This window comes from Tamandua tetradactyla, chromosome 2, assembly GCF_023851605.1.
Source record: "Tamandua tetradactyla isolate mTamTet1 chromosome 2, mTamTet1.pri, whole genome shotgun sequence".
Classification (NCBI taxonomy): domain Eukaryota; kingdom Metazoa; phylum Chordata; class Mammalia; order Pilosa; family Myrmecophagidae; genus Tamandua; species Tamandua tetradactyla.
The window spans coordinates 18,725,127-18,869,305 of NC_135328.1; the positions used below are offsets into that span (position 1 = coordinate 18,725,127).

A 144,179-nucleotide genomic window follows, 5' to 3' on the forward strand; every position below is an offset into this window, starting at 1 on the left:
TGTGACTAAAAGTATGCATACATTTTGTGATAAAACTGAGTGCCTACTTTTCAGTATATTACTCCCTACCTATAAGAGATAGCTAATAAGACCTTGGGGGTTAAGAAAAAACAAACATTCTCTCCCTCTCAGACTGTCCTTCATTAAGCAGATAGTCTCCACAGTTTACTGCTAACACCACGCTAAAGCCAGTTGCTCCTAATAAATTCTGCAGGTTTTCCATTAACCCTGGTTCCTACATAAGGTAGTGCCTGCAGAATTTCTACAAGATAAGGTAGAATATTTCCCTCTGTAATTCATAAATATTTCATTGTGGGGAGATACTTTTGTAGTTTCCTGCTGCTAGAGTGCAATGTACAGGAAATAGAATGGCTTTTTAAAAAAAGGAATTTAATAAGTTGCAAGTTTACAGTTTTTAGGCCCTGGAAATGTCCCAGTTAAGGTAAGTCTATAGTAATGTCTGATCTAAGGCACCCAGGGAAAGATAACTTGGTTTAAGAAGGCCATTGAGGTTCAGGGTTTCTCTCTCAGCTGGAAGGGCACATGATGAACATGGCAACATCTTCTCATTTCCTCCCCAGACCTCTTGCTTCATGAAGCTCCCCAGGGGCATTCTCCTTCTTCATCTCCAAATGTCGCTGGCTGGTGGACTCTCTCGTTCTCTTGTCATTGTCGTGACTCTGCTCTATTGCTCTCCAGTTCGCCTTGTTCTCCCATCGTTCTGAAGCTTTCTTCAAAATGTCTCCTCTTTTATAGGATTCCAGTAACTAATTAAGACCCATGTAGAATGGGTGGAGACATGTGTCAGTCTAATCAAGTCTAATACCACAATTGATTGAGTCACATCTCCATTGAGATAACCTAATCAAGTTTCCAGCCTATAGTACTGAATACGGATTAGAAGAAACCATTGCTCCCCCAAGATTGATTAGGATTAAAACATGGCTTTTCTATGGTACATAAATCCTTTCAAACCAGCACAGATACATTCAGACTGTACAAATACCCTATTTCTCCTTAATCTTTTACCCACTGATGCTAACATCTACTATGAGCATATTTGCTTGCCTGTTGAATACTACAGTACATATTAAAGTAGTTTCAGATTTGATAACTCACTCCTGTGAGAAACAAAATAATGTTTGTGCAGAGTTCTTTTTAATCTTTAGACAAACAGTATCCAGTAAAAATACTGTTCTCTCAGGTTTTGAAACAGCTCCTTTCTTCTTCATTTCTTCAGCTTGTTTATGTAATACAGTTAGATTCATTATGACCATCTAGATTCAATTCTCAGTTCCCTTTACATCCTGACGGTTTTATTTTAGATTTATAATACAATATAACTCACTGTTCTATGGGTTATTCATTTAATCCAATCTATGGGCCACTCTTTTAATCCAATCTTGTGGGGGCTGACCTGTTGTTGGGTGGGGACTTTTGATTGAATTACTTCCTTGGAGATGTGACTCCTTCCCATTCAAGGAGGGTTTTAATCCTTTCCTGGATCCCTTCATGAGTGAGAACTGAGAGCCAACAGAGAGCAAAGAGATGAAACCAGAACATTCAGAGATGCACAAAGAAATCACCCCAGTAGGAGCCAGAAAGAGCTGAGAGAGCTGTTTGAAACCAGAAGCCTGGAGAAAAGGATAGCAGATGCTGCCATGTACCTTCTTATGTGACAGGGAAGCTCTGATGCCAGCTGCCTTTCCTCTGAGAAGGTGTCCTCTTGTTGGGCCTTAATTTGGACATTTTCATAGACTTAGAATTGTAAATTTGTAACTTACTAAATCCCCTTCATAAAATCCAATCCAGGAGATGACTCCCAGGTATAAGTCTGGTCCTGGCACTGTGGCTTCTTGTATTAAGTGACATAAGAATTAAGTCAAATAAAGACAAGTTCTATGACTGGGGCTTTTCAGGGAACCACCAGATACGTCAAATAATGACAATTCTTTGAGAATGGTGCTTTTGTTGTCTTCCTGACCACTCCAGTAGACCGCTAATTTATACAGTGATTGTGGTACACTGTTAATTTTCAAGACCATCACACAGTTTGGGAAAAGGGACTAGGAATAGGACACAAGATTCAGCCATTTTCTGGAATAAACATTTCTATTTTGCAAGGCTTAGGTTAGCTTCCATGTTTCTGAAAAAGTTGATTCTGACAAGTTTTGCTAGTGTTCTCATGGCTTTAATGGAGAAGCACATATTTGGAAGTTTTTTGTTGCCATTCCCAATGACTTTTGTCCTGTAATGGATGTTTAAATTTATAAGACATTGAAAAATTGTTTCCTAAATTGGATCTCATTCCCACCAGAAATGCATGACAGTCTCAGTTGCTGTGTACATGCACCGCTTGGTATTGTCAGTTTTTCTTTTACTCATTCTGATAGCTATCTATTGGCATTGAAGTTTTAACTAGCATACAGCTGAAGTTTATTGATGTTGAGCATCTGTTCATAGACTATTTGCCAATTTTATTTTCCATTCATATATCTTATTTGATTAAACATTTGTTTTGTCCTTTTCCCCATTTTTGCTTTTGCTGTTGTTGTTATTGTTGTTTATTGATGAATTTTGAGAGATTTTTAAAAATATATTCTGGACAAAGTTTCTGGCAGGATGTGATTTGCAAATATTTTCTCCAAGTCTGTGTCGTCTCTTGTTGTACTCTTAACAGTATCTTTCACAAAACAAAAAGTATTTAATTTTTATAAAGTCCAATTTATCATTTTTATTTTTTATGTACCACAGTGCTTTTAATGTTGTTTCTAAATACTCTTTGCATAACCAAGGGTATTCAGATTTTGTTCTGCGTGTTTCCTCTAGAACTCTTAGATTTGTATACTTTACAGTTAGATCTGTGACCCGCTTTTATCATAGGTGTGAGGCAGTGGTGTAGGTCAATTTTTATATATGCCCAATTATTCCATGCCCATTTGTTGAAAAGACTATTCTTTCTCCACAGAAATGTCTTTGCAACTTTTGTCAAAATTCAGTTGACTATATTTGTGTGCATTTATTTTTATGTTCTCTCTTCTGTTCCATTGACTGATAAGCCTCTGCTTTCACCAATACTCCTGATGTTGATTTCTCTAGCTTCTACACTAATCTTTGAAATCAGGTAGTATAGATGTTCCAACATTATACTCATTAAAAATTAATTTCGCTATTTCAGTTACTTTGCCTTTCTACTTAAATATAGAATCAGCTTGTCAAAACAAACAAATAAACAAAAAATCTTGAAGGCATATTGCTTTGAATTTGTAAATCAGATTGGAAAGAATTTACATCTTATCACTATTTACATCTTAACACTATCTTCTGATCCATGTATGTGGTATATATTCCCATTTATTTAGCTCTCTGATTTCTTTCATCAGAATTTTATAATATTTAGAATATATTTCCTGCAAAGATTTTGCTAGATTTATAATTACTGCATTGTTCTACTTCTACTGTAAATGGGATTGCTTTTTAAAATATTTTGAGTTCAAATTATTCATTGCTAGCATATTGAAATACAATTTCTTATGGTGAATTAACCTTGTATCATGAGAGCTTGCTAAGTCATTGTATGTTTTCAGTTTAAAAGATTATATGAAGATTTTTTGTGGTTTCCTACGTAGAAAATCATGTTTTCTGTAAATAGAGATAATTTTATTTTTTCCTTCCAGTTTGTATGCCTTTTATATCTTTGTCTTGTTTTACATATTATAATTAGTTCATATCAATGAGATCATACAATATTTTGTCCTTTTGCATTTAACTTACTTCACTTAATATAATACCCTCAAAGTTTATCATACTGTTGCATGCTGCTTCTTTCCTTCTTACTGCTGAATAATGTTCCATCATATGTATATACCACATTTCATTTATCTACTCACCTATTGTTGGACACATGGGTTGCTTCCATCTTTTGGCAATTGTAACCACTATGAACATCAGTGTGCAATTGTCTCTTCATGTTCTTACTTTCAGACCTTCTGGGTATACCCTTAGTAGTGGGATTGCCAGGTCACAAGGCAACTCTATACTTAACTTCTTGAGGAACTGCCAAACCATCCTCCACAGTGGCTGTTGTTGTCATACATTTCACTTTTACATATACTGTAAATACAAAATGCTATCTCTCTGTAATATCTGATACATATTTAAGGTGACTTCGGTCTAAGGAGCATACATGGCTGCACTCAACCAGGATGAAAAACAACTGAACACAGCACACTGTGTTCTGCCACATGGTGGCAAACTGCCAAAATGCCTGTTCTGAGAAACTAAGAGAGAACAGTGAATGCACTGGGTTACCATTCTTTCTGCATAAGTGTAAACTCAAGATTAAACCTTAAGCAAGAAAAATACATTGTGTCAAGAACAATAAAAAATAAACATGAATGCACTTTCTGTTATGATTCATGAATAAAAGCTGAGTGGAAAAAGAAGACAGGGTCTTTGACGGCTTCAGTCATTGACCCCTGTCACCACTCTTACTTTACTTGTGTTTCTTCTCATTCTTTTGCCGCCCCACTTTCACCTACATTACAGGTCTGAGTATGACAAATATTGATAGCATTTTACACACCATAGAATTTCTTTCAAAATTGGAGTAAGTCCTCTCAAACCTTGAAGTTGCTTTTTCAACTAAGTTTATGTAACATTCTAAATTGTTATTGTCATTTCAACAATTTTTACAGCATTTGCACAAGGAGTAGTTTCCATATCAAAAAAAACAGCTTTCTTTGCTCCTCCATAAGAAGTAATTTCTCATCCATTAAAACTTTATTATGAGGCTACAATAATTCTGTCACATCTTCAGGGTCTACTTCTCCACTAATTTTAGTACACTTACTATTCCCACCACATCTGCAATTAACTTTCTACGTTGAAGTCTTGAACAAAGTCATCCATGAAAATTGGAATCAGCGTCTTTCAAACTTTTGTTAATGTTGATATTTTTTTTTTTTTTTTTTTTTTTTTTTTTTTTAAGAGGGAGGAAGGGAAGGAAAGACAGAGAGAAGGAAGGAAGGAAGGAAGAAAGGGAAACATCTTTAAACATTTTCTTGTTTTATTGTATTTTGTTTGTTTGTTTGTTTTTTACATGGGCTGGGGCCGGGAATCGAACCGAGGTCCTCCGGCATGGCAGGCAAGCACTTTGCCCGCTGAGCCACCGCGGCCCGCCCAATGTTGATATTTTGACCTCCTCCCCAAAGTCACAAATTTTCTTAATGGCATCTAGAATGGTGGATCTTTTCCAGAGGTTTTCAACTGACTTTTCCCAGAGCCATCAGAAAAATCACTACCTGCTATAGCCTTACACAGTGTATTTCTGAAAGGATGAGACTTGAAAGTTGAAATGACTCCTTGGCACATAGGCTACAGAATGGATGTTGTGTGAGCAAGCATGAAAACCTTAATCAATTGTACATCTCCATCAGAGATCTTGGGTTAACAGGTGCAGTGCCAACGAGTTGTCATATTTTGAAAGGAATCTCTCTCTTTTTTTTTTGAGTGTTTGATCTCAACAGTGGGCTTAAAATATTCAGTAGAGCATATTTTTAAACGGTTATGCTGTCATATCTTTGTTCTTCCACCTTATAGAGCTTGGTAGGGTAGATTTAGTATAATTTATAATATATGTAATTTAGTATAATTCTCTAGGTTGAGCACTGGCTTCAACTTAAAATTACCAACTGCATAGCCCCTAACAAGAGAGTCAATTTCTCCTTTGAAGCTTTGAAGCCAGGCATTGACATATCCTCTCTAGCTATGAAAGACCAAGACGGACTCTTCTTCCAATATAAAGCTGTTTCATCTACACTGAAGTCTGTGGTTTAGTGGAGCTACCTTCATCAATTATCTTAGTTAGATCTCCTGCTGTCATCAGCACTTGCTGTTTCACCTTGCTCTTTTAGGTGGTAAAGATGGATTCTTTCCTTAAACTTCATGAACCAACCTCTGCTGGTTTCAAGCTCTTCTTCTGAAGCTTCCTCACCTCTCTCAGCCTTCATAGAATTGAAGAGTTAGGGCCTTGCTCTGAAATAGCCTCCAGCTTAAGGGACTATAATGGCTGATTTGATCTTCTATCCAGAGCACTAAAATTTTATCCATATCAGTAATAAGGCTAGTTCACATTTTTATCATCATGTGTCCACTGGAGTAGTACTTTTTTTTGGAGTAGCACTTTCAACTTCCTTCAAAAACTTCTACTTTGCATTCATAACTTGGTTAAACATTTGACACAAGGGGCCTGGTTTTCATCCTATCTTGGCTTTCAATGTGCCTTCTTTACTAAGTGTAATCTTTCCTAGCTTTTAGTTTAAAGTGAGAAATGTGCAACTCTTTTTTTTCACTGGATCCCTCAGAGGTCACTGTAGGGTTATTAGTCATTCTAATTTTGATATTGTTTGTTTCAGGGAATAGAGGAGGCCTGAGGAGAGGGAGAGAAATGGGGGGATAGCTGGTCAATGGAGCAGTCAGAATACACAAGACATTTATCAATTAAGTTCATTGTCTAATATGGGATTGGTACATGGCACCCTGAAACAATGGTAACATTAAAGATCACAGATCACAGACCACCATAAAATATATCATAATCTAAGTATTTGATGTATTACAAGAACTACCAAAACATAACACAGAAACACAAAGAGAGCAAATTGCAAAATGCTGTTAACAGACTTGCTTGAAGCACAATTGACACAAACCATCTCCTTGTAAAAATAAAAAATGCAGTACCTGTGAACTACAATCACTCAAGTTCAATATAACAAAGTATGCCTGTATATACAAAGAATGGAATATTATTGAGCCAGAAAAAGGATACTGCATATAACATGGATGAACCTTATAAAACCTTATTCTAAGTGAATGAAGTGGGACACAATGGGCCACATGTTGTATGATTCCACTCATACTAAATGTCCAGAATAGGCCAACTGATAGAGACAGAATTAGTGATTTCCAGGAGCTGGGGGAGGGAGGAATAAGGGTGGCAGCTAATGGGTATGGGTGTGACACATAAGGCAGGGTGATATTTGTGGGCACTTAATTTATAGGTTTGGATTCACAAACACAGACTTCAGTGATGTAAAAACAGATTTTAATGGGAAAGTAATTAAAAGAGCTTTCAAAAATAAGGCATAGTTACATCAACAGATTAGATGGCACCAACACCTGAAGAGAAGTGCTGGGAAATCTCGGAAGCAGCATTTCAAATCTCATTAGTAAAAATCCACAGCAATCTTGGAGACAGCATTCAGAGTCTCCTTAGCAAAACTCTATGGCAAAGCATTCTTTTCCCAGATTAGTTTCTGATGAGATGCTCTCTCTTTCCCATAAGATTCTGCACTCTGCTTGTCCTTCCTCATAAGATTCTGCTCTCTCTCTCTAACTGATTGCATTGAGTTTTTATGATGTCTTTGCACAATAGTGGCCAACTTCCAATTAGCTTACATAACTGGGCCCAGTAGGGTCATCAGGGAACTGGCTAGGGACCAAAAGGAACTCCCTGGGGTCTAGATATCTTTACAAAGTACACCTCATTCTGGGAGGATAGCCAGTCCTCCCAGCTAGAGTGCACACTTCAACTCTTTCTTACCAAGGTGACATAATGGCAACATCGGTTGAACAGTACAGGCTCTACAAATTTATCTTTCCCTTACAATGGGTTAAAAATATTCTGGAATTTGTGGTGATGGCTTCACAACTCAGTGAATATATGAAAAAACTAGTGATTTGTACAGTTTAAAAGGGTGAATTTAATAGTGGGTAAATTATATCTTAATAAAAAATAGATGCACAAATTAAAATGTGGTATATCCATACAAAGTAATATTATTCAGCTGTTAAATGAATGAAGTTCTGATATAGTTATAACATGGATGAATTTAGGAAACATTATTCTAAGTGAAAGAAGTCAGACACAAAAGGCCATATGTTGTAGGATTCTATTTATAGAAATTGTCCAGAACTGACAAAAATAGAGGCAGAAAGTAGATATATGATTGGCAAAATATGGGAGTAGAAGGAGATGGTGTGTGACTTTGAATGGGTTCAGGATTTTCTTTTTGAAGTGATGTAAATGTTCTACAATTATATAGTGGTGAATATACTAAAACAAGCATTTAATTAAATTGTACACTTTAAATGAGTTCTATGTGTATGTGAAGTAGATCTCAATAAAGCTGTTACAAAAACCAACATAAAATAAAATAAACATCAAATTAAAAAAATAATAATTACACACTTCAGTTCAGCCAAAAACAACATTAAAAAGAAACAAAACCCACAAATTTAAAGAAAGTATATGTCTGACAACTTTCAAAAGATTATTATTATATATACTCATATATAGATATACACACATAAATATATTTACATAAATCTCACGAATGCATGGAAAAACGTACCTTTCTCTTTTCTTCCATCTCTCTTTTTTCCCAACAGATCAGTACAAAAACAAAAACCTAACAGGAAAAAATAAAGAAAATGTCTTGAATATACTCTTCACATAAAAGGATACAAAAGCCTGCTAAACAAATGTATGAATAGATGCATCTTTTACTTGGATTCACAAAAATGAATGAGGTACATTTCTCACTCACCTAAAGGACAAAATTTTAAATCTTTGACAATGTGAAATATTGGAAAGAATGTGGATCAACAGGAACTTTGGAATAATATTCTTTCAGTTTGCCAGGTTGTGAAAAATACCATGCAATGAGTTGGCTTAATAATAGAAATGTAGTGGCATACGGTTTTGAAAGCTAGGAGTGAAAACTCAAAGTATTAGCAAGAGTATGATTTCCCCCTGAAATCTGTAGTGTCCTGCTGCTAACTTGCCACTATGCTTGGTTTCCTTGATGTATTACTCAGGGTTCTCTAGGGAAACAGTACCAACAGGAGATATCTGTAATATCAGATTTTATAAAAGTGTTTCATGCAACTGTGGGGATGCATGAGTCCAAATTCTATAGGGCAGATGGGAAGCTGGCAACTGTAAGGAATGTCTTTGATGAATTCCCCAGGAGAGGCTGGCTAGCTGAAGGGGACAGAGTGAGTATCTCTTCTGACTTCTCCTTTAAAGCCTTCAACTGATTAGATTAAATGCCAACCATTGCAGAAGACACTCCCCTTAGCTGACTGCAGATGTAATCAGCCATAGATGCTATTAAAGTATGATGATTTAAGTCCGCAAAATGTCCTCACAGTAACAGGTAGGCCAGTCTTTGCTTGACCAGACAACTGGGCACCATCACTTGGCCAAGATGACACATCAACATGGCCATCACACTTGGTTTGCATCACTGCTTCCCATCACATGATGATTTCTCTTCTGATGTCTACTCTTTTAGTTTCCATTGACTTCTGTTTCTGTGTCCTCCCTGTGGCTTTTTCTGACTGCTGGTTTCTAATTTCTTCTCTTTATTAAGCCTCTAGTAATATGAACTAAAGCCCACCCTGATTCAGTTCTTTCACACTTTTAACTGAAAATAGCATCTTTTAAAGGTCCTATTTATAATGGGTTTACACCCACAGAAATGCAGATTAAAATTGAGAACATGTTTTTATTGGGTGACATAATTCAACCCACCACAGTCCACTTTTTGACCCCCCAAAAAAGACATATTCTTTCCACATATTTATGAATTCTTTAATTTTTGTTCTCTCATTGTATTTCTTACTTCATTCCATTGTGGTCAAAGAAAACATTTTGTATGATTTCCACTATTTGAATGTCATTGAGCCTTGTTTTGTTGCCAATATATAGGCTTCTGGAGAGTGTTCCATTGCACTTCAGAAAACTGTATATTTTGCTTTTGTGGAGGTTAGTGTTCTCTATATCATTTAAGAGTAGTTGGTTGTAGTGTTGGTCAAGTCCTCTATTTCCTCATTGGTCTGCCTATATATTTCATCCATTATAGAAAGTTGGATATTGATATCTCCAACCACTATTTTTTTTTTTTTTTTTTTAAAGAGAGAGGGAGGAAGGGAAGGAAAGACAGAGAGAAGGAAGGAAGGATAGAAGGAAGGAAAGGAAACATCTTTAAACATTTTCTTGTTTTATTGTATTTTGTTTGTTTGTTTGTTTTTTACATGGGCTGGGGCCGGGAATCGAACCGAGGTCCTCCGGCATGGCAGGCAAGCACTTTGCCCGCTGAGCCACCGCGGCCCGCCCTCCAACCACTATTGTAGAACTTTTTATTTCTCCCTTCAATTCTGTCAATGTTTCCTTCAAATATTTTGGAGTTGTGTTAATTAGGGTTCTCTAGAGAAACGGATCAATAGAAAATATCCACAAATATAAAATTTATAAAAGTGTCTCATGCAATCATGGGAATGTAAAGTCCATAGGGCAGGCCATGAAGCAGATGCTTCTGATGGCAGGTATGGATGAACTCCACAGGAAAGGCTCGCCAGTTGAAGCAGGAAAAGAAGAGTGTCTCCTCTGAATTCTCCTTAAAAGCCTTCCATTGATTAGATTAAACATAACTCATTGCAGAAGATACTCCCCTTGGCTGATTACAAATGGCATCAGCTGTTGTGCTGCTATGAAAGGATGTATGCCCCCTAGAAAAGCCATGTTTTAATCAAAATCCCATTTCATAAGAGTAGAATAATCCCTGTTCAAAACTGTATGTTTGTAACTGTGATTAGATCATCTCCCTGGATGATGTGATTTAGTCAAGAGTGGTTGTTAAACTGGATTAGGTGACGACATGTCTCCACTCATTTGGGTTGTCTTGATTAGCTTACTGGAGTCCTATAAAAGAGGAAACATTTTGAAGACAAGAGATTCAGAGAGAGCAGAGCAGAATGACAGCCACGAGGAGCTGAGTCCAAGAGCCAGCAACCTTTGGAGATAAAGAAGGAAAATGTCTCCCAGGGAGCTTCATAAAACAGGAAGCCAGGAGAAGAAGATAGCAGATGATGCTGCATTTGGCATGTGCCCTTGCAGATGAGAGAGGAACCCTGACTGTGTTAACCATGTGCCCTTTCACTTGAGAGAGAAACCCTGAACTTCTTCGGCCTTCTTGAACCAAGTTATCTATCCTTGGATGCCTTTGATTGGACATTTCTGTAGATTTGTTTTAATTGGGACATTTTTTCAGCCTTAGAAATGTAAACTAGCAACTTATTACATTTCCCTTTTTAAAAGCCATTCTGTTTCTGGTATGTTGCATTCCAGCAGCTAGCAAACTAGAATAGATTTTGTTACCGGAGAGTGGGGTGTGCTCCTGCAGTTTGCAAATACCAAACATGTTGGAATGACTTTTTAAGTGGATAAGGGGAATATTCTGGAAGAGTTGTGAGAAGCTTGATAGAGAAGGCCTAGAGCCCTTTGAAGAGACTGTTGGTAGAAATGTGGACTCTAAAGACACTTCTGATAAACCTTAGACAGAAATGAGGTATGTGCTATTATAGACTGGAAGGAAGATGAGCCTTGTTTTAAAATGGCAGATAATCTGGCAAAATTGACTAGTGGCTTTGGCTGGAAGGCAGATTTTAAAAGCCATGAACTTGGATATTTAGCAGAAGAGATCACCAAATTAAATGTGGAAAGTGCAGCTTGGTTTCTCCTCGCAGCTTATAGTGAAATGCAAAAGGAAAGAGACAAGCTGAGAACTGAATTCTTAGGTACAAAGAAATCAGAAGTTGATGTTCTGGAGAATTCTGGGCTTCCTGGAAGGGAGACCCCAGAGAACAGTGCCCCACATAAGGACTTGGCCAAATATGAAACCACTCAGCCATTTCAGAGAAAGCCAGGATTGGACATGGAGTTATGCAGGAAGGATTGGTGGAAACTCCTTATGTTTGATGGGCATGATCCAATGCTACTGCATATGAAGCCAGTGAGAGAGCTGTGGGACCTGTATAAACAGAGCTGCTGTCAGTCTGGACTGGGGGGTTCAGAGAAGGAACATGTTGGGGGAAAAATAACTTCAGAGGCAAAACCATGGAGGGTAAGGTCTGAAGTCAAGAAGCCTCAGGCCAGGAGAGTGGACCCACCCAAGCTGGTGGAGAGGGTGAGTTTGCCCCGAAAGCAGAGGATGGGCCTTCTACCTCATTGCAGTGGAAGAGTCATGCCGCCTCAGGCCTTGGAGAGGGTGAAGCACATTCCTTGGGGTTTGAGGAGAGTCTGGCTGCCACCTCATGGAGGGGTTGAGCATGTGCCCCGGAGATGGCAGAGAGCTTGGGTACAGCCCCAATGCTTGGAGAGGGTAGACCTGAGAAAGTTGGTCTCCCCAATGTCCCCCAAAGTTGTATTCAGAGAGAGGCAGGCCTCTGCATAGGCCTTTGGAAAGGGTGGGACTGCTGCTTTCTAAAGCCCTGGGGATAAATGACTCTCAGACTTTGAAATCTAATGGGATTTACCCTGCAGGTTTTCAAAACTGTATGGGTCCAGTGGCCCCTGTGTTCCTTCCTCACTATGGAAATATGTATGTGTATCCTAAGAATGTTCCTCCTTTGTATGTTGGCAGCAAATAACTTGTTAGGAGTTTCAAAGATCCAGAGCAAATCCAGAAAATTTTGCCTTAGGACAGACCATGCCTGTAAATGACTTGATGAGATTTTATACTGTCTCTAATTTTGTACTTTATTTGTATTGCTACTGAAAGGTTTAAGGTTTCTGATATTGTTATGAAATTAATGTATTTTGCATATGGGAAAAAACATGTCTTTTTAAGGGGCTAGAGGGTGGAATGTGCTGGTTTGAAAGGATGTATGCCCCTTAGAAAGCCATGTTTTAATCAAAATCCCATTTCATAAAAGTAAAATAATCCCTGTTCACTATTGCATGTTTGAAACTGTGATTGGATCATCTCCCTGGATGATGTGATTTAGTCAAGTGTGGTTGCTAAACTGGATTAGGTGATAACATGTCTCCACCCATTTGTGTGGGTCTTGATTGGTTTACTGGAGTCCTATAAAAGAGGAAACATTTTGGAGACAAGAGATTTAGAGAGAGCAGAGCAGAATGACATATCCACGAGAAGCAGAGCCCAAGAGCCAGCAACCTTTGGAGATGAAGAAGGAAAATGTCTCCCAGGGAGCTTCATGAAACAGGAAGCCAGGAGAAGAAGCTAGCAGATGATACTGCATCTGGCATGTGCCCTTGCAGATGAGAGAGGAACCCTGACTGTGTTAACCATGTGCCTTTCCAGATGAGAGAGAAACTCTGACTGTGTTTACCATGTGCCCTTTCACTTGATAGAGAAACCCTGAACTTATTCAGCCTTCTTGAATCAAGGTTTCTTTCCCTGGATGTCTTTGATTGGACATTTCTGTAGATTTGTTTTAATTGGGACATTTTTTTCAGCCTTAGAAATGTAAACTAGCAACTTATTAAATTCCCCTTTTCCAAAGCCATTCTACTTTTGCATTCCAGCAGCTAGCAAACTAGAACAGCTATGGATACAGCTGACATGATCATGATTTAATTCCATGAAATGTCCTCATAGCAACAGACAGGCCAGAGCTTGCCCAACCAGACAGACGAGTACCGCCACATGGCCAAGTGGACACATGAACCTAACCATAACAGTCCACCCCTTGTCAACTTGGCAGCTATAAATATCACCATAAACCATACCTTTTTTCTAAAGTACTTAATTTCTAAATAGAAAATGATAAAAGACACATTTTTCCTTGCCTATCAATACTTAACTGTCCTGGATACAACCGTAAACACATTAAATCTTCCCAGAATAGGGTGCAAGTCCTTGGGTAATAGTCATTCTTAGACTTGATATCTTACAACCTAAATACTATAACATGAACAAAACATCATTACAGTCCTCATTTCTGTAACTGATCTCGTGATCATAGTTCATATTTATCACTACCTTTTTCCATTACCCATTCCTTGTTCCCTTTACCCTCAGCAAGCACTTCAGCTGGCCATGGTCCTTTGCCTGACCCAACCCTTCACTTCTGAAGTTTCAGGGCCATTGGTAGCCTTGCCTGGATTGGGTTGTTGCAATTTTCCATTGATTTTAATCACAGGGCATGGTAGTACTAAAAGATGCCCTAGGGGACCTCCTACATTCCAGGAAAACTATTCTTTACCTCCTTTGTGTAGTTACTGTTCTAGTTCCCCCTGGTAGTTAGGGTCAATCACCCCAGCCAGTAAAAAAAAAATGTAATCCCCTTCTTGGCTTGTTGATCCAGGGACATGAGTAGCCCAAAGTGACCAGGTGGAAGTCTTAGATTCCAGTTCAATGGAATCATTGCTGTTTCTCCTGGTGAAAGCACCCCCACCCCCTTTTGGAACTAAAACCTGTAGACCAGCAGAGTTCAGGGTCACAGAGACAGGAAACAAAAATTTTCCTAGTGGATCACTAGGGGTAATAGTGAGTGGTGCCATTCCCATCTCCACCTCTTGGTTCCTGGATCCATGGATCCTGGCTATGGGAGAAATAGCACCATACAGTGGAAGCTGATTCAGAGCATACACAGCTTCCTGGAGAACATTACTCCAGCCTTTCAAAGTATTGCCACCTAGTTGGCTCTGTAATTGAGTTTTCAAAAGGCCATTCCACCGTTCTATCAATCCAGTTGCCTCTGGATGATAGGGAACATGGTAAGAGCAGAGAATTCTGTGAGCATGTGCCCATTCCTGCACTTCACTTGCATGAAGTGTGTTCCTTGTTCAGAAGCAATGCCATGTTGAACACCATGAAGATGGATAAGGCATTCTGTAAGTCCGTGGATGGTAGTTTTGGCAGAAGCATTGTGTGCAGGGAAAGCAAACCCATATCCAGAGTATGTATCTATTCCAGTTAGAACAAATCACTGCCCCTTCCATTAAGGGAGTGGTCCAATGTAATCAATCTGCCACCATATAGCCAGCTGGTCACCTTGGGGAATGGTGCCATATCAGGGGCTGAGTGTGGGTCTCTGCTTCTGGCAGATTGGGCACTCAGCAGTGGCTGTAGCCAGGTCAGCCTTGGTGAGTGGAAGTCCATGTTGCTGAGCCCATGCATTACCTCCATCCCTACCCTCATGACCACTCTGTTCATGAGCCCATTTGGCAATGACAGGAGTTGCTGGGGCAGGCTGACTGGTATCCACAGAACGGATCATCTTATCCACTTGATTATTAAAACCTTCCTCTGCTGAAGTCACCCTCTGGTGCACATTCACAGGGGATACAAATATCTTCATGTTTTTAGTCCACCCAGAAAGGTCTATCCATTAACCTCTTCCCCAGACCTCTTTGTCACCAATTTTCCAATTATGATCTCTCCAAGTCCCTGACCATCCAGCCAAACCATTATGAGTCAGTATACAAAAGCACCTCGGGCCAGTTCTTCTTCCAAGAGACATGGCCTTCCCTTCATTCAAGGGGCTCTGGATTTGTAAACTGTCTCAAGTCTGGAAATTGATTAAGGGGCCGTGACTCTGTCTTTGTAATTCAAGTTAGACTTCTGTTCACTTGACCTAGAACTCTTTTGTTTATACAACTCTAACAAGAATCTAGCAGACTACCCATCTATTATGCTTCTAGGTACCCCATGATTTACTAGCCAGTGCCACAAGTCTCTGTGAGTCAGATTATTTTGACTCCTGCTTTGAGTCTTCTGTCTATTATTACAGCCACCTCCACCTTGTCTTTGGTGATTAAGTGCTGCCACCTGGCTTCTGCCAACTTGGGATTCAATCATCCCCATCATGTTTAAGGATTCCAGCTCAGTAACAGCAGTTCCTACAGTAATATCTGACCTACAGAGAAGTGCAACTACAGAGCTCTTCAGGGATAATGGCGCTATTCTCACAAATTTATTTCTCACAGTCTGATAAAAGGTGCATCCTGCAGACATTCCTGGGGTGTAAGAGCAGGCTTTGCATGATAAATCCACTCTAACATTCCAGTGTCTCTAAGCCTCTGGATCCCCTTATCTACATTATACGAGGGCAGTTCTGGCATTTCAACCTCAGGTAATGTCGGCCACCTTTTGATACATGTTTCAGCCAACTATCCAAACAAACTGTTAATGCATTTTCTAACCCTTTGAGCTATACCATTGAATGCAGAACTCTGCTTAGTAGGCCCATATCAATAAATTCAGCCTGATCCAGCTTTATATTTCTCCCACCATTATCCCACACCCTTAAAATCCATTGCCACACATATTCCCCTGATTTCTGTCTATGTGCATTAGAAAACTCACACAGTTCTTTTGGAGTATAACATACATCTTCATGGGTGATACTGTGTACCTCACCTTTTGGGGCCTGTTGGGACTTTAGTCTAGTTATAGGTCTGGAAGAAATGAGGGGTGGGTGGGTGGGTCATTAAAGGAATTAGAAGTACCTTCCAAGCCTTTTGCTTCAGGGTATTCATTTGCAATTTCATCTGGTGAAGCAAAGATTAATCACTCTAGGGCTAATCCCTTCAGGTAGAGGTTGAGTGGCCACTCCTCAGGGCACTTTTCCCTGGGTTATTCCAGGGTTATCTAGAGAACACTCAGCATGACCTGGGGTTTCAACCTCTCCACCAACATCATTATCAATTCATATGTCACCATCCCATTTTTCAGGGTCAAATTCCTTTCCAATCAATGCCCTCACTTTACTGGCAGACACCATGCGAGATTGAGATTTCAGTTTATGTTGTAAAGTTGCTACTCTAACAATAAGATTCTGCCTCTGATTTTTGGGGATCTCAAGTCTACAGCTACAGGAAATAAGATTTTCCTTCAAACACTCACAGAAGTGTTTACATCTGTCAGACGATGCTTAAGCTTCTCATTTGAAGCCTTAAACCTATGCCTTTCACTCATTAATCTATACAGCATATCTAACAACAAACAGCCCACATCTCTATACCTCTTATTTCCACAAAACTCCATAAAGGTGTCAAAAACATTATCTCCAGAGATTGGCTTCTTACAAGTGAAGCATTAGAAGAATCGAATGGTGATATTTTGACTATCTCTTTTGCCAACTCACCCCAAGAATTGGCAGTATCATTCTGATTACAAGAATCAGAGTCCTTAGTGCCTTTGAAAGCAGTCAGAGTAGAAAATGAATCATAAAAACCCATTTTTAAGATTCTGTTTCTTAAGAACCACTCTTGGTACCAAGCTGTATTAGTTAGGGTTCTCTAGAGAAACAGAATCAATAGGAAATATGCACAAATATAAAATTCATTAAAGTGTCTCATGTAATCAAGGGAATGTAGAGTCCAAAATCCATAGGGCAGGTTGTGAAGCTGAGGACTCCGACGGAGGGTCTGGACAAACACCACAGGAGAGGCTCACCAGCCAAAGCAGGAAAAGAAAAGTGTCTCTTCTGATCTTCCTTAAAAGCCTTTCATTGATTAGATTAAACAAAACCCATTGCAGAAGACACTCCCTTTGGCTGATTACAAATGGAAGCAGCTGCAGATGCAGCTGACATGATCATGATTTAATTTATGAAATGTCCTTATAGTAACAGACAGGCCAGCGTGTACCCAATCAGACAAATGGTACCACCACCTGGCCAAGTTGGCACATGAACCTAACCATAACATGGGTTTTTAATTGGTTTGATGATTTTATTTGTTATATCTTCTTGACGAATTTACCTTTTCTCAATATATAAGCTACCTTTTCTCTTGTAATAATTTTTTTACTTAAAATCTATTTTATCTGATACTAATATAGCCACTACAGCTGTCTTTTTGTTACTGTCAGCATGGAATAGTTTTTCCCATCTTTTCACTTTCAACCCATTTGTATCTGTGGATCTAACCTGAGTTGCTTAAACAGTGGCTCAGTGGCAGAATTCTTGCCTGCCATGCTGGAGACACAGATTCAATTCCCAGAGACTGTCCATGCAAAAAAAAAAAAAAAAAAAAAAAAGGTGATGAAGTGAGTTATTTATGTACAGCATATAGTTGGATTATGTTTTTAAATCCATTTTCCAATCTCTGCTTTTTTTATTGGTGAATTTACCCATTCACATTTCCAGTAATTCCTGATATGGTGGGTCTTACTTTTGCTATTTTACTTTTTTTTATCATATGTTTTGTCCCTCATTTCATCCTTTACCACTTTCTATGTTTCTATTCTTTGTAGTCTACATTTTGTTTCCCTTTTCATTTCTCTTCCTTTATATGGTTTAGATTTTTGTTAACGGTTACCCTGGGGATTACAATTAACATCCTAAATCTATAACAATCTAGTTTGAAGTGACACTATATTAGTTTGCAAGTTGCTAGAATGTGATATACCAGTATTTGAATGGGTTTTAAAAAGGAGAATTCAAAAAATTACAAGCTTAGAGTCCCAAGCCTATAAAAATGTCCAAACAAAGGCCTACAGAGAAAGATAGCTTAACTGAAGGGAGGACAATGGGTTAGGAACACCTCTGTCAGTTGGGTAGCCATGTAGCTGGCATCTGCTGGTGCTTTTCTCTTGCACTCCATTGCTTTCAGCCTCTCTTCCTGTAGGGGTTGCTGCAGGGGTTCCTCTTTTGATTCTCCAGGGCTGGCTTTCATCTCTTGGCTTCTCTTGGCTCTCTGCAGGTTCTGGCCTACTTAACATCTCATGTTGATGGCTGCTGGGTTCCAAGCATCTCCAAACATCCATGTTTCTGTTCTCCAAGTGTCAGCCTGTGTCTGCTCTGCTCTATCAACTCTGCTCTGTCAGCTCTACACTCTCTCCAAAATGTTTCCTCTTTTAAAGGATTCCAGGAAACACCTGGAATGGGTGGAGTCATATCTCCATTTAATCAAAAAGTTACACCCACAATTGGACATGCCATATCTCTGTGGCAATCAAAACTTTCCAACATACAGTACTGAATCGGGCTTAAAAGAAATGTTGCTTCCACAAGATTGGGTCAAGATTAAAACATGGCTTTTCTGGGGTACATAACAGATTCACGCTGGCCAGATATCAACTTACCTGAAATAGAATATGAAAACTATGCTCCTATACATCTCTGTCACTCTGCCTTTATGTTATTGTTGTCACAAATTACATCTCCATAAACTGTGTACCCATAACTTAGATTATTGTTTTATGTGCTTCTCTTTTGAATCATATAGAAAATAGACAAGCATTACAAACCAAAAGCACAGTAATCCTGACTTTCATATATACCTACAGTTACCTTTAATGAAGTACTTTATTTAATCGTATGGTTTTGAGTTAGTGTCTAGGATCCTGTATTCACAGCTTGAAGGACTATCTTTAGTATGTCTTGTACAGTTGGTCTTCAAACAATGAAATGCCTCAGCTTTTGCTTATCTGCAAATATCCTAATTTCTCCCTCATTTTTTTTCCTCCTTCATTTTTGAAAAATAGTTTTGCCAGATGTGCTGGCTTCAAATTATGTACCCTAGAAAAATGGATTCTTAATCATAATCTATTCCTGTGAGTGTGAACCCCTTGTAAATAGGATCAATGGTGATGTTACTTCAGCTAAGCTGAAACCTTACAGAGAAGGCCAGAGAGAAGTACAAGCCACAGGGAGTAGGCAGAGCTGGAAGCCAACAAAACCCAGAAGAGAAAAGAGAAGAAAATTGCATTTCATTGCCATGTAACAGAAAAGCCAAGGAACAAGGATCACCAGGAGGCAGACCCAAAACACCACAGTCTTTGGGAAGAAAGATGCACCTTGCTGATGCTGCACGTTTGGACTTCTCCTAGACTCAAAACTGTGCGCTAATGAATCCCTGTTGCTAAGTCAACCCACATAGTGGTATTTGTTTTAGCAGCCAGGAAACTAAAACACCAGATATATAATCCTCAGTTGAAGATTTTTATCTTTCAGCTCTTTAGGAACATCATTCCACTCCCTTCTCACCTCCATGAGAAATCTGCAATAAGCTTATTGTTAATCCCTTGTACTCAAATGAGTTGATTCTCCTTTGTTCCTTTCCAGATTCTTTCTTTGACCTTGGCTCTCAACAGTTTGATTATCATATGCTTTGGTCCTTCTTGGAGTTAACCGAGCTTTTTGAATGTGTTGGTGCATGTCTTTTATCAAGTTCGGGAAGTTTTCTGTCACTATTTCTTCAAATATTCTTTCTGCCTCTTTCTGTTTTCATTGAGATTCTTATATGTATATGGTGATATGCTTGATGGTGTTACACGGGTCTCTTAGGTGCTATTCATGCTTCTTCATTTTTTTTTATCTCTGCTCCTTGGACTGGATAATTTAGATTAACTTATTTTCAAATCTGCCTGATTCTTTCTTCTGGTGGCTGAAATAACTCTAGTGAAACTTTCATTTTAGTATTTAGTTGTGCAGCTTAGTTTAGTACTTTTCAACTCCAGAATTTGTTTGTTTCCTTTTTATATTTTCATTCTATTGATATTCTCTAATTGCTCATACTTTGGTCTCCCAGTTTCTTTATCTCTTAGTCCATGATTTCCTTTACCTCTCTGAGCATATCTAAGATAGTTGATTTAAAATCTTTGTCTAGTAAATTCAATGTCTATGCTTCCTCAAAATCAATTTGTTTTTAATTCTAAAGAAAGGAGACATCCTTTCTTACTACTTTATATGCCAAAAATATTATTTGGAAAATGGGTACATTTTGAATACTGTAATGTGGTAGATCTGGAAATTAGGTTCTTCTCCAAAACTTTCAGTCCTCTTTTGTATGCCTCATCTGTAATCTTTTGTCCCAGATGCCTGTGGGTTGTTCATTTGCTTTAAAATATTTTCAAGGAATACATACTATTTTCAACATTTAGTGAGTTCTCAGTTACGTACAATAAAGACAAGCGCCTGTGTCAGTCCTTCAGGAAGCCCAAACATGTTAGAACAGAAGAACACAATTCTTTGTGATTACCATCTGTGCTGCTCCTTCTAGAATTAGTAACCAGGGTCCTACACTGGTAATGCATCCTGTTTTCAAGGCCCTTGCCAATCTGGGAAGGAGGTGGAGATAAGGGAAATAGAAATGCTATAATACTTTCTTAACATTTTGAAATTGTCTTTTTCTGGGCTATGAACTTTTTGGTCGACATAAACCTCTGTTTTCCAGAGTTCTGACAATGTGATTTTCACAGATTTGCTGGATTTGTTTTTTCTTAATATTTTAATGCTGCTATGCAGGACAGATGCTTAAAGGTGGCTACTGTGACATATTTTCTTATGTGTATTATGCGTGGCAATAAAAAGTTTTTGACAAAATAGAGGTGAAACGGGGTTGTGGAAAAATATTGAAAGTTACTCAAAAATGACTGAAGTTTGGTAAATGAAAATAGAATGCATTGGCTGAAAAGAGGAATATGTTCACAAGACAAAATTAGCTATAAACACTGTTGGATCCATGGAATGCTGATTATACCATGACTCTTTCTTTCTATTATCCTTCTATAGCCCTGGTTTGTTCTGACTTTATTGTATTCTCTTGTAGATTCATACATGGTGGGTTGGATAGATTCTAGCAGCTCTAGGTTTTCATCTTGCATGTAGCTAGTAATTCCAAAATTCTGGGGGACAGTTATGCTATGATTTTCCTCGGTTTGGTTTTCATACCCTTCTTTGAACTAACCATTGTAGTTAAAGGATCAAGATATTCTTATATGCCAGAGATGTGCCATATCCCCACTTTGTGAGAGTGGATCTGGGAGGCATTGATTCTACCCAAACCACAAACACACACTTTACAACAAAATAGAGGAATTCTGGCCTGAAAAGGATGAGAAAGGGAAAGGGTAAACAAAATTATAGTTACTACATATATATCTGATTATGTCTTTCTTAAACACTAAATTCTTCATTGGTTCCTACTGCCTACAGGATGAAGTGAAAATTCATTGCATGGCTTTTAATAATCCTTCATGTTCTATTGCCAGTGTACTGGTGCAGCCTTACTTCCTTCCTTATTTTTATATATTCTATTTCTATAACAAAGAAATGCCTGGGATGCATATGAAACTTTAAAGAAGATGCCTTAGATTCTACTTTGAACATATTAATATGGACTACTCTATCCTCTCTAAAATCATCCTGTTCACATTCCCTGGGTTAGTTCTCACAGCCCTCACTCTGTCAATCTCAACTTGCTCCCATATTATTTCTGGAAATGCCCAATTTGATGCAGAAGTTGTGGAACAATTATTTTTTCTTTTATTATATTTTATTAAATATTTTATTATACACAGGTTCAATGATTTTATCTCCTAGATACAATCTTCAGTACCAATCACAAAATAATACATGTTATTAACACAGCTCTGGTTTTCCAGTTGGGATGAAGAGATTGCTGGTCTTTATTCAAATCTGAGATATATAAGCATTAACTTTATTAATAAAACATAGTCATTTTGAGTCTTAAGAAATTGACAAATGTCACTACTATGTTCCTTTCATGTTTTACTTTAAGCCAAGGTATACTTTGCTTCATAGTTGATGTTTTCTGATTTGAGAATCTTTATTATAATTGTGAACTGGATTATTCATGATAGACAAATCTCTAAAGTTATTTCCACGAATAAAGGACCATTCTGAAGACTTTGGCTCTTTATGGTCTCTTCTTTCCAATCATAAAAATCCACTGGATGATACAAAGCTAAATGAAAACCAAAGTCAAGGCATTCAGAATCTCAATTCTCCTTCCATTAACTTCCATAATTATACCCATTCTTTCCCTCTTTTTAAAAGAAATCAAAGACAATCAAGAAAAGTTTCTGAGAAATGGATTTACGTGTGAATTACCCTGGAATGTCTACTCTTCTCAGAGTAGGCTGGTCTTAAATGGAATGAGATGCTTCCTAAGAAACTTCTGCATCTCCCTCCAGGACTGTTCCTGTGCATCTGCATGTGGTATAACCTCTCCACCCCAACACACAGAGAAGGAAGTCTTGGGTATACGGGAGGCATAGCAGAGTGGGGTATATGGAGGCTCTATGAGGTGGCCTGCCTGAGGGTAAGAGAGCAGGGTCCAGTTGTTCTTTCCATTTCTCTTCAGTTGCTCTATGGCATGCTTGGCAAATGTTTTGCTGTTGACATTCTTATCTTCTTCGCCCACAATGAAGAGGAAATGTCCCTGGGCCTTTTCAATGGGGAGGAGAGAAGGCAAAGTGGCCTCAGCATGGGGGTCATTCAGAACATCAGGCAAATGTAAAAGCCCCAGGGCATCTATAGAAATAATCTCTGAAGAGACACTCAAGGACAGAATGGTCTGGTCATGATACTTGAGAGGTTCACCTATAACAACGGTAGGCCCATTAACAAAGACTGTGGCTGTGACTTGTTTCAAATTGACAGCCATAGAGAGTCCAGTCACAGCTCCCTTGCTCATAGACACCACCCCCACACCTGGGCCGAAGACCTGAAAAAGATATAGAAATGATTATGTAATTCTCTTCCTTATTTAGCACACTGTACAACCCCTAATCATGAAAGTACAAGTAATAATGGGAATAAACAAAAAAACAATTGTACCCAAACCATTTCTTCTGTTCTGTAACTCTGAAAAATATACTCAATTTTACAGAGTAATAGTTCTCCATAATTTGACCTTTTTCATTGACTTCTATGTATGTCTTCAGCCTTCTTCTAACTGTCAAGTGTGAAAGGTCACAAAGGAATTCCAGCAGAGTGAGGAAAACGAGGAAAATAGGATCAAAACAATGATGAGCACAAGTTATGGGAAAATTATCCTATTAATAGTTTTACGTCAACTCAGCTTCTTAGATCATCAGAGAAAAAGTATCATGATGGAAAAGAAATAGGATGAATTTAAAATTAATAGGATGGAACATGAAACGTCAATCAGTGGACTCCAGAGTTAGTATAGTAGGAAATAGAGAACAAGGGAAGAGATACATTTTCAGTGATGGGGGAAGGGGACCCCTGTGAAATATACAACAAAGGTGAAGGAGGAATATGAAAACATAGAACCAGAAATAGTATTTTCAGACTCCTCTAAGCTCTGTCTTTTACCATCATTGTGTGGCATTAAAGCAACCTTCTTTGCAACTCACTCACCTTGTGGGGACTAGAAATAAAGATATAAGGGACACAGTCTTTTACTTCAAAGAGTCAATGCCAGGTGGAAGAAACAGGGGAAAAGATAGAGTTGCTATTAAGTGCTATGACGCAGAAATGCAAAGGTATACACATAGGACAGGCACCTAATTCAGACGTTATGAGCATAAATTTAGAGGATATGAGTGTAAAGAAAGTTTCTTAGAAGACTTGGCAGGTGCTTAGATTCTTAGATTAAAGAAAAGAATTTGGATAGGAATCCGGATAAGAATGACATTCTTGCCACAGTGTGGCAGACTCTAGGCTCATCACATGAGCCAATGCCTGCTTTTTCAATTATGTGCAAGTTTTATGTAATTCTACTTCCTGCCCTCACCTCCTTTTATGATCTCTGCCCCAAAGCTGGTTAATAGAAATTTAGGATCCATAGACAAGTTCTTAAAATTAACAGGTGGGTCTATAAGGCCTGCCACCCTACAGATGGGAGAGCTTGGTGTAGGCCTAGTGAGTTTTATGCAACAATTAGCTCTGTGACCAATCATATGAAACATGATTTTACTTCTCTGGGATGTTGCTTCTAATCTAGAAAATAACAGGGTTGGATTTGATGAAGCTTAAAGGCCCTTTTACTTTCAGCTTTCTGTGTTAATGCCCATGGTTGAAAAGTAGGGTGACCAGAAAAGACACAGGACACCAGTTAAATTTGAATTTCAGATATATAAAGAATATCTTTAAATTGAAGTATGTCCAAATATTGTATGGGGCATATTTGTACTAAGACTACTCATTCTTTACCTGAAATTCAAATTTAAATGAGGCATTCCATATTTTTATTTGCAATCCTGGCGATCCTACTTAAAAATTTCTCCTCTTACTTATTCAGCAGACTGTTAAATATCACAGTGAAAGATAGATACTTTTTTAACTGTACCACATGTGGATGACAACAATGGCAAAAGTCATGCAGCAAGTGTACAGTTAACCAGTACAGCGAGAAATCATACAACCTCTTTGTTTCCAATTAAACCAAGGGGGTATTGTAGCATTGTTATAGTGATGTGGTCATGTTGTTACAGTATTATATTATCATTTATCAAGTTAAGGATAATCTCTTTTCAGTCTTCTCAACAATTACCTTAGTTTCCTAGAGCTGCCATAACAAAGTTCCACATTGTTGGTGGCTTAAAACAACAGAAATGTATTATCTATTACTTCTGGAGACTAAAAATATGAAATCAAGGTGTTGACAGAGCCATCCTTACTCTAAAGTCTATAGGAGAATCCATTTCATGTGTCTTTCCTGGCCTCTGCAGTGGCTTGCTGGCTATCCATGCAATTCTCAGACTCAGCCATTGCATATGTTCTCCTCTCAGCCTATTCCAAATGTTTTCTTCTTAAAAGGACATCAGTCCTTCTGGACTAGAGATCCACCCTATTCAGTATGACATCATTTTAACTTCCCTAATTCATCCATAATGATTGTCTTTCCAAATAAAGTCACATTCTTATTTACTGGTGATTAGGACTCCAACATATCTTTGTGGCGTCACAATTCAATCTGTAAGAACCAACAATATAACTTATCAAAGCTTTGTTCTCCACTTGTGGTGGTTTGGTTCTGGTGTCAAATTAGCCTAGTGATGAGGCCAAGTTGCCTGGTCAGGCAAGCACTGGCCTGACAATTGCTATAAGGATATTTCATGGCTGGCGGATGAACTGAAAGGCTGCTGTATTAAATCATCAGTCAGTTGAATACATTTGTGGCTATTTACATGTGCGATCAATTAAGGCATGTCTTCACCAACAAGATAATCCAGTTAACTGAAGGCTAAGAGAGACTCTATCACTGCTTCTTCAGCCAGGGAGCCTCTCCTGCAAATTTGCACAGACCCTTCATCAGAGCTGCCAGCTTCACAGCCTATTCTATGGATTTTGGACTCTTCCATTCCCATGGTTGCATGGACCACCTTAATAAAGCTCATATTTACAGACCTCTCTGGTTGTTTGTGTTTCTCTAGGGAACTCTAACACAGCTTGGTACAGGAGTGGTTCTTAAGAAACAGAATCTTAAAAATGGGTTTTTACAATTAGTGTTCTACTCTGACTAGACTCAGAGGCACTAATGATTCTGTTTCCAATAATCAAGGTGGCACTGACAGTCCATGGGGTGAGTTGGCAAAAGTGGAACTCAAAATATCATTAGATCCCATTAATTTACGATTATCTGAGGTAAGGCTCCGGGTGAGAGTGTCTTTGACACCTTTATGGAGTTTTCTAGAATTAAGTGGTATAATGAATTTGGCTGGTTTTTGTTCGACATGCTGGATACAGTGATGATGGAAAGGAATGAGCTGAAGGCTTCAAATTTGCACCTTCAGTGCCATATGAACGATGTAAAAATTTTCATGTGTGCCCTGAAAGAAAATCTTATTTCCTGTGGTCACAGACTTGAGATTTCCTAAATCCAGACATGAAGCCTCAATGTGTGAGTAGCAGATCTACAATGTAAACTGAAATCTCAACCTTGCAGGGTGTCTACTGTTAAAATAAGAGCTTTGACTAGAGAAGAATGGGATCTTGAAATGTGGGATAGTGATATATGACTTCAAAATGATGGCAATGGGGAAATGGGATCCTGGGAATCTGTGGAGCCTCTACTAGTTAGACTTATAATCCACTACCCTGAGGAAAATGCTTCCCGACCTCGAGCCTGCCTTGAGGAAGGAGCTTGCCTGCCTCCAGTCTCCCCAGAGAAGTCTGATATCCAACCTCCACCTACTTAGATTAACTTTTCACTTCCTACTAACCCTGTAACCTTCTCCTGGGTAAGCAGCCCTCACTCCTGTCAGAAGCGACTAATCCTGTTTCATCTAATGAAACTGCAATGGAATGCCATGAAGTAATTGGCTTGAAAGATTTATATTTCTTTTCATGACCCACTGCCACCAGCCCTCTTTTCTCCCAGGCTTATAACTCAAGTTTCAGGAGGTCCTAAAAACAAGGTAAAGTATGCTATACTCCAAAAGAACTGCATGAATCTTCCACTCTATATAGACAGAAATCAGAAGAATTTGTGTGGGAATGGATATTAAGGGTGTGGGATAATGTTGGAAGGAATACAAATTTGGATAAAGCTGAATTTATTGATATGAGCCCAAAAGCAGAGATTCTGCATTCAATGTTGTAGCTCAAGGGGTTAGAAAGGGCATTATCAGTTTGTTTGGACAGTTGGCTGAAACATGGATGAAAAGGTGGCTGACATTACCTGAGGTTAACATGCCAGAACTGCTCCCGTACAATTTAGATGAGGGGATCCAGAGACTTAGAGAGATGGGAATGTTAAAGTGGATTTATGATGGAAAACCTGGTCACAAACCCCAGGTATATCCAGAGGACACATCTTTCACCAGAACCTGGAGAAATAAATTCAAGAGACTAGCTCCATCATCCCTGAAAGCTCTATACTTGCCCTTCTCTGAGGGGCAGATATTACTGTAGAAACTGCTATCACTGAGCTGGAATACTTAAACACAATAATTGGATTCTGGGTTGGCAGAAGCCATGTGACAACAGTTAATCACGATAAACAAGGTGGGCATGGTCAACATAATGGACAGCAGACTCAAAGCAGCAGTCAAAATAATCTGACTCACACAGACTTGTGGTTAGTAGTAGTAGATCATGGCTAGTAGATCATGGGGTACCTAGAAGTAAAATAGATGGGCAGTCTATTAAATTCTTATTTGAGCTGTATAAGGGGAAGAATTTTAGGTCAAGTGAACAGAAGTCTAACTTGAATTACAAAAACAAGGTCATGGCCCCTTAATCAATTCCCATACTTGAGACAGTTTTCAGATCCAGAGCCCCTTGAATGGAGGGGGGGGGGGCAGTTACATCTGGGGAAGGACACTTTCATACTGCCCGAAACTTATTGTTAATGTTCCTCCCAGCCTTCCCCATGAAGACCTATAGCCTTTTTACCAGGGTGACTGCACTGGAGAAAAGGAATAGTAGGGGGATTATTGGACACTGGCTAAGATGTGACACTAATTTCAGGAGAACCAAAACATTATTCTGGTCCATGAGTTAGAGCAGGGATTATGGAGGTCAGGTGATCGATGGAAGTTTAGCTCTGGTTCCTTTCACAGTGGTTCTTTTCACAGTGGACCCAGTATAACCATTCTGTGGTTATTTCCCCAGTTCCAGAATGCATAATTCGAATCTGCAATTGGCTGATTGAATCCCCACATTGGTTCTTGGATTCATGGAATGATGGCTATTATAGTAGGAAAGGCCAAGTGGAAGCCACTAGAACTGCCCCTACCTAGCAAAATAGTGAGTTAGAAGCATTACCATAGTCCTGGAGGGATTGAAGAGATTGGTACCACTCTTAAGTACTTGAGGGATGCAGGGGTGGTGATTCTCACCACATCCCCATTCGATTCTCCTGTTTTGCCTGTGCAGAAAACAGACGTGACTTGGAGGATGACAGTGGATTATCATAAACTTAACCAGGTGGTGACTCCAACTTCAGCAGCTGTTCCAGATGTAGTATCATTGCTTGAGCAAATCAACACATTTCCTGGTACCTGGTATGCAGCTACTGATCTGGAAAATCAATATTTTTTCTCAATAGCTGTCAGTAAGGACCACCAAGAACAGTTTGCATTCAGCTGCCAAGGCCAGGTATATTCACTGTCCTGCCTCAGTGGTATATCAACTCTCCAGCCCTATGTCAAAATCTTCCCCACAGGAACCGTGGTCATTTCTCCCACCCATTAGACATCATATTGGTCCATTACATTGATGATATCATGCTGACTGGACCTAGTGAGCAAGAAGCAGGAACTACTCTAAACTTATTGGAAAGATATTTGCAGGTCAGGGGATAGGAGAAACATCCAACAAAAATACAGGGCCTTCCACCTCAGTGAAATTTCTAGGTGTCCAGTGGTGTGGAGTATGTCAAGATATCCCTTCTAAGGTGAAGGATAAGCTGTTGTATCTGGCCCCTCCTATGACCATAAGAGGTGCAATGCCTAGCTGGCCTCTTTGAAATTTAGAGCCAACATATTTGTCATTTGGATGTGCTACTCTGACCCATTTACAGAGTGACCAGAAAAGCTGCTAGTTTTCAGTGGGGACCAGACCAAGAGGAGGCTCTGTTACAGGTCCATGCTACTGTGCAAGCTGTTCTGCCACTTGGGCCATATGATCCAGCAGATCCAATGGTGCTGGAAGTGTTAATGGCAAGTAAGGATGCTGCCTAGAGCCTTTGGCAGGCCTCTATAGGAGAATCACAATGCAAATCTTTAAGATTTTGGGGCAAAGCCTTACCAACTACTGCAGATAATAGCTCTCCTTTTGAGAAACAGATTTTGGTCTGCTACTGGGCCTTAGTAGGGACTGAACACTTAACCATGAGCCACCAAGTTACCATGAGACCTGAGTTGCCTATCATGAGCTAGGTATTGTTTAACCCACCAAGCCATAGAGTTGGGTGTGTACAGCAGCATTCCATTTTGAAATGGAAATGGTATACTAGAGATTAGGTTTGAGCAAGTCCTGAAGGTACAAGTTACATGAAGAAGTGGGCCAAATGCCCATGGCCCCCACTCCTGCCATATTACTTTCTCTTTCTAAGACCAGAGCTATGGCCTCTTGGGGAGTTCCCTGCAGTCAATTGACAGAGGAAGAGAAAACTTGGGCCTGGTTAACAAATGGTTCTGCACAATGCAGGGACCACCTGTAAGTGAACAGCTGCAGCACTACAACCCCATTCTGCAATGCCCTTAAAGGAACAAACCCTCCCAGTGGGCAGAACTTTGAGCAGTGTACCTGATTGTTCATTTTGCTTTGAAGGAGAACTGGCAAGAAATGCATCTGTATACTGACTCATGGGCTGTTGTTACAGGTTTGGCTGGATGGTCAGGGACTTGGAAGGAGCATGATTAGAAAACTGGTGACAAAGAGGTCTGTGGAAGAGTTATGTGGATAGAGCTTTCTGAGTGGGCAAAGATCTTGAAGATATTTATGTCCCATGTGAATCCTCACCAGAGGGTGACATCAACAGAGGAAGTTTTTAATAATCAATTGGATAAGATGAACCATTCTGTGGATGCAAGTCATCCTATTTCCTCAGCCACTCCTGCCATTGCTCAATGGGTTCATGAACAAAGTGGGCATGGTGGTAGGGATGCAGGTTGTGCATGGTCTCAGCAACATGAACTTCCACTCACAAAGGCCAACCTGGTTATGATCCCTGCTGAGTGCCCAGTCTGCCAGCAACAGAGACCCACACTCAGTCCCCATATGGCATCAATCATCTGCTACCTGGTGCCAGGTCGATTACACTGAACAACTTCCATCATGGAAGGGGCAGTCATTTATTCCAACTGGAATAGGCACGTACTCTGGATATGGGCTTGCATTCCAGCATGCATAGCTTCTACAAAAACTACCATACGTGAACTTATAGAATGCTTTATCCACTCCCACAGTATTCTATGCTTCTGATTAAGGAACCCACTTCATAGCGAAGGAACTGAGGGAATTGGCACATGCTCATTGAATTCTCTGGTCTTACCATGTTTCCTATCATCCAGAGGCAGTTGGGTTGATAGAACAGTGTAATTTCAAGACCCAATTATGGTGCCAAACTAGGTGGAAATAATTTATAGCGCTGGGGCAATATTCTCCAGAAGGCTGTGTATGTTCTGAATCAGCCTCTAGTCCATGGCGCTGATTCTCCCATAGCCAGGGTTCTTGGGTCCACGAATGAAGAGGTTGAAATGGGAATGGTCCCACTCACTATCACCCCAGAGATCCACTAGGAAAATTTTTGCTTCCTATCCCTGAAACCTTAGCTCTGCTGGTCTAAAGGTCTTAGTTCCAAATGGAGGAGTGCTCCTTCCAGGAAACATAACAATGATTCCACTGAACTGGAAATTAAGACTGCCATCTAGCCACTTTGGGCTTCTCATGCCACTGAAACAACAGACACTGCATGGGGTGACTGACCCTGATTATCAAGGGGAATTAGGGCTGAAACTACACAATGGAGGTAAAGAAGAGTTTTCTTGGCATATAGGAGATACCCTAGATTGTCTCATAGAGCTATATGTCCTGTAATTAATGTCAATAGAAAACTGCAACAACCCAATCCAGGCAGGACTACCAATGGCGCAGAAACCTCAAGAATGAAGGGCTGGGTTACCCCACCTGGCAAAGAACCAAAGCCAGCTGAAGTGCTTGCTGAAAGTAAAGGGAACATGGAAAGGGTAGTAGAAGAAGGTAGTGATAAATATGAACTATGACCACGTGACCAGTTACAGAAATGAGGACTTTCATTGCATGAATATTTCTTCCCTGTTTTGTTATGACTATGTTTGCATTTGTACATAAGCAAATATCTTGATTTCCTCTTATATTACATAAGTTATATTGTTCATGTTATAGTATTTAAATCATAGGAAATTAAGAATAAGGGTGAATATGTTTGCATTTGTACATAAGCAAATATCTTGATTTCCTCTTATATTACATAAGTTATATTGTTCATGTTATAGTATTTAAATCATAGGAAATGAAGAATAAGGGTGAATATTACCTAAGGACTTGAACCCTTTTCTGGAGAGATGCAGTGTGTTTCTGGTTGTATATAGGACAATTGAGTAGTGTTAGGTGAAATATATGCCTGTTATTGTGTTCTATTTGGAAATTAAGCATGTTTCAAGGTGATGTGTATAGCTTCCAAGTTGACAAGGGGTGGACTGTGATGGTTAGGTTCTGGTGTCAACTTGGCCAGGTGATCAGGACAAGTTATCTGGTCAGGCAAGCACTGTGCTGCAAGGATATTTCATGGCTCGTTGATGAACCGGAAGGCTGGTGTATTAAATCATCAGTCAGTTGATTGCATTTGTGGCTGATTACATCTGTGATCAACTAAGGCTTATCTCCCACAACAAGATAACTCAAGTAATTGAAGGTTTTTAGGGAAGAACAGAGATGTTTTCACTGCTTCTTCAGCCAGTGAACCTCTCCTGTGAAGTTCTTCTGGATACTTTATCAGCATCCCTAGCTTCACAGCCTGCCCTGTGGATATTGAACTCTTTCATTCTCATGGTTGTGTGAGCCACACTTATAAATCACATATTTACAGATCTCTCCTGTTGGTTCTGTTTCTCTAGAGAAACAGACATTCACTGATGTCTCTAGAGAACTTTGTCTAACACAGCACTAAAACCAGAACTCATTTTTTACAAGACTTATGGTAGTAAGTAGAGATGGAAGAAAAGAAGAGAAGGGATTATGTGGCATTGCTGTACTTTTCTCTGTGGTTTCTAACATCCTAACTGGTTGAACACCAGTTTATTTAACAGTCATTTCTAAAAGCTGAAACTGTAACTACTCAGCAATGTGTTTCTAGAAAAAAAATTCAAAATCATGGAAAATAATCGTATCTTCTAAGGGCATTCAATTTAGTTTAGACGTGGGTGTAAGCATTTCCCTTTAAAATGTAACAAAATTACAAAATAAAGTGGTTGCGCAAATAATAATTAAACTCTAGCCCTTTTGATATGTTATCAGAAAGTAAACCTTCACTTGTGCTATAGACAACTTTAAGGAAAGATGCACTAAGGTGATATCCCCTCTTCTGAGAGCCAAAAGCATTCTAAGTTCCTCATCAGGGAATGGTAAGTGACAATGCATACCCAACTTGTTGAAATATGCTTCCTTGAATTTCCTATTGAAATAACAGAAGTAGGAATCCCAGCAGAGTTACTGTCCAGGAAGATGCAGTGACAGCATATCCTAGACCAGAATATTTTCCCAAGATGCAATATTGGATTATAAAAATATCCTACTTTTGCATTGCTGTGAGAGAACAGGAGTACAGAAGGTTTTGTCATTTATTGTTTTTTATCTCTGATCCAATAAACTGGATGCTGTATTTCCTCACAAAGTATTTGGTGTCAATTAAAAAACTCCTAATTTTATCTGTTTAATGTAATGCCTATATATGTCCCAGAGTACATTAAGCAGATAATGAAAAAGTATTGGCAAAGTTCCTTGAGGGATGAGATAAAATATGTTGGACTATGAAACCTAACCACTGGGGAAACCTTGGATACTGTGTCAAACATTAGGGACACCCAAATCAACAGGCCAAGCCCTTGACCCAGAGCCTTGCCCTTGTGAAGCTTTTATAGGTAGCAGAGAAGCTTAGCCTACCTGTAGATATGACCAAGAGTCACATATAGTCCAGAGTGATAATTATTATTTCTGAATTTTGAGAGGCTGTTTTGTATATGCATAACCTGGTATTTAGAGATAAAAAAGAAGCCAATCAGGTTTGAATTAAGATAATTTAGAATATAGGGGTAAGAAAGACATTGCCTATATTTTAGAACTTTACCTTCATTTTAAGACCAAAGGAAGAAAGGTTTATTTTGTCCAGAAACTACATTTTCTATAGCACATAATCTAACTGAACGTGTCTGGATAGATCATTTGAACAATCCAAACATAGGGAGCCCAGAATAAGAATGAGGGCCTTTAATCCTGCATAGCTTAATGTAATGCCTGAATACATTCTAGGTTATATTAAACAGATAATCAAAAAGTACTGGCAAAATCCCTTGAGGGATGGGAGAAAGAATATGGAACTATTAAATTTTACCACCTGGAAAATCCAGGATACTGAGTCAAACATTAGGACGCCTAAATCAATAGGCCAAGCCCTTGATCTTGAGGCTTGCTCTTGTGAAGCTTACTTATATAGCAGAGAAGCTGAGCCTACCTATAGGTATAACCAAGAGTCACATCCAGAGGTTCTTTTTTGTTGCTCAGATGTGGCATCTCTGTTTCTAAGCCCAAGTCTCCAAGTGAAATCATTGCCCTCCCCCGCCCCATGTGGGACATGACATCCCGGGGTGAAAATCTCCCTGGCACCATGAGATGACTCCCAGGGATGAGCCTGGCCCTGAAACTATGTTATCAACAAGCCATCCTGACCAAAAGGGAAAAAGAAGTGTAACAAATAAGGTATCAGTGGCTGAGAGAGTTCAAATAGAGTCAAGAGGCTACTCTGGAGATCACTCTTACACAGCTTCAGTTAGACATTGCTACCTGACATAACTTGCCAGATACCAACCAAACCATTCCTGCCAATCCTAGAGAACACCTAGGGCATTTTACAAGATTTTGCAAGCAACTTCCAGAAATCTATTACCTTCAGATTACCCTAGACCAGCTATGACCTGCAATGCAGAAGGACCAGCCTCTCCAGAACATCAACTAGTTCCATCCCCCTATCGCATATTATCAACAGCCCCTTTCAACACGAAAAAGTTAGAATGGGCAAATGCCCCTAAAGAGTGGGAGAAAGATGATGATGGTGAAGTTATACAGAGAATGTAGGGTTTAACAAATGAGATGATTGATGAATCACTACATTTATATTTCTTATAATCCCCAGTATCTGGGAGCATCTAGTAGTAAAAATCTAAAAATGTGGAATTGTAACCCATATCAAACTCTGAAATCTGTTCTACAACTAACTGTTTTCATGTGCTTTGAAATTTACTGCTTTTTGGCAAAAAAAAAAAAAAAAATACTAGGAAACTCAATCCAACAGCATATTAAGCAGGAATTATCTCAGGATTACAAGGGTGGATCAGCATAAGAAAATCAAAGGATGTAATATACCTCATTAATAATATGAAGGAAAAACCACATGATCATCTCAACTTCAGCAAATAAAGGCATTTGACAAATCAGCAACATTTTTGATAAAACAAGCAGAAAACTTGGAACATGATAAAGGCATGTACGAAAACCCACACTAACATCATACACAATGGCAAAGGACTGAAAGTTTTCCCCCAAAGTCAGGATCAAGGCAAGGATGTCACCCCTGTTATTTAACATTGTATTGGATCTTCTAACCTGAACAGTTAGGCAAAAACAAGAAATAAAAGGCATCTCTATTGGAAAAGAAGATGTAACATTATCTCTGTTTGCAGATGACATGCTCCTATACATTTAAAAAAAACAGAAAAATCTACAATAAATCCTATTAGAGCTAATAAACTAATTCAGCAAAGGGATGGAATAAAAGATCATCATGAGTGTTTCTATATGCTGGTAATTTAACATTCTGAAGAGAAAAATCCTTTTTACAATAACATCTAAAAGAATCAAGGATGTAAAAGACTTGTACACAAATGATGAATCAATAAACAAACTGTGGTATACAGGGGTGCAAGGGTAGCTCAGTAGAATTCTCACCTGCCATCCGGGAGATCCAGGTCTGATTCCTGGCCCATGCACTTCCCAAAAAACAAACAAACAAGCAAAGAATTGAAAAACCAAACAAACACAAATTCAAGAAATGGTGTTACAATAAGGTGATAGTCACATGGAAAAAGAATGAAATGTGACCCCTGCCATAGAGCACACACAAAAAAATGTCATATGTACACACTGCAGATTATTCGGCTGTAAAAAGGAATGAAGCCTCATCCATGTGACACCTTGAAGACATTGTCAAATAAAGCCAGATGCAGAGGACAAAGATTGCATAATTAGAACAAGCAAATTCATAGAGTAAGATTCTAGAATACAGGTTACCAGGAGCCAGAGTGGGGGTAGGAAATGGGGAATTGATGCTTAATGCTTAATAGGTACAGAATTTTTGTTTGGGAAGATGAAAGTATGAAAGTAATGGTGACACAAAATTGTGAATGCAATTAACACCACCATACTATATGTTTGAACATAGTTAAAAGGGGAAAATTTAGGTTGCTTATATGCTATCGGAATATTTTTAAAAACAACCATGGGACTGTATAACATAAACAGTGAGCTATACTGTAATCTATGGACTATATATAATAGTTGTATAAGTTTATAACATTCTTTCATCAATTGCAGCACAGGTACCAACCTAATGGAAAGAATTAATAATAAGGTAAACTGTAGGGGAGAACTGTATATGGGATTCTATACTTTCTGAAAACTTTTATGCAAGTGCACATCTTTTTTTAAGAAAAAAGTATTTGGAAACTTAAAAAAATTATCAGGAGCAATAGAATACCAGGAAAGTGCCACCAGATTTTTAAAAAGCATATAATTTCAGTGCTAATTAAACTTCTGAATTTTTTTATAAAACACATACAATGTTGGTGGCATACTTGACCCCCAAAAAAACACTCAAAAAAGAAAAACTGTCCAATGTTATTTATTAATATTATTTAAGCATACATCATGACCAAGTGAGGCTTATTTATTTATTTTTTTTGCATGGGCAGGAACTGGGAATCCAACCCAGGGCTCTGGCATGGCAGGTGAGAATTCTACCACAGAGCCACCATTGCACTGCCCGACCAAGTGAATTTTATTCTACAAATACAAAGATGATTCAATGCTAGAAATACAATTCATCATATTGTTATATCTATTCAGAAAAACCAGACAGTCATGTTAATTTATGCACTTGAAAAAAATTCTTGATTAAAAAACAGCTCCATAAAATATAAATCAAGAGATAGATAACACTGGCATCACATCTCAGACAAAGGCTTTCTTTCTAAAGTCCAAAACAGGAAACAAGCAAAACTATGCTCATTATGACAATTACTATATAACATTGAACTGGAGGCATTAATCATTGCAATTACATGATCTTTATGGTCAAGAAAGTGTGGTGTTTTGTACCATGTAACCACTTCTATATGAGAGAGAGGAAGGAGGCTCCAAGTCTTACTCTAATCAAATGAAATGATTTATGGCAAGAAGGAGTGTCAGAAGGCAAGTAGATGAAAAGGGTTTAAGAAGACATAACTGAAAAGCACTTGTTACTTCCACTACTCTAAATCCTTCATTGATTCCCTATCACACCTGAAAAATGATCCAAACTACTTTGATAATGGTTCATCGTCAAGGAGATTATCCACCAATTCAATCACTTTGATTATACATCCTCCATTTCTATCTATTGCAATTCAGTAGCTCAGGAATCTCAGTCTGTGGCTTGTCCTTTAGAGAAGATAGCTTAAATTTAACCTTGCACAAGTTAATTGCTGATTGCTCTGCTGCCTATTTCTTATTGCCCTTGGTCTCACATTTTAAATAGTTGGAAAAAAATCAAAAGAAAATTCTTATTTTGTGACATGTAAAAAATATATGGAATGCAAATTTCAGTGTCTGTAATATAAAGTTTAATGGAAACATAGCTATAATCATTCATATATATACTGTCTATGGCTGAGCTTGCGTTACAATGGCAGAGTTGAGTAGTTGTGACACAGACTGAATGACCCACAAAGCTGAAACATTTGCTATATGGTGTTTTATCAGACCCTAATCTAGAGGCACACAATCCCACCTTCATGGATACTTCCCCTAGTGTAATTCTCTGCTCCTCTCATTGCTGAAAACACTGTATACATTAAAGCAACAAGAAATTATTTTGTTTTACTAACTTCATTAAATTATTCATCGTAGACTGCCTCAATGACGTTACCTTCTTATACATTTCCATATTGCCTCAAAATGATGTATTCTTGGCCCAGTTTTAGTTTTCCAATAACCAGGAAGTAGCCATAAATCATGTAGCTATTTTCAATTATGCGTGATCCAAGGAAACTTATTTTGAGTTTTAGAAAATCAACTATTAGCCCCAATTGTTTTTATATCTGTTTAACCAGGGGATTCTGTGGTTCATTGTTTGTGATTTTTCTTCCCTTGAGATGCACTATCATTGTGATCTGGAATATTGTGGAACAGGTAAAGCTCTAAGTTTATTTCTACAAATATAGGACCTTCAATGTACTAAAGTGGAAACCAATTTTTCCATTCCAAAGTGAAGACATTGCCATTTTCCTGACTTCTTCTTTTAACTTCCTTCTTACAATAAGAGACTAAAGACATTCTTCTATGAAAATATAAAGAAAATGCTAGTAAAGGGATTTACTTCTCTATTTCTTAGGAATAACTACTCTTCTCAGAGTTGGCAGGTCCCATTTAGAATGAGGTGCATCCTGAAAAATACCTGGATCTCCTTCCAAGAATGTTCCTGTGCCACTGCATGCAAGGCCACATCTCCTCCCCAGTGCAAGTAGAAGGGAATACTGCACACCTTTGAGGCCTAGCACAGTGGGGCAAAGGGAAACTCTATCATGTGACTTGCTCCTGGGTAAGACAGCAGGGTCCAGTTGTTCTCCCCATGTCTCCCCAGCTGTTCTGTAGCCTGCTCAGCATATACTTTGCTATTCAGGCTCTTATCTCCTTCTCCCACAATGAAGAGGAAATATCCCTGAGCCTTTTTCTACAGGAAAGAGGAAAAGCTGATTGGCTTCATCTAGAGGGTCCCCTACAAGGTGATAGAACTCTATGAATCCCAAGTCAGTTGTAGATAGTAATTGTGGAAGGGGGTGCAAGGTCTGAATGACCTGTTCATGGTATACATGTGGACACCATAAAACGAAGTTGGGCCCACGAAGTACAGTGGCTGTGGCTTGTTCTAGGTGAGTAGCCATGGAGAGTCCAATCTCTGGTCTTTTCCAAATGGAGACTAGCCCAATGCCTGGGCCAAGGACCTGAAATAATGGAAATAAGATGTTGGTTCCATCTCTCATTTAGCAAAACCCCACAATTTCAAATCCCAAAGAATTTCAGTCACAAATGTGGACAAACAAATATTAATCTGATCCACAGATCCAGCTCTAGAGTTCTGGAATATGTAATGAGTATTCCAAGGAAATATGCCTTCAAAAATCTGTCAGGCTTTACTGACTGAAGACTCTTGATTTATCATTGTGACTTTAAAATGTCCCAAAGAAATGCCAGCATAGTAGGGAAGATAAGACAAATGTGTATGTAACTATGGGTGAATAATGAGTCCAGGTATAACTAATTGGTAAACTATGTTGTACCAACTCTGAGTTCTCTAGAAGTTCAGAAGAAAGGTTATCATATGGGCAAAGAATGAGAAAGAAGGTAAGATTAGTAGCATGGAATATAGAAATTTAGACAGAGGATTCTAGATTTGGTTTGGTTTGAAATCAGAAACCAAAGCAGAAGGGAGGGTTCATGAAGAAGATGACTTTGGATAGGTTTCCTTTTTCATTCTCAGACATCAAACAAGCATTTACAGATTATGCACCCTGAGTGGGGTGCTGGCAGACATAGGGAGGAAAGGCTCAGTCTTGTGTTACTAGGGAACACACACCAAGGTGGCAAGATAGGGTGGGGGTCATGGTTAGTAAAAATAAGTTCAGTGTTACAGGCATGCATATACGCAAGGCTTCCAACCAGATTAACAGGGAATAAAGGCAAGATTCAAGAAAGACTCAGAGGAAATAGTCCATGAGGTAAGGCTTTAAATGAAGCAAACAAGAAGGAATGTCTTTTAATCAGAGTATAGCAGACACTGTCAATTCTTCACAGGACCATTCTTCACAATTTCATGGTTAACAGGACCCTGGTTTTGCATGGCATAGCAGTCCCAGGGATAAATTATGATGTATCTGAACCTACTTCCCTTTGCTACATACGTTTTTTCAACCTCTCTTGTAAAGCCAACATATTTTGCCCAAGTAAAATAGCATTGCAACATAAGTAGAAAGCCTGTGTTTTTGGATGGCAAGTTGACTTAATGTCTCAAATTTCCATAACTATTTTGTGACCTTGATGGTAGACAGGAAATTTCAGAAATGTCAATCTAATCTCCTGATGTCACTGAGTTTGTAAACAAAAGACGGAACCCCATATTATGTGAGAAAATAAAATGCCTCAAATTGATGTTTAAGTCACCACCACCACTTCTCTGGAAAATGTAGCCTAAATATTCCTAAAGAATTGATCATGGGTGGTTCAACATTAAAAAAATCAGACATTGTATATACTACATTAACAGAATGAAAGGCAAAAAAATGCTGTCATCTACATTGACTCAAAAAAAATTTGAAAAAATCTAGCAACTTTCTTCATAAAAACACTCAGAAAAATAGAAATAGATGTGGGCTCCCTCAGTAAGATAAACGTCACATATGCAAAATTCACAGCTAATGTAGTAATCAAAGTTGAAAATTAAAGCTTTTCTCCTAAGATCAGGGACAAGACAAGGATACCCACTTTCACCATTGCTATTCAACTTTCCACTAGATTGTCTATCCAGAGAAATTAGGCAAGAAAAAGAAATAAAGCCATCCAAATTGGAAAAGAATAAGTAAAACTAACTGTTAGTATTAATGACATAATCCATAAGTATGGAAATCCATAAGAAACTACAAGAAAGTTGTTAGAACTAATAAATTAATTCAGCAAAGGGGTAGGGTACAAGATCAATACACAAAAATCTGTGGTTTTCCCATATATCAGCAAAGAACAACCCAAAAATGAAATCAAGGAAACAATTCTACCTACAATAGCAACTAAAAAAAAATCAAAGAATAAATTTAAATAAGCAGGTAAAGGACTTGTACCCAGAAAACTGAAAATCATTACAGAAGGAAATTAAGGAAGACCTAAATAAATGGGAAGATATTCTGTGCTCATGGGTTGGAGAACTTAATATGTATATCAAGATGACAATATTACCCAATGAAATTTCCATATTTAACCCAATTCCAATTAAAATTCCCACACCCTTCTTTCAAGAAATGGGAAAGGTAGTCATCACATTCATACAGAAGGGAAAAGGTCCCTGAATAGCCAAAAGCATCTTGAAAAAAGGACAAAATTGTAGAAAACATACTTTCCAATTTCAAAACTTATTACAAAGATACAGTAACCAAACAGTAAGGTACTGGCACAAGACAGACATATAGAACAATGAAATAGTATTCAAAGTGCAGAAATAAACCCAAACATCCATGGCCAGTTGGTTTTTGACAAGAGTGTCAGTTCTACTCAATGAGGACAGAATGGTCTCTTCACCAAATTGTACTCAGAAAACAGGACATCAATGTGTAAAAATAATGAAAGGAGATTCCTACCTCACACCATATATAAAAATTAGGCTTAAATAGAATAACTACTTAAATATAAGAACTAAAATTTTAAAATGTTACAAGAAAGCATGGGTAAATATGTGTAGGACCTTGTATTAAACAATAGATTCTTAGATTTAACACCAAAAATATAAGCAATAAAAGAAAATGGAGATAAACTGGATTTCATGAAAATAAAAATTTGTTCATTAAAAGACATTATCATGAAAATGAAAAGACAACCAATAGAATGATGGATAATATTTGGAAACCATATAACTGATGATGGTTTAATACCCTGAATATATATAGTACTCTTATAATTCAACAATAAAAAAGACAACTGAATTTTTTTAAATGAGCAAAGAAATGTATAACTATTTCTCCAAAGAAGTGATACAAATGGCAAATAAGCACATTTAAATATGCTCAACATCATTAGTCATTAGGGAAATGAAAATCAAAACCACAAGATGTCATTTCACACCCACGAGAAGGCCTACTATTAAAAAAATGGAAAATAAGTACTGGAGAGGTTGTGGAAAAATAAGAACCCTTATTCGTTATTGGCAGGAATGTAAAATGGTATAGCTGCTGTGGAAAAGTTTGGCTGTTCCTTGGAAAGCAAAGCATAGTACTACTATATGACCTGACAATCACACTTCTAAGTATACATGCAGAGAATTGAAAGCAGAGACTTAAGCAGATATTTGGAATAATATAGCACCATTATTCGCAATAGCCCAAAGGTGGAAGCAACCTAAATGTCCATCAGCAGATGAATGGATAAACAAAATGTGGCATATACATGCAATGGACTATTACTCAGCTTTACAAAGGAATATACTCCTGATACAAGTGTGTGATGTCTAAGTTCATTTGCCAACTTGGCCAATGTGCTAGTTTGAAAGGATTTATGTACCCTAGAAAAGCCACATTTCAAACCTTAATCCCATTTTGTAAAGCCAGTCATTTCTTCTAATCCCTATTCAGTACTGTATGTTGGAAACTTTAATTAGATTTTCTCCATGGAGATATGACTCAATCAAGTGTGGGTATTAAACTTGATTAGTTAAAGTATCTCCACCCATTCTATGTGGGTCTTAATTAGTTTACTGGGATCCCATAAAAGAGGAGACATTTTTTGGGAAAAAACACCTTTTGAGTATGACGAGAGAGCCACAGCAGAGCCAAGCAGAGACACGATGCTAAGAGAACCACAGAGTTCACCAGCCAGCGACTTTAGGAGATTCAGAGAGTGCCGAGAAGAACGACAAATGCTGTGGAACCATGAAGCAGAGACCACCAGCCAGTAACTTTTGGAGATGAAGAAAGAAAACACCTCCCAGGGAGCTGGAGAGGAAGGTAGCAGATTACGTCATGTTTGCCATGTGCCTTTCCAGATGAGAGAGAAACCCTGAACTTTGTCGGCCTTCTTGAATCAAGTATCTTTCTCTGGATGCCTTCGATTGGACATTTATATGGACTTGTTTTGATTTAGACATTTTCATGGCCTTAAAACTGTTAATTTACAACTTATTTTTTTAATTTTTTTATTTTTTATTAATTAAAAAAATTACAAGAAACAAACATTCCCAACACATACACTCAGCAATTCACAATATCATCACAAAGTTGCATATTCATCATCATGATCATTTCCAAGAACATTAGCATCAATTCAGAAAAAGAAATAAAAAGACAACAGAAAAATATATCAAACAGAAAAAAAAAATTTTACAGGCCATACCCCTTACTGATCCCTTTCATTGATCATTAGCATTTCAAACTAAATCTATTTTAACATTTGTTCCCCCTATTATTTATTTTTTTTCCATATGTTCCTCTCATCTGCTGACAAGGTAGATAAAAGGAGCATCAGACACAAGGTTTTCACAATCACATAGTCACACTGTGAAAGCTATATCATTGTACAATCATCATCAAGAAACATGGCTACTGGAACACAGTTCTACATTTTCAGGCAGTTCCCTCCAGCCTCTCCATTACATCTTGGATAATAAGGTGATATCTACTTAATGCATAAGAATAACCTCTAGGATAACCTCTCAACTCTGTTTGGAATCTCTCAGCCATTGACAATTTGTCTCATTTCACTCTTCCCCCTTTTTGTCGAGAAGGTTTTCTCAATCCCTTGATGCTGGGTCTCAGCTCATTCTAGAGTTTTTCTCAATCCCTTGATGCTGAATGTCAGCTCATTCTGGGATTTCTGTCCCATGCTGCCAGGAAGATCCACACCCCTGGTAATCATGTCCCATGTAGACAGGGGGAGGGTGGTGAGTCTGCTTGCTGTGTTGGCTGGAGAGAGAGGCCACATCTGAGCAACAAAAGAGGTTCTCTTGGGGGTAACTCTTGGGCTTAATTTTAAGTAGGCTTGACCTATCCCCTGTGGGGTTAAGTTTCATATGAACAAACCCCAAGGCTGGGGGCTCAGCCTATAGTTTTGGTTGTCCACACTGCTCGTGAGAATACCAAGAATTCAACTTAGGGAAGTTGAGTTTTCCCCCGTTTCACCATTCCCCAAAGGGGACTTTGCAAATACTTTTCCACTCACTGATCAAATCACTCTGGGATTCATCAGGACATCACCTGGACAAACCAACAAAATCTCATGTCCTATACAAAGTTCAGTGTACTTAAGGTGTTCAATCAACTATCTACATAAGTTATATTAGGAGATGCACTAGTCAAAGTATAGATTTGTACCAAATAAACATTTGTTGCTTTAGTCTCACACATTAGTTGAAATTTTAAAACATTAAGTATCATCTATTTTCAGCACACTGCAGTAATGACATTCTTTTGTTCTTCCTCATGCAAAAACATTTTTTAAATCTGTACATTTAGTCACTATCATTATATACTCTAGGCATTCCTAGAGTACACCATCTCAATCTTTATCGTCTATCTTTCTTTGTGATTTCATTTATGTCCCAGCCCTCCTCCCTCTACCATTCTCACATGCAGTTTCATTCAGTGTATTAACATAATTGTATTACAGTTAGATAATATTGTGCTGTCCATTTCTGAGTTTTTATATCCAGTCCTGTTGCACAATCTGTATCCCTTCAGCTCCAATTACCCAATATCTTACCCTATTTCTATCTCCTGATGGTCTCTGTTACCAAGGAAATATTCCAAGTTTATTCACTAATGTCAGTTCATATCAGTGAGACCATATAGTATTTGTCCTTTTGTTTCTGGCTAATCACACTCAGCATAATGTCCTTAAGGTCCATTCATGTTGTTACATACTTCATAACTTTATTCTGTCTTACAGCTGCATAATATTCCATCTTATGTAAATAACACAGTTTGTTTAGCCAACTGTGTTGATGGACATTTTGGCTTTTTCCATCTCTTAGTAATTGTTAATAATGCTGCTATAAACATTGGTGTGCAAATGTCCATTTGTGTCCTTGGTCTTGTGTCCTTTGAGTAGAGACAGCATATAGATGAGTCCTGTTTTTTAATCCATTCTGCCAGACTATGTCTTTTGATTGGAGAGTTTAATCCATTAACATTCAGTGTTATTACTGCATGGGTAGTACTTTCTTCTACTATTTTGCGTTCTGGGTTTTATATGTCATATCTAATTTTCCTTTTTTTTACCTTTACTCATAGTCTTCCTTTCTACACTCTTCTCCACACCTCTCTCTTCTGTCTTCGTATCTGTCTCTAATGTTCCCTTTAGTATTTCTTGCAGAGCTGGTCTCTTGGTCACAAATTCTCTCAGTGATTTTTTGTCCGAAAATGTTTTAATTTCCCCCTCATTTCTGAAGGACAATTTTGCTGGATATAGAATTCTTGGTTGGCAGTTTTTCTCTTTTAATAATTTAAATATATTATCCCACTGTCTTCTCACCTCCATGGTTTCTGCTGAGAGATCTGCGCATAGCCTTATTGGGCTTCCCTTGTATGTGATGGATTACTTTTCTCTTGATGCTTTTAAGATCCTCTCTTTCTCTTTGACCTCTGACATTCTGATTATTAAATGTCTTGGAGTATGTCTATTTGGATCTATTCTTTTTGGGGTACACTGCACTTCTTGGATCTGTAATTTTAAGTCTTTCATAAGAGTTGGGAAATTTTCAGTGATAATTTCCTCCATTAGTTTTTCTCCTCCTTTTCCCTTCTCTTCTCCTTCTGGGACACCTACAACACGTATATTCATGTGCTTCATATTGTCTTTCAATTCCCTGAGTCCCTGCTCATATTTTTCCATTTTTTTCCCATAGTTTCTGTGTCTTGTCAGATTTCAGATGTTCCGTCCTCCAGTTCAGAAATCCTATGTTCTGTCTCTCGAAATCTACCATTGTAGGTTTCCATTGTTTTTTTCATGTCTTCTGCTGTGTCTTTCATTCCCATAAGTTCTGTGATTTGTTTTTTCAGACTTTCAGTTTCTTCTTTTTGTTCTTTCCTTGCCTTCTTTATATCCTCCCTCAATTCATTGATTTGGTTTTTGATGAGGTTTTCCATGTCTGTTCGTACATTCTGAATTAATTGTTTCAGCTCCTGTATGTCATTTGAATTGTTGGTTTGTTCCTTTGACTGGGTCATATCTTCAATTTTCCTAGTGTGATTTGTTTTTTTTTTGCTGGTGTCTAGGCATTTAATTACCTTAATTGGTTTATTCTGGAGATTGCTTTCACTTCTTTTATCTAGAGTTTTCTTGCTGGATGAATTTGTTGTCTATCTGTTCTTTGACATTCCATTCAGCTTTATCTAGACCTTTAGCTTAAGTTTTGTTTAACAGAGGAGAATTTTTCAGTTCTTGTTTTCTTGTTTCTTGCCCTGCTTGTATGGTGCCTTTCCCCCCCACACACTTAGGAGGGTCTACTTAGATATTATAGACCCCAGCCAGATTTTTCCTGACCAAACTGGCCTCCTATCAGGAGGAAAGAGTCACCTGCGTCGGTTTTCCCTGAGGGTGAGACCCAGCAGGTTGAAAGACTTTCCTGTGAAGTCTCTGGACTCTGTTTTTCTTATCCTGCCCAGTATGTGGCACTTGTCTGACTGCAGGTCCCACCAGCATAAGATGATGTGGTACCTTTAACTTTGGCAGACTCTCCCTGCTGGGGGCGTGGTGGAGACAGAGGAGAGGTTGTAGGCTGGTTTTAATGGCTTCAAAATACCAAGCCCTGGTGTCTTAATTCCTTGATGGAGGGTTTCCACCTGGGTGTGGCTTCACCCCTCCCCTGGGGAAGGCACAGTCTCCAGATAAGCCCCCAAAAGAGCTCACTTCTGCCTATGCCTGGGGCAGTTGCAGCCTGAAAAGTCCTCCCGCTATATCCAGAGGCAGTCAAGCCTTTGTAGATACACAACCACAAAAACCTCTGTTTCCTTCTTTTTTTTCCCCCCCTTTTTCTGTCAGTCCTGCCCCCTTGGTGCTGGGGCAAAAATGAGCAACCTCTGCTTTGATCAGGTTCACCTAAGCTGGGGGCCTATTTTTAATAGTCAGAATTTGTTAATTAGTTCCACAATTGGCGTTTGATTGTGCCCAGTCCCTGCTGCTGGTAAAGTCCTTTCCTTTCCCCTCTGGGAAGTGGCTTGTGGGGGAGGGGCGCTGGCCGCCGCAGCTTTGGGAACTCACAGTTCTAGGGGGTGCTCGCAGCCGGTCCAGCTGCTCCAGACTGGGGTACGCTGTGTGTCTGGTCACTGACGTGGCCCCAGCAGCTGTTCTGTACTGTTTCTGGTTATTTAGTAGTTGTTCTGGAGGACGAACTAAGATGCGCACATTGTTAAGCCGCCATCTTGACCCGGAAGTCCCTCAATTTACAACTTATTAAATTCTCCTTTTTAAAAGCCATTCCATTTCTTATATATTGCATTCTGGCAGCTGGTAAACTAGAATAGTCAGGTTGTGGTGTCCAGTTATTTGATCAATTTGCCTGATTGCTACTGTGAGGTTATTTCAGGAATTTCAGTGATCAGTAACTTCACTGCATCTATCACTAATTTCTTCTACAATCAACAAGAGATCACTTCTACATGAGAGAACTCTTCTCCAATCAGTAGAACGTCTTAAAAGAAGAAGTAATTATTTCAGTAATCAGGAAGAGAGAATTTCCTTCTCTACTTCAACCAGCCAGCTTCTCCTGAGGAATTCATTGAAAACCTCCATTAGAGTTCCGAGCTTGCAACCTGCCCATGGAATTTGGACTTGCCCATCCCCACAGTCACGTGAGGCAATTCTTGTAAAAGCTGTATGATATTTCATCCTATCAGTTCTGTTTCCTTAGGGAACCCTGACTAATACAAAGCCACTGTACTGATGAATGCTGAAGACATCATCCTGAGTGAAATGTCAGACACAGAGACATATTATATGATGCCACTTATATGAAATAGCTAGAATATATACATGCATAGAGGCAGGAATTATTGTACAGATTCCCAGGGATAGGGGTGGGGGAAATGGGGAATTAATGCATAATGGATATAGCATTTCTGTTAGGGGTTATAAGAAACTTCTAGTAATGGATGATGGTAGCACGACATTGTAAATGTGGTTAGTCCCACTTTTTGGCATGCTTTGGAGTGTATGAGATAGAAAAGTTTATGTCTATATGTTTCTTTTAAAAGAAAACTGCAACTAAAGAGACAAAGACAAATGCAACGCATGATACAGGAATCGATCTAATGGATCCATTATAGAAGGAATATATACTAACTATAAAGTGATTAGCTTTATCTCAATGTTAAATTTCTTTAACTTGATAACTGTACCTAAGGTAGCTGCATAAGTGAATATCCTTGTTCTTAGGAAATGTACATGGAAGTATTCTATAGGAGCATGATGTATATGATCTACTCTCAAATGTTTAGAAATTTGATAGATATAGAGATATAGACAAAAGGCAGATTGTTAGATGGAGAGAGAATAATACAGGAAGTGTGATGAAATCTGGGTATTTGGGGGATGGGTATTTTGGAGTTCTCTCTATGTGAACAGTATTACTTTGGTAACTTTCCTGTAAGATTAAAAATATTTCAAAATAAAAGTTTTTTCTTTTGTCTAAAGGAAGTGTTCTTACAAAAACCTAGAGGCAAGAAAAAACAATACACTTAGGACCCACAAGTAGTTCTTTATTACTTGAATTTAGGGTACAAAGTGAGAGGTAGCAAAATAAGGCTGGAAAAGAAAACAAAAACCTGACAGTAAGTAGCTTTGAAAGACAGGCTAAGTATCTTTAACTCTTTCCTTCACTGATGAGGCAGATTAGGACAGATTTAAGGATGGACATAATATAAGGCTGAATAAGCACACAGAGGCCAAGTCATAGGAAGCTTTATCTAACATGCTAGGAGGTCTGTCCTTTATGTTGTAGTAAATGGGGAGACTCGTAAGCAAATGCATAAAGTATTTGTGCTCTAGAAACACCACTTCTACAACTCTGTTGAGAATCAATTGCAAAAATAGAGGCAGAAAATCCATAGCTGTTTGCAATGGTGCAGTCAAGAAATGATGGTGCCCAGAACTAAGGAAGCACTGGAGAAGGTACTGGATAAAAGCATAATATGCCAGATATATAAAGATCTGTTAAAAGCTGTTCTCCTTTTCTAGCTGCCAGAAGGCAATGTACCAGAAACGGAATGGCTTTTAAAAGGGGGAATTTAATAAGCTGCTAGTTTACAGTCCTAAGGCCGAGATAATGTCCCAAATAAAGCAAGTCTATAGAAATGTCCAATCAAAGGTATCCAGGGAAAGATATCTTGGTTCAAGAAGGCTGATGAAATTCAGGGTTTCTCTCTCATGTGAGAAAGCACACAGCGAACACAGTCAGGGCTTCTCTCTCAGCTGGAAGGGCACATGGTTAACACAGCGTCATCTGCTAGCTTTCTCTCCTGGCTTTCAGTTTCATGAAGCTCCCCGGGAGGCATTTTCCTTCTTCATCCTCAAAGGTCGCTGGCTCATGGACTCTCTGCTTCATGGTGCTGCAGCATTCTCTGCTGTCTCCGAATCTCCTTCATTCTCCAAAATGTTTCCTCCACCCAAATGGGTGGAGACATGTCATCACCTAATCCAGTTTAACAACCACTCTTGACTAAATCACATCATCCAGGGAGAAGATCTGATTACAGTTCCAGACATACAGTATTGAATAGGGATTATTCTACCTTTACAAAATGGGATTTAGATTAAAACATGGCTTTTCTAGGGGACATAAATCCTTTCAAACCAGCACACAAGACAACAACAAAAAGATAAGCAGCCCAACTAAAAAATGGTAAAGAACTTGAACAGACATTTTTCCAAAGAAGATATATGAATGGCTAATAAGCATATGAAAAGATCCTCAACATCAATAGCCATTAGGCAATTGCAAAACCAAAGTGAGAAACCATTTTGGGAGGATAGCTATTATTTAAAATGAAATATAATTGTTGGAAAGGATGCACAGAAATTGGAACTCTAGTGTATTGTTGGCTGGAACATAAAATGGTGCAACTGCTATTGAAAACAATGTGGTGGCTCCCAGAAAGTTAAATATAGAATTAGCAAAAGACCCTGCAACTTTGCTCTTAGATATAAACACAAAGAAATGAAAACAGGGTTTCAAAGAAATACAAGTACATCAATGTTTATGGTAGCATTATTCACAAGCCAAAAGGTAAAAATAACCTGTGTCCATCAACAGATGTATAAACAAAATGTGATACACACATACAATGCAATATTATTTGGCCCTGAGTAAGAATGAAGTTCTGATATATGACACAGCATGGATGAGCCTTGAAAATATTATTCTGAGTGAAATAAAGGCATCTATGGACAAATATTGTATAATGTCATTTGTATAGAGGATATCTAGAAATATCAAATGCAAAAAAGTATATCAGAAATTACCAGGGAATAGGAGAGGGGCAGGCAGGGAAACTTTTATTAGGTGGATATAGAGTTTTTGTAAATAAAATTCATTTAAAATGAATAAAATAATAAAAGGAATCAGTGCATCAGTAGAATGCCACTTACTTTGCAATCCTGATCATATTTGGGAGGTGCTTGTTGAAAAAGCATGTGGTAAAGGGACTTAATTTTCTTAAATCTATTCTTATAAAGACAAAATTGTTAGGCAATTTACAAGGGATAACAAGTACTAACACTAATGAGGCAGCAAATGATATGTTATAGCATTAAAGAACAAATGTGGATTGGAAAGTACTCCAGCATTATATTTAAGTACTCTCCTATAACTAGACATTCTGTTTTTTAAATGCTGCCAGAAAAGCAATATATGAGAAATGGAACGGCTTTTAAAAAGAGAATTTATTAAGATGCAAATTTATAATTCTAAGGCTATAAAAATGTCCAAACTAAGCATCCAGAGAAAGATACCTTGACACAAGAAAGGCCAATGGGTCCAGAACAACTCTGTCAGCCGGGAAAGCAAGTGTCTGTTATTTGCTAGGGTCTTTGGCTTCTAAAGCTTCTCAAACAACTTCACCAGGGATGTTTTCTCTCTACATCTGCAAATATCTGTGTCTCATGTGCATCTACTCTCTGTGTCAGCACTAAGCATCCAAGCTTCCTCCAAAATGTTTCCCCTTTAAAGGATTCCAGTAAACTAATCAAGGCCCACTTTGAATGGGTGGAATCACATCTACATCTAATCAAAAGTTCACAACCACAATTGTGTTGGTCAGTCTCCATGGAAACATGGAGGTTTCCAGTTTACAGTGACATATTGTTCATTTCTGCCTAAAGCCTCATCAGAAGTACCTTGAGGGTCCATATTTCAACAAACGTTTCAACCCTAAATATAAGTCTGGCTCCACAAGATTGGATCAGGATTAAAACATAGCTTTTCTGGGGTACATAAGTTTCAAACTGGCACACTTAACCCACTCTTCAAAGAAATACAGATTACCTGCTTGGTTGAGGATGGTGTTGAAGAGATGATAACAGAAGAAATGTTCACATGTATTGAGTGCTTAGTGTTGCCAGGTACTATTATAAAGCACTTTGCATGTGGTTGCTAGGAACACATATCAACTTGGACAGGTGATGGTGCCTGGTTCTTTTATGCTGTGAACTTGAATCATAAGCATGTGAAACTCATTTATGGCTGATTAAATCTGCAGTTGGCTAAGGGGAGCACCTTCCACAATGAGTGATGTTTAATTTAATTAGCTGGAGGCTTAAAAGAGAGAGGTCAGAAGACAGCTCGATGTAGCACAGACCAAGCAACTCAGCATACCTCATCTCAACACTCACAGTTCAGCCTAGACATTTGGAGATGCAGAAAGGAATCACCCCAGGAAAAGCTGCTGGAACCCAGAAGCCAGGAGAGAAGGCCAATAGATGTCACTGTGTGCCCTCCCATGTAACAGAGAACCTCAGATGAAAGTTAGCTGCCTTTCCTCTGAAGAACTACATATTTTTAACTAAATAAATCCTCTTTATTAAAAGCCATTCCATATCTGGTGTGTTGCACTGGCAGCTTTGGCAGACTAAAACATCCCCTGTAACTCTTACAATTACATTACAAAGTTATATAATTGATGAATATTTATATTATATTATGTCATAGCATGTTGTGTTATGTTTTATGTGATGTGATGTGATGATGTGTTATGTGATGTTATGTTATCTCGTGATGTTTGTGATGTTAGGTTATGTGATATTTGTGATGTTTCTGATGTGATGTTGGTGATGTCTGAGATATTTGGGACGTGATCTTGTGATGTTTATGATGTGATATTTCTAATGTGATGTTTGTAGTGTGATGTTTTTGATGTGATGTTTGTGACATTTGTGATGCTATGTTATGCTATGTTTGTAGTATTATATGTTTGTGATGTTTCATATGTTTGATGTTCTGATGGGTTATGTTCGTGAAATTATGATATGTTATGTTTGTGATGAGATGAGATGATGATATGAGATGATGAAATGAAATGAGATGATAATATGATATGATAATATTTGATTTGAAGATATGATATGATAATGAATGAGAGGATCGGGGAATGGGGGATCTACATAACTTACCCAAATTCCCACAGCCAGATGGAATGGCGCCAGAAATGCAGCCCATTTCTGTCTGATTTCAGAGCTCATGTCTATGACACCATGATGAACACAGGCTACCTTCTATGCACTTTGCCTTTCTGAGTAGAAAACACTGGGTGAGAAATCATATGAACGATACAAATATGTAATAGAATTTCATGTTCACTAAGGGAGCCTCATACTTGGAAGATAATGGAGGTAACACAATACTATGGTTTAAAACAGGCCTGAGAACTACTGAAAAGGTAAAAATTACCTTAGGCCATCTCAAGAAAAAGTTGACAACTTCCTCAAAATAACCCAAGTCTGTTTCTTCTCTGAAGGAGGGCAGGTTTTCATAGCTAAAGTATGTCAAGGCAAAGGAGACAAGGCCATGACTGGCCAGGAGGCTGGACTGGAATTCAATCAGGCTACCCCTGCCACCAAATAAATCAGTTACCCCTGGGAAAGTGCCATCTCTAAAAAAGGAAAAACAGATAGAATTGTGTATGAAGGGGAAGCTATGGAAAGAGAAGAAAATATGAAAACACAAATTAAAGATGATTCAGAAATTTGGTGATTAATCTATAAATTTTCAAAACATATTTCAAAATTTTCAGCCCTGTATCTGAAGCAAAAAATAAAGTTTATTGAATATACAATGGAACACAATATCCAGAAGTCTGATGGGAAACCTATGTTTACTGGCATGTTTAATCATCTCATGCAGCCAAAGAGAATGGAGACTCATAGAGGTCCATTTCTACAGTTTCTTTTCTTTTTTTGGCATGGATAGACACCAGGAATTGAACCCCAGTCTCTGGCATGGCAGGTGAGAACTCTGCCTGCTGCGACACCATGGCCCACCCCATTTCTACAGTTTTGAGTTAAGAAAACTCTAGAAAAAGGGCGGCACTTCTTAACTTATAAATTGGTGCATAAATAAGCCTCAGAAAATCTACTAAATTCCTGAAATTATATGAAAAGTATATTGTATAAGTTTATTCACAACTCAACCCTCTTTTGTCACCCACAGAACAAGAAGCAGAAGAATCAGCACACATCATGTCCAAGAAGGTTCACTAAGAGCATACCTTAAACAATACAGCATCCCAAGGTGGAAGGCCTAAATCTGTATTCAGATTTTTAACTGGAGTGGAAAAATAGAGGCACAGAACTTTGTACAACTTATTTCCTGGTCACTACACTCAATAAATGGTGAATATACTAACTACTGGGTATAAGAAAGCATTCACATTTATCTGGACAAGTGCCTGAATCACGGTTAATTTGGATATTGGAGGCTTTATTCCTTCTATGTCATCTATATAACTCCATGTTGTCACAACTAACCCTAACACATAAGATTTCTTCAAACCAACTCAGTTCTAGAAATGGACTCTTAAAAATATAAAGTAAAAGCAGTACATACTGATGAGATGATGCCTGTGTTCCAGATCAAAGTACATGCCTGAAAAAGGAACCTCAGACAAACCTGTAGACTAGGGCCACTGAGAGCTACTTCTCAAAAATCAGTTTTTCTTTATTCAATCCCATAGTAAATTCAAAAAACTATACCATGAAATGTTCCAAACCAGTTATTCATAGGAGATCACTATGGGAAGTTATGAATGTTCTGATAAGTCTTATAACCATTAGGAAACATGGGATATTATCTGTTGATCTATGAATTATTAAATAAAAATGCAATATTTATGCAACATAGAGGGCAGAAATTTATTTATGTCTCCTGTTGCAATCTTTTAGTCCATCCTCATATCACCAGCTTCTTGTGGGAACCACACAAAACTCTATACCTAATTGAAACAGACATGACAGAGCCCCCTCCAGAAGCTGGAACACTAATCCATGATATCAAGATGAGGGTCTTTAAATAGACAGGTTTCAATGCAGCTGGACTTCTCATAAATCCAGAGCTATGCAAATCTCATTGTGCAGGTATTCATAAGCTGCATGTAGTCATAACCTTAGACAAACCTAAGAATTCTTGAGTTGAAACTGAAGTTGGAGTGAACTGTTATGCATCTCTGTTTTGAGTTATTCTGAGTCAAGAGAAGAGTACTGTTTATATCAACCACATCCAAGTTAAACCTCTAGGATGATAAGTCATTCACAAAAAGTGACAATATGGATGACAGTAGCCAGAGTAATTCTACTCACCGGGAGGGAGAAAGAGAGCTCCCCGAATGCTACCTTCTTGGACCTGAATCCGTGTGATACCAGGTGCCATATACCACCTCTCCACAGTCAGACTGGCCTTTGGAACAGCCATGAATAGGGTTGTTATTAGGACATTTGAGTCATAAAGTTTCAACTGGACCTTGAATGGACTATTCATCACATCTCTTCACCAGTGTAGTCAGTATCTTCTCTGGCTTCAGAGACCAGAAGAGCCCCATGGGGTGGACTCCCACATAGTCGCCTCCCAGTGCAGAAGCATGCTCCAGGTCCACCTCCCCAGCTTCATTAGCCCTATAGTATGCTCGAGAATGAAACAGGTTCCCCTTTTCATCTTCCAGTGATGCCTCAAAAGTCACCACCTGAGAAGGAGGCAGTCCTGTAGCTCGGATATGCACTGGCTCATCAGCAAGGGCACTTGTGGGAGTAGCTGTCAGCTGAATCATTGTTACATTGTGGCAATCTGGATGATTCTTCAGGAATGTCTTTGGTAAAACCTTAAAATAGAAATAAAAGGGAATAAAGTTAAGTGATAAAAAAGTTAATGAAAGGGAACTGAAGTAGAAGTCAGAGCACTTGGGATTCAGTCCTTATCTCTAATCATTTAGGAAATACTCTATCATAATTTTCTAGTGAAAGACACTTGGGAGCATTCAACAAATTTCTTGAGGATATAAAGTGAGTAGATGATTTTTAGAATAATTATGAGCCAATATTGAGTAGGTAGCAGGCAATAATATGCATGGATGACATGTAGACATCCAAGGAGGATATCACAATTTGTCCTGAAGGATGCTTGAGAGACCACTGAGGAATACAAGTGAAATGAGAAGCTGAAAACAAGGGGATTTACGTATTCTCTCACAGAACAGTTGACTCCACTCCCAATCACTTTCCAAACTCCAACAAACAGAATGCCTAGAAACCATTCACCTCCAAGAAAGGATGAAATAGTCTAACACCTTTTAATTAGAGAAACTGAATGAAATGTTTGGTAAAATAAAGGGAGACTCTGGGACTGTTTGTGCCCTAAACAAACACCTCCACACTGTAACAGTTAGAAGTGTTGTAGCGTGAAAACCAGCTCATTAGCCTAAAGCAAAGGGTATTTTCTAAAACCCACTTGCACAAAGAAGTCACATTCAACATTTAGTGTCCCATTATTTAATATAAGTAACAGCAAAGTAGATGCAACATATGTAAAAGAGAAGGTTATAAAAACACTAGTGAAAGTCACAGATTTTTTAAACTGGATAATTCAGTAAAAAAACTTCATGAATAAAGTAGATTTGTAACTATACAATTAAATGCCACACTATGCAGAGAAAATGAACCTGTAAGGACTAGAACTCGGACAAATTCTAGTAAAACTATGGGGTTTTATAGAAAACGTAAAAATACTTGGGTACCCAGGTAAAGGAACTAAGGGGCTCATATGAAGAGAACATTTTATTGCCATTAGACCTTTTTTTTTTTTTTTTTTTTTTTGAGTGCATGGTCCAGGAATTGAACCCAGGTCTCCTGCATGGAAGTTGAGCATTCTACCATTGAACCACCTATGCACCCATCATTAGACTTTTAACAACAATATTTTCTGCCTGGATAAAATGGAGTAGCATATTTAAGGTGTGAAAACAAATAAAATGTGGGCCAAGCATCTCATATCCAGCCAAAGTGACTTTTAAGCATTAAGGCAACCAATAAACTGTTCTCAGCAAACAAGCATGCTTAGAACTTTGTTTCTATGAGCCTTAATGAAGACTCAACTAGAGAACAGACTTCAAACAATCAAAACAACTTGGAGAATATTAACATAAGTACTGGTGGCAGGAATTAAATATACATGTAAGAAAATAGGAAGAGCATTTAAAATTAATATGTTGAGAGCATTGATATTGTTATTCTGAGAATGTTATGTGTGTAATGTGAAATTAATTAAATGAGAAATTATATGCTATTTTGATCTAATTTTATTATTCCTGTTATGATGGTTAGGTTCATGTGTCAACTTAGCTGCGCGACAGTGCTTGGTTGTCTGGTCAAGCAAGCACTAGCCTTTCTGTTGCTGTGAGGACATTTCATGGGCTTAAGTCATGAGCATGTTGGTTACATCCATGGCTGATTTCATCTGCAGTTGGCTAAGGGTAGTGTCTTCTGCAATGAGTGACATTTACTGTAATCACCAGAAGTCTTCTACAGAGAATTCAGAAGAGAGAATCTCTCTTTGCTTCAACCAACTGAATTCTCCTGGGGATTTCGCAGAGGACCTTCATCAAATCTTCCAGCTCATGGTCTGCTCTACAGATTTTGGACTCTTCTAATCCCAAGAATGCGTGAAACACTTATAAATCTCATATTTATAGACATCTGCTGTTTATTCTGTTTCCCTGAGAACCCTAACTAGTGCACCAGTGTTCTAGAGAGCCAAGTTTTTCAGTGTGGAATAATGATACGTGTATAAAAGAGAATAAGTTAAATAAAACCTTACAGTTCTGAATTTTAATTGAAGTTTCACTATTAAGAGATGAGGTATTTTATATCCATACCAAATGCTCCAATATATATACGTATTTATCACATACATATAAAACATATACACACTTATATCCTGGCTCTATTTATTGGAAAGTCGAGAAACAATAAATAAACCAGTAGAAATGAGCATCAATATTGCTCAGATAGAGCTCTTGAAATGCTGTTCCAAACTTGAAGATATCAGAGCTTCTGGGAGAAAAAGCTTACTCCAAATGTTTGGCATCAAATATGCAATTCAAAAGCCTAGAATAATTTATTATACAAAACATCAAGGAAGCTATCAGAGACCATGATGGTTGTGTGATAGGTGGGGTTAATTTGAACATTGATAAATGTTTATAACTGCAATACATTAAAATGCATCAGATATGTTCAAATCCATGAGTCCATGATATTACAAACCAAACTATCTCACTCCCTTTGGAGGATGTTAGAACTGTTTTTGAAAACTGGCAAATAAAGTAAAAAGTCAAGCATTTATTTTGCCTTTTCTATCCAAAGTTATATGTAAATACTACTGTTAGGGTTAACAAATAGTAAATGAAGGAAAATTTCTCTTCATAAAAGTATTCCAACAAGTAAGTTGAAAATAAAGATAGAACTGGAGTAACACTGTTTTAGAATCTCCAGTTAATCAAGGATAAAGGCATCAATGCCTGTTCACTTCTCAAAAAATGGGACAACCAAGTATATTATTTGTTGCAAAGAACATGACATTAACTGTGAGGTAGTCTTTCCAAACCTGAGTCTAAGTGTCACGGTACAACTATTGATTAACAGGAAAAAGGATCATGAGGATATAATCAGCAAAATCCCTTATAAGGGGAATTTACAGATTAAATTAACCTGTTTCTTCAAAAATAAATTGTGAGAGAAAAAATAGACTGAAGAAAAAAAAGTTGGAAAGAGAACCTGAAGAAAAAAGACATAAGGGACATTTTAAATGCATAACTAAACTATAATACTTAGGGCTGTGCACTTGATGATAATTTTTTTTTAATTTAGAAGTGATTACCATCAAAATCAGGATAGTGGTTACTGTTAGTGTAGTAGAAGGTCGTTTTCAGGCACAAGTTGATGGAAGACATCTGAGGTAGCTGGCAATGTTCTAGCTCCTGAAAGGGGTAGAGGTCATAGGGTGCTTGCTTCAGAACAACTTATTAGCTGCAAGTGTGTTCCATATGGTTCTTCTGTATTTGTTGTATTCATAAGAGAAATAATTTTAAATAGATATCTAAGAAAGAATACCAAACACTTAAGAAAATTTGCAGCACAACAAGGAATAAAGTTAAACATGAGAAAAAGAACTGAATGGAAACAAAAGATTTCAATAAATACAAGAAATTTGTTAAAAATTCTAACTTTTACTCTCATAGATATTAAAACTTCACTAAAAGTTTTAATACCTATGTTAATATCTAAGTTTAAAAAAGTTTAATATCTGTGTTAATATCTAGGTTTAATAAAAGTGGATTCTATTAAAATGAAAACAATGGCAGAAATAATTATGGGAAATTTCAAAATATGATCAAGGACATAATTAGAAGGTTTAGAAGAAAAATTGTAGGAAACAGACAAGAAAGGAGGAAGAAATATAAGGGAAAAAAGAATTAGGAAGTCACTCTAAGGGAAGCACCATTAAACTATTAGATATTCCAGTGTGGGGGAGAAAAGAGAATAAATTATGAAATCCATAGCAAAATAATGTTTTCCATATTGAAAGTTTAAGAATCCATATTGAAAGGTTTCATGGACATAACTATAAGCTATAAAAAGGAACACAATTCTGACACATGCTATTACATGGAAGAGCCTTGAAAACATTATGTTAAATTAAATAAGCCAGACACAAAAGGACACATACTGTATCATTCCATGTATATGAAATATCTAGAATAAACACATGAGTAGAGGCAGAAAGTAAGATTATATATTATCCATGAGAATTTGAATGAGTTAAGAAAGTAAGAAAAAAGACAATTTAACTTAGAAAGATAACTAGGAACTCCAAGAAAACAAACAAAACCATTGAAATAACTAGCTTCTTTCATGAGTAACAGTTATATAGCCATAATAATTATTATTAATTTTCAACCCATAAACAGTGCATGGAAAGCTAGTATCTACATTGTCTAACATCTTGAATCTATAAATCATAAGAGGGCCATATAAAGAATATAAAATTAAAACATTTAACTGGAGAGTGGGAGCATGGATGGGAAAAGGTGATTTAGGTAGTTGTCCTTTCAGTTATAACCTCCTCAGTATAATTTCAGGTTTTAACCATGTATATGAACTATTTTAATGAAAATATTTAAATTTACCTACTTTTTAAATTTAATATTAAAATAAAAAAAGAGAAATTTCTGTTTCAATATAAAGAATGGACTAAAGAGTGGAGCCAAGGACACCAATTAGGAGTTGATGTGTTCTGCAGGTAAAACATGTTAACGGTTTGCACAGAGTGGTAGCAGTGGCAATAGAAATAAGCAGGCACACTTGAGAAAAATTGGTGAGCTATGAGTAATAGTACTTAGATATTACTAATGTGAAGGGAGAGAGAGAGAGAGAGAGAGAGAAAGGCTGAGATCCAGGTTTAGTAACTGAGTAACTAAGGTGCTATTTCCTGATATTGAGAACCCCAAAGAACCAAGTTGAAGGGGATATTGATGGGATCCATTCAGATATGGTAACTTTAGTATACTTGGATCTGACTTGGAAATGGCTGGATGTAGTTTTGCAGGGAGATATAAATGTGAGTCAGCCACTGAGAGGATACCTGGAACCATAGGAGAGAATGAGATTCTAAAGGAGAATTTGCTAAATGATAAGAGAATGGAATATTGGAAAGATCCCTCAGGAACTCCAGCAATGAGGGATGAATACACAGAAGGAACTACCAAAGGATATTGAGCTGTAACTTCCAGAAGAGGACATTCAAGAGACAGATGTACAAAGAAGGTCAAAGAAAAACACTTTGAAAAAGAAGCAGTCTTCCGCGATTTCAGACAAGATAAGTACTGATAATATCATTGGATATGCAAGATATAAATCACTCTCACTTAGAGGGAATTGTTTCCATGAGGTAGAAAGGGCAGAAACTGTTGGGAGTAGGTTGAAGAATGAATAAGACTTGATTAGAGTACAGCCTCCTTGCTCAATGAATCAAACAGTTGAAGTTCAAGAGGCATTTGTAGATTGCTCTACTGGTAATTTTTAAGAAGAATATCAAAGACAGAAATAGGTAATGATAGGAAGGTGCTAACAAAGAGTTGTTTATCACAAGAAGTCAATGAGAAATGAAACACTGTCTCTGTCTCCCAGAAGCTTAAAATCAAAGGATATTACAATGCAATCATGTCTCACTTCCAACAAGACTCCAAGAAGTTGAGTCCTCAAGGTCACTCAGCAATAAATGACAGCACCAGTATTTACATCTCCTAACTCTTAACACAATTGTTCAGTGCAGTAAACATTCAGCATGTGACAGGCATCAGGAAATGAAACACAATCCTGCATTCAAATAGAAACAACCATTGGAAAGCTTTAACTTTAAATTAATTGCATATTTCTTTTCATATGCCAATGTTGTTTCACTGATACCCTTGATAAAATACTGTGTTTTAGTACCAGGCAAAGCCCCTATATGTAGGTGTTTTTCCTACTGAAAAAATATATTTTCACAGAATAACAATTCTAACAACACTTTAGTTGGGTTAACTTAAAATTATCTTTTGAATAGAATATACTACATAGTATGATAATTGGTTGATTTGCAAAGAAACATAGAGAATAATTCTGTATTTTCTAGTTAAATGTTTATAATTTCAGGAAATAAGAGGCATTTTTCAAAGCATGTTATGAAAAATGTTTCAAAAAGAAAGAAGGAAATAGTGTAGGGCATTGAGATAGAATAAAACAAAGTTAATTCATTGATTTCTGGGAAGGAATCTCTGCACTATTTAAAATAGCAGCTATGGGAAGGAATCGCTGCACTATTTAAAATAGCAGCTATGTTCTCTTCGGTCTCAAACTCTCTATAATTGGAAGCCCCACTTATACATTTATATCCTACTGAAAGTAGAAATACTTACCTGAGCTCTTGTCAATACATCTACTCCTTCAGACTCTGAAATGAAAAGTTCTATTCCCTTGAACTGCTAAGGTTCAAATTTCCAATTTATTGATTTTTAATAAAAACAATATCCTGACTACATGCAAAAGTCCTTGAACTTTTCATCTTTGAGTCTTTCCAGTAGTAAATGAATAACTTCACCCTTTGCAGAGCTCCCCTGGAATCCTAATTTTGGATTGTGCCCTTTACAGATTAATAGAAATAAAATGCAGGGTGATTTCTTCCCACCTTACTTTACATGAATGGACAGAGTTAATGTGCAGATAATCTGCAATGGATTATTGCTAGGGACTCTGCAATCTTGGCCAAGATAGGAAAGAAATACACAAACTATTTATTATTGTAAACACTTGTTTCAAATTTTTCTATTTTTCCGGGAGGGCTTTTTTTTTTTTAACTTTTTAAATATTTTAATCCAAATACACACACACACACGCATGTATATATATATAGGAATACATATATATGTATATATACTCAAATATACACAAATATACTCATAGTAAAAAATTCAAATAATGCAGAGTGTAAAGAGTAAATTGGAAGATACCTTTATCCTTGTCCCTTACCTATCACTCACTTTCCCTCATGAAATTACTGTTAACATTTTGATTTCTATCCCTTCAAGCCTTCCATTGTGTATAGGCCCACTGTACTATTTTTGTGTTTATAATCAGGACAAAAGGGGTTTTAGTGACTATATGACATTTTAATCAACTTCTACATTGCTGTAATATCTCTTCTCACCGGATAATCTTCCTACCCCGTTAATATTATTGTTGTTGCTTGTATGCTGTATGGCAGGGTCACATTTCATTATTTTTCCATATGATTATCCCGTTATTTGCAGCGCCTTTTGTTGAATTTTGTTTGTTTTCCTTGTTTGTTTTGTTTGAGGGGAAGTGCAGGACTGGGAATTGAACCCAGGTCTACCATGTCAAGCAAGAATTCTACCACTGAACTACCCATGCACTCCCCACCCCATTATTTTTTAATTTTTATTTTGAGATAGGTTTACACTTACAGAAAAATTGCAGAAGTAGTACAAAGAATTCCCAAATTCTATTCCCCCAGGTTTCCCTAGTCTTAAAATCTTTCCTAACAATAGTACAATTATTAAAACTAGTATACTAACATCGGTGCAATGTCATTAACTAAACTGCAGAATTTTTCACCAACTTTTCTACAAGTGTCCTTATTCTATTATAGGATCTAGCCCAGGATTCCACATTACATTTAGTTGTCATTCCTCCTTTTTCTACTCCATCCTAAGACACTTCCTCACTCGTTGTCATCACAACCCTGAGACTTTGAAGAGTACTGCTCCATGACTTTCTGGAAAGTCCTTCAATTTGAGTTTTCTCATTTTTAGATTGAAGTTATACATTATTGGCAAGGCCACCACAGAGATGCTGTGCCATTCTTGGAGCATCATATCAGGTGTAGGTGTTGTTGTTACGTCTTATTCCTCGTGACATTAGTCTTGACTACTTTCTTAAGGTGGTGCCTGCAGAACTTCTACAAGATAAGGTAGAATATTTCCCTCTGTAATTCATAATATTTCATTATGGGGAGATACTCTTCTAGTTTTCTGCTGCTAGAATTCAATGTACAGGAAATGGAATGGCTTTTTAAAAAGAGGAATTTAATAAGTTGCAAGTTTACAGTTTTTAGGCCCTGGAAATGTCCCAGTTAAGGTAAGTCTATAGTAATGTCTGATCTAAGGCACCCAGGGAAAGATAACTTGGTTTAAGAAGGCCATTGAGGTTCAGGGTTTCTCTCTCAGCTGGAAGGACACATGATGAACATGGCAACATCTTCTCATTTCCTCCCCAGACCTCTTGCTTCATGAAGCTCCCCAGGGGCATTCTCCTTCTTCATCTCCAAATGTCACTGGCTGGTGGACTCTCTCGTTCTCTTGTCATTGTCGTGACTCTGCTCTATTGCTCCCCAGTTCGCCTTGTTCTCCCATCGTTCTCAAGCTTTCTTCAAAATATCTCCTCTTTTATGGGATTCCAGTAACTAATTAAGACCCATGTAGAATGGGTGGAGACATGTCTCAGTCTAATCAAGTCTAATACCACAATTGATTGAGTCACATCTCCATTGAGATAACCTAATCAAGTTTCCAGCCTATAGTACTGAATACGGATTAGAAGAAACCATTGCTCCCCCAAGATTGATTAGGATTAAAACGTGGCTTTTCTATGGTATATAAATCCTTTCAAACCAGCACAGATACATTCAGACTGTACAAATACCCTATTTCTCCTTAAACTTTTACCCACTGATGCTAACATCTAATATGAGCATATTTGCTTGCCTGTTGAATACTACAGTACATATTAAAGTAGTTTCAGATTTGATAACTCACTCCTGTGAGAAACAAAATAATGTTTGTGCAGAGTTCTTTTTAATCTTTAGACAAACAGTATCCAGTAAAAATACTGTTCTCTCAGGTTTTGAAACAGCTCCTTTCTTCTTCATTTCTTCAGCTTGTTTATGTAATACAGGTAGATTCATTATGACCATCTAGATTCGATCCTCAGTTCCCTTTACATCCTGATGGTTTATTTTAGATTTATAATACAATATAACTCACTGTTCTATGGGTTATTCATTTAATCCAATCTATGGGCCACTCTTTTAATCCAATCTTGTGGGGGCTGACCTGTTGTTGGGTGGGGACTTTTGATTGAATTATTTCCTTGGAGATGTGACTCCTTCCCATTCAAGGAGGGTCTTAATCCTTTCCTGAATCCCTTCATGAGTGAGAACTGAGAGTCAACACAGAGAGCAAAGAGATGAAACCAGAACATTTGGCAATGCACAAAGAAATCACCCCAGCAGAAGCCAGAAGGAGCTGAGAGAGCTGTTTGAAACCAGAAGCCTGGAGAAAAGGATAGCAGATGCTGCCATGTGCCTTCTTATGTGACAGGGAAGCCCTGATGCCAGCTGCCTTTCCTCTGAGAAGGTGTCCTCTTGTTGGGCCTTTATTTGGACATTTTCATAGACTTAGAATTATAAACTTGCAACTTACTAAATTCCCTTCATAAAAGCCAATCCAGGAGATGACTCCCAGGTATAAGTCTGGCCCTGGCATTGTGGCTTCTAGTATTAAGTGACATATGAATTAGGTCAAATAAAGACAAGTTCTATGACTGGGGTTTTTCAGGGAACCACCAGATAGGTCAAATAATGACAATTCTTTGAGAATGGTGCTTTTGTTGTGTTCCTGACCCCTCCAGTAGACAGCTGATTTATACAGTGATTGTAGGACATTGTTAATTTTCAAGACCTTCACACAGTTTGGGAAAAGGGACTAGGAATAGGACCCAAGATTCAGCCATTTTCTGGAATAAACATTTCTATTTTGCAAGGCTTAGGTTAACTTCCATGTTTCTGAAAAAGTTGATTCTGACAAGTTTTGCTAGTGTTCTCATGGCTTTAATGGAGAAGCACATATTTGGAAGTTTTTTGTTGCCATTCCCAAATGACTTCTGACCTGTAATGGATGTTTAAATTTATAAGACATTGAAAAATTGTTTTCTAAATTGGATTTACCATTGTTGCATTCCTACCAGAAATGCATAACAGTCCCAGTTGCTCTGTACGTGCACCACTTGGTATTGTCAGTTTTTCTTTTACTCATTCTAATAGCTATCTATTGGCATTGAAGTTTTAACTAGCATACTGCTAAAGTTTATTGATGTTGAGCATCTATTCATAGACTTATTTGTCAAGACTTATTTTCCATTCATATATCTTATTTGATTAAATATTTGTTTAATCCTTTCCCCATTTTTGCTTTTGCTGTTGTTGTTGTTTATTGATGAGTTTTGAGAGATTTTAAAAAATATATTCTGGATAAAGTTTCTTGCAGGATGTGATTTGCAAATATTTTCTCCAAGTCTCTGTCTTCTCTTGTCGTGCTCTTAACAGTATCTTTCACAAAACAAAAAGTATTTAATTTTTATAAAGTCCAATTTATCATTTTTCTTTCTTATATACCACAGTGCTTTTAGTGTTGTTTCTAAATACTCTTTGCATAACCAAGGGTATTCAGATTTTGTCCTGTGTGTTTCCTCTAGAACTCTTAGATTTGTATACTTTACAGTTAAATCTGTGACCCACTTTTATCATAGATGTGATGCATAGGTGTAGGTCAATTTTCATATATCTCCAATTATTCCATCCCCATTTGTTGAAAAAGACTATTTTTTCTCCACAGAAATGTCTTTGCAACTTTTGTCAAAATTCAGTTGACTATACTTGTGTGCATCTATTTTATGCTCTCTTCTGTTCCATTGACTGATAAGCCTATGCTTTCACCAATACTCCTGATGTTGATTTCTCTAGCTTCTACATTAATCCTTGAACTCAGGTAATATAGATGTTCCAACAGCATTCTCATTAAAAATTAATTTTACTATTTCAGTTTGCCTTTCCACATAAATATAGAATCAGCTTGTCAAAACAAACAAACTAAACAAACAAATGAACAAAAAACCTTGAAGGCATATTGCTTTGAATTTGTAAATCAGATTGGAAAAATTTACATCTTAACACTATTGAATCTTCTGATTCATGAATGTGGTGTATATTTCCATTTATTTAGTTCTCTGATTTCTTTCATCAGAATTTTATAATTTTTAGAATATATTTCCTGCAAATATTTTACTAGATTTATAATTATTACATTGTTCTACTTCCACTGCAAATGGTATTGCTTTTTAAAATATTTTGAGTTCAAATTATTCATTGCTAGCATACTGAAATACAATTTCTTATGGCGTACGTCATGGTCAGGGACATGTGTCAACTTGGCCAAGCTTGGTACCTGTTTATCTGCTTGGGCAAGTGCTGGCCTGTCTGTTGCAATGAGGACATTTCATAGAATTAGATCATGATCACATCAGCTGCATCCACAGCTGATTCCATTTGTAATCAGACAAAGGGGAGTGTCTTCTACAATGAGTGATGCTTAGTCTAATCACAGGAAGCCTTTTAAGGAGGATTCAGAGGAGACAGGTTCCATTCCTGCTTCAGCTGGTGAGACTCTCCTGTGGAGTTCATCCAGACCCTCCATCGGAGTTGTCGGCTTCACAGCCTGACCTGTGGATTTTGGACTCTGCGTTCCTGTGGTCACATGAGACACTTTTATAAATTTTATATTTGCAAGTGTTCCCTGTTGATTCTGTTTCTCTAGAGAACCCTAACTAATACAGTGTATTAACCTTGTATCGTGAGAGCTTGCTAAGTCATTGTATATTTTCAGTCTAAAAGATTTTCTGAAGACTTTTTGTGGTTTCCTATGTAGAAAATCATGTCTTCTGTAAATAGAGGGTTTTATTTTTTCCTTCCAGTTTGTATGCCTTTTATGTCTTTGTCTTGTTTTACATATTATAATTAACTCATATCAATGAGATCATACAATATTTTGTCCTTTTGCATTTAACTTACTTCACTTAGTATAATACCCTCAAAGTTTATCATACTGTTGCATGCTTCTTCTTTCCTTCTTACTGCTGAATAATATTCCATCATATGTATATGCCACATTTAATTTATCTACTCACCTACTTGGGTTGCTTCCATCTTTTGGCAATTGTGACTACTATGAACATCAGTATACAATTGTCTCTTCATGTCCCTGCTTTCACATTTTCTGGGTATACCCTTAGTAGTGGGATGGCCAGGTAACAAGGCAACTCTATACTTAACTTCTTGAGGAACTGCCAAACCATCCTCCACAGTGGCTGTTTTTGTCATACATTTCACTTTTACCTATACTCTAAACACAAAATGCTATCTCTCTGTAATATCTGATACATATTTGTGGTGACTTCAGTCTAAGGAGCATACATGGATGCACTCAACCAGAATGAAGAACAACTGAACACAGCACACTGTGTTCTACCACATGGTAGCAAACCACCAAAATGCCTGTTCTGAGAAACTGGGAAAGAACAGTCAACACACTGGGTTGTGTCCGCAGACCATTCTTTCCCCGTAAGTTTTATAAATAAAGATTAAACTTTAAGCAAGAAAAATACATTGTGTCAAGAACAATCAAAAATAAGCTTGCATGAACTTTCTGTTATGATTCATGAATAAAAGCTGAGTGGAAAAAGAAGACAGGGTCTTTGACTGCTTCAGTCATTGACCCCCCATCCCCACTCTTACTTTACTTGCATTTCTTTTCGCTCTTTTGCCATCCTGCTTTCATCTTCATTACAGGTCTAAGCATGACAAATACTGATATCATTTTACACACCATAGATTTCTTTCAAAATTGGAGTAAGTCCTCGCAAACCCTGAAGTTGCTTTTTCAACTAAGTTTATGTAATATTCTAAATGCTTATTGTCGTTTCAACAATTCTTACAGCATTTGCACAAGGAGTAGCTTCCATATCAAAAAACAACTTTCTTTGCTCATCCATAAGAAGCAATTTCTCATCCATTAAAATTTTATCATGAGGCTGCAACAATTCTCACATCTTCAGCGTCTACTTCTCCACTAATTTTTGTACACTTTCTATTCCCACCACATATGCAGTTTACTTCCTATTCTGAAGACTTGAATGAAGTCATCCATGAAAATTGGAATCAATGTCTTTCAAACTTTTGTTAATGTTGATATTTTGACCTCTTCCCCAAAATCACAAATTTTCTTAATGGCATCTAGACTGGTGGATCTTTTCCAGAAGTTCTCAACTGACTTTGCCCAGAGCCATCAGAAGAATCACTATCTGCTATAGCCTTACACAGTGTATTTCTTAAATGATAAGACTTGAAAGTTAAGATAACTCCTTGGCACATAGGCTGCAGAATGGATGTTGTGTGAGCAAACATGAAAACCTTAATCAATTGTACATCTCCATCAGAGATCTTGGGTTAACAGGTGCAGTGCCAATGAGCTGTCATATTTTGAAAGGAATCTCTTTTTTTGTTTGTTTGAGCATTAGATCTCAACAGTGTAATTAAAATATTCAGTAGACCATATTTTTAAACAGTTATACTGTCATATCTTTGTTCTTCCACCTTATGGAGCTTGGTAGGGTAGATTTAGTATAATTTATAATATATATAATTTAGTATAAATCTCTAGGTTGAGCACTGACTTCAACATAAAGTCACCAACTGCATAGACCCTAACTAGAGAGTCAGCTTCTCCTCTGGAAGCTTTGAAGCCAGCCATTGACATATCCTCTCTAGCTATGAAAGACGAAGATGGACTCTTCTTCCAATATAAAGCTGTTTCATCTACTCTGAAGTCTGTGGTTTAGTGGAGCTACCTTCATCAATTATCTTAGTTAGATCTCCTGCTGTAGCTTCTACATCAGCACTTGCTGTTTCACCTTGCTCTTTTAGGTGGTAAAGATGGGTTCTTTCCTTAAACTTCATGAACCAACCTCTGCTGTTTTCAAGCTTTTCTTCTGAAGCTTTCTCACCTCTCTCAGCCTTCATAGAATTGGAGAATTAGGCCCTTGCTCTGAAATAGCTTCCAGCGTAGGGGACTATTATGGCTGATTTGATCTTCTATCCAGAGCACTAAAATTTTCTCCATATCAGCAATAAGGCTAGTTCACATTTTTATCATCATATGTCCACTGGAGTAGTACTTTTTTTTGGAGTAGCACCTTTAACTTCCTTCAAAAACTTTTACTTTGCATTCATAACTTGGTTAAACATTTGACACAAGGGGCCTGGTTTTCATCTTATCTTGGCTTTCAATATGCCTTTTTTACTAAGCTTAATCTTTCCTAGCTTTTAGTTTAAAGTGAGAAATGTGCAACTCTTCCTTTCACTGGAACACTCAGAGGTCACTGTAGGGTTATTAATTATTCTAATTTCAGTATTTTTTTGTTTCAGGGAATAGGGAAGGCCTGAGGAGAGGGAGAGAAATGGGGGGATGGCTGATCAATGGAGCAGTCAGAATGCACAAGACGTTTTTCAATTAAATTAATTGTCTAATATGGGATTGGTTCATGGCACCCTGAAAGAATGGTAACATTAAAGATCACAGACCACCATAAAATATATCATATTCTAAACATTTGAACTATTACAAGAATTACCAAAATATGACACAGAAACACAAAGAGAATGAATGGAAAAATGGTACTAACAGATTGTTTGATGCACAATTGACACAAATCATCACTTTGTAAAAAAAAAATGCAATATCTGTGAACTACAATCAAGCAAGTTCAATAAAACAAAGTACGCCTGTATATACAAAAAATGGAATGGTATTGAGCCAGAAAAATACTACATACAATGTGGATGAACCTTGTAAAACCTTATTCTAAGTGAATGAAGTGGGACACAATGGGCCATATACTGTATGATTCCACTCATACTAAATGTCCGGAATAGGCCAACTGATAGAGACAGAATTAGTGGTTTCCAGGAGCTTGGGGAGGGAGGAATAAGGGTGGCAGCTAATGGGTATGGGTGTCACATATAAGGCAGGGTGATATTTGTGGGCACTTAATTTATAGGTTTGGATTCACAGACACAGACTTCAGTAATATAAAAACAGATTTTAATGGGAAAGTAATTAAAAGAGCTTTCAAAAATAAGGCATAGTTACATCAACAGATTAGATGGCACCAACACCTGAAGAGAAGTGCTGGGAAATCTCGGAAGCAGCATTCCAAATCTCATTAGTAAAAATCCACAGCAATCTTGGAGACAGCATTCAGAGTCTCCTTAGTAAAACTCCATGGCAAAGCATTCTTTTTCCAGATTAGATTCTGATGAGATGCTCTCTCTTTCTCATAAGATTCCACACTCTCTTTGTCCTCCCTCATAAGATTCTGCTCTCTCTCTCTCTCTCTAACTGCTTGCATTGAGTTTTTATGATGTCTTTGCACAATAGTGGCCAACTTCCAATTAGCTTACATAACTGGGCCCAGTAGGGTTATCTGGGAACTGGCTAGGGACAAGAGGAGCTTCCTTGGGTCTAGATATCTTTACAAAGTACACCTCATTCTGGGAGAATAGCCAGTCCTCCCAGCTAGAGTGCACACTTCAACTCTTTCTTACCAAGGTAACATAATGGCAACATCGGTTGAACAGTACAGACTCTACAAATTTATCTTTCCCTTACAATGGGTTAAAAGTATTCTGGAATTTGTGGTGATGGTTTCACAACTCAGTGAATATATGAAAAAAATACTTAACTGTACAGTTCAAAAGTGTGAATTTAAAAGTGTAAATTATATCTCAGTAAAAAATAGATGCACAAATTAAAATGTGGTATATCCATACAAAGTAATATTATTCAGCTGTTAAATGAATGAAGTTCTGATATAGTTATAACATGTATGAACTTATGAAACATTATTCTAAGTGAAAGAAGTCAGATACAAAAGGCCATATGTTGTAGGGTTCTATTTATAGAAATTTTAGAGGCAGAAAGTAGATACATGATTGGCAAAATATGGGAGTAGGAGGAAATGGTGTGTGATTGCGAATGGGTTCAGGATTTTCTTTTTGAGGTGATGTAAATGTTCTGCAATTATATACTGGTGAATATATTTTAAAAAGCATTGAATTTAATTATACACTTAAATGAGTTCTATATGTATGTGAAGTAGATCTCAATAAAGCTGTTACAAAAACTAACAAAATAAACACCAAGTTAAAAAATAATAATTACATACTTCAGTTCAGCCAAAAACAGCATTAAAAAGAAATAAAGTCCAGAAATTTAGAGAAAGTACATGTCTGAAAACTTTCACAAGATTGTTGTTATATATACTCATATATATATACATATATATATACACACACATAAATATATTTACATAAATCTCACTAATGCATGGAAAAACATACCTTTCTCTTTTCTTCCCTCTCTTTTTTCCAACAAATCAGTAAGAAAACAAAAACCTAACAGAAAAAAATAAGAAAAAGGTTTGAATATACTCTTCACAGAAGAAGATACAAAAGCATGCTGAACATATATATGAATAGATGCATTTTTTACTTGGAGTCACAAAAATGAATGAGGTACATTTCTCACTCACCTAAAGGACAACATTTTAAATGTTTGACAAAATGAAATATTGGAAAGAATGTGGATCAACAGGAACTTTGGTGTAATGTTCTCTCAGCTAGCCAGATTGTGAAAAATACCACACAATGAGTTGACTTAATAATAGAAATGTATTGGCACATGGTTTGGAAAGCTAGGAGTGAAAACTCAAAGCATTAGCAAGAGTATGATTTCCCCCTGAAATCTGTAGTGTCCTGCTGACTTGCCACTATGCTTGGTTTCCTTGGTGTATTACTCAGGGTTCTCTAGGGAAACAGAACCAACAGGAGATATCTGTAAATATCAGATTTTATAAAAGTGTCTCATGCAACTGCGAGGATGCATGAGTCCAAATTCCATAGGGCAGATGGGAAGCTGGCAACTCCAAGGAATGTCTTTGATGAATTCCTCAGGAGAGGCTGGCTAGCTGAAGGGGACAGTGAGTGTCTCTTCCGACTTCACCTTTAAAGCCTTCAACTGATTAGATTAAATGCCACCCATTGCAGAAGACACTCCCCTTAGCTGACTGCAGATGTAATAAGCCATAAATGTTATTAAAGTACTGGTGATTAAATCCACAAAATGTCCTCACAGTAACAGGTAGGCCAGTGTTTGCTGGATGAGACAACTGGGCACCATCACCTGGCCAAGATGACATGGGAACATAACCCATCACAGTCCACCCCTTCTCAAACTAGCAACTAAAACATGTCAGCTTAAACCATGCTTAATCTCTAAGTAAAAAATAAGGACACATTTTAATCTAACAATAATCAATTGTCGTATATCCAACCAGAAATGCACTAAATCTCTCCAGAAGAGGGTATAAGTCTTTGGGTAATACCCACTTCTAAACTTTCTAACCTATACTTTAAGTACCATGTCATGAACAATGCAACTTATGACCATGTAAGGGGATAAGATAGAGAGGAAAACAAAGATATTTGCTTTGTGTGCAAATACAAGCATACTCATAACAAAGCAAGGAAGAACTATTCATACCATTTTAGTCCTCATTTATGTAACTGGTCACATATTCATAGTTCATATTATTACTACCTTTGTCCACTACCCATTCCATGTGCCCTTTATTCTCAACAGGCACCTCAGCTGGCCACAGTTCTTTGCCTGAGGTGACCAAAACCTTCATTCCTGATTTCTGGGCCACTGGTAGTCCTGCCTGGGTTGTGTTGTTGCAGTTTCCCATTGCCTTTAATCACAAAGCATGGTAGAATAAGAGACGCCCCAAGGGATCTCCAGGAGAACTGTTTACCACCATTGTGTAGTTGCAGTTCTATTTCCTTTGGCTGAAGACTTGAGATCTCTGAAAACCATGTCATGCCATGTTGATTATTGGAAATGCAGTCATTAGTGCCTTTGGTTCAAGTCAGAGTAGGAAACCAACTACGAAAATACATTTTTAAGATTCTATTTCTCAAGAACCACTCCACTACTAAAGCTATTGTAGTCAGGTGTGTTAGTTTGCAAGCGGCAGAATAGTCATTCTGGAATGGCTTTTAAAAAGGGAATTTAACAAGTTACAGCTTTACAGTTTTTAGCCTAAAAAAATGTCCCAACTAAGGCATCCAGGGAAAGAATCTTTAACTCAAGAAAGGTTGATGGGTCAGGAACACCTCTGTCAGCTTGGTAGTCATGTGGCTTGTATCTGCTGTTCCCTCACTCCTGGGCTCCACTGCTTTCATCCTTTGTCTCTGTGGGTGTTCCTCACTTTGCTTCTCTAGGGCTTCCCCTCATCTCTTGGCTTCTCTTAGCTTCCCTTGGCTCTTTACAGCTTCTGGTTTCCTCCACATCTCATGGTGATGTCTGCTGAGCTACAAGCATCTCCAAATATCTGTGTCTCTGTTCCCCAAGTGTCAGCCATTGTGTCGGCTCTGCTGTGAAATTTATATCTGGCTCTGTCATTTCCGTAGATTTTAACTCCCTCAAAAATGTTTCCTCTTTTAAAGGATTCTAGTTAATTAATCAAGACCCGCCGGAAAAGGTGGAGTCACATCTCCATCTAATCAAAAGATTACACCCAAAATTGGGTGTGTCACATCTCCATGATTGTAATCTAATAAAAAAATTTCCAACCTACAATATTGAATCATGATTAAAAGAAATGGATGCCTCCACAAGATTGAATCAGGATTAAAACATGGGTTTTCTAGGGTACATAATATTTTCAAACTGGCACATCAGGGTTCTCTAGGGAAACAAAACCAACAGGAGATATCTGTAAATATCAGATTTTATAAAAATGTCTCATGTATCTATGGGGATGCAGAAGCCTGAATTCCATAGGGTAGGTGACAAACTGGCACTCCATAGGGTAGGTGACAAACTGCCTTTGACAAAGTCCCCAGAGAGGCTGTTTGGCTGAAGTGGAGTAACAGATTCTCTCTTATGACTTCTCCTTTAAAGACTTCAGCTGATTAGATTAAACATCACTCATTGCAGAAGACACTCCCCTTAGCCAATTGCTGGTGCAATCAGCCTTGGATGCAATCAATGTACTGATGATTTAAGTCCATGAATTTTCCTCACAGCAATGGGTAGGCCAATGCGTGCTTGACCAAACAACTGGACACCATCACCTGGCCAACACGACACATGAACAAAGCCATCACACTTTGTTTGGACCTCTGCTTCCCATCACATGATGATCTTTCTCCTTATATCTGATCTTTTAGTTTCCACTGACTTCTATTTCTGTCTTCTCCCCGTGGCTTTTTCAGACTTCTGGTTTCTAGTTTCTTCTCTTTAATAAGCCTCTAATAATATGAACTAAGGGCCACCCTGATTCAGTAGGTTCACATCTTAACTAAAAATAGCATCTTTTAAAGGTCCTATTTACAATGTGTTCACACCCACAGAAATGCAGATCAGAATTGAGAACATGTTTTTATTGGGTAACATAATTCAGCCCACCACAGTCCACTCTTCATCCCCAAAAAGGCATATGCTATCCATATATTCAGGAATTTTTCAATTTTAATTTTCTTGATGTATTTCTTACTTCATTCCACTGTGGTCAAAGAAAATACTTTGTATGACTTCGATTATTTAAAAGTTATTGAGACTTGTTTTGTTGCAAATTCATGGGCTTCTGGAGAGTGTTCCATTGCACTTCAGAAGAATGTGTATTCTGCTTTTGTGGAGACAAGTGTTCTTATGTATCATCTAATCATAATTGGTTATAGTGTATTTCAAGTCCTCTATTTCCTTATTGGTCTGTCTATATGTTCTATCCATAATGGAAAGGTGAATATTGATATCTCCAGCTACTATTGTAGAACTTTTTAATTCTCCCTTCAAATCCGACAATGTTTTCTTCAAATATTCTGGGGCTTTTTAATTGGTGTGGATGTTTTAATTTATTATATCTTCTTGATGAATTTACCTTTTTTCAATATATAAGTTTTCTTTTCTCTTGTAATGATTTTTTACTTAAAATCTATTTGTCTGATATTAATATAACCACTATAGCTATCTTTTTGCTACTATCAGCATTTGAATAGTTTTTCCCATCTTTTCACTTTCAACCTATTTGCATTTTTGGATCTAAACTGAGTTGCTTAAATGGTGGCTCAGTGGCAGAATTCTTGCCTGCCATGCCGGAGACCCAGGTTCAATTCCCAGAGCCTACGAATGTGAAAAAAAAACTAAAGTGAGTTGTTTATGTACTACATATATTTGGATTATGTTTTTAAATCCATTTTTTCAATCTCTGCTTTTTTGGTGGTGAATTTAACCCATTCACATTGACAATAATTCCTGGTATGGCAGGGCTTCCTTTTGTCATTTTGGCACAAGCAGTAGCTTTCTGTGTTTCTGTTTCTTTGCAGTCTACCATTTTTGTTTCCCTTTTCATTTCTCTTTGTTTATATAGTTTAGATTTTTTCTTAATGGTTACCATGGGGATTACAATTAACATCCTAAATCTTAACAATCTAGTTTGAATTGATACTGTGTTAGTTTGCAAGCTGCCAGAATGTGATATACCAGAGATGGAATGGCTTTTTAAAAGGGGAATTTAATAAGTTACAAGTTTACAGTTCTAAGCCTATAAAAGTGTCCAAACAAAGGTATACAGAGAAAGATACCATAATTCAAGGAAGGTCAATGGGTCAGGAGCACCTCTGTCAGCTGGGTACTCATGTGGCTGGCATCTGCTGGCTCCTTGTTCCTGGGCTCCATTGCTTTCAGCCTCTCTTCCTGTAGGGGTTCCTGCAGGGGTTCCTCCTTTGATTCTCCAGGGTTGGCTTTCATCTCTTGGCTTCTCTTGGCTCTCTCCAGGTTTTGTCATGTCAATGTCTGCTGGGCTCCAAGTGTTAGCATCGGTGTCAGCTCTGCTTTATCAGCTCTGCTCTGTCAGCTCTATGCTCTCTCCAAAATGTTTCCTCTTTTAAAGGATTCCAGTAAACTAATGAAGACATACCTGGAATGGGTAGAGTCATTTCTCCATTTAATCAAGAGGTTATACCCGCAATTAGAAATGCCACATCTCTGTGGAGATATCTAATTAAAACTTGCCAACCTACACTACTGAATCAGGCTCAAAAGAAACAGCTGCGCCCATAAGATTGGGTCAAATTTAAACATGGCTCTTCTGGAGAACGTAATAGATTCATGCCAGCACAGACATCAACCTAGCTACAATAGGCTATGAAAACTATGCTCCTATACATCTCTGTCCCCCTGCCTTTATGTTGTTGTTGTCACAAATTACATCTTGATCAACTGTGTACCCATTAACTTAGATTATAGTCTCACGTGCTTGTCTTTTAAATCATATAGAATATAAAACAAACATTATAAACCAAAAGTATAATAATCCTGGCTTTTATATATGTAGTTACATTTAATGGAGTACTTTATTTACTCATATGGCTGTGAGCTAATGTCTAGTATCCTAAAATCACAACCTGAAGGTCTATCTTTAGTATTTCTTGTAGTGTCAGTCTTCAAGCAATGAAATGCCCCAGCTTTTGCTTATCTGTGAATATCTTAACTTCTCCTTCATTTTTGAAGAATAATTTTGCCAGAAGTGCTGGTTTGGAGTTACGTAACCCAGAAAAGAAATGTATTTTCAATCATAATCTATTCCTGTGGGTGTGAACCCATTGTAAAGAGGTGATGTTACTTCAATTAAACTGTGGCCCAATTGAATCAAGATCGGTAATATTCCTGTTACTGATGGCCTTACAGAGAAAGTCAGAGAGAATTACAAGCCACAGGGAGCAGCCAGAAGCTGGAAGTCAATAAAACCCGGAAGAGAAAGGAGAAGAAACTTCCATATGCATTGCCATGTAACAGAAAAACCAAGGAACAAGGATTACCAGAAGCCAGACACAAAACACCACAGTCTTTGGGGAGAAAGACACACCTTCCTGATGTTTCACGTTTGGACTTCTCCTAACCTCAAAACTGTGAGCTCATGAATCCTTGTTGCTGCATCAACTCACAGACTGGTATTTGCTTTAGCAGCCAGGAAAATAAAACTCCAGATATATGATCCTCAGTTGAAGATTTTTTTCTTTCAGTTATTTAGGAACATCATCCCATTCCCTTCTCACCTCCATGAGGAATCTGCAATAAGCTTATTGTTGATTCCTTGTACTCAATGTCAAGATTCTATCTTTGACCTTGGTTCTCAACAGTTTGATAATCATATGCTTTGGTCCTTCTTGGAGTTAATTGAGTTTTTTGAATGTGTAGGTGCATGTCTTTTATCAAGTTTGGGAAGATTTCTGTCACTATTTCTTCAAATATATTTTCTGCCTCTCTCTTTTTTCATTCTGGCATTCTTACTATGCAATGATGATATGCTTCATGGTGTTACACAGGTCTCTTAGGCACTATTCATCCTTATTTATTCTTTTTCTCTAGTCCTCAGACTGAATAATTTAGATTAACCTATTTTCGAATCTGCTGATTCTTTCTTCTGGCAGCTCAAATAACTCCAGTGAAACTTTCATTTTAGTATTTAGTTATATAGCTTAGTTTAGTACTTTCCAGCTCAAGACTTTGTTTGGTTCCTTTTTATAATTTCTATCCATTGATATTCTCTAATTGCTCATATTTTGGTTGCCTGGTTTCTTTAACTCTTAGTCCGTGATTTCCTTTACCTCTCTGAGCATATGTAAGACAGTTGATTTAAAGTCTTTGCTTAGTAAATTCAATTTCAGTGCTTCCTCATATTCAATTTGTTTATTCTTAAAAAGGGGGGCATCCTTTATTATTACTTTATATACCTCAAAATATTATTGGAAAATTGGTACATTTTTAATATAACGTAGCAGATCTGGAAATCAGATTCTTCTGATTGATGTGGCCTATAACTTGGCTTGTGACATTTCTAACTCATTTTTTAATCTTTTTTCTTTTTTGTTTGTGATCTTTTAAGTGTCTGTTCCTTAGCTTGTGTTTTAACAGAGATTTCTTTAAATATCTGTAGCCAAAAAAGGTATATGATTGATAGAGAGCTTCTAGTAGTTAGACAAATAGATAGACAGACAGACAGACAGATAGATAGATAGATAGACAGACAGATAGATAGATAGATAATAAATAGATAGATATAGACAAACTGAGAAAAGAAAGAGAAAAGTACCTCCCCCCGTCTTTGCAGATTGACTCCTTCCTGGGACACTCTTCAAAGCTTTTCTGAATCATTGACAAATCTGCCTTAGTCTTCACTTCCTCCTTGCCCTGAGTCTAGCGATCAGCCAGAGGTGAAAGCTTTGACTCTTGCCAGGTGTTTTCTGAGCATGCATCCTGACCTAGGGATGCATGTGGCTTTCTAAATTCATCAGTAAATGTGGTAGCTTTTGAATGCCCTAATTTTCCAAAGAAACTCTCTCTCCATCATTTCCTCCCAGACTTTCAGTCCTTCTTTGTATGCCTCATCTGTAATCTTTTGTCCCAGGTGCCTGTGGGTTGTTCCATTTGCTTTAAAATATTTCCAAGGGATACCTACTATTTTCCACATTAAGTGAGTTCTCAGTTAGGTGTAATGAAAACAAGTGCCTTTTGTCAGTCTTTCAGGGAGCTCATACACATTAGAACAGAAGAATACAATTCTTTGTGACTACTGTCTATGCTGTTCCTTCTAGAGCCAGTAACCAGGGTCTTGCACTGGGAATGCAAACTGCTGTTTTCAAGGCCCCTGCCAAGCTGGGAAGGAGGTTGAAGCAAGGGAAAATAAAAATGCCACAATGCTTTCTGACCATTTTTAAGTTGTCTTTGTCTTGATTATGAGCTTCTTTTTTTGACATAAACCTCTGACTGTTTTCCAGAGATCTGACAATGTAATTCTCACAGATTTTCTAGATTCTTTTTGTTTGTTTGTTTGTTTTGCTTGATATGTCAATGCTACTGTAGTAGGACAAATGCCTACTCTGCCATATTTTCTCTATGTGTATTATGCTTTGCAATAAAAAGTTTTTATCAAAATAGAGGTGAAACAGGGATATGGAAAAATATTGAAAGTTACTCAAGAATGATTGAAGTTTGGTAAATGAAAATAGGAATGCATCGGCTGAAAAAAGAAATATATTCATGGGACAAAATTAGCTATAAACATTGTTGGATCCATGCATTGCTGATTACACCAAGACTCTTTCTTTCTATTCTCCATCTTTAAAACCTGGCTTGTTCTGACTTCGTTTTATTCTCTTGTACATTCATACATGGTGGGTTGGATGGATGCTAGCAGCTCTAGGTTTTCGTCATCCATGTAGCTACCCATTCCAAAATTCTGGGGGAGGGTTATGCTATGATTTTCCTGGGTTTGGTTTTCATGTCCTTCTTTGAACTAATCATTGTAGTCAAAGCCTCAAGATATTCCTATATGCCACTTATGTGCCATATGCCCACTTTGTGAGTGTGGAACTGGGAAGCACTGGTTCTACCCAAAGCATAAACACACACTTTACAACAAAAAAGAGGCATTCTGGCCTGAAAATGATAAGTAAAGGTCAGGGCACACAAAATTATAGTTACTAAATATATATCTGATTATGTCTTTCTTCAACTCTAAATTCCTCACTGTCTTCTACTGCCTACAGGATGAAGCAAAAATTCATTGCATGACTTTTAATAATCCTTCATGTTCTATTCCCAGCATGCTGGTGCAGCCTAATCTACTTCCTTATTTTTATATACCCTGCTCCTATAACAAAGAAACACCTGGGATGCATATGAAACATTAAAAAACTTGCCTTATTCTACCTTGAACACGTTAGTTTGGGCTGCTCTATCCTCTCTAGAATCATCCTGTTCACATTCCTGGGTTATTTCTCCTAGCTCTCACTCTGTCAATCTCAACTTGCTCCCATATTATTTCTGGAAATGCCCAATTTGATGCAGAAGTTGTGAAACAGTTATTTTTTTTCTTTTATTTTATTAAATAATTGATTAAAAATAATTGATCATATACAGGTTCATTGGTTTTATCTCCTAGAGATAATCTTCAGTACCAATCAGAAAATAATGCATATTCTTAACACAGCTCTTGTTTTCCAGGTGGGATAAAAAGATAGCAAGCCCTTACTCAAGTCTCAGATATCTAAGCATTAACTTTATTAATAAAGCATAGTCATTTTGTGCCTTAAGAAATTGCCAAATGTCACTACTAAGTTCCTTTCATGTTGTTGTTTTTTTTTGTAAGCCAAGCTATGCTGTGCTTCATGGTTGATATTTTCTGATTTAAGAATCTTTATAATTGTGAACTGGATTACTCATAGTAGATAAATCTCTAAAATTATTTCCACGAAAGAAGACCTTTCTGAAGACCTATGGTTCTTTATGGTCTCCTCTTCCAATTATAAATAGCTACTGGATGACACAAAAGTAAATGAAAACCAAAATCAAGGCATTCAGAATCTCAATTCTCCTCCCATTAACTTCCATAATTATACTCATTTTTTTTCTTTTTTTTAAAAGAAATTGAAGACAATCAAGAAAAGCTTCTGAGAAACAATTTACTTGTTGATTATCCTGAAATATCTACTCTTCTCAGAGTTGGCTGGTCCTAAGTGGAATAAAATGCTGCCTAAGAAACTTCTGCAGATCCTTCCAGGACTATTCCTGTGCAGCTGCATGTGGTATCACCTCTCCACTCCAACACAGAGTGAAGAAACTCTTAGGTAACTTGGAGGCATAGCAGAGTGGGGTATATGGAGGCTCTATGAGGTGACCTGCCTGAGGGTAAGAGAGTAGGGTCCAGTTGTTCTTTCCATTTCTCCACAGTTGCTCTGTGGCATACTTGGCAAATGTTTGCTGTTGACATTCCTGTCTTCTCCAACAATGAAAAGGAAATGTCCCTAGGCCTTTTCATTGGGGAGGAGAGAAAGCAAAGTGGTCTCAGCTTGGGGGTCATTCAGGACATCATGCAAATGTAAAAGCCCCAAGGCATCTAAGGAAACAAGATCTGAAGAGAAGCTCAAGGGCTGAATGGACTGGTTGGGATACTTGAGAGGCTCACCTATAACAATGGTGAGCCCATTAATAAAGTGGCTGTGACTTGTTTCAAATTGATAGCCATAGAAAGTCCAATCACAGTTCCCTTCCTTATAGACACCACCCCCACACCTGGGTGAAAACCTGAAAAAGATATAGAAACAATTATTGAATTCTTTTCTCCACTTAGCATACTGTATAACCCCTAATCATGAAAGCTCAAGTAATAATGTGAACGAACAATTGTGCCCAAACCATTTTCATCTGTTCTGTAACTCTGAAAAATGTAGTCAATTTTACTGGGTAATCATTCTCCAATAATTTGACCTTTTTCATTGACTTCTATATAAGTATTCAGCCCTCTTCTAAGTGTCAAGTGTGAAAAGTCACAAAATAATTCCAGCATAACATGGAAAACAAGGAAAATAGGATCAAAACAATGATGAGCACAAGTTATGGGAAAATTATTCTAATAATAGTTTTTACATCAACTCAGCTTCCTAGATCATCAGAGGAAAGGCATCAAGATGGAAAAGAAATAGGATGAATTTAAAATTAGTAAGATTGAGCATGAAGAGTCATCAGAGGACTCCAGAGTTGCTATAGTAGAAAATGGAGAAACAAAGGAAGAGAGACATTTTCAGTGATGGGGGGAAGGGGACCCCTCTGAAATATACAACAAAGGTGAAGGAGGAATATGAAAATATAGAACCAGAAATAGTATGTTCAGACTCCTCTAAGCTCTGTCTTCTACCATCATTGTGTGGCATTAAAGCGACCTTCTTTGCAACTCACTCACCTTGTGGGGACTAGAAATAAAGATATAAGAGATACAGTCCTTGCCCTCAAGGAGTTCAATGCCAGGTGGAAGAAACAGGAGAAAAGATAGAGTTACTGTTAATTGCTATGATGCAGAAATGCACAGGTGTACCCATAGCACAGGCACCTAATTCAGAGGATATGCACATAAAGAAAGCTTCTTAGAAGACTTAGCAGATGCTTAGATTCCTAGATTTAAAAAAAAGTTGGAATAGGAACAGCATTCTTGGCACAGTGTGACAGACTCTGGGCTCTTCACCCATGAGCCAATTCCTGCTTTTTCAATTATGTGCAGGTTTTATGTAATTCCACTTCCTGCCCTCACCTCCTTTTATAATCTCTGCCCCAAAGCTGGTAAATAGAAGTTTAGAATCCACAGACAAGTACTTAAAATTAACAGGTGGGTCTATAAGGCCTGCCACCCTACAGGCGGGAGAGCTTGGTGTAGGCCTAGTCAGTTTTATGCAATAATTAGCTCTGTGACCAATCATATGAAACATGATTTTACTTCTCTGGGATGTTGCTTCTAATCTAGAAAATAACAGGGTGGATTTGATGAAGCCTAAAGGCCCTTTTATTTTCAGCTTTCTGTGTTAATGCCCATGGCTGAAAAACTAGGGTAGCAAAAGAAGACACAGAATACCAGTTAAATTTGAATTTCAGATATATAAAGAATATCTTTAAATTGAAGTATGTCCAAATATTGTATGGGGCATACTTGTACTAAGACTTTACTCATTCTTTACCTGAAATTTAAATTTAAATGGGGCACGCCATATTTTTATTTGCAATCCTCGGAATCCTACTTAAAAGCTGCCTCTCCTATTTATTCAGCAGAAAGTTAAACATCACAGTGAAAGATGGATACTTTTTCAGGTCCCACATGTGGGTGACAACAAAGGCAAAAGCCGTGCAGCAAGTAGACAGTTAGCCAGCATAAGGGAGAAATCATGTAACCTCATTGTTTCCAATTAAGCCAAAGGAGTATCATAGCAATATTATAGTGATGTGATCATGTTGTTAAAGTATTATATTACCATTTATCAAGCTAAGGACAATCTCTTTTCAGTATCACCATTAGATTCTGTTAATTTAGGATTATATGAGGTAAGGCTCTGGATAAGAATGTCTTTGGCACCTTTATGTAGTTTTCCAGAATTAAGATTGATAATGATGTTGGCTGGTTGTTTTTAGACATGCTGGATGCAGTGATGAGGGAAAGGAATGAGCTGAAGGCTTCGAATTCACCCCTTAAGTGCCCTATGAATCATGTAAAAATTTCCATGATTGCCCTGAAAGAAAATCTTATTTCCTGTGGTTACAGACTTGAGATCTCTGAAATCCAGACATGATGTCTCATTGTGTGAGTAGCAGATTAAAAATGTAAACTAAAATCTCAAATTTACAGGGTGTCTGCTATTAAATTAAGGGCTTTGACTGGAAAAGAATGGGATCTTGAAATGTGGGAAAGTGATATACAGCTTCAAAATGATAGCGATGGGGAGATGGGATCCCAGGATTCTGCTAAGCTTTTGCTTGTTAGGCTTGTAATGCACTGCCCTGAGGAAAGTGCTTCCCTACCTGGAGCCTGCCTTGAGGACAGAGCTTGCCTGCCTCCAGTCTCCCCAGAGGAGTCTGCAATCCAACCTCCACCTAATGAGATTAACCTTTCACTGCCTGCTAACCCTGTAACCCTGTTCTAGGTAAACAGCCCTCACTCCTCTGTCTGAAGTGACTAATCCTGTTTCACCTCATGAAACTGCAATGGAATGCCCTGAGGTAATTGTCTTGAAAGACACTACTATTTCTTTTCATAACCCACCACCACCAGCTCTCTCTTCTCCCAGTCCTATAAATAAAGTTTCAAGAGGTCCCAAAAATGAGATAAAGTATCACCTGTGAGGAGATATGCTCTACCCAAAAGAACTGCATGAGTTTTCCGCTCTATATAGACAGAAATCAGAGGGATATGTGTGGGAATGGATATTAAGGTGTGGGAAAATGTTGGAAGGAATACAAATTCGGATAAAGCTGAATTTATTGATATGGGCCCAAAAGCAGAGATTCTGCATTCAATGTTGTAGTTCAAGGGGTTAGAAAGGATATTATCAGTTTGTTTGGACAGTTGGCTAAAACATGGATGAAAAGGTGTTTTATTGACAACAATACCTGATGTCAACATGCCAGAACTGCTCTGGTATAATATAGATGAGGGGATCCAGAGGCTTGGAGAGATGGGAATGTTAGAGTGGATTTATCATAGAAGATCTGGTCACACACCCCAAGAATGTCCATAGGACACGTCTTTCACCAGAACCTTGAGGAATAAATTCATGAGACTAGCTTCATCATCTTTAAAGAGCGCTATAATTGCCCTTCTCTGAGGGTCAGATATTACTGTCAGAACTACTATCACTGAGCTGGAATCCTTAACCACAATGGGGATGTTTTGATACCGAGTTGGCAGAAGCCATGTGACAATAGTTAATCACAATAGACAAGGTGGGCATGGTCAACATAATGGACAGCAGACTCAAAGCAGCAGTCAAAATAATCTGACTCACAGAGACTTGTGGCATTGGCTAGTAGATGATGGGGTACCTAGAAATAAAACAGATAGACAGTCTATTAAATTCTTGTTTGAGTTGTATAAGAGGAAGAATGTCAGGTCAAGTGAACAGAAGTCTAACTTAAATTACAAAAACAGAGTCCTAGACCCTTGATCAATTCCCAGACTTGAGTCAGTTAACAGACCCAGACCCCCTCAAATGAGGGTGGGGAGGAGGGCAGTTACGTCTGGGGCAGGGCATTTTTACAGCACCCAAAATTTGCTGTGATCATTCCTCACAGCTTTCCCCAGGGAGACCCATGGCCTTTTACCAGATGACTGTGCATTGAAGATAAGGAAATGATGAAATATTAGGGTGAGTATTGGACACTGGCTCAGAAGTGACACTAATTTCAGGAGAACCAAAACATCACTCTAACTGGTCCACAAGTTAGAGCAGGGGCTTATGAAGGTCAGATGATCGATGAAGTTTTAGCTCAGGTCCATTTCACTGTGGGTCCAGTAGGTCTTCAGACTCTTTCAGTGGTTATTTCCCCAGTTCCAGAATGCATAATTGGAATCAGCAACTGGCTGACTGAATCCCCACATTAGTTCTCGGATTCATGGGATGAGGGCTATTATGGTAGGAAAGGCCAAGCAGAAACCACTAGAATGGCCCCTACCTTACAACATAGTAAATTAGAAGCATTACCATTCCTGGAGGGATTGTAGAGATTAGTGCCACTCCTAAATACCTGAAGGATGCAGGGGTGGTGATTCCCACCACATCCCCATTCAATTCTCCTATTATGCCTACACAGAAAACAGATGTGACTTGGAGTATGACAGTGGATTATCATAAACTAATCAGGTGGTAACTCTGACTGCAGCAGCTGTTCCAGATGTAGTATCATTGCTTAAGCAAATCAATGCATTTCCTGCTACCTGGTATGCAGCTGTTGATCTGAAAAATCAATATTTTTTCTCAATAGGTGTCAGTAAGGACCACCAAAAACAGTTTGCATTCAGCTGTCAAGGCCAGGTATCTTCACTGTCCTGCCTCAGTGGTATATCAATTCCCCAGCCCTATATCACAATCTTCCCCGCAGGAACCTTGATTATATTTCCCTCCCTTAAGACATCACATTGGTCCATTATTTTGATGATGTCATACTGACTGGACCTAGTGAGAAGAAGTAGGAACTACTCTAGACTTATTGGTAAGGCATTTGCAGTCATGGGAAGGGAAATACATCCAACAAAAATACAGGGGCCTTCCACCCCAGTGAAATTTCTAGGTGTCCAGTGGTGTGGGGCATTGTCAAGTTATCCCTTCTAAAAGAAAGATAAGCTGCTGCATCTGGCCCCTCCTATGATCATAAGAGGCACCTGCAACATGTCCAGGCTACTATGCAAGCTGCTCTGCCACTTGGGCCATATGATCCAACAGATACAATGGTGCTGGAAGTGTCAGTGGCAAGTAGGGATGCTGCCTGGAGCCTTTGGCAGGCCCCTATAGAAGAATCACAGCGCAAATCCTTAAGATTTTGAAGCAAAGCTTTACCAACTGCTGCAGATAATGACTCTCCTTTTGAGAAACGGCCTTTAGTCTGCCACTGGGCCTTAGTAGGGACTGAAAACTTAACCATGGGTCACCAAGTTACCATGAGAACTGAGTCACCTATCATGAGCTGGGTATTATTTAACCTACCAAGCGACAAAGTTGGGTGTGCACAGCGGCACTCCATAATAAAATGGAAATAGTATATTAGAGATAGGGCTTGAGCAGGTCCTAAAGGTATAAATAAGTTACATGAGAAAGTGGGCCAAATGCCCATGGCCACCTCTCTTGCCTATTACCTTCTCTTTCCAAGACCAGAGCTATGGCCTCTTGGGGAGTTCCCTGCAGTCAGCTGACTGAGGAAGAGAAAACTTGGGCCTGGTTAACAGATGATTCTGCATGATATGAAGGGACTACCTGGAAGTGGACAGCTGTAGCATTGCAAACCCATTCTGCAATGTCCTTAAAGGAAGAAAACTTCCCAGTGGGCAGAACGTCAAGCAATGCACCTGGTTGTTCATTTTGCTTCAAAGGAGAACTGGCAAGAGGTGCTTCTGTGTACTGATTTATGGGCTGTTGTTACAGATTTAGCTAGATGGTCAGGGTCTTGGAAGGACCATGATTGGAAAAGTGGTGACAAAGAGGTCTGTGGAAGATTTATGTGTATAGAGCTTTCTGAGTGGGCAAAGAACTTAAAGATATTTGTGTCCCATGTGAATCCTCACCAGAGGGTGACTTCTGCAGAGGAAGATTTTAATAATCAAGTGGATAAGATGAATTGTTCTGTGGATACAAGACATCCAATTTCCTCAGCCACTCCTGCCACTGCCCAATGAGCTCATGAACAAAGTAGACATGGTGGAAGGGATGGAGGTTATGCATGGGCTCAGTAACATGGACTTCTACTCACCAGGGCCGGTCTGGCTACGGCCCCTGCTAATGGTCCAATCTGCTAGCAGTATAGACCCACACTCAGTCCCCATATGGCACCACTCCCCAAGGTGATCAGCCTGCAATCTGGTGCCAGGTTGATTACAATGGGCCACTTCCATCATGGAAGGGGCAATCATTTATTCTAACTAGAATAGACACATACTCTGGATATGGGTTTGCTTTCCAGCATGCACTGCTTCTGCGAAAACAACCATACATGGACTTACAGACTGCCTTATGCTCTGCCATGGTATTCCACAAAGTATTGCTTCTGATTAAGGAACCCACTTCACAGCAAATAAGATGAGGAAATGGGCACATGCTCATTGAATTCTCTGGTCTTACCATGTTCTCTATTAGAGGCAGCTGGGTTGATAGAACAATGGAATGACCTTTTGAAGACCCAAATATGATGACAATACTTTGTAAGACTGGAGCAATGTTCTCCTGGAGGCTGTGTATGCTCTGAAACAGTCTCTAGCCTATGGTGCTGTTTCTCCCATAGCCGGGATTCTTGGGTCCAGGAATGAAGAGGTGGAAATGGGAGTGGCACTATTTACTATCACTCCCAGCGACCCACTAGGAAAATTTTTTCTTCCTGTCCCTGAAACCTTAGCTCTGCTGGTCTAAAGGTCTTAGTTCCAAACGGAGAAGTGCTCCTTCCAGAAAACACAACAATGATTCTACTGAACTGGAAATTAAGACTGCCACCTAGCCACTTTGGGCTTCTCATGCCACCAAAACAACAGGTACAAAAGGGATTACTGTTCTGTCTGGGGTGACTGATCTTTATTATCAAGGGGAAATAGGACTACAACCACACAATGGAGGTAAAGAATTTACCTGGCAATCAGGTGATCCCTTAGGGTGTCTCTTAGTACTACATGTCCTGTGATTAAAGTTAATGGAAAATTGCAGCAACCCAATCCAGGCAGGACTACCGATGGCCCAGAAACTTAAGGAAGTAAGGGCAGAGTCACCCCACTTGGCAAAGAACAAAAACCAGCTGAAGTGCTTGTTGAGGGTAAAGGGAACATGGAAAGGGTAGTAGAAGAAGACAGTGATAAATATGAACTATGACCATGAGACCAGTCAGTTACAGAAATGAGGACTGCGATTGTAGGAGTATTTCTTCCCTGTTTTGTTATGAGTATGTTTGCATTTCTACATAAGAAAATATTTTGTTTTCCTCTTATATAACATAAGTTATATTGTTCATGTCATAGTATTTAAATCATAGGATATGAAGTATAAGGGTGAATGTTACCTAAGGACTTGTACCTTATTTTGGAGGGATATAGTGCATTTCTGGTTGTACACCGGACAGTTGAGTATTATTAGGTGAAATATATGCCTGTTATTGTGTTTTATTTGGAAATTAAGCATGTTTCAAGGTGATATGTATAGCTTCCAAGTTGACAAGAGGTGAACTGCTATGGTTAGGTTCTTGTGTCAAGTTGGCCAGTTGATTTCAGGCCCAGTTTTCTGGTCAGGCAAGCACTGGTCTGACCATTGCTGCAAGGATATTTCATGGCTGATTGATGGACTGGAAGGCTGGTGTATTAAATCATCAGTCATTTGATAGCATCTGTGGCTGATTACAGTTGATTACATCAACTAAGGCATGTCTCCCACAGCAAGATAATTCAATTAATTGAAGTTTTTAGGGAAGAAGAGAGATCCTTTCATTGGTTCTTCAGCCAGTGAGTCTCTCCTCTGAAGTTCTTCCAGACCCTTTATCAGAATCCCTAGCTTCACATCTGCCCTAAGGATTTTGGACTCTTCCATTCTCATGGTTGGTTGAGACACATTTATAAATCTCATACTTATAGATTACTCCTGTTGGTTTTGTTTCTCTAGAGAACCCTAACTAACACACCACTGAATCCAGAACTCATTTTTTACAAGACTTATGGTAGTAAGTAGAGATGGAGGAAAAGAAGAGAAGGGATTATGTGACATTGCTGTACTTTTCTGCATGGTTTTTAACATCCCAATAATTCCAGATTATTTAACAGTCCTTTCTAAAAGCTGAAACTGTAATTATTCAACAATGTGTTTTTTGAAAAAAAATTGAAAATCATGGAAAATAACCATATCTTCTAAATGTATTCAATTTAGTTTAGAGGTGGAAGAGGCACTGAATTTAACAGTATTAGTATACTGTTGAGAAAACTAAGATCTTCCTTGAGACTCTGAAGTTACATCAAGGAAAATGGGGATACTGCCAACAAAAATAATAATTAACGTTTATCAAATAGTAACTATCCACTGTAAAGGTATTATGCGAAGACGTTTATAAGGATTCCATCCCTTAATTTTTGAAAAACTCTATAAAGTTGGAAGTATCCCTATTTTATTATTCTCCACAACCCCTATTATAATTTTATTTTATACACAAGGAAACTGGAAACAGAGACTATATGTGATTCCCATGAAGTTACAAAACCAATGAGTGGTGAGGCCAGACATTAAACATAATTCAACTAGTAATGGAACCAGAAATTAAACACACCAAGTTTTGATTGAATCCAGCACCTATTCCTTTAGCCACCAAGCTGTAAAAATTGCTAACCTTCCTATGTAATTTATCTTTCTGAACAGAAAATACTGGGACAAAGAAATATACTAAAGGAATAGACATGCCCGTAATAGAGAATCTTGGTCACCAAAATGGAATCATATTTGAAGGATGAATGTTCCAGTTAATAAGGAAAAGGTTCTGAAATCTATTGAAGAGACAAAAGTTACCTTAAGATGTCTCAAGAGAAAGTTGGCAGCCTCTTCAAAATACTCCAAATCCACCTGCTTCAAATGGGAGGGCAGGTCTTCATAGTTAAAGTAAGCTAAAGCCAAAGAAGCAAAGCCACGACTGGCCAGGAGGCTGGCCTGGAATTCAACCAGGCCACCCAAACTACCATACAAATCAATTAATCCTAGAAAAAAACCTTCTCCTGGGGGTGAAAAAGACAGGATATTATGTGATTAGAAAATAAGGAAGATAAATGAAATGCTGAAAATAAAAGGAATGCATTCCCAACTTTTGGCACCAAACAAAATCTCCACCGTTTTCAGCTTTAGATCTAGTGCAGAACACCTATTCATTATATCATGAAAACAGTGTCCAAGAGCTTTACTGGACCAACTGTTATATATAATTCTCTAAAGACAAGGAAAATGGAGACTCCAGATGGTCCACTTCCTATGGACAAATGGTGTAAGAAGTTAACGTTTCTTAGCCTGCAAATGGTACACAAATAACATCAGTAAGTGAAGAAACCTTTGAAATTATATGCAAAATAGAGCTTGTTTGTTCATATACGGCTTTTTTTTGGGGGGGGGGGGACCATAAGTTTAATCAGATTCCCAAGTTATCTGACCTAGAAAATGGCATAAAATTTTAAAATTTTGATTTTGGATTCAATCCCAAAATAAGTGTTTTATTGTACTCATCTGGCCATCCAGTGACAACCTCTACCTAAGAAAATATAAGTGATGTACTATAAATAGTCTGTCTTTCATTGCTGTCAAAATATAGTAAAATTCATGATGGCCAAAGCCTTCCATTCCTGCTAGCTATATAGGGAGTTTGTGTTCAGAATAAAGCAGAATCTTGGCATTAAAAGTGAATTCTGATGCAATTTATTGAAGTATTGTATTAAACTGTAAATTGATTTAAATAAGGATGACTGGTTCCAAGACTACTGGAAAGGAGCTATGTGATTTCAGGGACTATGGAAAAATTTTTTAAAGAATGCTATTATAATTATCTTAACTTGCAGAAAGAAAAAAAGGAAACATCATGGTGACTATATTGACTTAGGACTATTTTCAATTAATGATTAGGAATGATTCTGTTGGTATACAGGCTTGGATGTAAGCATTTCCCTTTAAAAGGTAACAAAATTACAAAATACAGTGGTTGCACAAATAATAATTAAGGTCTAGCCCTTTCGTTATGTTATCAGAAAGCAAATCTTCACTTGTGCTATAGTCAACTTTAAGGAAAGATGCACTAAGGTGATATCCCCTCTTCTGAGTGTCAAAAGTATTCTAAGTTCCTCATCAGGGAATGGTAAGCAACAGTATACACCCAACTTTTTTAAATATGCTTCCTTGTATTTCCTATTGAAACAACAAAAGTAGGAATTCCTGCAAACTCTCTCTCCAGGAAGATGTAGTAACAGCATATCCCAGACCAGAATATTTTCCCAAGATGCAATACTAGACTATAAGAATATCCTATTTTTGCACTGGTGTGTGAGAATAGGAGTACAGAAGGTTTTGTTGCTTTTTTTAATCTCAATCCAATCAACTGGATGCTGTATTTCCTCACAAAATATTTGGTGTCAATTAAAACACTCAATTATTTCTGCTTAATGTAAGCCTAAATACATCCCAGAGTATATTAAGCAGATAATGAAAAAGTATTGGCAAAGTTCTTTGAGGGAAGAAAAAAAAATGGAACTATGGAACTTTACCACTGGAGAAACCTTGAATACTGTGTCAAAGATTAGGGACACCAAAATCAATAGGCCAAGCCCTTGATCTTCAGGCTTACCCTTGTGAAGCTTATATAGGTAGCAGAGAAGCTTAGCCTACCTACAAGTATGACCAAGAGTCACATCCAGAGTCTCTCTCTTGTTGCTCAGATGTGGCCCGTCTCTTTCTAAGCCCAACCCTCCAAGTGAAATCATTGACCTCCCCCTTATGTGGGACATGACATCCAGGGGTGAAACTCTCCCAGGCATCATGGGAGATGACTCCCAGGGAAGAGCCTGGCCCTGGAACCAGAGCCATCCTGACCAAAAGGGGGAAAAGAAGTGTAACAAATAAGGTATCAGTGGCTGAGAGAGTTCAAATAGAGTCAAGAGGCTACTCTGGAGATCACTCTTACACAGCTTCAGTTAGACCTTGCTACCTAATATAACTTGCCAAACCCCAACCAAAACCATTCCTGCCAATCCTAGAGAACACCTAGAGCATTATATAAGATTTTACAGGTAACTTCCAGAAACCTATAACCTCTAAATGGGTCCATAGACCAGACATGACGTGAAATGCAGAAGGACCAGCCTCTCCAGAACATCAACTAGTTCCATCCCCCATCCCATATTATCAACAGCCCCTTTCAATATGAAAAAGTCAGAATGAGCATTGTCCAAACACCCCTAAAGAGTGGGAGAAAGATGGTGATGGTGGAATTATACAGAGAAGGTAGGGTTTAACAAATGAGATGACTGATGAATCACTCCATTGATATTTCTTTTAATTCTCAGTGTCTGGGAGTAGCTAGTAGTAAAAACCTAAAAAAAAAATGTGGAATTGCAACCCATGTCAAACTCTGAAACCTGTTCTACAACTAACTGCTGTGATGTGCTTTGAAATTTACTGCTTTTTTGCAAAAAAAAAAAAAAAAAATATATATATATATATATATATATATATATATATATATGCATTAGCAAACTCAATCCAACAGCACATTAAGTGGGATTATCTCAGGAATGCAAGGGTGGTTCAGCATAAGAAAATTAAAAAATGTAATATGCCTCATTAATAAAATGAAGGGGAAAATCACACGATCATTTCAACCTTAGCAAATAAAAGCATTTGACAAAATTCAGCAACATTTTTATTAAACAAGCAGAAAAGTTGGAACATGATAAAGGCATATACAAAAACCCACACTAACATCATACACAATACAATAGACTGAAAGCTTTCCCCTTAAAATTAGAATCAAGGCAAGGATGTCACCCCTGTTATTTAACATTGTATTGGATATTCTAACCAGAACAGTTAGGCAAGAAAAAGAAATAAAAGGCATCTAACTTGGAAAGGAAGATGTAAAATTTTCCCTGCTTGCAGATGCTCCTATACATTAAAAAAAAAAAAAAAAAAAAACCTGAAACATCTACAATAAAACCTATTAGAGCTAATAAACTAATTCAGCAAAGTGCTGGGATAAAAGATCATCATTAGCATTTCTATATGCTAGTAATTCAACATTCTGAAGAGAAAAATCAAGAATAATCCTTTTTTACAATAATATCTAAAAGAATCAAGGATGTAAAGGACTTGTACACAAATGATGAATCGATAAACAAACTATGGTATACAGGGGTGCAAGGGTAGCTCAGTGGTAGAATTCTCGCCTGCCATGCAGGAGACCTGGGTTTGACTCCCAACCCATGCACTTCCCAAAAAACAAACAAGAAAACAAAAGTCCAACAAATAGGTGCTACAATAAGGGAATAATCACATGAAAGAAGAATGAAACATGACCCCTGCCATACAGCACACAAAAACACGTCACATATAGACTACGGAATATTATTATTCAGCTATAAAGAGGAATAAAGCTTCACCCGTGTGACACCTTGAAGACAACATGTCGAGTGAAGTAAGCCAGATGCAGAGGACAAATATTGCATGATTTCACTTAAAAGAAATAAATAGAATAAGCAAGTTCATAGAGTACAAAACTAGAATACAGGTTACCAGGGACCAGAGTGGGGACAGGAAATGGGGAATTGATACTTAATGCTTAATAGGTACAGAATTTCTGTTTGGGAAGATGAAAGTGTGTTGGTAATAAATGGTGGTGATGCAGTACAAAAATATGAATGCAATTAGCACCACTGTATTATATGTTTGAATATAGTTAACGGGAAATTTTAGGTTGCTTATTTGTTATTAGAATATTTTTAAAAACAACCATGGGACTATATAACATAAAAGTGAGCTCTACTGTAACCTATAGACTATATATAAAAGTTGCATAATTTTATAACATTCTTTCATCAGTTGTAACGTAGGTACCAAGCTAATGAGGTTGAACTCCAATGTAAGGGAACAGATAGGAGTGAAGGTGGTTCTCTAGTGGGTCTATAAGTAATATTACCATACGGAAGATGAACAAGATTGAAGGGGGTTGTATAGACCTACATATGCCACTGATTAACACTAGAAATATGAATTAGGTCTTGCAAGAATTAATTCAAAGACATGATTCTTGTACAAAGAGTGTTTAAGTCCAGGGTGCATGCTCTGAGCTATGTTCTAAAGGAAACCATCAGCACTACCACAGTAACAGCAGAGGTAAATAATGGGGGTAGGGACAAGAGTTAAGAGGAGGTTTAGATTTCCTGTTTAGCATGGGTGTGTTTACTGGGTTTCTTTCTCTTGGGAACAATGAAATTATCTAAAATTGAGAATGTTGATGGACTGTGGACTTTGGGCCCCTCTACACGATGCACCATGAATGCAGGTGGCTGAAGGGGCACTGACAGAGAAGTAAATTGGCAAACAATGAAATATACTTGGAATGAAGTTTGTGCAACTACAAAAAGGAACAAAGTCATGAGGCATGCAATGATGTAAATGAACATATGGGACATTTGGTGAGACAAAATAAGCCAGAATCTAAAGAATAAGAATGCTATGGTCACCTTAAGAAAATGCTTATAAGAAAACAGGGACGTGGATTGTAAGTTTTTAGAGCAGACACATTAAGTCTGGAGTGGTGATTATTATTTCTGGATTTTGGGAGGCTGTTTTATATATATATAACCTGATATTTGGAAATAAGAATAAAGCCAAACAGGTTAGGGTTAAAGTAATTCAGAACATACGGGGAAGGAAGACAGTGTCTATATTTTAGAACCACACATACTCTTTGAGGGCAATAGAAGAAAGGTTTATTCTGTCTGGAACTGAAATTTTCAGTAGTGCATAATCTAATTCAACCTCTCTATATAGCTCATTTGAACAACTGAAACACAGGGAGCCCAGAATAAGAAAGAAGTCCTTTAATCCTGTATAGATTATTGTAATGCCTGGATACATCCTAGAGTATATTAAGTAGATAATCAAAAAGTATTGGCAAAGTCCCCTGAGGGATGGGAGAAAGATGGGGAACTATTAAACCTTACCATCAGGGAATCCCCTGATACTGCGTCAAACTTAAGGGACACCCAAATCAATAGACCATACCCTCAATCAGGAGGCTTACTCTTGTGAAGCTTATGTAGGTAGCAGAGAAGCTTAGACTACCTATAGGCATGCCTAAGAGTTACTTCTGGAGCACCTCTTTTGTTGCTCAGATGTGGTCTCACTCTCTCTAAGCCCAACTCTGCAAGTGAAATCATTGCCCACCCCCCTAAATGGGACATGACATCCAGGGGTGGAACTATCCCTGGCAACATGGGAGGATGAATCCAGACCTGACACTGTGGGATCAACAATTCCATCTTGTCCAAAAGGGGGGAAAGGAGTGTAATTAATTATCAGTGGCAGAGAGAGTTCAAATAGAGTCAAGAGGCTACTCTGGAGGTTGCTCTCACACAAGCTTCAGTTAGACCTTGCTACCTATCATAACCTGCCAACCCCAACCAGGACCATTCCAGCCAATCCTAAAGAACACCTATGGCAATATATAAGCTTCCACAAGGGTTCCAAGCACTGGAGTAACTTTTCAGAAACCTACAACCCCAGATGGGTCCCTGGTCCAGATAAGTTCTGAAACCTAGCCCAGCCTCTCCAGAACATCAGATAGTTCAATCTCCCTACTCCATACTAGTGACAGACCCTTTCAGTATGAAAAATTTAGAATTTCCCTATTCCTAATACCCCTAAAGAGAGGGATGGAAAGACCAAGGGTTTGGTGGAGTTACACAGAGAAGATAGGATTTAACAAATGAATATGAATGCTGAATCATTAAATTGATATCTCTTTTAGTCTCCAGTATTTTAGAGCAGCTAAAAGTAAATACCTAAAATTGTGGAATTTTAATCCATGTCAAACTGTGAAATATGTTCTACAACTAATTGTGGGGTTGTGCTTTGAAATTTATAGCTTTTTTGTATATATGTTATTTTTCACAAAAAAAGAAGGAAAAAAAGTCAATTGTGATGATGAAATCATATTTAATGATAGCAGCTAGAAGGAAAAATATGAGATGAAGCTATGGTAGTCCATGACAAACTCTGGAATCTGTCCTGTAATGACTTCTTTTTTTTTTTTTTTTAATTTTTTTTATTAATCAAAAAAAAGAAAAGAAATTAACACAGCATTTAGAAATCATTCCATTCTACAAATGCACTCAGTAATTCTTAGTATCATCACATAGATGTATGATCATCATTTCTTAGTACATTTGCATCGATTTAGGAAAAGAACTAGCAAAACAGCAGAAAAAGATATAGAATGTTAATATAGAGAAGAGAATTAAAATAATAATACTAATAATATATATATATATAAAGGAAAAAGAAAAAAAAACAAAAACAAAAGATACAAACACACAAACAAACAAAAAACCATATTTCAGGTGCAGCTTCATTCAGTGTTCCAACCTAGTTACATTACACTTAGGTATTATTGTGCTGTCCATTTTTGAGTTTTTGTATCTAGTCCTGTTGCACAGTCTGTATCCCTTCAGCTCCAGTTACCCATTATCTTACCCTGTTTCTAACTCCTGCTGGTCTCTGTTACCAATGATATATTCCAAGCTGATTCTCGAATGTCGGTTCACATCAGTGGGACCATACAGTATTTGTCCTTTAGTTTTTGGCTAGACTCGCTCAGCATAATGTTCTCTAGGTCCATCCATGTTATTACATGCTTCATAAGTTTAGTCTGTCTTGAAGCTACATAATATTCCATCATAGGTATACGCCACAGTTTGTTTAGCCACTCATCTGTTGATGGACATTTTGGTTGTTTCCATCTCTTTGCAATTGTAGATAATGCTGCTATAAACACTGGTGTGCAAATGTCCGTCTGTGTCTTTGCCCTTAAGTCCTTTGAGTAGATACCTAGCAGTGGTATTGCTGGGTCGTAATCCATTCTGCCATTCTATGTCTTTTGATTGGGAAATTCAGTCCATTAACTTTTAGTGTTATTACTGTTTGGATAATATTTTCCTCTACCATTTTGGCTTTTGTATTATATATATCATATCTGATTTTCCTTCTTTCTACACTTTACTCCATACCTCTCTCTTCTGTCTTTTCGTATCTGACTCTAGTGCTCCCTTTAGTATTTCTTGCAGAGCTGGTCTCTTGGTCACAAATTCTCTCAGTGGCTTTTTGTCTATAAATGTTTTAATTTCTCCTTCATTTTTGAAGGACAATTTTGCTGGATATAGGAGTCTTGGTTGGCAGTTTTTCTCTTTTAGTAATTTAAATATATCATCCCACTGTCTTCTAGCTTCCATGGTTTCTGCTGAGAAATCTACACATAGTCTTATTGGGTTTCCCTTGTATGTGACAGATTGTTTTTCTCTTGCTGCTTTCAAGATCCTCTCTTTCTCTTTGACCTCTGACATTCTAACTAGTAAGTGTCTTGGAGAATGCCTATTTGGGTCTATTCTCTTTGGGGTGCGCTGCACTTCTTGGATCTGCAAATTTAGGTCTTTCATAAGAGTTGGGAAATTTTCAGTGATAATTTCTTCCATTAGTTTTTCTCCTCCTTTTCCCTTCTCTTCTCCTTCTGGGACACCCACAACACGTATATTTGTGCGCTTCATATTGTCATTCAGTTCCCTGATCCCCTGCTCAAGTTTTTCCATTCTTTTCCCTATAGTTTCTGTTTCTTTTTGGAATTCAGATGTTCCATCCTCCAGTTCACTGATTGTAGCTTCTGTCTCTTTAGATCTACCATTGTAGGTATCCATTGTTTTTTCCATTTTTTCTTCTTTGTCTTTCACTCCCATAAGTTCTGTGATTTGTTTTTTCAGATTTTCTATTTCTTCTTTTTGTTCAGCCCATGTCTTCTTCATGTCCTCCCTCAATTTATTGATTTGGTTTTTGAAGAGTTTTTCCATTTCTGTTCGTATATTCAGCATTAGTTGTCTCAGCTCCTGTATCTCATTTGAACTATTGGTTTGTTCCTTTGACTGGGCCATATCTTCAATTTTCCGAGCGTCATCCATTATTTTCTGCTGGTGTCTGGGCATTTGATCAGATTTCCCTGGGTGTGGGACCCAGCTGGTTGAAAGCTTTTTCTGTGAAATCTCTGGGCTCTGTTTTTCTTTTCCTGCCCAGTAGGTGGCGCTCGTGGCGCTCGTCTGTCTGTACGGCAGTCGGCCCGGGAAACCACGCGTGGAGGCGGGGGTCGCTGGCCGCCGCGGCTTGGGAGAGTGCCGGTCCTAATTGCCCAGCTGGCCCGAAACGCCAAGCGTGACGGGAGGGCCCTGCTATCCAACGTTCCCAGTCAGACTGGGGAGCCACGTGCGTGGAGGGGACCCCAGTCGCCAGCCGCCCTGGCCGGGAAAATGCGCACCCCTCAGGTATCTCACCGCAGCAGATTCTCCCTGCCCGTTCAGCTGTTCCAGAATGGGGTACGCTGTCTTTTTGGTCTCTGTCGTGACTCCGGGAGCTGTTTTGTATTGTTTCTGTTTCTTTAGTTGCTTTTCTGGAGGAGGAACTAAGACCCGCGCGTCTTACTAAGCCGCCATCTTCTCCGGAAGTCCTGTAATGACTTCTTGAAGAGTGAGAGATCCAAGCAAATTATTTTGAGTTTTAGAAAATCAACTATTTGCCCCGATTCTTTATGCATCTGTTTTATAACCAAGGGAATCTGTGGTTCATTGTTCATGATTTTTTTTCCCTTGAGAATCACTATCATTGTGATCTGGAATATTTTGGAGCAAGTAAAGCTCTAAGTTTATTTCTATAAATACGGTACCTTCAATATATTATAGTAGAAACCAATTTTCCCATTCCAAAGTGAAGACATTGCCATTCTCGTGCTCCTGACTTTTCTTTCTTTAACTTCCTTCTTATGGTAAGATATTAAAGACATTCCTCTATGAAAACAGAGAGAGAAAGTGCTAATAAAGGGATTTACTTGTCTATTTCTTAGGAATAACTACTTCTCTCAGAGTTGGCTGGTAAAATTTGGAATGAGGTGCTTCCTGAGAAATACCTGGATCTCCTTCCAAGAATGTTCCTGTGCCACTGCATGCAAGGCCATCTTTCCTCCCCAGTGCAGGTAGAAGGGGATATTGCCCATCTTTGAGGCACAGCACAGTGGGGCATAGGGAGGCTCTATCAGGTGACCTGCCCCTGGGTAAGACAGCAGGGTCCAGTTGTTCTCCCCATGTCTCCCCAGCTGTTCTTGACCTGCTTGGCACATACTTTGCTATTCAGGCTCTTATCTCCTTCTCCCACAATGAAGAGAAAATGTCCCTGAGCCTTTTCTACAGGAAAGAGGAAAGGCTGAGGGTCCCCTACAAGGTGATAGAGCTCTACAAACCCCAAATCAGTTTTAGAAAGTAAGTGTGGAAGCGGGGGGGCAAGGGCTGAATGACTTGTTCATGGTATACATGTGGACACCATAAAACGAAGTTGGGCCCATTAATAAGTACAGTGGCTGTGACTTGTTCTAGGTGAATAGCCATGGAGAGTCCAATCTCTGCTCCTTTGCAAATGGAGACTATCCCAATGCCTGGGCCAAGGACCTGAAATAATGGAAGTAACATGTTAGTTTCATCTCTCATTTAGCAAAACCCTAAAATTTCAGATTACCTAAGAACTTCACCCACCAATGTGGACAAAGCAGATATTAATCTCATCCACATGTCTAGCTCTAAAGTTCTGGTATATATAATGAGTATTCCAAAGAAATATGCCTTCAAAAATCTCTCAGGCTTTACTGACTGAAGACTCTTGATTTATCATTGTATTAGGTGGTGACTTTAAAATGCGCTAAAGATTGCCATGATAGTAGGGAAGATAAGACAAACATGTATGTAACTATGGATGAATAATATGAGTCAGGGTATAACTAATTGGTAAACTATGTTGCACCAACTCTGAGTTCTCTAGAAGTTCAGAAGAAAGTTTACCATGTGGGAAAAGAATGAGGAAGAAGGTAAGATTATTAGCATGGAATATAGAAATTTAGACAGAGGATTCTAGATTTGGTTTGGTTTGAAATCAGAAACCATGGTAAAAGAGAGGGTTCATGAAGAAGGTGGCTTTGGATAGGCTTCCTTTTTCATTCTCAGACACTGAACAAACATTTACAGATTATCCACCCTGCATGGGGTGCTGGCAGGCATAGGGAGGAAGGGTTCAGTCTTGTATCATTAAGGAATACTCACCAAGGTAACAAGATGGGAGTGGGTGGACATGATTAGAGTAAAATAAGTTCAGTGTTACAGGAATGCATATAGGCAAGGCTTCTAATAAAGATTAATAGGGAATAAAGGCAGGATCAAAGAAAGACTGAGAGGAAATAGCACATGAGGTAAGTCTTTAAATAGAACAAACAAGAAGGAATGGCATTCTATCAGACTATAGCAGACAGTGTTAGTTTTTCAGAGGGACATTCTTCACAATTTCATGGTTAATAACATGAACCTGGTTTTCATGGTGTAGCAGTCCCAAGGGATAAATTATGATGTGTCTGAAGCTATTCCCCTTTGCTACATACTTTTCCTGCCTCTCTTGTAAAGCCAATATATTTTACCTAAGGATTTCTTTTTCCCCAAGTAAAGTAGTGTTGCAACATAAGTAGAAAGCCTGTGTTTCTGGTTCTTGTTTCTTCTTAAGATGATGGCATGTTGATTTAATGTCTGAAATTTCCATAGCTATTTTGTGACCTTTAGGGTGGACAGGAAATTTCAGAAATGTAAATCTAATCTGATGTCACTGAGTTTGTAAACCAAAGATGGAATCCCCTATTATGCGCAAAAGAAAATACTTCATTTGGCTTCGATTAAGCCACCACCACCACTTTTCTGGAAAATGTAGCCAAAATATTCCTAAAGAATTTATTATGGGTAGTTCAACATAAAAAAAATCAAACAATGTACTACACTACATTAACAGAGCATAAGGGAAAAAACACATTATCATCTCAATTGACACAAAAATGGAATTTGACAAAATCTAGCACCTTTCTTGATAAAAACACTCAGAAAAGTAGAAATAGAAGGGAATTTCTTCAGCAAGATAAAGGCCACATATGAAAGATCTACAGCTAATATAATCCTCAGTGGTGAAAAACTTAAAGCTTTCCTCCTAAGATCAGGAACAAGACAAGGATACCTGCTTTCATCGCTGCTATTCAACCTTGTACTAGATAGTCTAGCCAGAGGAATTAGAAAAGAAGAAGAAATAAAATCATCCAAATTGGAAATGTATAAGTAAAAGTATCTATTTGTGCTAATGACATAATCCTAATGAAGGAAATCCATGAGAAACTACCAGAAAGTTATTAGAGATAAGAAATTAATTCAGCAAAGGGGTAAGATAGAGAGCAATACACAAAAATCTGTGGTTTTCTCATATATCAGCAAAGAACTATCCAAAAATGAAATCAAGGAAACAATTCTACCTATAATAGCAACTGAAAGAAAAAATATCAAAGAATAAATTTAAATAAGCGGGTAAAGGACTTGTATCCAGAAAACTGCAAAACATTACTGAAAGAAATTAAGGAAGACCTAAATAAATGGGAAGATATTCTGTGCTCATGGGTTGAAAGACTTAATATGAATAGTTAAGATGACAATATTACCCAATGAAATTTCCATATTTAATCCAATTCCAATTAAAAGTCCAACACCCTTCTTTCAAGAAATGGGAAAGGTAGTCATCAGATTCTATAGAAGGGAAAAGGTCCCTGAATAGCCAAAAGCATCTTGAAAAAATGACAGAATTGTAGAAAACAAATTTTCCAATTTCAAAACTTATTACAAAGATACAGTAACCAAACAGTATGGTATTGACACATATATTCTAAAAGACATATAGAACAATGGAATATAATTGAAAGTGCAGAAATAAACCCACACATCCATGGCCAGCTGGTTTTTGACAGGAGTGTCAGTTCCAATTAATGAGGACAGAACTGTCTCTTCAACAAATGGCACTCAGAAAACAGGATATCAATATGTAAAAATAATGAAAGGAGATTTCTGCCTCACACCATATATAAAAACTAGGCTTAAATGGAATAACAACCTAAATATAAAAACTAAAATTTTTAAATGTTACAGGAAAACATAGGTAAATATGTGTAGGACCTTGCATCAAGCAATGGATTCTTAGACTTAACACCAAAAGTATAAGCAATGAAAAAAAGATTATATATGAATATATATAGTACCCCCATAATTCAACAACTAAAAACAACAAAATTCTTTAAAATGAGCAAAGCAATGTATAACTATTTCTCCAAAGAAGACATACAAATGGCATATAAGCACATTTAAATATGCTCAACGTCATCAGTCATTAGGGAACTGCAAATCAAAACCACAAGATGTCATTTCACACACATGAGAAGGCCTACTATAAAAAATGGAAAATAAGTGCTGAGGATCACACACATGAGAAGGCCTACTATAAAAAATGGAAAATAAGTGCTGGAGAGGTTGTGGAAAATTGGAACACTTACTCATTATTGGTAAGAATGTAAAATGGTATAGCTGCTGTGGAAAAGTTTGGCTGTTCCTCAGAAAGCTAAGCATAGTACTACCATATGACTTGATAATCTTATTTCCAAGTATATACCAAAAGAACTGAAAGCAGAGATTTCAACAGATATTTGTCCACCAGTGTTATAGAGGCATTTTTCACAATAGCCAAAAGGTGGAAGCAACCTAAATGTCCATCAGCAGATGAATGGATAAACAAAATGTGGTAAATAAATGCAATGGACTGTTACTCAGCTTTACAAAGGAATATAGCCCTGATACAAGTGTGTGATGTTTAAGTTCATTTGTCAACTCAGCCAGTGTGCTAGTTTGAAAGGATTTATGTACCCTAGAAAAGCCATGTTTTTAACTGTAATCTCATTTTGCAAAGACAGCTGTTTCTTCTAATCCCTATTCAAAACTGCATGTTGGAAACTTTAATTAGATTATCTCCATGGAGATATGAGTTAATCAAGTGTGGCTATAAGTTTGATTAGATGGAGATGTGTCTCCACCTATTCTATGTGGGTCTTGATTAGTTTACTGGGATCCCAAAAAAGACATTTTTTGGAGAGAATACCTTTTGAGAATGACAAGAAATACTTCCATGGAAGTTTTATGTAGGAGCATAATGTATATGATTTACTCTCAAATGTTTAGAAATTTGATAGATATAGAGATATAGACAAAAGGCAGATTGTTAGATGGATAGAGAGAATGATACAGAAAGTGTGACAAAATCGGGGTAGTTGGGGGGATGGCTATATTGGAGTCCTCTCTATGTAAGCTGTATTATTTTTGCAATTTTCCTGTAAGTTTAAAAATATTTCAAAATAAAAGTTTTTTTCTTTTATCAAAAGGAACTGTTCTTACAAAAACTTGGAGGCAAGAAGAAACAATACACTTGAGACTCACAAGGAGTTCTTTATTACTTAAGTTTAGGGTATAAAGTGAGAGGTAGAAAAATAAGGCTGGAAAAGAAAACAACCACCTGACCGTAAATAGCTTTGAAAGACACGCTAAGCATATTTAACTTTTTTCTTCACTGATGAGGCAAATTCGGATAGATTTTAAGGATGGGCATAGCATTAGTCAGAATAAGCCCACAGAGGCCAAGTTGTAGAAAGCTTTATCTAACATGCTAGGAGGCCCATCCATTATACTGTAGTAAATGGAGAGACTCTTAAGCAAATGCATAAAATATTCATGCTTTAGAAAGACCACTTCTACAACTCTGCTGAGAATCAATTGCAAAAATAGACAGAAAATCCACAGATGTTTGCAATGGTGCAATAAAAAAATGATGGTGCCCAGAATTAAGGAAGCACTGGAGAAGGTATTGGATAAAAGCTTAATACACAGGATATACAGAACTATTAGTGTAACAACAAAAAGATACGCAGCCCAACTAAACAATGGTTTTAGTACAAGGGTACTAAAAACTTAAACAGACATTTTTCCAAAGAGGATATACAAACGGCCAATAAGCTTATGAAAAGATCCTCAACATCAACAGCCATTAGGCAATTGCAAAACCAAAGTGAGAAACCGTTTTGGGAAGATAGCTCTTATTTAAAATGGAATATAATTGTTGGAAAGGATGCACAGAAATTGGAACTCTAATGCATTGTTGGCTGGAATATAAAATGGTGCAGCCACTATTGAAAACAATATGGTGGCTCCCAGAAAGTTAAATATAGAATTTATTAGCAAAAGACCCTTGTTCTAGCTTGCTAGCTGCTGGAATGCAACAAACCAGAGATGGATTGGCTTTTAATAAAAGGGAATTTATTTTGTTGGTTCTTCAGAGGAAAGGCAGCTAACTTTCCACTGAGGTTCTTTCTTACGTGGAAGGCACAGGATGGTCTCTGCTGGTCTTCTCTCCAGGCCCCTGGGTTCCAACAACTTTCCCGGGGTGATTTCTTTCTCCATCTCCAAGGGCCCGGGCTGAGCTGCAAGTGCTGAGATGAGGAATGCCAAGCTGCTAGACTGTGCTACATTGCGTTCTCTCATTTAAGCACAAGCCAATTAAGTTAAACGTCACTCATTGCAGCAGACACGCCTCCTAGCCGACTGCGGATGTAATTAGCAACAGATGAGATTCACCTACCATTGGCTCATGTCCACAGCAACAGAACTAGGTGCTTTCACCTGGCCAAGTTGACAACTGAATCTAACTACCACAACCCTGTAACTCTGTTCTTATAAGCAAAAAAAAAAAAAAAAAAAAAAAAATGAAAACAGGGTTTCAAAGAGATACAAGTACATCAATGTTTATGGCAGCATTATTCACAAGCCAAAAGGTGAAAATAACCCGTGTCTAGCAACAGATGTATATAAACAAAATGTGGTACATACATACAATGCAATATTATTTGGCCCTGAGTAAGAATGAAGTTCTGATACATGTCACAGCATGGATGAGCCTTGATAACACATCTGAGTGAAATAAACAAGGCACCTAAAGACAAATATTGTATAATGTCATTTTTATAGAAGATATCTAGAAATAGCAAATACAAAAAGTAGATTAGAAATTACCAGGGAATAGGGGAGGGGGCAAGGAATCTTTTACTTGGTGGATATAGAGTTTTTTAAAATAAAAATTCATTTAAAAATGAGTAAAATAATAAAAGGAATCAGTGCATCAGTAGAGTGCCACTTATTATTGCAATCCTGATCATATTTGGGAGGTCCCAGTATGAAAAAGGATGTGGTACAGAGACTTAATTTTCTTAAATCTATTATTATTAAGACAAAACTATTAGGCAATTAACAAAGGATAGCAAGTGTCAATTCCAATGTAGCAGCAAATTATATGTTTTAGCATTAAAGAAGAAATGTGGATTGGAAAGTACTATAGCTTTATATTTAAGGACTCTCATATATGTAGACATTCTGTTTGTTAAACACTGCCAGAAATTCAATATATCAGAAATGGAACAGCTTTTAAAAAGGGAATTTATTAAGACACAAGTTTTTCTAGTTTGTTAGCTGCCAGAATGCAATATACTAGAAATGGAACAGCTTCTAAAAAGGGGGATTGAATAAATAGCTAGCTTACAGTTCTAAGGCTATGAAATTGTCCAAATTGAAACAAGCCAATAGAAGTGTTCTTTATAAGGCATCCAAGGAAAGATGCCTTAGTTCAAGAAGATCAATGAGGTTTAACGTTTCTCTCTCAGCTGGAAGGGTACATGGTGAACATGACGGTGTCTGCTAGCTTTCTCTCCAGGCCTCTTGCTTCATGAGGCTCCCCAGGAGGCGTTTTCCTTCTTCATCTCCAAAGGTCGCTGGCTGGCAGACTCTGTGGTTCTCTCATCCTTTTGTCATGTTTCTGCGGCTCTCTCCTTGTTCTCAAAAGGGAGCTCTCTGAAATATGTCCTCTTTTATAGGATTCCAGTAAACTAATCAGCACCCACATAGAATGGGTAGAGACATGTCTCCATCTAGTCAAGTTTAATACCCACAATTGATTGAGACACATCTCTGTGGAGATATCAGAATCAAGTTTCCAGACTTTAGTACTGAATAGGGATTAGAAGAAATGGTTGCTTCCATAAGATTGATTGGGATTAAAAACATGGCTTTTCTTCAGTACATAAATCCTTGCAAACCAGCACAGAAGTTTACAGTTCTGAAGCCATAATAATGTTAAAACTAAGGATTCAGAGAAAGATACCTTGACACAAAAAAAAAGACCAGAACTCTTGTCAGCTGGAAAGGCATGTGGCTGTTGTCTGCTGGTGTCTTTGGATTCTGGTCTCAAATGGCTTCCCCAGGGATGGTTTATCTCTGCATCCAAACCTCTGTGTTTCCTGTGCATCTGCTCTCTCTGCAGGCATTAAGGACCCAAGCTTCCTCCAAAATGTTACCCCTTTAAAGGATTACATTAAACTAATCAAGGCCCACTTTGAATAGGTGGAGTCACATCACATTGCCATCTAATCAAGGACACACCCACAATTCAATGTGTCATATCTCCATGGAAGTAATCTAATCAAAATATCACACCCACAATTGGGTGGGTCAGTCTTTATGCAAACATTCCAATCAAAGGTTTCCACTCCAAACAGTAGTTCTGGCCCCACAAGATTGGATCTGGACTAAAACAAGGCTCTTCTGGGATACATAATAGTTTCAAACTGGCATGTTCTACCCTCTGGACCACAAAAGGACATGTTCTTTCCATATACAAAATATATTTATCCCATCGCAATATCACAAAAGCTGTAAACTATTTCAGTAACAATACAAATACAATGCAAAGTCAGAAACAGTACAAAATTTCATCAAAGTCAGTTACAGGCACAGTCTGTACTAAAGTAAAAAATTTTCTTCTGGCTCTGGACCTGTTAACTTCAGAATAAGTTATCTGCTTGGAATATTCAAATAGGTATAGTCTTAGGATACACGTTCTAATTGCCATAGGCAGAAGTCAAAAGGAAAACAGGGGCCACTGGAATAAAAACCTGTGAGGCTAACTCCATTGGATTTCAAAGTCTGAGAGTCATTTGTTGTCAGGGTTTTAGAAAATGGCAGTCCAAGCCTTTCCAAGGGTCTATGCAGCTTCTCTGCTGTCTGCAAGTGCTGAGGTAAGGGTTGCAACACTGAGGATCATTGTGAGGACCACCTTTTGCTCCACCCTCTTCAAACATCAGGGCAACACTGGACTCTCTTCCAACTCCAGGACACATACTCAACCCCCTCAGAACAATAGGTGATTGCCAGGCTCTCTCCAATCCCTGGTTTATGTGTTCCACCCTCTCGAAGGCATGGGGCACCAAAACTCTTCTTGAACAATGAAGCAGAAGGTCCACCCTCTGCTTCCAGGGCAAACTTGCCCATTCCACATGTATGGGTGGGTCTGCTCTCCTGGTTCCAGGACTTAGCTTCCATGGTTCTGCCTCTGAAGTCATTCTTCATTCAGTTTTCTCCTTTTCTGTCCCTTTTATTCCAGACTGGCTGTGGTTCATTTATACAGATCCCACACCATTCTGGTTGGTCTTCTATGCAGTATGCAGGGATCATAACCAGCAGACAATAGGAATTTCCACAAATCTTTTCTGGATAACTCCATCTCTAATCCTTGCTTGTTCTATGATCACTAACTGCTTCCATGTTTGGATAAACGGGGCCCTATTCACTAAGGTCTCACTTTCTGGAAGCCCAGAATATTCCAGATCATCAGTTTCTGGTTTCTTTGTACCCAAGAGTTCAGTTCTCAACTTACCTCTTTCCTGTAGCATTTTACTAGAAACTGCAAGAAGCAGCCAGACTATATTTTCCACATTTAATTTGGAAATTTCCTCAGCTAGGTCTCCTCAGTCAGTGCCTTTAAAATTTAACTTACATCAAACAGCAATACTCAATTTGGCCAAATTATCTACCATTTTATAACAAGGATTGTAGGTGGGCCACGGTGGCTCAGCAGGGCAGAGGTCTTGCCTGCCATGCTGGAGACCCAGGTTTGATTCCCAGTGCCTGCCCATGCAAAAAACAAAACAAAACAAAACAAAAAACTAAAAACAAACTAGTGAGAAAAAAAAAACAAGGATTGCCTTCCTTTCAGTTGGCAATAACATATTCCTCATTTTTGTCTAAAACCTCATCAGAAATACCTTTAGCATCCATATTTCTGACACTCTCTGTGCTGGTTTGGAAGGATGTATGTCCCCTAGAAAAATCATGTTTTAATCTAAATCCCATTTCATAAAGGCAGGATAATTCCTATTCAATATTGTATGTTTGAAAATGTAATTAGATCATCTCCCTGGAGATGTGATTTAATCGAGAGTGGTTGTTAAACTGGATTAGGTGACTCCATGTCTCCACACATTTGGGTGGGTCTTGATAAATTTCTGGAGTCTTATAAATGAGGAAACATTTTGGAGAATGAGAGCAATTCAGAGAGAGCAGAGCAGAATGGCATAGCCATTAGAAGCAGAGTCTGCCAGCCAGTGACCTTTGGAGATGAAGAGGGAAAATGACTCCCAGGTTACTTCATGAAACAGGAAGCTAGGAGAAGAAGCTAGCAGATAACACTATGCTCACCATGTGCCCTTCCAGATGACAGAGGAACCCTGACTGTGTTTACCATGTGCCTTTCCAGATGAGAGAGAAACTCTGACTGTGTTTGCCATGTGCCCTTCCACTTGAGAAAGAAACCCTGAACTTCATCGGCCTTCTTGAACCAAGGTATCTTTCCCTGGATGCCTTAGACTGGACATTTCTAAAGACTTGCTTAATTGGGACATTTTCTCAGCCTTAGAACTGTAAACTAGCAACTTATTAAATTTTCCTTTTTAAAAGTCATTCCATTTCTCGTATATTGCATTCCAGTAGCTAGCAAACTAGAACACTCCTCAAAGCATTCTAAGCCTTCTCTATCAAGATCCTCAGAATTGTTCTAGAATTTTCCCCTTATCCATTTAAAAAGCTGTTCCAACATGTTTGGTATTTGCAAACCACAGCAGCACCCCACTACTCTGGTACCAAAATCTGTTATAGTTTGTTAAATGCTGCTGGAAATGCAATATACCAGAAAGGGATTGGCTTTTAAAAAGGGAATTTATTAAGATGCAAGTTTATAGTTCTAAAGCGATACAAATGTCCAAACTAGGGCATCTGAGGAAAGATAACTTGATTTTAAAAAGGTCACTGGGTCCAGAACAACTCTGTCAGCTGGAAGACACATGGCTGTTGTCTACTGGGTCTTTGGCTTCTGGTTTCATATAGCTTCCTTGGGGCACTTTCTTTCTGCATCTCCAAACATCTGGGTCTCATGGGCATCTGCTCTCTCTCTGTTGGCACTCCAAGCATCTAAGCTTCCACCAAAATGTTTCCCTTTTTAAAGGCCTCCAGTAAACTAATCATGACACACCTTGAATGAGTGAACTCACATCTTCATCTAATCAAAAGTTCATACCCACAGTTGGATTGGTCAGTTTCCATGGAAATATAGAGGTTTCCAGTTTGCAATGACACATTCTTCATTTCTGCCTAAAACCTCATCAGAAGTACCATTAGGGCCCATATTTCTATGAAGGTTTCTGCCTTAAATAATAAATCTGGCTCCACAGATTGGATCAGGATTAAAACATAGCTTTTCTGAGGTACATAACAGTTTCAAACTGGTACAATTAACCCACTCCTCAAAGAAATACAGATTATCTGCTTGGTTGAGTATGATGCTGATAAGATGATAGCAGAAGAAATGTTCACATTTATTGAGTGCTCAGTATTGCCAGGTACTATTATAAAGCACTTTGCATGTGGTAATTAGGTTCAAGTGTCAACTTGGCCAGGTGATAGTGTCTAGTTCTTTTGCTGCAGACTTGAATCATTAGCATGTGAAACTCATCTACGGCTGATTACATTCACAGTTGGCTAAGGGGAGAGCCTCCCACAATGAGTGATGTTTAATTTAATTATCTGGAGGTTTAAAAGAGAGAGGTCAGAATAGAGCTCAGTGCAGCACAGCCCAAGCAGGTCAGTATACCTCATCTCTGCACTCACAGCTCAGCCTAGACATTTGGAGATGCAGCAAGGAATCACTCTGGGGAAAGCTGCTGGAACCCAGAAGCCAGGAGAGAATGCCAAAGATGTCACTGTTTGCCCTCCCATGTAAAAGAGAAACCGCAGATGAAATTTACACCCTTTCCTCTGAAGAACTATACATTTTTAACTAAATAATCCCTTTTTACTAAAACCCAGTCCATACTTGGTGTGTTGCATTCTGGCAGCTTTGGCAGACTAAAACATCCCCTCTAACTCTTACAATAACCTTATGAAATTATATTATAATGGATGAATATTTATACTATGTTATGTCATGTTGTTATGTTTTATGTGATGTGATATGTTATATGATGTTATGTGATGTGATGTTTGTGATGTCTTGTTATGTAATATTTTTGATGCTTGAGATGTAATTTTGTGATGTTTATGATATGATGCTTGTGACATTTGTGATATGTCATGTTATGTTTGTGATGATACATTATGTTATATTATGTTTCTGTTATTATATGTTTGTGATGTTATGATACATTATGTTGTGATGAGATGATGATATGATGATATGATATAATATGATGATATAATATAATATGATGATATGTGATTTGATGATATATGGTGTGATATGATGATATGATGTGGTGATATGATATGATAATGGATGAGAAAAACATGAAAATGCGGGGGGCTCTGCATAACTTTTCCAAATTCCCACAACCAGATGGCATGGAGCCAGTAATGCTGTCTGAATTCAAAGCCTATGGTCCTGACGCCATGACAAATATAGGTCAACCTCTATGTATTTTGCCTTTTTGAGTAGAAAACACTGAGTGAGAAACAAATCATGTGAATAATACAAATATGTAATGGACTTTCATGTTCACTAAGGAAGAATCATAGTTGGAAGATAATGGAGGTAACAAAATACTATGGTTTAAAACAGGACTGAAAACTACTGAAAAGGTAAAAATTACCTTAGGCTGTCTTAGGAGAAAGTTGACAGCTTCCTCAAAATACTCCAAGTCTATTTTCTCCCTGAAGGAAGGCAGGTCTTCATAGTTAAAGTATGCCAAGGCAAAGGAAACAAAGCCACGACTAGCCAGGAGGCTGGACCGGAATTCAGTCAGGCCACCCCTGCCACCAAATAAATCAATTACCCCTGGGAAAGACCCTCTCCTAAAAAAGAACAAAACAAATAGAGTTGTGTATGAAGAGATGCTACGGAAAAGAGAAGAAAATATGAAAACACAAAGAAAAAATGATTCATAAATTTGGTGATGAATCTATAAATTTTCAAACAAAATTCCAAAATTTTCAGCCCTGTATCTGGAGCAGAAGTAAGGCCTATTGAAGATATAATGGAACACAATATCCAGAAGATTGATGGGAAGCCAATGTTTGCTGACATGTTTAATTATCAGGTGCAGCCAAGAAGAATGGAGACTCATAGAGGTCCATTTCTATAGTCTTGAGTCAAGAAAACCCTAGAAATTAGGCCAGGGATTCTTAACTTACAAATAGGTGCATAAATAAGCCTCAGAAAATCTCAAGTTTCTGAAATTATATGAAAAGTATTTTGTATATGCTTATTCACAACTCAACCCTCTTTTGTCACCCACAGAACGAGAAGCAGAAGAGTCCGCACACATAATGTCCAAGAGGGTTTGCTAAGAGCACACCCTAAACAATACAGCTTCCCAAGGTGGAAGGCCTAAATCTGTATTCAGATTTTTAACTGGGGTGGAAAAATAGAGACACAGAACTTTGTACCATTTACTTCCTGGTCACTATATGCAATAAAATGGTGAATATACTAAGTGCTGGTATAAGAAAGCATTCACATTTATCTGGACAAGTGCATGAATCATGGTGAATTTGGAAAGTAGAGGCTTTATTCCTTCTATGCCATCTATAACTCCATGTTGTCACAAACTAACCATAACATGTCAGATTTCTTCAGCCCAACTCAGTTCTAGAAATGAACTCTTAAAAATAAAAAGAAAAGCAATACATTCTGATGAGATGATGTCTGTATTCCAGATCAAAGTACATGCTCAAAAAGGAACCTCAGACAAACCTGTAGACTAGGCCTGCTGAGAGCTACTTCTCAGAAATTAATTTTGCTTTATTTCAGTCCCATAATAAATTCAAAGAACTATACCAATCAATGCTCTGAATGAGTTAGTCATATGAATATCTCTAGGGAAACTATGAATATTCTGATAAATCTTATTACCATTAGGGAACATGGGATATTATCTGCTGATCTATGGAACATTATATAAAAATGTAATATTTATGGAACATAGAGGGCAGAAAGTTGATTTACATCTTGCGCTGCAATCTTTCAGTCCATCCTCATATCACCAGCTTCTTGTGGCAACAATACAAAAATCTATGCCTAAATTGACACAGACATGACAGAGCCCCCTCCAGAAGCTGGAACACTGATCCATGATATCAAGATGAGGATCTTTAAATAGACAGGTTTCAATGCAGCTGGACTTCTCATAAACCCAAAGCCATATAAATCTCATAATGCAGGTATTCCATAAGCTACATATAGTCATATCCTTAGATAAGATTCAGAATTGTTGAGATGAAACTGGAGTTGGGGTGGAGTGTTACTGTATCCTTGTTCTAACTTATTCTGAGTCAAGGAAAGAGTACTAAATGTGAGAACTAAATGTTTAACTGCATCCAAGTTAAACTTCTAGGAGGATAATTTATTCACAAAAAGTAAAAACACGTATGACAATAACCAGAGCAATTCTACTAACCTGGAGGGAGAAAGAGAGCTCCCTGAATGCGACCTTCTCGGACCTGAATCCTTGTGACACCAGGCACCACGTACCACCTTTCTGCAGTCAGACTGGCCTTTGGAGTAGCCATGTGTAGGGTTCCTATTACTATATTTGAGTCATAAAGTTTCAACTGGACCTTGAAGGGACTATTCATCACATCTCTTTTCACCAGTGTAGTCAGTATCTTCTCTGGCTTCAGAGACCAGAAGAGCCCCGTGGGGTGGACTCCCACATAGTCGCCTCCTAGTGCAGAAGCATGCTCCAGGTCCACCTCCCCAGCTTCATTAGCCCTATAGTATGCTTGAGAATGAAACAGGTTCCCCTTTTCATCTTCCAGTGATGCCTCAAAAGTCACCACCTGAGAAGGAGGCAGGCCTGTAGCTCGGATATGCACTGGCTCATCAGCAAGGGCACTTGTGGGAGTAGCTGTCAGCTGAATCATTGTTGCAGTGTGGCAATCTGGATGATTCTTCAGGAATGTCTTTGGTAAAACCTTAAAATAGAAATAAAGGGGAATAAAGTTAAGTGGTAAAAAAAAAAGTTAATGAAAGGGAACTGAAGTAGAAGTCAGAGCACTTGGGATTCGGTCCTTATCCCTAATCATTTAGGAAATATTCCATCATAATTTTCCAGTGAAAGACACTTGGGAGCATTCAACAAATTTCTTGAGTATATAAAGTGAGTAGATGAGTTTTAGAATAATTATGAGCCAATATTGAGTAGGTAGCAGGCAAGAATATGCATGGATGACATGTAGACATCCAAGGAGGATATCACAATCTGTCCTGAAGGATGCTTGAGAGACCACTGAGGAACGGGAGTGAAATGAGAAGCTGAAAACAAAGGGATTTATTGTGTTTTCTCATAGAGCAGTTGACTCCACTCCCAATCCCTTTCCAACTCCAACAAACAGAATGCCTAGAAACCATTCATCTCCAAGAAAAGATGGAATAGTCTGACAACTTTTAATTAGAGAAACTGAATAAAATGTTTGGTAAAATAAAGGGAGTCTCTGGGACTATTTGTGCCCTAGAGCAAACACCTCCACATTGTGACAATTAGAGTTTTGTAGCATGAAAACCTGCTCATTAGCCTAAAGCAAAGGGTATTTTCTAAACCCCACTTGTACACAGAAGTTACATTCAACTATTTATTGTCTCATTATTAAATATACAATAATAGCAAATTAGATGCAACATCTGCAAAAGCGAAGGTAAAAAAAAAAAAACACTGGTCAAAGCACAGAACAGATTTTTTTAACTAGATAATTCAGTAAAAAAACTTCATGAAAAAAGTAGATTTGAAACTATGCAATTAAATGCCACACTGTGCAGAGAAAATGTACCTATAAGGACCAAAACTGAGATAAATTCTAGTAAAGCTATTGGATTTTAAAGAAAATGTAAAAATACTTGGCTACTCAGGTAAAGGGACAAAGTGGCTCATATGAAAAGAAAATTTTATTGCCATTTGACTTTTAACAACAATGTTTTATGTCTGGATAAAATGGAGTAGCATATTTAAGGTGTGAAAGCAAATAAAATGTGAGCCAGGTATCTTGTATCCAGCCAAAGTGACTTTTAAGTATTCAGGCAACCCATGAACTGTTCTCAGCACACAAGTGTCCTGAGAACTTTGTTTCCAGGAGCCTTTCATGAGGAATCAACTAGAGAATAGACTTCAAACAATCAAAATAACTTGGAAAACATCAGAATAAACACTGGTGGCAGGATTTAAATATACATGTAAGAAAATAGGAAGAGCATTTAAAATTAATATATTGAGTGTTAGTATTGATATTACTGTTCTGAGTGTATTATATGTGCAAGGTGAAATTAATTAAATGAGAAATTATATGTAATTCTGATCTAATTTTATTATTCCAGTTATGATGGTTAGGTTCATGTGTCCACTTGGCCAGGTGATGGTGCCTAGTTGTCTGGTCAAGCAAGCACTGGCCTTTCTATTGCTGTGAGGACATTTCATGGGCTTAAACCATGAGCCTGTTGGTTGCATCCACAGCTGATTATACCTGCAGTCAGCTAAGGGAGTATCTTCTGCAATGCGTGACACTTGATCTACTCACCAGAAGTCTTCTACGGAGAACGCAGAAGAGAGAATCTCTGCTTCAAGCAGCTGGCCTCTCCTGGGGAGTTCATAGAGGACCTTCATCAAAGCTGCTAGCTTGTGCTCTGCTCTACAGATTTTGGACTTTTCTAGCCCCATGATTGTGTGAGACACTTTTATAAGTCTCATATTTACAGATATCACCTGTTTGTTCTGTTTCCCTGAGAACCCTAACTAGTACACCAGTGTTCTAGATAGCCAAATCCTTCAGTGTAAAAAAAGATACATATATATAGAAGAGAAGTTAACTAAAAACTCTATAATTCTGAATTTTAATTGATGTTTCACTATAAACTGATGAGGTATTTTATATTCATACACAAATGCTCAAACACATACATATTTATCACATACATACAAAACATATACACATTTATTTTGTAGCTCTGTTTATTGGAAACCCTAGAAACAATAAATAAACCAGTTAAATGAGCCTTAATATTGCTCAGGTAATGCTCTTGAAATGCTATTCCAAACTGGAAGATATCAGGGCTTCTTGGAGAATAGCTGATTCCAAACCTTTGGCATCAAATATACAATTCAAAAGCCTAGAATAATTTATTATACAAAATATCAAGGAAGCTATCAGAGACCATTATGATTGTGTGATAAGTGGGGTTAATTTGAATATTGATAAGAGTTTATAACTGCAATACATTAAAATGCATCAGATATGCTTAAATCCATGAGTTCATGATATTACAAACTGAACTATCTCATTACCTTTGGAGGATGTTAGAACTATTTTTGAAAACTGGCGAATAAAGTAAAAAATCAAGCATTCATTTTACCTTTTCTATCCAAAGTGATATGTACATACTACTGTTCAGGTTAACAAATAGTAAATGAAGGAAAATTTCTCTTCATAGAAGCATTCCAACAAATAAGTGGAAAACTAAAGCTAGAACTGGAATAACGCTGTCTTAGAATCACCAATGAATCAAAGATATCAGCATCAATGACTGTTCACATCACAAATAGGGAGACAAGAAATATACTATTTGTGACAAAGAACATGACATCAACTGTGAGATAGTCTTTCAAAAGAAAAAATCAAACCTGAGTATAAGTGGCAAGGTACAACTATTGAGTTATAGGAAATACAAAGGATAATGGAACATAAGGATATAATCAGCAAAATCCCCTGTATGGGAGAATTTACTGATTAAAATAATCTGTTTCTTCAAAATTAAATTGCAAGAGAAAAAAATAGACTGAAGAAAAAAAGTTGGGAAGAGAACCTAAAGAGTAAAAGACACAAAGGACATTTTAAATGCGTAACTAAACTACAATACTTGGGGTTGTGTCCTTGAATGATAAAATTATTTTTTTAATTTAGAAGTGATTACCATAAAAGTCAAGATAGTGGTTACTCGTAGTGTAATAGAAGAAGGTCATTTTCAGGAGCAAGCTGATGGAGGATGTCTGAAGTAGTTAGCAATGTTCTATCTCCTGAAAGGGGTAGAGGTCATAAGCGTGCTTGCTTCAGAACAACTTATTAGCTACAAGTATGTACCATGTGGTTTTTCTGTATTTGTTGTATTCATAACAGAAATAATTTTAACTAGATATCTGAGGAAGAATACCAAACACTTAAGGAAAATTTACATTACAAGAAAGAATAAAATTAAAAATGAGAAAAAGAACTGATTGGAAACAGAAATATTTCAGTAAATAAAAGAAATGTTAAAAATTCTAACTTTTACTCGCATAGATATTAAAGCTTCAGTTTAAGTTTTAATATCTATGCTAATATCTAAGTTTAATAAAAAGTTTAATATGTATGTTTATATCTAGGTTCAATAAAAATGTATTCTATTAAAATGAAAACAATCAATGACAGAAATAATTATGGGAAATTTAAAAATATGATCAAAACATAATTAGAGACTTCCGGAGAAGATGGCGGCTTAGTAAGACGCGCGGGTCTTAGTTCCTCCTCCAGAAAAGCAACTAAAGAAACAGAAACAATATGAAACAGCTCCCGGAGCCACGACAGAGACCAAAAAGACAGCGTATCCCATTCTGGAACGGCTGAATGGGCAGGGAGAATCCGCTGCGGTGAGATACCCGAGGGGCGCGCTCTTTCCCGGGATGGGGCGGCTGGTGATCGGGTCCCTTCCACACACGTGGCTTCCCGGTCTGACTGGGAACGTTGGATAGCAGGGCCCTCCCACCACACTTGGCGTCTCGGGCCAGCTGAGCAATTTGGACCAGTACTCCCCCAAGCCGCGGTGGCCGGCGACCCCCCCCTCCACGCGCGGTTTCCTGGGCCAACTGCGAGATTCAGATTGGCAAGTTAAAGGAGCCACAGCATCTTTTACTGGTGGGACCCGCAGACAGATGAGTGCCACAAGCGCCACCTACTGGGCAGGAAAAGAAAAACAGAGCCCAGAGATTTCACAGAAAAACCTTTCAACCAGCCGGGTCCCACACCCAGGGAAATCTGATCAAATGCCCAGACACCAGCAGAAAATAATGGATCACGCTCGGAAAACTGAAGATATGGCCCAGTCAAAGGAACAAACCAATAGTTCAAATGAGATACCGGAGCTAAGACAACTAATGCTGAATATACGAACAGAAATGGAAAACCTCTTCAAAAACCAAATCAACAAATTGAGGGAGGACATGAAGAAGACATGGGCTGAACGAAAAGAAGAAATAGAAAATCTGAAAAAACAAATCACAGAACTTATGGGAGTGAAGGACAAAGTAGAAAAGATGGAAAAAACAATGGATACCTACAATGGTAGATTTAAAGAGACAGAAGCTACAATTAGTGAACTGGAGGATGGAACATCTGAATCCCAAAAAGAAACAGAAACTATAGAGAAAAGAATGGAAAAACTTGACCAGGGGATCAGGGAACTGAAGGACAATATGAAGCACAAAAATATACGTGTTGTGGGTGTCCCAGAAGGAGAAGAGAAGGGAAAAGGAGGAGAAAAACTAATGGAAGAAATTATCACTGAAAATTTCCCAACTCTTATGAAAGACCTAAAATTACAGATCCAAGAAGTGCAGCATACCCCAAAGAGAATAGACCCAAATAGGCATTCTCCAAGACACTTACTAGTTAGAATGTCAGAGGTCAAAGAGAAAGAGAGGATCTTGAAAGCAGCAAGAGAAAAACAATCTGTCACATACAAGGGAAACCCAATAAGACTATATGTAGATTTCTCAGCAGAAACCATGGAAACTAGAAGACAGTGGGATGATATATTTAAAATACTAAAAGAGAAAAACTGCCAACCAAGACTCCTATATCCAGCAAAATTGTCCTTCAAAAATGAAGGAGAAATTAAAACATTTATAGACAAAAAGTCACTGAGAGAATTTGTGACCAAGAGACCAGCTCTGCAAGAAATACTAAAGGGAGCACTAGAGTCAGATACGAAAAGACAGAAGAGAGAGGTATGGAGTAAAGTGTAGAAAGAAGGAAAATCAGATATGATATATATAATACAAAAGCCAAAATGGTAGAGGAAAATATTATCCAAACAGTAATAACACTAAAAGTTAACGGACTGAATTTCCCAATCAAAAGACATAGACTGGCAGAATGGATTACGACTCAGCAATACCACTGCTAGGTATCTACTCAAAGGACTTAAGGGCAAAGACACAGACAGACATTTGCACACCAGTGTTTATAGCAGCATTGTTTACAGTTGCAAAGAGATGGAGACGGTCAAAGTGTCCGTCGACAGATGAGTGGCTAAGCGAACTGTGGTGTGTACCTACGATGGAATATTATGCAGCTTTAAGACAGACTAAACTTATGAAGCATGTAATAACATGGATGGACCTAGAGAACATTATGCTGAGTGAGTCTAGCCAAAAACTAAAGGACAAATATTGTATGGTCCCACTGATGTGAACCGACATTCGAGAATCAACTTGAAATATATCATTGGTAACAGAGACCAGCAGGAGTTAGAAACAGGGTAAGATAATGGGTAATTGAAGCTGAAGGGATACAGACTGTGCAACAGGACTAGATACAAAAACTCAAAAATGGACAGCACAATAATGCCTAATTGTAATGTAACTATGTTAAAATACTGAATGAAGCTGCACCTGAACTATAGTTTTTTTTTTTGTTTGTTTGTTTGTATCTTTTGTTTTTGTTTTTTTCCTTTCCTTTTTATATATATATTTATTATTATTATTATTATTATTATTTTAATTTTCTTCTCTATATTGACATTCTATATCTTTTTCTGCTGTTTTGCTAGTTCTTTTCCTAAATCGATGCAAATGTACTAGGAAATGATGATCATACATCTATGTGATGATACTAAGAATTACTGAGTGCATATGTAGAATGGAATGATTTCTAAATGTTGTGTTAATTTCTTTTCTTTTTTTTAATTAATAAAAAAATAAATTAAAAAAAAACATAATTAGAAGGTTTAGAAGAAAAATTCTAGGAAACAGACCAGAAAGGGTAAAGAAATATAAGGGAAAAGAGAATTAGGAATTCACTCTAAGAGAAACATCATTAAACTATTAGAGTTCTAGAAAGAGGGAGAAAAGAGGATAAATTATTAAATAAATAGTAAAATAAAGTTTTCCATATTGAAAGTTTAAGAATCCATATTGAAAGGTCTCAGGGACATAACCAAAAGTCATAAATAGGAACACAATCCAGATACATGCTATTACATGGATGAGCTTGAAAACATTGTATTAAATTAAACAAGCTAGACACAAAAGGGAAACTATTGTATGATTCCATGCATATTAAACAGCTAGAATAAACATGCGTAGTGACAGAAAGTAAGGTAAAGTTTACTATGACCAGGGGGAGGGAAATGGGGAGTTATCTCTTAATGGGTACAGAGTTTCTGTTTGGAGTGATGAAAAAGTTTTAATAATGAATGGTGGTGATGGTAGAACAACATTGCAAAAATAATTAATGCCACTGAATTGTACACTTAAAAATGGTTAAAATGATAAATTTTATGTCATATATGTAAATGATTTTTAGCATAGTTTAAGGGTATTTTCAGGCATATGCAGGCTCTCCAAGATAATTTCCCATCACTTAGTTCAATCTGACATTATATAATTTATTTGTTTACTTACTTAGTATCTGTCCATCCCTTAGAATATAAATTACGTGGTGGTAGGAATTTTTTTTTTACATGGGCAGGAACCGGGAATCAAATCTGGATCTCCAGTATGGCAGGCAAGAACTCTGCCACTGAGCCACAATTACCCAGGGATTTTTCTCTGTCATGCTGCCTAAAGTTATCAGGCCTAAAATAGTGCCTAGAGGTTAGTAAGGAAATTCGTAGCATTTTATATTACCCATGAGAATTTGAATGACTTAAGAAGGTAAGAAAAGAGACAATTTAACTAAAAAAGATAAGTAGGAACTCTAAGAAAACAAACAAAACCATTAAAATAACTAGCTTCTTTCATGAGTAACAGTTACATAGCCATAATAATATTATTGATTCCATAAACAATGCATGAAAGGCTAATATTTCCATTGTCTAACATCTTAAGTGTATAAACCATAAGCGAGCCATATATAGAATCTCAAATTAATAACAATTAAAAGATTTAACTGGAGAGTGGGAGCAAGGATGAGAAGAGGTGATTTAGGAAGTTGTTCCTTTGAGTTATAACCTCATAGCATAATTTCAGGTTTTAGTCATGTATATGAACTATTTCAATGAAAATATTTAAATGTATCTACATTTTAAATTTAATGTTAAAATACAAAAAGACAAATTTCTGGTTTAATATGAAGAATGGACTGAAGAGTAGAGTCCAGGACACTGATGAGAAGTCAATATATTCCACAGGTAAAACATGTTAATGGTTTGCAGAAAGTGGTAGCAGTGGCAATAGAGAAAAGTAGGCACAGTTGAGAAAAATTGATGAGATATAAGTAATAGGACTTAGGTATTATTAATGTGGAGGGAGAGGGAAGAGATAAGAGAGAGAGAGACTGAGATCCAGATTTAGTAACTGGGGTAACTAGGTTGTCATTTCCTGGGATTGAGAACTCCAAAGAAGGACCAGGTTGAAGGGGATATTGATGAGTGTTAGGCATGGAGTCTTCAAGGATTTCACATGAGACAGCGAGTCAAAGATTAACAGATTTATAGAAGGGATAAAGCAGGGTGGAAGCAGGTGAGAGAGCAGAAGGGAGAAAGCAGGTAGGCGCCTGAAACTGGCTCCAGCCTGGGGAGCCAGCAGGAAGAAAGAGAAAATGGCTCTGGTTCTTTGTTCTGGGAGCTGTGCTTTAAACGGACAGTGATCCCAGGAGGGGAGGGTGTCCACTAGGTAGTGTGTTGTTTCCTGATTGGATGGGGGCTTGTAGCAAATTTATATCTGGATCCTTGGATCGGCCAAGGATGCTGAGGATGGTGGCTGAGAGGGGGCGCTGCCTCAAGAGTTCCTTTTGCTCTTAGAGCTCTATTTTGAGACCTAACTTTCCTGCCTTTTCAAAAGATGGTGTTGGATTTTGGCTAGTGCTTTAGCTTAGCTTGAAGCAATTTTGAGGGAATAGGGGTGTTGTGCTCTTTTGTTGACTACTTTCTGCAGACAAAAGGGTGTAGTTGGTGGGGTGGGGGCATTGCTTTGAACCAAGCAGGGCATAGTTAGGTTTTTTGGGCATCCTCTGTTGGAACAAGTTGATAGCAATGTCTTTGCTGTGACAGGAGTTGCAGTAGAAGCATGTTTTCAGAATTTTGCTGCTTGGTCATGGCTGCTATTGACCTGTGAATAAATCTAGGCAGACATTATAAAAGGCAAGGGCTAAGAGAAAAATTAATAGGAGAATAATTAAGGGCCAAATGAGAGGGAGCAGAATAGCTTGTCAAGGGGTGGAGAAGAATGAAAGAGGATTTGAGAGAAAGGCAAAGCTGATGAAAGCTGAAATTAGTTGTTATTTTTGGAAAGTTTAGCATTTTCAGGTTTTAGAGCTTTTCTGGCATTGGGATGACTTGGAGGTTTCAAGTTTTTGAAAAACAAACTTAATAAGTAAAATTTTATAGAGCATTAGATATTTTTAGGATTTTTAGAAACACGGTTGGGGTTTGCCATGTTGCGACAGTCGCAATATTTGGCTGAAGTTTGAATAAAAGTAACCTTCAGAATAACCTCTTGACTTGATTTGAAATTTTCTAGTCATTGAAACTCTATTTCTTTTCCCCCTTTTGGTTAGTTCCTCCATGATGAACTAGGACCAGTTTTATTTTTGGAGCTTATATCTCACAGTGCTAGGGCCAGTTATGTCCTGCAATGATAGGGTCCATTATGTTCCAAACCGCCAGTACCAAGCTTATATTCCTGGAAATTATGTCCCACATTGGGGGGAGGCTGGGAGTTCAGCTTAGAAAGAGACCACATTTAAGCAACAGTAGAGATTTTCTGGAGATGGCTCTTAGGCACTAAGTAAGTACTAACTAAGTGGGCTTAGTTTATTATTGTAAAAATAAATTTTATAAGGGCAAGCTTTAAGATTGAGGCCTTGGCTACCTGGGGAATTCCTAATAGTTTTATTTTTTCTAGTTTTTTAAGGGACTTTATAGTTTTTTTTATTTTCTGCCCCATACACTCTGAAATGCAAAGTATAAAATATTAATTTGTATAAAATATTAAGATTTTGTTTCTTATTCCAGGTTTTATATTAAATAAGGCTGAATTAGGTTAATTTATTATACAGATTAGTGTAGATTTTGGACAAAATAAACACTTTTTTATTTTATACAAAAGTTAAAGCTTTAAAACATAGACAATATCATTCTTACCTTGTATATTGATTTAGCTTGGTTTTAACCAGATCAGTTTTACTGCACTTTTAATTAGAGTTAGTCTTTTTTTAGTTCTTTAACCATTGCTTTGTGGACCCATGCTAATTTTTAGAGCTGGGGAACTAAATTTGAGGTTTAAGAGTTAAACAAACACTTAAAAGTTTCAGGGAATGATTGAGCTATACAAAGAGTAAAAGCATCTCAGAATTTAAAGATAGCAAAGTTTATAATATAAGCTTTAACCTTTATAAGCATTTCTTAATGAAGCTGTCTTTAGAAACAAATTATTAGACAGCTATTTTATGTTATTAAATTACAGTACAGACCCTGCTCTGCTCCACTAGATGTATTAGAGCAGAGCAGTGCAACTGACAATTTGGCTGTTTCTTTGATTTATAGGTTTTTAAAGAATAATTAAAACTATGACTAACAATATTATACCATTGTTTAACATCATATTGATTGATGTCAGGATATAATATGGACAGTGAGAATGTTGTCAAATTTTTAGAAATTTTATAGTTTTTGAACATATTAATAATATTACTTTATTTATATACATTTAACTGACAATAGGATAGAAAATTTTTTGTAATCATTGTAATATTTCCTAAATTTTTCCTATGCAATAGGTTAAACTATTTTAGCATTTCACTTATTTATGGTGAAAGAACAAATAATTTGTAGTAGTTTTTCCTTAACAGTGAGAAGACATTTTTTGAAATAAAGGATAATGTTAGTATAAATATTAATAAGGATATTATTCTGATGTAAAATAGTTTAGACACAGTACTTGGATGATTAAGAAAAATTGTCTTACAAAATAATCCATGTTAGTAGAACACAGAGAAAACTTAACTTTAGTTCTGATGAATACTTAGCTTAACACAAAACCTTTCCTTTTTTTTAATATATTATGAACAAACATATTAAATTTTGGTTAGCACTGATTATGACAGAATTTATTTTTATGAACTTCTTTTTTATGACTCTGTACGATTATTTAGGACTTACAGTAATAAAATAAAACTTACCTCCTTTATTCATTCAGGGCTTGTAGTCCACAATGACTATAACAAACAAAATTTACTTTTTTAAAAAACTCTTTATTACTTTCTGTATTTATTTCACCTACAGTTTTTATTTATCCAGACTGCATTTAACTAGAATAAATGCAGTTAATAAATTTAGAAAGGTTATGAACGTGCATATTTTTTCCAATTGCAGTAACATACATTAGTATGTTGCAGTAACATACATTGAACAATTTCCTATATTTATTTTTCCATAATGTTTTTCTTTATGATTCCCTTCCATGTATTTAATTATCATGTTTTCAGATAGATATTAAATAGTTAACTTATTGGCCGTTGTTTATGAGTCAGTAAATAAATGACATTTACCTCCTTTTTAGGCACTAGGGTTTGGCACTGCTTTCAATTCTGCTAGTTGACTATTGCCCTTTTGTCTTGACTGTTTTTAAGCTTTTGTCTTTTGAGGTGAAAAGTATTGGTTGATCAGGCCACAGGGTGCTCTTGATGCTGTTCTCTTATTTCTGTAAGTAAAACTGAGAAGATTTGATTAAATACATTATCATGCCATTGTTTAATATTATGTAAAAAGGTTACTGAAAGATTAGAAAATGTTTTAATTTCCATAACATTTTAAACATTTTTATGCAACTTAAAATATATTAAATTAACTTTATTTTTAGCATTTCATTTTTATGAAGTTAATAAATATTTTGTAACTGTTTGGAACAAAAAAATATTCTTTAGAGTTTGACTTTGAGAAAACAAAATGTTAAAAGTTATTAGGTTTGAAACAACATTTGGTAACTAAAGCTCAGGAAAAAAAACTTAGTGTTTTCAAACAATGAGATGATTCATTTTTTTTTACATAGCCAAGGACATGATAAAGCTAACATAAAGTACAAAAGTTCTTTTGATAAAACACAGACTTTCTGCTTTTTACACTGATTACTTAGAGATGACTTCTATAATTTTTCATTATAACAGGCCAACAGTCCAAGAAAACTTTGTCACTTTAACAGAGAAAATAGAAACAAGAAATACTTTTGAGTGGGACAAATAAAGGATTGAATATTTTATTTTATCCCATTTTTATTTTTTGCAGAACAATTCTAATTGTAATATTTTCGACTTTAACTATAATAGTAGTATTTACATTTTAAATTATAATGAGGCTAGATTATGTTACAGAAATAAAACCTTTTTATAAATTTGTAACCAAAGTATTTTCAATTTTTAGTAACAGCCCAAGGTTTCCTTTTTAAAAGAACTTTTGTAATTTAGTAACCAGTTATGAACATTTGACTCATACAAATGCAGGAACACAACAATCAATAACTAGACTGAACACATTAGTTAGTAAACAGGCATTAAATATTTAACACACCAAACATATTAGTTAACAATTAAACAGACATGAAACACTTATTATACCAATTTAGAAATGATTGGAGGGGTAGAAGGCTTAGAAGATTTTTTTTTATGAAGGCCAACATTTTTGCTGTTTTAAAGGGTATTGGGGAGGGCTTAAGGAGGTTTACTCATGGGAGGCTCATGGTATTTTGCTCATGGTAGGCTTATGAGTTACTGCTCCCTTGGAGGCATTCAGTTACCAGTTCCCTTAGAGGCTTATGGGCAGGCTTAGCTTTAAGTGAGAATAACTGTTCAGATCCATGATCCAGTCCCAGCGACAGGGCAGTCATCCCTGGTTTGTGGCCAGGGACCAGGAGAGTACGTGTGGTCTTTCACTCAGGGCATCTTTACTACTTTGCTGCTATACAGGGTAAAATGCTCTTGGAGCTGGAGAGTTTTGACCGATCTCGTATTTTAGGCCAGGCACACTGAGGTAGGCCAAAGTATCGTCAGGACACTGAACAAGACTCTCGAGGGGAGGATCTGGGCGGAAAGGCACCACTTACCTTGGGCCGAATAAGTTATAGATGTTTGAGTGCCATGGAGGTGAGCTGGCATCTTGCCAAGATGGTATCAGCCAGTGGGATCAACCCAGTAAGTGCATGGAAACCTGAATGATCATGCTGGTTCAGGAAACAGGGTGACTCGGGGGGGGGGCTGTTTCCATAGCCCTGAGGGGCCGGAAATTCAAACCTTAGTCTAATCTCCATTCTTGGGTTTCAGCACCATTATGTTAGGCATGGAGTCTTCAAGGATTTCACAGGAGACAGCAAGGTCAAAGATCAACAGATTTATTGAACGGATAAAGCAGGGAGGAAGCAGGTGAGAGAGCAAAAGGGAGAAAGCAGGTAGGAGCCTGAAACTGGATCCTGCCTGCAGAGCCAGCAGGAAGAAAGAGAAAATGGCTCTGGTTCTTTGTTCTGAGAGCTGTGTTTTAAAGGGACTGTGACACTGGAAAGGGAGGGTGTCCACTAGGTAGTGTGTTATTTCTTGATTGGGTGGAGGCTTGTAACAGGTTTATATCTGGATCCTTGGATCTGCCAACGATGCTGAGGAGGGGGGCTGAGGAGGAAGGTTTGGCAGAACACTAAAATGATGCTGAGGAATCAAGAATTCCTTTTGCTCTTAGAAGTCTTTTTTGAGACCAAAAAATAATATCCATTCTGATATACTATCTTTAGTATACTTGGATCTGCCTTGGAAACAGCTGGATATAGTTTTGCATGGAGATATAAATTTGAGACAGCCACCAACAGAGGATATCTGGAATCACAGGAGAGAATGAGATTCCAAGCGAGAATTTGCTGAATAATAAGAGAATGGAAAATTGAAAAGATCCCTCAGAAACTCCAGCAATAAGGGATACAGAGAGGGAACTACCAAACGATGTTGAGCTATAACATCCAGAAGAGGACATCTGAGAAAGTGATGTGTAAAGAAGATCAAAGAAAAACACTTTGAAAAAAGAAGCAGTGTTCTGAGATTTCAGACAAGATAAGTGCTGATAATGTCATTGGATACACAAGATATAAATCATTCTCACTTAGAGGGAATCATTTCTATGAGGAAGGGCAGAAACTGTTGGAAGTAGGTTGAAATATGGGTAAGACTTGATTGGAGTACAGCCTACTTATTCAATAAATTAAACAGATGAAGCTCAAGAGGAGTTTGTAGGTTGTTCTACTGGTAATTTTTAAGATGAACGTCAAAGACAGAAATAGGTACTGATAGGAAGGTGCTAACAGAGCTCTTTATCACAAGAAGTCAATGAGAAATGAAACATTGTCTCCGTCTCCTAGAAGCTTAAAATCAAGGGATTTTACAATGCAAACATGTCTCACTTCCTACAATATTTGAGAAGTTGAGTCCTCAAGGCCACACAGCAATAAATGACAGCACCAGTATTTGCATATAACTCTTAATCCAATTGTTCAGTGCAGTAAACATTTAGCATGTGACAGGCATCAGGAAATGAAACACAATCCTGCATTCAAATAGAAAACAACCATCAATATGCTTTAACTTTAAATTAATTGAATATTTCTTTTCACATGCCAACGTTGTTTCATTGACATCCTTGATAAATTACTGTGTTTTATTACCAGGCAAAGTCCCTATATGTGGGTGACCTTCTTACTTCCTACTCAAAATAATATTTTCACAGAATAACAATTCTAACAGGACTTTAGTTGGGTTAACTGAAAATTATCTTTCAAATAGAGTATACTAGATAGGATGATAATTAATTAGCTGATTTACTAAGAAAAATAGAGAATAATTCTGTATTCTCTATTTAAAATTTTATAATTTCAGGAAATAAGAGGCATTTTCCAAAGTATGTTATGAAAAAAAATTTTTTAAAAAGGAGGAAATAGTGTAGGGCATTGAGATAGAATAAAACAAAGTTAATTTCATTAATTTCTGGGAAAGAATCTCTGCTGTATTTAAAATAGCAGCTATGCTCTCTTCAGCCTCTAACCCTCCATAATTGGAAACCCCACCTATATATACATATCCCACTGAAAGTATAAATACTTACCTGAGCTCTTGTCAATGCATCTGCTCCTTCAGACTCTGAAATGAAAAGTCTATTCCCTTGAACTGCTGAAGTCCAAACTCCAATTTATTGGTTTTTAATAAAAACAATATCCTGAGTACACACAGAAGTCCTTGAACTTTTCCTTTTTGAGTCTTTCCGGTAGTAAATAAATAACTTCACTCTGCCCAGAGCTCCCCTGGAATCTTAACCTTGGATTGTGCCCTCTACAGCATAATAGAAATAAAATGCAAGGTAATTTCTTTCCATCTTACTTGATGTGAATGGGCAGGGTTAATTTGCAGCTAATCTGTGGTGGATTACTGATAGGGACTCTTTGCAATCTTGGACAAGATAGGATGAAACACACTGACTATTTATTATTGTAAACATTTACTTCAAATTTTTCTATTTTTCCAGTAGTGTTTTTTTTACATTTTAAATTATTTGAATCCAAATATACACACATATATATATAAACTCAAATATACACAAATATACTCATAGTAAAAATTCAAGTAATACTGGGTGTAAAGAGTAAAAGGTGAGATACCTTTATTGTTGTTCCTTACCTAGCTAAAAATTCAAATAATACTGTGTATAAAGAGCAAAAGGTGAGATACCTTAATTGTTGTCCCTTACCTATCACCCACTTCCCTCATGCAATTACTGTTAACATTTCGTTTTAGTGTTCTGCCAAACCTTCCTATGTGTATAGGCATACTATATTATTTTTGTGTATATAATCAGGACAAAAGGGACTTTAATGACTCAATGACATTTTAATCAACTTCTACATTACTACAGTATCTCTTCTCACCTGATGAGCTTCTTAACCCATCATGATTATTATTATTATTTGCATACTGTATGGCAGCGTTACATTTCATGATTTTTCCATGTGAGTATCCCATTATTACAGTACCATTTATTGAATTTTTGCTTGTTTATTTGTTTTCCTTGATTGTTTTGTTTTGGGGGAAGTCCATGGACTGGTAATCAAACCTGGGTCTCCCACATGGCAGGTGAGAATTCTACCACTGAACTACCCATGCAACCCCCCCATTCCATTAGTTTTTAATATTTATTTTAAGATAAGTATAAAGTTACAGAAAAATTGCAGAAATAGTACAAAGAATTCCCACATGCTATTCCCCTAGGTTTCCCTAATCTTAAAATCTTTCCTAACAATAGTATAGTTATCAAAACGAATGTATTATCACTGGTGCAAGGTCATTAACTAAACTGCAGAATTCTTCACCAATTTTTCTACAAGTGTCCTTATTTTATTAAGAATCTAGTCCAGGATTCCACATTACATTTAGTTTTGGTGGTAGATTCAGTTGTCAACTTGACCAGGTGAAGGCACCTAGTTCTGTTGCTGTGGACATGAGCCAATGGTATATGAACCTCATGTATTGCTAATTACATCTGCAGTCAGTTAGGAGGCTGCCTGCTGCAATGAATGATGTTTGACTTAATTGGCTGGTGCTTAAATGAGAGAGCACAACATAGCACAGCCTAAGCAGCTCGGCATTCCTCATCTCAGCACTCGCAACTCAGCCCAGGCCTTTGGAGATGCAGAAAGAAGTCACCTCAGGGAAAGTTGTTGGAACCCAAGGGCCTGGAAAGAAGGCCAGCAGAGACCATCCTGTGCCTTCCCACGTAAGAAAGAACCTCAGTGTAAAGTTAACTGCCTTTCCTCTGAAGAACTAACAAAATAAATCCCCTTTTATTAAAAGCCAGTCTGTTTCTGGTGTGTTGCATTCTGGCAGCTAGCAAACTAGAACAGTTGTCATGCCTCCTTTATCTCCTCCATCCTAAAACATTTCCTCAGTCTTTCATTGTTATCACAACCCTGAGACTTGAAGAGTACTCCTCCATTATTTTATGGAAAGTCCCTCATTTTGAGTTTGCCATTTTTGGATTGAGGTTATGCATTGTTGGCAAGGCCACCACAGAGCTGCTGTTCCATTCTTGGAGCCTCATGTTAGGGGTATGTGTTGTTGTTATGTCTTATTCCTGGTGATGTTAGCCTTGACCACTTGTCTAAGATGGTGCCTGCAGGATTTCTCCAAGATAAAGTACAATATTTCCCTCTGTAATTCATAAACATTTAATTACAGGGAGATGCTGTCCTAGTTTGCTAGCAGCCAGAATACAATACACCAGAAATGGAATAGCTTTTAAAAAGGGGAATTTAATAAGTTACAAGTTTACAGTTTTTAGGCTGTGGGAATGTCCCAGTTAAGGCAAATCTATAGAAATGTCCAATCTAAGGCATCCAGGGAAGATACCTTGGTTTAAGAAAGCTAATGAGGTTCAGGGTTTCTCTCTCAGCTGAAAGGGCACATGGCAAACATGGCAATGTCTTCTAGTTTCCTCTCCAGACCTCTTGCTTTGTGAAGCTCCCTGTGGGCATTCTCCTTCTTCATCTCCAAATGTTGCTGGTGGCGGACCTTGTTCTCTCATCATTCTCGTGACTCTGCTCTGCTGCCCTCCTGTCGTTCCCCTTGTTCTCCCATCATTCTGAAACTTTCTTCAAAATGTTTCCTCATTTATAGGATTCCAGTAAACTAATCAAGACCCATGTAGAATGGGTGGAGCCAAATCTGTATCTAATCAAGTTTGATACCCACAATTGATTGGGTCACATCTCCATGGATATAACTTAAGTTTTCAACCTATAGTATTGAACCTACAGGATTAGAAGAAACCATTGCTCCCACAAGTTTGATTAGGATTAAAACATGGCACTTCCAGGGTACATAAATCCTTTCAAACCAGCACAGATATATTCAGGCTATACAAATACCCTATTTCTCCTTAACTTTCACCCACTGATGCTCGCATCTAATATTAGCATAGTTGCTTATCTGTCAAATAGTACAGTACATATAAAGTAGTTTCAGGTTTACTAACTTGCTCCTGTGAGAAGCAAAATAATGTTTGTGCAGTTCTTTTTAATCTGTAGACAAACAGTATCCAATGAAAATACTGTTCTGTCAGGTTTTGAGACAGTTCCTTTCTTACTCATTTCTTCAGCTTCATTATGATACACAGTCAGATTCATTTTTGACCGTCTAGATTCAATCCTTGGTCCCTTTCACATCCTGATGACTTTATTTTAGATTTATACAAAATATAACTCACTCTTCTATGGGTTTTGACAGATATATAGAATTATGTTCCCATCACTCAGATCCTGACAGAACACCACCGCCAAATTTCCTTGTGCTGTTTTGAAACTGTTATGTATCCCCAGAAAAGCCTTATTATTTTAATCCAATATTGTGGGAGCAGACCTGTTGTTGGGTGGGGCCTTTTGATTAGGTTATTTCCATGGAGATGTTACCCTTTTCCATTCAAGGAGGGTCTTAATCCTTTCCTGGAGCCCTTTATGAGAGAGCTGAGAGCCAACACAGAAGGCAGAGAAAAGAAAACAGAGCATTTGGAGATGCACAATGAAATCACACCAGCAGGAGCCAGAAGGACCCACAGGAGCTGAGAGAGCTGTTTGAAGCCAGGAGCCTGGAAAAAAGGATAGCAGATGTTGCCATGTGCTTTCCCATGTGACAGAGAAGCCCTAGCTCCCAGCTGTCTTTCTCTGAGAAGGTGTCCTCTTGTTGTTGCTTTAATTTGGACATTTTCATAGACTTAGAACTGTAAACTTGTAACTTCCTAAATCCCCTTTATAAAAACTAATCCAGAATATGGCTCCCAGGGATGAGTCTGGCCCTGGCACTGTGGGATCAACAATGTCATCCTGGCCAAAAGGTGTAAAGAAGTGTAACAAATAAGGTATCAGTGGCTGAGAGAGTTCAAATGGTGTCATGAGATCACTTTTATACAAACTTCAGTTAGATATTTCTACCTATCATAACTTGCCAAACCCCAACCCAAACCATTCCAGCTAATCCTAAAAAACACCTTGGGCAATATATAAGATTCTACAAAGGTTCCATGCACTAGGGTAACTTTCTAGAAACCTACAACTTCCAGATGGGTCCCTGGACCAGATAAGTCCTGAAACCTAGAGGGGCCAGCTTTTCCAGAACATTAGCTAGTTCCATCACTCTACACCTTATTATTGACAGCCATTCCAACATGAAAAAGTTAGACTGGGCATACATAGCCCAATACCCCTAAAGATCAAAAGTGATGGTAGAGTTATACATAGAAGGTAGGGTTTAACAAATGATTATGATTATTGAATGATTCTATTGATATTTCTTTTAGTCTCTAGTATCTTAGAACAGCTAGAAGTAAAAACCTAAAATTTTGGAATTGTAACCCATACCAAACTCTGAAATCTGTTCTACAACTAATCGTTGTTCTGTGCTTTGAAATCTATTGCGTTTTTGTATATTTTTCACAAAAAAAGAAAAAAGTGATGATAAAAAGTATATATTCCTTCTAGCCTCCAATGTTCTTGAGCAGCAAGAAGGAAAAATCTGAGATAATGGCATGGTAGCCCATGACAGACTCTGGGATCTGTGCTGTAACTACTTGTTGAAGAGTACTTTGAAAACTATTGCTTTTTCTTTCTTTGCTTTGTATATATTTTATATTGTACAATTTAAAAAGTTAAAAGAAAAAAAAAGCCAAGCCATTTTTGGTATATTAAATTCCAGCAGCTTTAGCAAACTGAAACAACATCCCGCTCCGTGTCCCAAATGCCTGGCAACACTGGTCCATTTCCATCTCCACAATTTTGCCTTTTTAAGATGTCATGAAAATGACATCTTAAAAAAAATACAATATTTGACCTTTCTGGCCTGGCTTCTTTCATCAAGAAAATTACAGTAAAGATTGTTCCCTCTGGCTGCTGAATCAATAATTCATCTTTTTTTATTGATGGGTAGTTTCCTATTGTATGGATGCAACATAGTTTGTTTATCCAGGTGAAACGAATGTGTCTTGCTTTTTTCCACTGAGGAAATTATGACTCAAACTACTGTAAATATTCACATGAAAGTTTTTATGTGATCATAACTTTTCAATTCAACTGAAAATATCTACAAGTGGGATAGTTGAGTCATTTGGTAAATTTAGGGAGATTTTTAAAATGAGATATAATTCACATACCATAATAATCATATTTATAATGTATAATTCAATGGTTTGTTATTGGTATATTTTCAATACTGTACAGCTAGCATGACTGTCTAATCCCAGAATAGTATCATCACCCTAAAAAGAAATGCCTTAACTGCCCATTCATCTTCCATCCCCTGGAAACCGCCAATCTACTTTCTATCTCTATGAATTTGCCTCTTCTGGGCATTTCATATAAATGGAAGCATATAATATACTGCCTTTGTCTGGATTTTTTCACTTAGCAAATGTCCATCTTTGTTGTAGCATGTATTAATACTTTCTGCTTTTATAGGGCCTAATGATATTCTACTGTGTTGATATACATTTTGTTTACCCATTCCTTAATTGATAGGCATTTGAGTTGTTTCTATTTTTTAGTTATTGTTATTAATACTGCTATATACATTCATGTACAGAATTTTTTAGTGGACATAGGTTTTCAAATATCTTGGATATACTCAAGCCTGGTCATTTGGTACTCTACATTTAACTTTTCAAGAAAGAGCAAGATTATCTTCCAAAGTAGTTGACCAGTTGACACTCTTACTAGCAATATAGAAGGGTTCTAATTTCTCCACATCTCACCAACACTTGTTATTGTCCATCTTTTACTTTCTAGTCATGTGAGTCTTGTATTATATGGAATTTCATTGTATTTTTCACTTGCATTTCCCTGATCATTAATGATGCTTTGCCTCTTTTCATGTAAGTATTGGTTATTCACATATCTTTTCTGGAAAAGTATTTATTCAAATCCCTTGCCCGTGTTTAATTGGGTTGTTTGCTTTTCGTTGTAATAATTAAAAAAAATTCTGAATATGAGTCCCATATCAGGTATATAATTTCCAAATATATATCTCCCCATACTGTAGTATTGATGGAATTCTTTGAAGCATAAAAGTTGTTAGTTTTGATGACATACAATTTGTTTATAATTTTGCTTTAGTTTTTTATGCTTTTGATATAATTTTTAAGAAAGTATAGCCCTTTAGTTCAAGGTCTCAAAGGTTCACTCTTATGTTTTCTTACAAGTTATGGTTTTAGCTCTTACATTTCAGTCTTTGACAGCACCATTTGTTGAAGAGATTATTCTTTCCCCATTGAGTGGTCTTGGTACCTTTGTTGAAAATCAACTGACTGTAGGTGGATGGTTCAATTTCTGCTATCTCAACTCTTTTCCAATGACCTGTCTTTATGTCTATACTTATTCAAGTTCTGTGCTGTTTTGGTCACTGAAGCTTTGCAGCAAGTTTTGAAATTAGGAAGTGTGAGTCCTTCAACTTTGTGCTTCTTTTTCTATATTGTCTAACTATTCCTTTTCCCTTATATTTTCATATGAATTTGAGGATCAGTTCATCAAATTCTACAAAAAAGTAAGCTGAAATATTGATAGAGATTGTGTTAAATCTGTAATTAATTTCAAGAGGTTTGTCAACTTAACAATATTAAATCTTCTTTTCCATGAAGATTGGATATTTTAAGAAATACTATGTGACAACTATGAAAATTAGATTCCACTCACTTTGTCAAGAGGCAGAAAAGTCATTTATTAAATGATCAACAGCCATTGTCTAATCTAGATGATGTTGCTGTTTGTTGCTGTTACTGTTGTCATTGCTGTTTGTTTGTTTAGTGACTTTCATGGACTAATTTTGTAAGGTCTGAATTTTTTGTTGTATGTGACCACTGAAGTTTCTGCTCAGGTAGTGTAGTGGTAAGATAATAATTAGACAGAGATTTCTTTACATGGTTGGAACCAATCTCAGCCATCACCAAGAACTGTGGGGTGTGTATTGGGGCATGTGTGTATTGCGCAGACGGGCAGTTCACAACTCTACCTTAGCCTTGTCTTTCTGCTTTTACAGATCCTTAAGGAAAGCCAGAGCTGACAGCTTAGGGCTTTCTCACATCTTTTCTGGGTAAAAGAATAGCTATACCCATGTGTGTGGTCATTTAGAAACCTAAAAATATGGTGAAGATTTTCAAAGACCTTTATGAACATCACATTCTCCAGTTTATCCTTTCATGTGTTTCAGTCAGTTTCTTGTTTTTCCCAAAGGTTATCATTGTCTCAGGCAGATCTACATTAGTTAATGGCTGTTGATCATTTTAATAAATGACTTTTCCCCAGGGAAAAGGCTGCTTGCATTGAGTGGCATCTGAATTAGGTCAATTAAAGACAGGTTCTATGAGTGGGGCTTCTTAGGGGAACTACCAGATAGGTCAAATAATGACAATTCTTTGAGAATGGTGTTTTTGTGGAGTTCCTGACCCCTCCAGTAGACAGCTAATTAATACAGTGTTTGTAGGACATCATTAATTTTCAAAACTGTCACACAGTTTGGGAAAAGGGACTAGGAAGAGGACCCAAGATACAGCCATTTTCTGGAATAAACATTTCTATTTTTACGAGGCTGTGGTTAATTTCCATGTTTCTGAAAAACTTGACTCTGACAAGTTTTGCTAGTGTTCTCATAGCTTCAATGGAGAAGTAGATGTTTGGAAATCTTTTTGTTGCCATTCGTGATAACTTCTGACCTATAGTACATGTTTAAATTTATAAGACATTGACAAATTTTCTAAATTGGATCTATCATTGTTGCATTCCCACCAGAAGTGTATGAGACTCCCAGTTGCGCATGGCAGGTGAGAACTCTGCCTCCTGAGCCATGTTGGCCCACCCAGCATTGAAATTTTAACTTGCATACCACTGAAGTTCAGTGATGCTGAGGATCTGCTCATAGGCTTATTTGCCAAGACTTATTTGCTATTCATATATCTTCTTTGATTAAATATTTGTTTAGTCATTTTCCCCATTTTTGCTTTTGTTGTTGTTGTTGTTATTTATTGATGTTTTGAGAGATTTTTAAAAATATATTCTGAACATAAATTTCTGGCAGGAAGTGATCTGCAAATATTTTCTCGAAGCCTATGTCTTCTCTTTTCATTCTCTTAACAGTATCTTTCAAAATACAAAGAGTTTTAAATTTTTATAAAGTTCAATTTATCATTTTTCTTTTTTATGTACTACCGTGCTTTTAGTGCTGTTTCTAAATACTCTTTGTTCAAACCAAGGATATTCAGATTTTGTCCTGTGTTTCCTTCTAGAATTCTTAGGTTGTATGCTTTACACTTAGATCTATGACCCATTTTTATCATAGGTGTGATGAATAGGTGTAGGTTAATTTTTACATATGTCCAATTATTCCATTCCCATTTGTTGAAAAAGACTATTCTTTTCTCACAGAAATGTCTTTGCAATTTTTGTCAAAATTCAGTTGACTATATTTGTCTGCACCTATTGTTATGCTCTCTCTTCTGTTCCATTGACTGATAAACCTATGCTTTCACCAATATTCATTACACTGATTTCTGTAGCTTCTCCAGTAATCCTTGAAATCAGGTAGTGTAGCTGTTCCAACATTATTCTCATTAAAAAATTAATTTTGCTATTATAGTTACTTTGCCTTTCTACATAAATATCAAATCAGCTTGTCAATAGATACCAAAACAAATAAAAAAAAAAAACTTTGTGGGGATGTTAATTTGAATTTGTAAATCAGATTGGAAAGAATTTATATCTTAACAATATTGAATCTTCCGATCCATGAATGTGGCATATATTTCCATTTATTTAGTTCTCTGATTTCTTTCATCAGAATTTTATAATTTTTAGAAAATATTTCCTGCAAATATTTTGCTAAATTTATAGTTATTGCATTGTCTACTTCTACTGCAAATGCTATTGCTTTTTAAAATAATTTGGGTTCAAATTATTCATTGCTAGCATATTGAAATATAATTTCTTATGGTGTACTAAGCTTGTATCATGAGAAGTTGCTAAATCATTGTATGGTTTTGGTCTAAAATATTTGAAGATTTTTTGTGGTTTCCTATGTAGAAAATCATGTCTTCCTTAAACAGAGATAGTTTTATTTTGTCCTTCCATTTTGTATGCCTTTTATGTCCTTCTCTTGCTTTACATATTATAATCTGTTCATATCAGTGAGATCGTACAATATTTTGTCCTTTTGTGTCTAACTTACTTCACTTCACATAATATTCTTAAAGTTTATCATGTTGTCGCATGCTTCTTCTTTCCTTCCTATTGCTGAACAATATTCCATCATATGTATGTATCACATTTTGTTCATCCATTCGCCTAGTGATGGACACTTGGGTTGCTTCCATCTTTTGGCAATTGTGACCACTATGAATTCATAGTGTTCATGGTGTGCAGTTGTCTGTTCATGCCTCTGCTTTCAGACCTTCTGGGTATATCCTAGAAAGTTGGATTCTAGGTCACAATGCAACTCCATACCTAACTTCCTGAGGAACTGCCAAACTATCCTCCACAGTGGCTGTTATTGTCATACATTTCACTTTTATATATACTCTAAACGCAAAATGTTATTCCTCTGTAGTAGCTGATATTTACTGATAGCATTTTACACACAATAGAATTTCTTTCAAGATTGAAGTCAGTCCTCTCAAACCCTGAGGCTGCTTTATCAACAAAGTTTATGTAATATTCTAAATCTTTATTGTTATTTCAACAATTTTTACAGCATTTTCGCAAGGAGTAGTCTCCATATCAGAAAACAGCTTTCTTTTCTCATCCACAAGAAGCAACTCTACATCTATAAAAGCTTTATCATGAGGTTGCAACAATTCAATCACATCTTCAGGCTCTACTTCTCCAGTTCTAGTACACTTACTATTTCCAACACATCTGCAGTTTACTTCCTGCACTGAAGGCTTGAAAAGAGTCATCCATGAATGTTGGAATCAAGGTTGGAATCTTGTTAATGTTGATATTTTGACCTCTTCCCCAAAATCACAAATATTCTTAATGGCATCTAGAATGGTGGATCTATTCCAGAAGTTTTCAACTGACTTTTCCCAGAGCCATCAGAGGAATCACTACCTGCTATAGCCTTACACAATGTATTTCTTAAATAATAAAACTTGAAAGTTGAAATGACTCCTTGCATCATAGGTTGCAGAATATATGTTGTATCAGCAAACATGAAAACATTAATCCAATTGCATATCTCCATCAGAGGCTTGGTTTAGCAGGTGCAGTGTAAATGAGCTGTCATATTTTAAAAGGAATTTCTTTTTTTTTAAACAGTAGGTCTCAACAGGGGGCTTAAAATATTCAGTAGATCATGTTTTTAAACTGATATGCTGTCATCCAGGCTTTGTTCTTCCACTTATAAAGCACAGTAAGGCAGATTTAGTATAATTCTCTAGAGCCCTAAGTTTTTAAATGGTAAAATCTGAAGTTGAGCACTGGCTTCAACTTAAAGTCACCAGCTGCATAGCCCCTAAAAAGAGAGTCAACTTGTCCTCTGAAGCTCTGAAGTCAGGCGTTGACATATCTTCTCTAGCTATGAAAGATTCCTTATATTGGAATCTTCTTCCAGTATAAGGTGGTTTCATCTACACCAAGAGTCTGTGGTTTATCAGACCAGTTATCTTAGTTAGATCTTGTTCTGTAACTTCTACATCAGCACTTGCTGTTTCACCTCGCTCTTTTAGGTGGTAAAGATGGGTTCTTTCCTTAAACTTCATGAACCAACCTCTGTTAGTCTCAAACTTTCTACTGAAGTTTCCTCATCTCTCTCAGCCTTCATAGAATGGAAAAGTTAGGGCCTTTCTCTGGAATAGGCTTCAGCTTAAGGGACTATTATGGCTGATTTGATCTTCTATCCAGACCACTAAAATTTTCTCCATATCGGCAATAAGGCTAGCTTACTTTTTTATTATTCATGTGTCCGTGCAGTAGCACTTTTTTTTGGAGTAGCATGTTTAATTTCCTTCAAGATCTTTTGCTTTGCATTCATAACTTGGTTAAGCATTGGGCAGAAGGGGTCTGGTTTTTATCCTACCTTGGCTTTCAACAAGTCTTCCTTACTAAGCTTAATCATTCCTAGCTTTTAATTTAAAGTGAGAGATGTGCAGCTATTCCTTTCACTTGAACCCTCAGAGGTCATTGTAGGGTTATTAATTGTTCTAATTTCAATATTGTTTTGTTTCAGGGAATGGGGGGCCTGAGGAGAGGGAGAGGAATGAGGGATGGCTGGTCAGTGGAATAGTCAGAATACATAAGACATTGTCTAATATGGGATTGGTTCATGGCATTCCAAAACAATACTAACATTAAAGATCACAGATAAAAGACCACCATAAAAGATATACTAAGAGTGGAAATGTTTGAAGTATTACAAGAATTACAGAAGTATTACAGAAACACAAAGAGAGCAAATGGAAAACTGATGCTGACAAACTTGCTTGATGTACAATTGACACAAAACATCACTTTGTAAAAATAATGCAATATCTGTGAACAACAATCAAGCAAAGTTCACTAAAATAAAATATGCTTGTATATACAAACAATGGAATATTATTGAGCTTGAAAAAAAATACTACATACAGCATGGATGAATCTTGAAAACCTTATTCTAAGTGAATGAAGTAGGACACAATGGGTCACATATTGTATGATTCCATTCATGCTAAATGTCCAGAATAGGCCAACTGATAGAGACAGAATTAATGGTTGCCAGGAGCTGAGGGAGGGAGGAATAAGGAATGACAGCTAATGGGTATGGTTAAAAATATTTTTGAAATAGTGGTAATGGTTTCACAACTGTGAATATATGAAAAAACACTGAGTTATACAGTTTAAAAGGATGAATTTCATAATGTGTAAATTATATCTCAATAAAAAAAGATGCAAAAGTTAAAATGTGGCATATCCATACAAAGTAATATTATTCAGCTGTTAAATGAATGAAGTGCTGATATAGTTATAATATGGACGAATTTTGGAAACATTATTCTAAGTGAAAGAAGTCAGACACAAAGGGCCAAATATTGTAGGATTCCATTTATATAAATTATCTAGAACTGGCAAAACCATAGAGACAGAAAGTAGACACATTATTAGCAAAATATGTTTTTGAGAGTAGGAGGAAATGGAGTGTGACTGTGAATGGGTTCAGGATTTTCTTTTTGAGGTGATGTAAATGTTCAATTATATAGCAGTAAATATACTAAAAAAAGCATCGAATTGAATAGTACACTTTAAATGAGTTGTATATGTCTGTGAAATAGATCTCAACAAAGCTGTTACAAAAACTAAAAATAAAATAAACAGCAAATTAAAAAATAGTGATTACACACTTCAATTCAGCCAAACACAACATGAAAAACAAATAAAACCAAGAAATTTGGAGAAAGTATATATCTGACAACTTTCAAAGAACTATTATTTTATATATACTCACATATATATATATATATATATATATATACACACACATAAATATATTTACATAAACCTCATGAATACATGCAAAAAAATACCTTTATTTTTGCTCCACTCTCTCTCACAACAAATCAATAAGAAAACAAAAACCTAACAGAAGAAAATGGGGCAAATGTCTTGAGTTTACTCCTCACAGAAAAGAACACAAAACCATGCTGAACAAACATATAAATATATGCATTTTTTACTTGGATTTAGAAAAATGAATGAGGTACATTTCTCACTTACCTAGAGGACAAAATTTTAAATGTTTGACAATATGAAGTTTGGAAAGAGTATGGATCAATAGGAACTCTAATATAATGTTCTCTCAGTTTGCCTGGTTGCTGTGAAAAATACCACACAAGTGGTTGGCTTAATAATACAAATTTGTTGGCTCATGGTTTGGAAAGCTATGAGTGGAAAATCAAAGCATTAGCAAGAGTATGATTTCTCCCTGGAAACTGTAGTGTCCTGCTGCTGACTTGCCACAATACTTGGATTCCTTTTTCAGGGTTCTCTAGGGAAACAGAACTAACAGGAGCTATCTATAAATATCATATTTTGTAAAAGTGTCTCATACAACTGTGGGGATGCATGAGTTCAAATTACACAGGCAGATGGCAAGGTGGCAACTCCAGAGAAGTTCTTTAAAGAATCCCCCAGGAGAGGCTGGCTGGCTGAAGGGGAGGGAGAGATTATCTCTTCTGACTTCTCTTCCAAAGCCTTCAACTGATTAGATTAAATGCCACCCATTGTAGAAGACTGCAGGTGAAATCAGCAATGGATGCAATCAATGTGCTGATGATTTAAGTACATAAATTGTCCTCACAGCAATAGATGGGCCAGTGTTTGTTTGACCAGACAATAGGTACCATCATCTGGCCAAAATGACGTGGGAACATAACCCATCACGGTTCACCCCATCTGAAACGAGCAATTATAACATATCAGCTTAAACCATGCTTAATCTCTGGATAAAAAATAATAAGACACATTTTTCACCTACCAATATTCAACTGTCCTGTATATAACCAGAAATACACTAAATCTCTCCAGAAGAGGGTATAAGTCTTTGGGTAATACTCACTTTTAAACTTGATAATCTATACCTTAAATACCATGACATGAACAATGCAACTTATGACAATATAAGGGGATAAGACAGAGAGGAAAACAAAGATATTTGCTTTGTGTGCAAATACAAACATACTCATAATAAAACAAGGAAGAATTATTCACACCATTTTAGTCCTCATTTTTGTAACTGGTCACATAATCATAATTCGTATTTATTACTACCTTTCTCCATTACCCATTCCATGTTCTCTTTATCCACAACAAGCACCTAGCTGGCCATAGTTTTTTGCCTGGTGGGGTGACCAAAACCTTCATTCCTGATTTCTGAGCCATTGGTAGTCCTGCCTGGGTTGTGTTGTTGCAGTTTTCCATTGCCTTTAATCACAAAGCATGGTAGAAAGAGATGCCCCAGGGGATCTCCTCTATTCAAGGAGAACTCTTGACCATAATTGTGTAGTCGCAGTCCTATTTCCTCTGGCTGAGGGCTTGAGATCTCTGAAAACCCTGTTGCACCATGTTGACTATTGGAAATGTAGTCATTAGTGCCTTTGGGTCTAATCAGAGTAGAAAACTAACTACAAAAATACATTTTTAAGATTCTGTTTCTCAAGAAACATTCCACTACTAAAGCTATTGTCAGGTGTATTAGTTTGCAAGCTGCAGAATACAGAAGTCATTCTGGAATAGCTTTTAAAAAGGGAATTTCATAAGTTACAGCTTTACAGTTTTTAGCCTTTAAAAAATGTCCCAACTAAGGCATCCAGGGAAAGAATCCTTAACTCAAGAAGGGTTGAACGGTCAGGAACACCTGTCAGCTGGGTACTCATGTGGGTAGAACAGGCTTGTCTCTGCTGTTCCCTCGCTCCTGGACTCCATTGCTTTCATCCTTTGTTCCTGTGGGGGTTCCTCACTTTGCTTCTCTGGGGCTGCCCTTCATCTCTTGGCTTCTCTTAGCTTCCCTTGGCTCTTTTCAGCTTCTGGCTTCCTTCACATCTCATGGTGATGTCTGCTGAGCTCCAAGTATCTACAAACATCTGTGTCTCTGTTCACCAAGTGTCAACAATTTTATGTCAGCTCTGCTGTGAAATTTCTGTAGACTCTAACTCTCTCAAAAATGTTTCTGCTTTTAAAGGATTTCAGTAAATTAATCAAGACCCACCTGGAAAGGGTGGAGTCACATCTCCACTAATCAAAAGATCACACCCAAAATTGGGTGTGTCACATCTCCAAGGATATAATCTAATAAAAAATTTCCAACCTACAATATTGAGTCATGATTAAAAGAAATGGCTGCCTCCACAAGATTGAATCAGGATTAAAACATGGCTGTTCTGGGATATACAATTTTTTCAAACTGGCACATTTCTCTAGGGAAACAAAACCAACAGGAGATATCTGTGAATATCAGATTTTACAAAAATGTCTCATGCAACTATGAGGATGCACAAGCCTGAATTCTATAGGGTAGGCTGCAAACTGACAATTCTGTTGAAGGCATTTGACAAATTCCCCAGAGAAGCTGTTTGGCTGAAGTGGAATGAGAGATTTTCTCTTATGACTTCTCCTTTAAAGGCTTCAATTGATTACATTACACATCACTCATTGCAGAAGACACTCCCCTTAGCCAATTTCAGGTACAATCAGCCATGGATTCAATCAATGTACTGACTTGTCCTCACAGCAACAGATAAGCCAGTGGGTGCTTGACCAAACAACTGGGCACCATCACCTGGCCAACATGACACATGAACAAAGCCATCACACTTGGTTTGGACCGCTGCTTCCCATCACATTATGATTTCTGTTCTTATGTCTGATCTTTTAGCTTCCACTGACTTCTATTTCTGTCTTCTCCCTGTGGCTTTTTCTGACTTCTGGTTTCTAGTTTCCTCTCTTTAGTAAGCCTTTAGTAATATGAACTAGAGGTCCACCCTGATTCAGTAGGTTCACATATTAACTAAAAATAGCATCTTTTGAAGGTCCTATTTACAATGGGTTCATACCCACGGAAATGCAGATCAACACTGAGAACATGTTTTCATTGGGTAACATAATTCAACCCACCACAGTCCACTCTTGGACCCCAAAAGACATATACTTTCCACACATTCATGAATTTTTCAATCTTCATTCTCTTGATGTATTTCTTACTTCATCCCATTGTGGTCAAAGAAAATACTTTGTATGACTTCAATTACTTAAAAGTTATTGAGACTTGTTTTGTTGTGAATACATGGGCTTCTGGAGAGTTCCATTTCACTTCAGAAGAAGTGGAGCTTCTGTGGAGCAGAGTGTTCTTATTTATCATGTAAGCCTAGTTGATTATAGTGTATGTCAAATCCTCTATTTCCTTATTGGTCTGTCTATATGTTCTATCCATAATGGAAAGTTGAATATTGATATCTCCAGTTACTAGTGTAGAACTTTTTAATTCTCCCTTCAATTCTGACAATGCTTCCTTCAAATATTTTGGGGCTTTTTAATTGGTGTAGATACTTTTATTTATTATATCTTCTTAATGAACTTATCTTTTCTTAATATGTAAGCTCCCATTTCTCTTGTAATAATTTTTTGTTTGATATTAATATAACCACTATAGCTATCTTTTTGCTACTATCAGCATGAAATAGTTTTTCTCATCTTTTCACTTTCAACCTATTTGTATCTTCGGATCTAAACTGAGTTGCTTAAATGTTGGTTCAGTGTCAGAATTCTTGCCTGCCATGCCGGAGACCTAGGTTCAATTCCCGGAGCCTACCAATGTGGAAAAAAAACCAAAAAACTAAAGTGAGTTGTTTATGTACTACCTATATTTGGATTATGCTTTTAAATCCATTTTCTCAATCTCTGCTTTTTTTGCAGGTGAATTTAACCCATTCACATTGACAATAATTCCTGATATGGCAGGGCTTCCTTTTGCCACTTTATTTGTTTTGCTTTGTTTTTATTATATATTTTGTCCCTCACTTAATTCATTACTGCTTTCTGTGTTTTTGTTTCTTTGCAGTCTATCATTTTGTTTCCCTTTTCATTTCTCTTTGTTTATATAGTTTAGATTTTTTCTTAATGGTTACCATGGGGATTACAATTGACATCTTAAATCTTAACAATCTAGTATGAGTTGATACTGTAGTAGTTTGAAAGCTGCCAGAATGTGATATACCAGAGCTGGAATGGCTTTTAAAAAGGGGAATTTAATAAGTTACAAGTTTACAGTTCTAAGCCTATAAAAATGTCCAGACAAAGGCATACAGAGAAAGATACCTTAATTCAAGGAAGGCCAATGGGTCAGGAGCACCTCTGTCAGCTGGGCACTAATGTGGCTGGCATCTGCTGGTCCCTTGCTCCTGGGCTCCGTTGCTTTCGGCCTCTCTTCTTGTAGGTGTTCCTGCAGGGGTTCTTCCTTTGATTCTCCAGGGCTTCCTTTCATCTCTTGGCTTCTCTTGGCTCTCTCTAGGTTCTGGCTTATGACTCATGTCAATGTCTGCTGGGCTCCAAGTGTCAGCATCTGTGTTAGCTTTGCTTTATCAGCTCTGCTTTGCCAGCTCTATGCTCTCTCCAAAATGTTTCCTCTTTTAAAGGACTCCAGTAAACTAATCAAGACACAGCTGGAATGGGTAGAGTCATTTCTCCATTTAATCAGGTGGTTATACCCACAATTAGAAATGCCACCTCTCTGTAGAGATATCTAATTAAAACTTTCCAACCTACAGTATTGAATCAAGCTTAAAAGAAACAGCTGCCCCCACATGATTGGGTCAAGATTAAAACATGGCTTTTCTGGAGAACATAATAGATACATGCCAGCACAGATATCAACCTAGC

At 37.4% G+C, this 144,179-nt stretch overlaps 2 protein-coding genes, 1 long non-coding RNA gene and 3 pseudogenes across 5 annotated transcripts; all 6 read right to left on the reverse strand.

Moving 5' to 3' along the window:
- Positions 1-5,189: 5,189 nt before the first annotated feature.
- LOC143666873 (uncharacterized) lies at positions 5,190-54,449 on the reverse strand. Its single transcript, XR_013167762.1, has 3 exons — positions 54,148-54,449; positions 8,415-8,471; positions 5,190-6,430 (listed from the first exon to the last, which is right to left on the reverse strand). It is a non-coding gene; the product is annotated as an uncharacterized LOC143666873 (long non-coding RNA).
- Positions 22,126-35,282, reverse strand: LOC143664956 (bile acid-CoA:amino acid N-acyltransferase-like). Its single transcript, XM_077138461.1, has 3 exons — positions 35,245-35,282; positions 23,953-23,962; positions 22,126-23,293 (listed from the first exon to the last, which is right to left on the reverse strand). Exons 1-3 carry the CDS (start codon positions 35,280-35,282, stop codon positions 22,697-22,699), a joined length of 645 nt encoding a protein of 214 aa, XP_076994576.1. The 3' UTR covers positions 22,126-22,696.
- Positions 36,191-38,594, reverse strand: LOC143664959 (bile acid-CoA:amino acid N-acyltransferase pseudogene; annotated as a pseudogene).
- Positions 54,450-54,463: 14 nt separating the features above from the next.
- On the reverse strand, positions 54,464-112,419 carry LOC143666861 (bile acid-CoA:amino acid N-acyltransferase-like). Of its 3 annotated transcripts, XM_077140403.1 has the most exons (3): positions 111,948-112,419; positions 70,685-70,738; positions 54,464-54,662 (listed from the first exon to the last, which is right to left on the reverse strand). In XM_077140403.1, exons 1-3 carry the CDS (start codon positions 112,411-112,413, stop codon positions 54,571-54,573), a joined length of 612 nt encoding a protein of 203 aa, XP_076996518.1. In that variant the 5' UTR covers positions 112,414-112,419; the 3' UTR covers positions 54,464-54,570. The 3 variants fall into 3 exon arrangements, with proteins under 3 accessions (XP_076996518.1, XP_076996528.1, XP_076996538.1); XM_077140413.1 differs by lacking the exon at positions 70,685-70,738; XM_077140423.1 differs by lacking the exons at positions 54,464-54,662; positions 70,685-70,738 and adding an exon at positions 110,211-110,343.
- Positions 79,905-89,185, reverse strand: LOC143664963 (bile acid-CoA:amino acid N-acyltransferase-like; annotated as a pseudogene).
- LOC143666857 (bile acid-CoA:amino acid N-acyltransferase pseudogene) lies at positions 97,517-98,822 on the reverse strand (annotated as a pseudogene).
- Positions 112,420-144,179: the final 31,760 nt, after the last annotated feature.

Coding starts and splice junctions, on each gene's coding strand:
- LOC143664956 (XM_077138461.1), bottom strand. CDS start 35,282: ATGGGCCAGGAATCAGACCTGGATCTCCCGGATGGCAG.
- LOC143666861 (XM_077140403.1), bottom strand. CDS start 112,413: ATGATTCAGCTGACAGCTACTCCCACAAGTGCCCTTGCTGATGAGCCA. Junction 70,739..111,947: donor AGCTCTCTTTCTCCCTCCAG/GTTAGTAGAATT, acceptor TTTTTCTGTTAG/GTTTTTGTTTTCTTACTGAT. Junction 54,663..70,684: donor AGAGGGAAGAAAAGAGAAAG/GTATGTTTTTCC, acceptor TTCTATTTTAAG/GTTTTACCAAAGACATTCCT.